This window comes from Seriola aureovittata, chromosome 7 (genome assembly GCF_021018895.1).
Source record: "Seriola aureovittata isolate HTS-2021-v1 ecotype China chromosome 7, ASM2101889v1, whole genome shotgun sequence".
Taxonomy (NCBI): domain Eukaryota; kingdom Metazoa; phylum Chordata; class Actinopteri; order Carangiformes; family Carangidae; genus Seriola; species Seriola aureovittata.
In genome coordinates this window covers 1,640,711-1,784,889 of record NC_079370.1, presented here as the reverse complement: position 1 = coordinate 1,784,889, position 144,179 = coordinate 1,640,711, and the positions used below count along the sequence as shown (strand labels likewise).

Below are 144,179 nucleotides of genomic sequence, written 5' to 3'. Positions count from 1 at the left end.
GAAAATCAAAGGCCTCATTATTATAACTACATTTGTAGCTTAAAAACCTGGGAAAACTGATCCGGTGCAAAAAGAAGAATTTATTCATTTGATTAGCTCTTAGTGGGCAAAACCTGGATGTCATTATCATCAGGCCTGATGGAGCTGAAAGCAAAACACACAGCTCATTATGATCCTGAAATATATGAAAAATTCTTTTCCAGCGGATCTGTTGTCATGGATCCTGAGTCATAATTGTGTGACATTTTCAGCTCCTCTGATCAAAACTGTTCTTTCTTAGATGACATTTCCTTAAACACGGTGATGCACAAAGAGAGCAACAGAATAAAAGCATCACCTCACTCGTCACCTTATTATATGCTTGGTTATGGGTGAATTACAACAAGCTCTGACTCTTCAACCAATAAAATGATAACGACACACACAGTCTGACAAAGTTATTTATGAGTGTTACCAAAGTTACAAGCCCTGTACTGAGGTTACAAGCCCGCGGCCGTGTTTAAGAGCATGTAGACATCTGTTTCAGAAATACTGGGCAACCTAAATTTCCTGTGGGATATACAAGTCCTCCATGTAAAACCTACTTTTTCATGGAAGTGAGTAAATTCAATTAAGCTAAAACACAACATTAAGTGTTATTGGAATCAGTTACTTGCTATAGATTCACCTCCATGTGGTCTTCATCTCTGCAGTCGCCCTCATTCGTTTCAGTGTGCAGGGAGGTGATTTATATGCAAGCTACCTGCTTGGCACAGTCAAAGTGTGTGCCGGCCAAATTCCCCTGTCAGATTCATCATTTCATGCTTCTCTGTCACAGTAACAAGAAAGAAGTTCATTGCTTGTCATTACTTATATTGAGTTGGTTTTTCATTTTTCATTTATAGGCGGTTGAGAGGAGAAAGCCCCTAAAGGCCACAGCACTCAGGCACGATGTAACAGACTCTCGACATGAGCAGCACTGACAATGCCCCCGGGATTCTTGGCAGAGCCGGGCAGGTCCGGGCAGCTCACTTCCATGTCCATGTAAAAGCTTTGATTCAACATCGTGATAAATGCCTCAATTAACATTCCAGCCCATTAAGGCTTTGACATTTTTACTTCATCCGGACATTCGTGGTTTACAAAAAGCCTCGCTCCCAGTCAGCGAGTCACTTTGAAACACTGTCTCGCATGTGATTTTGACAGAACACCTGCATTAAAAGCTCTCTGGTTTTAGTGTCCTGTGTGTGTGTTTGTGTGTGTGTGTGCAGACTGCTTTTAAGACTCCAGTAAAGAAAGATAAAGAGGGAAGGTTTGCAGAGGAGTCACTGAAAGGTTTGATCTCAGAGCACCTTTGCAATTTTTTCATGTGACTCACTGAGGACCAAAATAAGTTCAGAGCAAAAGGTTGGAGACTTAACTTAAAGTACACACACACACACACACACACACACATACACACAGGCACAGTGCGCACATAGGTATGCATAATAATCCACATCCACCCACACACACGTACAGACTGAAATCATTCAAATAGACACATTAAGGAGCAGTGTGTGCAGCGCCGTGATAAATTTGTGCTGAAGACATATAGATCTAATTTGAATTTGGCCATTGCGTTCTAAGTTTTTAGGCATCGTTGAGGAGAGGGCTTCACTCCAGACTGCTCTACTAAAATCCTACCAGCCTCCATCACCATGTGGAGACAGTGATGTACCAGAGGTAACGTTCTCTACCCTTTCCTGCAAAACCTACCCAGCTACAGACAAGAAATCTGCAAATCTCCACTCCACTGCACCCGCAAGACCAGGAAATGACATTATCCACGGTGCCCCACAACAAACTAATTATCCCTGAGAACATCCAGCCCCACAGCGACAGCCATCAACTGTATCACCTATGCGGTTCGAACAGGGGCCGTGTGGTTTTCAAACTGCAAGGCAGGGAAAAAAGGTTTTTAAAAAGAATGAAAAAAATGGCGGAAAAACACATGAATAGAACAAAATCAAGGTCAAAATCACTGTTTCTGATCATTTAGTGTAAATCATATAATATCATTTATTTCATATGAGTATTGGTCATTGATGCTCCGTGTTTCTCTGTATCCATTTTTTTTTTTTGAAAAGCAGATACACTAAAAAAACCAGATGGTGTACAGATACTCATTTCTACTGCAGTGTGATGAGTTAACCCCCAGGTAGTGAAGAGTCTCACAGTGAGACGCTATAGTTTGGATCTGGCTCTTGAAAACTCCAGGACTGTGCTAAGAACACGGGTACATGAAGTGCAATCCAAAAAGTTTCAAGGACTTGTCTGACAGCTGTGTTAGCACAGTGCTCATGAATATAGACAGCACGGCCTTCTGCTGTTATTGTGACTCACACTAAGCAGCTGACACAGAAAATCAATTTAACTGTCCATCTGATTCTGATGCGGTTTGAAGTTCACTAACTATACATGAGTAAACGTTGGTAAGACTGCAGAATGAACCAGTGGTGGGACAAAGTCGCTGTTTTTGCAAGTCACAAGTTGCGTAATTGGCTGTGAAGTCCCAAGTAAAGTCCAAAATGAGGACAGTTAAAGGAATAGTTTGACATTTTTGGAAACACACTTATTCACTGGTAGTCGGATTGAACCCCCACTCTTATCTAAGTGTAATAAATATAAAGCTATACCTAGCAGCAGAGACTGGATACATTGAGAAACAGTGGAAACAAAGACCACTTACCAGCACCCCTAAAGTTTACTGACTGAACATGGTACATGTTGTTTGTTTAAACTGTCGTTTTTATGACTTTATATGCCTCACTATTCTATGATGTTTATTTACGTTTTTATGCCTTACTATACTGTGACGTTTTTATGACATTTTATGCCTTACTATACTGTGATGTTTTTATTACATTTTATGCCTTAATTATACTATGACATTTTTATGACATGTTTTGCCTTACTATACTATGATGTTTTTACACATTACTATAATATGACGATTTTGACGTTTTTCTGTCTTACTATGTAATGACGTTTTTATGAAATTTTGTGCCATACTATAATGTGACATTTTTTAAAATCTTTATACCTTACTATACATCAACGTTTTTATGCCTTGCTATATTATAAAACTTTTATGACATTTTATGTCTAAATATACAATGACATTTTTTGCCATACTATACTATGACGTTTTAATGCCTTGCTATACTATGAAGTTTTTATGCCTTGCTATACTATGACATTTTTATGACATTTTATGCCTTTTTATACTATGACGTTTTTATGCCTTAATATACTAGGACATTTTTATAAAAATGTTTGCGTTGCTATACTATAACGTTTGTATGCCTTGCTATGCTGTGACGTTTTTATGACTTTTTATGCCTTAATATACTATGACTTTTTATGCCTTACAATACTATGACGTTTTTATGACTTTTTATGCCTTACTATACTATGACTTTTTATGCCTTACTATACTATGACTTTTTATGACTTTTTATGCCTTACTATACTATGACTTTTTTACGACTTTTTATGCTTTACTATACTATGACATTTTATGCCATACAATAGCATGTCGTTTTTATGACATTTTATGCCTTACTATACTATGTCGTTTTTATGACTTTTTATGCCTTACTATACTATGACTTTTTATGCCTTACTATACTATGACTTTTTATGCCTTACTATAATATGACGTTTTATTGTTTTTATGACTTTTTATGTCTTACTATACTATGACATTTTATGCCTTACTATACTATGACGTTTTTATGGCGTTTTATGCCTTACTATACTATGACATTTTATGCCTTACTATACTATGACGTTTTTATGGCGTTTTATGCCTTACTATACTATGACTTTTTATGCCTTACTATACTATGACGTTTTTATGACTTTTTATGCCTTAGTATACTATGACATTTTATGCCTTAGTATACTGTGTCGTTTTTATGACTTTTTATGCCTTACTATACTATGTCGTTTTTATGCCTTATTATAATATGTCGTTTTTATGACGTTTTATGCCCTACTATACTATGACGTTTTTATGACTTTTTATGCCTTACTATATGTTGTTTTTATGACTTTTTATGCCTTAGTATACTATGTCGTTTTTATGCCTTATAATATGTCGTTTTTATGACTTTTTATGCCTTACTATACTATGACGTTTTATGCCATACAATACTAAGTCGTTTTGATGACTTTTTATGCCATACTATACTGTGTCATTTTCATGACTTTTTATGACTTACTATAATATGACGTTTTATGCCATAAAATACTATGCAGTTTTTATGACTTTTTATGCCTTAGTATACTAAGTCGTCCTTATGACTTTTTATGACTTTTTATGCATTACTATACTATGACCTTTTATGACTTTTTATGCTTTACTATACTATGACATTTTTATGACTTTTTATGCCTTATTACAATATGACATTTTTATGCATTACAATACTATGTCGTTTTATTACTTTTTATGCCTTACTATACTATGACGTTTTATGCCTTAGTATACTATGTCGTTTTTATGACTTTTTATGCCTTATTACAATATGACATTTTTATGACTTTTTATGCCTTAGTATACTATGACATTTTATGCCTTAGTATACTGTGTCGTTTTTATGACTTTTTATGCCTTACTATGCTATGACGTTTTATGCCATACAATACTAAGTCGTTTTGATGACTTTTTATGCCATACTATACTGTGTCATTTTTATGACTTTTTATGCCTTACTATACTATGACGTTTTATGCCATACAATAACATGTCGCTGTTATGACTTTTTATGCCTTACTATACTATGACGTTTTTATGCCTTACTATACTATGACGTTTTATGCCTTACTATACTATGTCGTTTTTATGACTTTTTATGCCTTACTATACTATGTCGTTTTTATGACTTTTTATGCCTTAGTATACTATGACATTTTATGCCTTAGTATACTGTGTCGTTTTTATGACTTTTTATGCCTTACTATACTATGACGTTTTATGCCATACAATACTAAGTCGTTTTGATGACTTTTTATGCCATACTATACTGTGTCATTTTCATGACTTTTTATGACTTACTATAATATGACGTTTTATGCCATAAAATACTATGCAGTTTTTATGACTTTTTATGCCTTAGTATACTAAGTCGTTCTTATGACTTTTTATGCATTACTATACTATGACCTTTTATGACTTTTTATGCTTTACTATACCATGACATTTTTATGACTTTTTATGCCTTATTACAATATGACATTTTATGCATTACTATACTATGACTTTTTATGACGTTTTTATGACTTTTTATGCCTTACTATACTATGACGTTTTATGCCTTAGTATACTATGTCGTTTTTATGACTTTTTATGCCTTATTACAATATGACATTTTTATGACTTTTTATGCCTTAGTATACTATGACATTTTATGCCTTAGTATACTGTGTCGTTTTTATGACTTTTTATGCCTTACTATGCTATGACGTTTTATGCCATACAATACTAAGTCGTTTTGATGACTTTTTATGCCATACTATACTGTGTCATTTTTATGACTTTTTATGCCTTACTATACTATGACGTTTTATGCCATACAATAACATGTCGCTGTTATGACTTTTTATGCCTAAGTATACTATGACATTTTATGCCTTAGTATACTGTGTCGTTTTTATGACTTTTTATGCCTTACTATGCTATGACGTTTTATGCCATACAATACTATGTCGTTTTTATGCCTTATTATACTAAGTCGTTTTGATGACTTTTTATGCCATACTATACTGTGTCATTTTTATGACTTTTTATGCCCTACTATACTATGACGTTTTTATGACGTTTTATGCCTTACTATACTATGACGTTTTTATGACTTTTTATGCCTTACTATACTATGTCGTTTTTATGACTTTTTATGCCTTACCATACTATGCCGTTTTCATGACTTTATATGCCTTAGTATACTAACTCGTTTTTTATGACTTTTTATGCCTCACTATATGTCGTTTTTATGACTTTTTATGCATTACTATACTATGACCTTTTATGACCTTTCATGCTTTACTATACTATGACATTTTTCTGACTTTTTATGCCTTATTACAATATGACATTTTTATGCCTTACTATACTAAGACATTTTTTTGACATTTTATGCCCCACTATACTATGACGTTTTTATGACTTTTTATGCCTTACTATACAATGATATTTTATGCCATACAATACTATGTCGTTTTCATGACTTTTTATGCCTTACTGTAATATGTCGTTTTTATGACTTTTTATGCCTTACTATACTATGTCATTTTTATGACTTTTTATGCCTTACTATACCATGACATTTTTTTGACATTTTATGTCCTACTATACTATGACATTTTTATGACTTTTTATGCCTTACTATACTATGACGTTTTATGCCTTAGTATACTATGTCGTTTTTATTACTTTTTATGCCTTATTACAATATGACATTTTTATGCCTTACTATACTATGACATTTTTTTGACATTTTATGCCCTACTATACTATGACGTTTTTATGACTTTTTATACCTTACTATACTATGTCGTTTTTATGACTTTTTATGCCTTACTATACTATGTCGTTTTTATGACTTTTTATGCCTTAGTATATTATGACGTTTTATGCCTTAGTATACTATGTCGTTTTTATGACTTTTCATATCTTACTGTAATATGTCGTTTTTATGACTTTTTATGCCTTACTATACTATGTCATTTTTATGACTTTTTATGCCTTACTATACTATGATGTTTTTATGACTTTTTATGCCTTACTATACTATGACGTTTTTATGACTTTTTATGCCTTACTATACTATGACGTTTTTATGACTTTTTATGCCTTACTATACTATGGCGTTTTTATGACTTTTTATGCCTTACTATACTATGACGTTTTTATGACTTTTTATGCCTTTCTATACTATCACATTTTTATGACTTTTTATGCCTTACTATACTATGACGTTTTTATGACTTTTTATGCCTTACTATACTATGACATTTTATGCCATACATTAGCATGTCCTTTTTATGACGTTTTATGCCTTACTATACTATGTCGTTTTTATGACGTTTTTATGACTTTTTCTGCCTTACTATACTATGACATTTTATGCCATACATTAGCATGTCCTTTTTATGACGTTTTATGCCTTACTATACTATGTTGTTTTTATGAATTTTTCTGCTTTACTATACTATGACGTTTTATGCCATACAATAGCATGTCGTTTTTATGACGTTTTATGCCTTACTATACTATGTTGTTTTTATGACTTTTTATGCCATACTATAGTATGACGTTTTTTTTATGACTTTTTATGCCTCACTATACTATGATGTTTTATGCCTTACTATACTATGTCGTTTTAATGACTTTTTATGCCTTACTATACTATGACGTTTTGTGCCATACGATACAATGTCGTTTTTATGACTTTTTATGCCTTTCTATACTATGTCGTTTTTATGACTTTTTATGCCTTAGTATACTATGACGTTTTGTGCCATACGATACAATGTCGTTTTTATGACTTTTTATGCCTTACTATACTATGACGTTTTTATGACGTTTTATGCCATAGGATACTATGTCATTTTTATGACGTTTTATGCATTACTACACTATGACGTTTTTATGCCTTACTATATTATGTTGTTCTTATGACTTTTTATGCCTTACTATACTATGTCATTTTTATGACTTTTTATGCCTTACTATACAATGATGTTTTATGCCTTACTATACTATGACGTTTTTATGACTTTTATGCCTTAGTATACTATGTCGTTTTTATGACTTTTTATGCCTTACTATACTATTATGTTTTATGCCATAAAATACTATGTCGTTTTCATGACTTTATATGCCTTACTATACTATGACGTTTTATGCCATACTATACTATGACTTTTTATGCTTACTATACTATTATGTTTTATGCCATACTATACTATGACGTTTTTATGACTTTTTATGCCTTACTATACTATGACATTTTATGCCTTACTATACTATGTCGTTTTTATGACTTTTTATGCCTTACTATACTATGACGTTTTATGCCATACAATAGCATGTCGTTTTTATGACTTTTTATGCCTTACTATACTATGACGTTTTTATGACGTTTTATGCCATAGGATACTATGTCATTTTTATGACGTTTTATGCATTACTACACTATGACGTTTTATGCCTTACTATATTATGTTGTTCTTATGACTTTTTATGCCTTACTATACTATGTCATTTTTATGACTTTTTATGCCTTACTATACAATGATGTTTTATGCCTTACTATACTATGACGTTTTTATGACTTTTATGCCTTAGTATACTATGTCGTTTTTATGACTTTTTATGCCTTACTATACTATTATGTTTTATGCCATAAAATACTATGTCGTTTTCATGACTTTATATGCCTTACTATACTATGACGTTTTTATGCCATACAATACTATGTCGTTTTTATGACTTTTTATGTCTTACTATACTATGACGTTTTTATGACTTTTTATGCCTTACTATACTATGACTTTTTATGCCTTACTATACTATGTCGTTTTTAAAACTTTTGATACCTTACTATACTATGACTTTTTGTGCCTTACTATACAATGTCGTTTTTATGACTTTTTATGCCTTACTATACTATGTCGTTTTTATGACTTTTCATATCTTACTGTAATATGTCGTTTTTATGACTTTTTATGCCTTACTATACTATGACGTTTTTATGACTTTTTATGCCTTACTTTACTATGACATTTTTATGACTTTTTATGCCTTACTATACTATGACGTTTTTATGACTTTTTATGCCTTACTATACTATGACATTTTATGCCATACAATACTATGTCATTTTTATGACTTTTTCTGCCTTACTATACTATGTCGTTTTTATGACTTTTTCTGCCTTTATATACTATGTCGTTTTTATGACTTTTTATGCCTTAGTATACTATGACATTTTATGCCTTGCTATAATATGTCGTTTTTATCACTTTTTATGCATTACTTTACGATGAAGTTTTTATGACGTTTTATGCCTTACTATACTGAGATGTTTTTATGCCTTACTATACTATGTCGTTGTTATGACTTTTTATTCCTTACTATACTATGTCGTTTTTATGCCTTATTATAATATGTCATTTTTATGACGTTTTATGCCTTATTATAATATGTCATTTTTATGACGTTTTATGCCTTACTATATTATGTTGTTTTTATGACTTTTTATGCCATACTATAGTTTGACGTTTTTATGACTTTTTATGCCTTACTATACTATGACGTTTTTATGACTTTTTATGCCTCACTTTACTATGATGTTTTATGCCTTACTATACTATGTCGTTTTAATGACTTTTTATGCCTTACTATACTATGACGTTTTGTGCCATACGATACAATGTCGTTTTTATGACTTTTTATGCCTTTCTATACTATGTCGTTTTTATGACTTTTTATGCCTTACTATACTATGTCATTTTTATGACTTTTTATGCTTTACTATACTATGACTTTTTATGCCTTGCTATAATATGTCGTTTTTTTGACTTTTTATGCATTACTTTACTATGAATTTTTTATGACTTTTTGTGCCTTACTATACTATGTCGTTTTTATGACTTTTCATATCTTACTATAATATGTCGTTTTTATGATTTTTTATGCCTTACTATACAATGATGTTTTATGCCATACAATACTATGTCGTTTTCATGACTTTTTATGCCTTACTGTAATATGTCGTTTTTATGACTTTTTATGCCTTACTATACTATGTCATTTTTATGACTTTTTATGCCTTACTATACTATGTCATTTTTATGACTTTTTATGCTTACTATACTATGACGTTTTTATGACTTTTTATGCCTTACTATACTATGACGTTTTATGCCTTACTATACTATGTCGTTTTTATGATTTTTTATGCCTTACTATACAATGATGTTTTATGCCATACAATACTATGTCGTTTTCATGACTTTTTATGCCTTACTGTAATATGTCGTTTTTATGACTTTTTATGCCTTACTATACTATGTCATTTTTATGACTTTTTATGCCTTACTATACTATGTCATTTTTATGACTTTTTATGCCTTACTATACTATGACGTTTTTATGACTTTTTATGCCTTATAATACTATGACGTTTTATGCCATACAATACTATGTCGTTTTTATGACTTTTTATGCCTTACTATACTATGATGTTTTATGCCATACAATACTATGTCGTTTTCATGACTTTTATGCCTTACTGTAATATGTCGTTTTTATGACTTTTTATGCCTTACTATACTATGACGTTTTATGCCTTACTATACTGAGATGTTTTTATGCCTTACCATACTATGCCGTTTTCATGACTTTATATGCCTTAGTATACTAACTCGTTTTTATGACTTTTTATGCCTCACTATATGTCGTTTTTATGACTTTTTATGCCTCACTATACTATGACGTTTTTATGACTTTTTATGCCTTATAATACTATGACGTTTTATGCCATACAATACTATGTCGTTTTTATGACTTTTTATGCCTTACTATACTATGATGTTTTATGCCATACAATACTATGTCGTTTTCATGACTTTTATGCCTTACTGTAATATGTCGTTTTTATGACTTTTTATGCCTTACTATACTATGACGTTTTATGCCTTACTATACTAAGACCTTTTATGACCTTTCATGCTTTACTATACTATGACATTTTTCTGACTTTTTATGCCTTATTACAATATGACATTTTTATGCCTTACTATACTAAGACATTTTTTTGACATTTTATGCCCCACTATACTATGACGTTTTTATGACTTTTTATGCCTTACTATACAATGATATTTTATGCCATACAATACTATGTCGTTTTCATGACTTTTTATGCCTTACTGTAATATGTCGTTTTTATGACTTTTTATGCCTTACTATACTATGTCATTTTTATGACTTTTTATGCCTTACTATACTATGTCATTTTTATGACTTTTTATGCCTTACTATACTATGACGTTTTTATGACTTTTTATGCCTTATAATACTATGACGTTTTATGCCATACAATACTATGTCGTTTTTATGACTTTTTATGCCTTACTATACTATGATGTTTTATGCCATACAATACTATGTCGTTTTCATGACTTTTATGCCTTACTGTAATATGTCGTTTTTATGACTTTTTATGCCTTACTATACTATGACGTTTTATGCCTTACTATACTGAGATGTTTTTATGCCTTACCATACTATGCCGTTTTCATGACTTTATATGCCTTAGTATACTAAGTCGTTTTTATGACTTTTTATGCCTCACTATATGTCGTTTTTATGACTTTTTATGCATTACTATACTATGACCTTTTATGACCTTTCATGCTTTACTATACTATGACATTTTTCTGACTTTTTATGCCTTATTACAATATGACATTTTTATGCCTTACTATACTAAGACATTTTTTTGACATTTTATGCCCCACTATACTATGACGTTTTATGCCTTACTATACTATGTCGTTTTTATGACTTTTTATGCCTTACTATACTATGTCGTTTTTTTGACTTTTTATGCCTTAGTATACTATGAGATTTTATGCCTTAGTATACTGTGTCGTTTTTATGACTTTTTATGCCTTACTATACTATGACGTTTTATGCCATGCAATACCATGTCGCTGTTATGACTTTTTATGCCTTACTATGCTATGGCGTTTTATGCCATACAATACTAAGTCGTTTTGATGACTTTTTATGCCATACTATACTGTGTCATTTTTATGACTTTTTATGACTTACTATGCTATGACGTTTTATGCCATACAATACTAAGTCGTTTTGATGACTTTTTATGCCATACTATACTGTGTCATTTTTATGACTTTTTATGACTTACTATGCTATGACGTTTTATGCCATACAATACTAAGTCGTTTTGATGACATTTTATGCCCTACTATACTATGACGTTTTTATGACTTTTTATGCCTTAGTATACTATGACATTTTATGCCTTAGTATACTGTGTCGTTTTGATGACTTTTTATGCCATACTATACTGTGTCATTTTCATGACTTTTTATGACTTACTATAATATGACGTTTTATGCCATAAAATACTATGCAGTTTTTATGACTTTTTATGCCTTAGTATACTAAGTCGTTCTTATGACTTTTTATGCATTACTATACTATGACCTTTTATGACTTTTTATGCTTTACTATACTATGACATTTTTATGACTTTTTATGCCTTATTACAATATGACATTTTTATGCATTACAATACTATGTCGTTTTATGACTTTTTATGCCTTACTATACTATGACGTTTTATGCCTTAGTATACTATGTCGTTTTTATGACTTTTTATGCCTTATTACAATATGACATTTTTATGACTTTTCATGCCTTAGTATACTATGACATTTTATGCCTTAGTATACTGTGTCGTTTTTATGACTTTTTATGCCTTACTATGCTATGACGTTTTATGCCATACAATACTAAGTCGTTTTGATGACTTTTTATGCCATACTATACTGTGTCATTTTTATGACTTTTTATGACTTACTATAATATGACGTTTTATGCCATAAAATACTATGCAGTTCTTATGACTTTTTATGTCTTACCATACTATGACATTTTTATGACTTTATATGCCTTATTACATTATGACATTTTTATGCCTTACTATACCATGACATTTTTTTGACATTTTATGTCCTACTATACTATGACGTTTTTATGACTTTTTATGCCTTACTATACTATGACGTTTTATGCCTTAGTATACTATGTCGTTTTTATGAGTTTTTATGCCTTATTACAATATGCCATTTTTATGCCTTACTATACTATGACATTTTTTTGACATTTTATGCCTCACTATACTATGACGTTTTATGCCTTACTATACTATGTCGTTTTTATGACTTTTTATGCCTTACTATACTATGTCGTTTTTATGACTTTTTATGCCTTATTACAATATGCCATTTTTATGCCTTACTATACTATGACATTTTTTTGACATTTTATGCCTTACTATACTATGACGTTTTATGCCTTACTATACTATGTCGTTTTTATGACTTTTTATGCCTTACTATACTATGACGTTTTTATGACTTTTTATGCCTTACTATACTATGACGTTTTATGCCTTACTATACTATGTCGTTTTTATGACTTTTTATGCCTTACTATACTATGTCGTTTTTATGACTTTTTATGCCTTAGTATATTATGACGTTTTATGCCTTAGTATACTATGTCGTTTTTATGACTTTTTATGCCTTAATACAATATGACATTTTTATGCCTTACTATACTATGACATTTTTTTGACATTTTATGCCCTACTATACTATGACGTTTTTATGACTTTTTATGCCTTACTATACTATGTCATTTTTATGACTTTTTATGCCTTAGTATACTATGTCGTTTTTATGCCTTATTATAATATGTCGTTTTTATGACGTTTTATGCCCTACTATACTATGACGTTTTTATGACTTTTTATGCCTTACTATACTATGACGTTTTTATGACTTTTTATGCCTTACTATACTATGACGTTTTATGCCTTACTATACTATGTCGTTTTTATGACTTTTTATGCCTTAGTATACTATGACGTTTTATGCCTTAGTATACTATGTCGTTTTTATGACTTTTTTCTATGAGGCTTTAATGCCTTGCTATGCCTATGCACATTACATTGTACAAGTAACAATGAATTTGTGATGAGGTTTTAAGGTAAATCTTGAGCTTGTTTAACACTATGTCAAAAATATTTGGGAAAATAAATGTTTCTTTAGTTTCCTACCATTGTGTACTGGGTGATGTTAATCATAATTTGGATCCAGGTTGTACATAGCTTGACTTATACTTGGAAATAAATTCAGGATACTTCTGGGAAATGCAATAATACATCACTTGCATGCTCTTTTAAGTATTTACAAGGGTTTTGACGGATTTCATGTAATACAGTGTCGAAAATTCTTTGAAAAAAAAGATAATTTTAAGTGTTTCATTGATTCATGATTATTGACATTGGGTCAAAGTCTTTTGGAAACTCCTAGCAAGAATTTAAAACTTTATATATTGATGTTTTGATACTTTCTTTTCACCAGTACAAGTACAATTTATTATAACTGATGGTCAGACCTACGAAATTAAAAACAGAGTTGTAATACACCATTGCTTTCTTTTAATTAGTGCTCAGCCATACATCTTTGCAAAGAGATGTAATAACGCAATACTATGTTTCAAACCTGATATATATTCAACTATCTCAGACTAAGGTCAAATTAAAACTATTAAGTCCAATTGGTTCATTGAGAAATTAATTGAATCATTTTCAAGGTGTGTGAAAGAAATTAGTATTGAAAACACAACTACTGCTGCAAATTTAGGGAATAATTTGTCATGTCTGGGCACCAGTTTTATTGATTTGAGAAAATTAATATCATCTAAAATTGTCTTCACCATACAAACGTACACCAGCTATGGCTATTGCATTAGCTGAGTGGATATTCAACTTGAATGAATATAAATGAGTTAAAGTCAAACTTAAGTCCTTGAAAACTTGCTGCTGGTTCTGAGAGCAGAAAGTTAAAATAACACTTCACTGTGTTAAAGGTAACAGAAGCAGAAACTATTAACAGTGAAATATTCATCAGTTCCTGGACGCCATGGACTGTGTACAGTATGAAGCTCTACGGAGGTCGTTTTGGTGACCTCTCATTAGCATGCATTACAGACTGACCTAACCTCTCTATAATCACCTTGCCCAAATGATGGACACATCAATTATTAAGCTATTAATTATTGGCTCAAACAGATGTCAGTCAAGTGAGACAGACACTTTGACCCTGATGAATATCACAGAGCTATAAACACACAGTGAGTGTGTCTGACTGTCCAGCCGAGAGCACTCATGAATGAACACATTTGAGAGGTGCTATAAATTTCAAGGACGAGGAACTAGTAAAAGGAGAGCTTCATTTACCATTTCTAGCCCATATATCAGCTTGTACCATCATATAAATACTCACACTGCTCCATTTCACCTCAAGGAACCAAATAAGCATCCCAGCAGAAGATATTAATACATTTAATTTGACCAATATGGAGGTAAAGTATCTGTAAAAGAGCTGGAGATACCGGATGAAAGATCCACTGGTACTATACGCAAGGTGGCGCGGCTGGAAGATCACAATCTCTTAATATAACCTTCCTGGAGCTGCAGAGTGAAAAAAAAAACTCAGCTTAGAGAGCGATTTTATCTTCTGCTCAGGGTTATTGAGCTTATTTCAGTCAGTTCAGTTGGTATAGAGAGCTGTACTGAAGCTCTCAGAGTTCAGGCTTGTATTCCCTCCATGGCCATGTATGTTCATTTATCACACTTGACATAAAAGTGTACATCAGGTGGTACTTGTTATATAATGTAGATGCTGATTAATGGATCTTACAGTTAATGATTGCAGGTAATTCTTTCATTGTGCTTTTTGCTTTAATGGGAATAAGCGTATTTCTTAAAATGTTGAACTATTACTATAAGTATGGTTCATGGATGTTTAGAAGGGAAAGTACAGAAATGAAACATTTTAAAGACAAGACCTCAGGAAGTAGCTGTCACGAAACTGTCCTGTACATAAATCCCTGTAAAACCAGTATTCAGTATTGTAAAAAAAACAAAACAATAAACAAATACAGTAACATGCTGAACTGCAGAGGTGCCGGTGTATAGGCAGATTTAGTTTCCTTTGGACAGAGTAAGGCTTGACGTTTCCACCTGTTTCCAGTCTTTGTGCTAAGCTAACCATCTTTTAGCTAAATCTTCATAACTGACAGGGTTAGATTGTCAGGTATGAGAGTAGTAGAGATCTTCTCATCTAAGTCTTGACAACGGACGGAATAAGTATACTCTTCAAAGCTTTTTCAGCCAAGACAACTTATGTGTTAACTGTGGTAAAGACACATTCACCATAATTGCAGCAAAAATGGTTCAGTCCTGGTTTTGGACCTTTGTTGCATGCCAACCCCTCCCTATGTGTGTGTGTCCTGTCTCTCTGTGCACTAATCTGTTAACAATACATTTTTGAAAAGCATTTAATATCATTAAATTCATCAACCTATTCTGGAAATTTTCTTCATTCCTCAAACCACTCATTCACCCTAACCCTAATGTCATGCAGTCAAGATGTGAGCCACTGAAGAGCTGGGTGGATTAGACAGCCTAAGCATCAGCCACGTAGCGATAAACCACAGGAGCTCAGGAGCCAAGGCCACTGCGGTTTGTCACCGTGGTAACTGTTTCCTCTGCCCCATCTTTAGCCTGCAGGTCGTACGTGAATGAAATATCTCACAGCCTGTAGCTCAGAAGTTAAAACTTTGCAAAAGTGTCTCCCCGGTCACCACTGCACATCACAACATCACGAGGAACATAACGGAAATATTTTCAGCCTGCAGAGTTATCCCTATAATGAGGCTGTCGCCATGGCGATGTCCCAGGGTTGCCGGTGACAGCCAGGACAGGTGACGCACGCCACCGGCCATGGAGATCACAGCGGGCAACAGCCGTGACTTTCAAGAGGTTTAACCTTGTGTTTTGCCTCAGCAGATCAAATGCTGGCAGGCAAACAGCACAGTGTTGTTACCTGTCTGCTGGCAGTTCTGTTAATTGACAGGTGAAGGTGGAGAAGGCTGTTCTTGTTTCTCTTTAATTACTTTTAATTTTCATAAAATTCTGAAATTTCTGTTTTGCTATTCTCTGTGAAAACTGGTTGAATGAAACTAATGATTCAGACTGGACAGTTCATGGAAGCTTTGTACATTTCCAAACACTTAGAGTTTCCTGGGAAAAACGCCTGTGGTGCACTGGAAGTTGCAATTCATATTTCTGACAGCACCAATAAGCAATAATCACTTGTTGCAAAACTAAATGGAAACACATCACATTATTGCCCATGTAAACATGGTCAGTGACTAATTTGATGACTGGTTTTCCCTGGGCAAGCAACCAAGTGGCCTTGTTTCTATGTTCCTTTTTTTCTTCTTCTTTTTTTCTCTCTTCATGGCTGCAGTCAGTAGCTACAGGATTCAAACTTGTGCATTCAGGTCCTCCTTGGCAAATTATGCCAATTCTTTGGTTGATTTACTTACAACTAAATCACATTTTGATTCAGATATAAACAGCGTTTTACCAACTTTAAGCAAGATGATAAAAAGATGGACCATTTTCATGCAGGTATCTGGTAACTCTCTAATGCCTTATCATCCTTTCTGTCACCTCAGCTCAAAATTCAACTGTTCATGTTGTTGCGATGAAAATGATGTGTTGTGAAGAGTGGGTATCAAACCAGCAGGTCAACACTTTTAAGTGCAAATGCATCAGTTTTGTGAGAGGCGGAGTGAGTGATATTATTTTCCAGGCCATTTTTAAAAACAGACCTTTCTTCCAGAGATGGCCGGGCTGATGGGAATATCATATACTGTAGGTACAGTGCACTGCTGCCCTCACATGGAAACCAGACTGAAATGCAGGTGAATGTATTGAACCAAGAATTGTTATGAAGCCAGTTATGAGTGTTTCAATATGTGATTCAAAGAGCAATTGGAAATATATTTGTATTTATTTGTCTGGCGCAACTTCAAGGCCTCATGGGTGGAGGCTGTCAAAGTATTTTTAGGTAGCACTGAACCAAATTTAGTGTCTCAAGTTCTGTCTTAATGAATGAACTGACAAAGGTGTGTTTGATTGATTGATTGATTGATTGATTGATTGATTGATTGATTGACTGATTGATTTGACTTTATAGTCCACCTAAGTGGAAATTTGTCTGGCTTTTCCCTAAGTACAGTAAAAAAAAAAAAATACATACAATCTGCATAATACAACACAGCATTAAAAACATACAGCATGCACAACATACAACAGTGCAGATGAGCAGGTAGCAGCAGATAAATACCAGAGAGCAAATAACAATTAACAAGTGTTCCCTGCTGCAGTCATTTTGTGTTCAAAGCCTGTCTGGCACAGGGAATAGAAGACACAATCCGACCACAGTCCTATGATAGAACTTATTAGGCCTGTGAAAACGGCCTGTTACATAAATAGGCCGTGTCTCTGCTCTATTCATGTGTCCCAGTAAGCCATGACAGTGTGACAGTGAGTCTCTGAAACCGAAGCAGCTAAATGGAATGGGTTTTTTCCTACTGTGACATGTCAAACTATGTTGCATGAAAAAGGCCTATTAGACCCTGTGAAGAGGAGGAATACATGAAATAAACATAACCAAACAAATTTATATGGACAGTTGTGCACTGAGCACATTTCATGGACCTTTTGGTCATGCAAGAAATTTTGAAAATACGCTTGAAAATGCCACTTAATTGGGGAATTTCTATCACAGCTGAAACCAAATTCACAGTGGATGGACATGACAGAAATTCTTCATGGAAGTAAACACCAACTTGATTCTGAGACTTTTCCTTTTGCCACATAACAGAGTTTTGCAGTGTTTTAGATTGACAATCCAGAAATTGGCTTCTTCTGAAGAGTTCCTGTTCCTCCACGAGCTATTCCTTTGACATTATACATGTACTCCCTTAATCAATAAACAGTTTAAATGGCTCTTGGATCCTTGTTCTTAAATGTTCACACAATATCTGTGGTCCAGTCGTCCTTACACTACCTAATCAATCAATTATGTCTAATTTACATCATTTGTCAAGTTTAGATCATGCAGCCTTTTTTCAGGGATTATTACAGAATGTTTCGACTCAAATATTGTTACACATTAATATGAGTTTGAAAAAAGAAAATTAAAAAGTGAAGCGTGATGGCCTTTCTCCGGTACTTAGCACTACACCCCTGGTCAAAACTTCAGTGCAGTTTTCCCAGTTTGCACAGAAAACTTTTATACCTTGTTTACAGGCTTATGACCAAAATGTCAAAATACCCACAAAACATTTTGGTTCTACTTTATTCTCCTCTTTGGCAGACTGCAGACAGCAACATCCTGCACACTTTAAATGTACCAGAGAAACTGTGGAAAGGTTGGCAAACAGCTGAATTCAGGTTAAAAGACTGTGATATCTTCAGACAAGCAGTGATGGACTCTCTAGAATTAAAGACTGGTGCAGATTCTGACAAGCGGATTTGTCCATCCAAACCCCAACTATCTATTCTTATGTGCCGTTATTCTTCTAGTAGTACACCTTTGATGAAAAAAAACTTCAGGATGCTTCAAACCAAATGTTTGTGAGATCGAAAAGGTCAAAAACCTCCCGTCACCCCCTCCACCCACACCTTTCCGCCATCAGAAATGGAAGACTGAGTCCAACAATTTTGGTAACTTTCCAAAACCGGCAATGTAACAAGCAAATCAACATCATTCAGCAATTGGCCAGGTGTGCAGAGGTGAGAGAGTAAGCAGGGTTTTAACTCCTTTCTCCAGCTCTTTTTTTTTTTTAATTTTTCATACAATTACTTCCATCACATTCGGTGTCAACACAGAGTTCATAACTTTGAACTCGTTCAAAGAGAGTCTATGCCTGTTGAACAGTATCTGGGCTTTTCACCCCACTGGCTGTTTGGAATGAGTATAAAGAGTTTTGCCTTCGGATGTGGTCAACAACACGTTTTACCCACTCAGTTATGATGAGCATAACATAGTCAGGAAAGCCTTTCATAGTGCAGAAATTAAATTTCAGGTTGCACAGTGTCTGACTGACAGTGGGAAAGATCAGGGGTTAGAGTCTCCCACTGAGAAGATTGTAATCACAGACTGTGGTTGGTATTCATTTTATGTTTGAGCTTTTCATCAGAGGGCTGTGATTTAACTTTCCCGACAAAAGTAAATGGGCAGCTCTCCTCGTACAGCAGCAGGCGACACAGTGACTCATCAGGTCCAACATGTTTGAAGCTTTCTGGCAAGCTTTCCTGTGATGAAACAAAAATGCCATCCAAACTATGCAGAAAGTTGCCTTGCTCATCTCTGTGGTTAGTGGTGGGTTTCAAAATGAAAAAAGGGGTGCATTGTGGGAAAGCAGAGTAACACATAGCTTGTGAATTTGTATCTCGACGTTTATCATGCTATGTATTTGTAAAATTGTCGATGTCAAAGTCCTCTTTCCTTACAATCAAAATATTCAAAAAGATATGGCTTCATGCAAAATAAAAGACTGGAAGTTTAGCACTAAAAATATACTGTGTTCTAAAGCTTTTTCATAATGCAATAAGCCCCAACCTTTGAACTTGAAATGTTAAAAAATTAAGACTCTAACTGAGGCCTTAAAGGGTCAGTTCACCCAAATTGCTCACACAACAAACATACTAAAACATATGTGCTGGAAGTGTTCACAGAAGTGATTACTTCTCAAGTGGTATTTTTTACATATATATCGTTTAGGTTTAAAGTTTGTTTTTGACCTTAGAAACAATGATTGAGAAAACTGTCTCATCAAGGTCCATTTAGTAGCCTGTTCTGTGGATTTTAATCATATCACATGATCAGAAAACTTCATCAACAGAGGGAGTTGAGCCCAGTTGTCATGGAGCTGTATTCCATTTTTCCCCCTCTGTTTCCTAATGAAGATTTGATATGATGGGAAGCTCCAGAAGTTTTGGTTTTATTTCTCCAGATTAAAGTTCTATGGGGGTGAATGAAAGTCTCTTTATGGTGGTTACACATTAGAGCTAAGTGAGACGATGTTTTGTAATATTGGTGAACTGACCCTTTAGATATTCACAGCAGAGTGGAGGAACATCATCAAGGCTACAAGAGGTCTTGGCCGCTTAGTCACCGTGAGCTTAATTGGTTATTGATCCCTATGTGGTACACCCTTAAAACCCCTCTATCTACTGCCTCTTGCTTCGAGTGGTGTGTGGGTGGTGCTGGATGAACAAGGCTGTTAATGAGGTTGTAAGGACTGTCATTGACAGGACCAGGAGGTCATTTCTGCACAGAGATTTGAGTCTCTGCCAAACATGTGATCAGACTGGTCTCGAGTTCAGAGAACTCGTCTAGTGAGGAATTTGAGAACGGGGAGTGTTTGAAGCGTCTGGGTGGAAGGCAGCCAAGAGCAGAGAGAAGAGGCAGAAGATGGAAATATGTGGGAAACACAGGACCTGGAAAAGACAACAGAGCCTAATAGAGAGATTGGAAAATTTGGTTAGAAGTATAGTTTATCAGTTTACCTATTAAAGGCAGTACAACACAGTCTTTTAGAATTGTTATAAAGGGAAGTTAACATACCCTCAGTGACATAACCAGTTATTTGGGCTTGGGCCACTAAAACACTGACCTTAAAAAAAAAAGTTACCATCAGGGAGTGTCAAGTTTGAAAGATGTGGGTGTTTAGCAGATGGAGGGAAAACAAAACAAAGCTTTCAAGTTACATTATGGGAATTCTAAGATCCAGTATTTTTTGAGCTTGAGTCATATTAGGACCTAGAAGTCAGGATATCTCAGACTCTGACCACTCATCATTTCTTTTTTTACAGAGGTGCAATACTAAATTGTTGGGGGTTCCTTCTTATAATTTCATTGCATAATCTTTAAAGTGTCATAAAATAATGAAAAATGAAGATCACAATTACAAATTGTCTTCAAGTAGGGTCCAGCAGTTGAAAATCTGGAATCCAGGAGATAAGGCCGGCTGACTTTAGTGATTCCAACTTCCCTCTAGCGCCACCATGAGGTGACAAAGGTGGATCTGAGTGAAACATTGCAATGCATTTTGCTCCCATTTCATCTGGTACTACCAGGTCAAAATTCTTGCAAAACTAATGACATTTAAATACAGCATAAACTGTACTTTAGTGTTAAATTTGAGTTAGTTGGTTAGTTAGCAAATGCTAGTATTCTAACATGCTAAATTAAGATGGTGACAATGGTAAACATAGCATGCTAGCATTGTCATTGTGGGGTTATTAGCATGCTAATGTTAGCTTTCAGCTCAAAGCACTGCTGTGTCTAAGTACAGCCTTTTAAGAGATGCTAGCATGGCTCTAGACTCAGTCCTGTTGGATGATAAATAACTTAGTGAAGCTCTAATTGAAACTTCATCTTCACATCATCCAGAGAGACACCGACTCTGAAACTGTTGCACTCAGACAAAAGACATCTCAGTTGTGGTCATAGACCACAGGATTTGAAGGTTGTCAATAGATTGAGTATCATGAAAAGTGGTTTCATTAAACACACACATCTTGTGTGAAATTATTTCAAAACTTCACTTGAGAGCAAAAAGGCGTAGAGACCTCTTTATTGAATTTATTAAGTTGTATTCAGACACTCAAAACTGATCAGCCCATCACTAGTAATGCTGTTTTACATCATTAAAATTCATTGAGCTGTAAGAGAGACCACCAGTTAGGTTAATTATGCTACCTGTTTATAGCCGTAGGTTAGCAAGTCCAATACAGTCTGTCATATAAAATCGAAGGGCAGTCATCATTAATTAAAACATGATCAACACTGTGCAATGAAATAAAAGTTCCTTTCAAACATGACCATGGACCATTTCTGAGAAAAGTAACAAGACACCACATAGGGATTTTGTTAATAACACTACATATACCTAAAAAGACCACCACTGCTTAACATTTGACCAGTTTGTGACAATGTCTAGAATGAAAATTAAAAAAAAAAAAAAAAAAAAAAAGAAATGAAAAAAAGCAGACCTATATTGAACTGTACAATTGTTCGGAATCTCTAGATAAATTTCCAGGTGAGCTTGTGAGCTCTGCAAGCTGTACTAAAGGAGGAAGAAGACAACATTGCAACATTGCACCCTATAACAACATTAGAGTATATTTTTTTTCCACAGACTTGTGACAATGGGTAGCAGTCCAATTTTCTGTTTGTGTGCTGTCTGAACTCTATTCTAAAAACCACCACCCACCACCACCACCACCACCACCACCCCTCCCCCCCTCCCCCTTGATTCAGATCACCCATATTGGTGCAGGTCAGCTACTGGCCTGAACAGAAACAGAGTGGATGAACAAAAACAAGAGTTTAACATAGTACTAGTCGTGCGTTCAAGTCTTTGTAAGATGACTCACTAAGCAGGATGTTCAACAGTTCCTGTTGATTTTCTTTTTCATTTGAAGCCGGATCTGTTTTAGAACTGACATGGGACTTCTGCGATGAACTCGATGAGGCTGCAGCATGAAAGCATTCGTTGAAGAGGAAAGCTGAATTTAAATATCTTGTCATACTGGTTTCATGTTGGTTCCTGATGTTCCTACACTTTCCCAAACTCCCATGTTTTCCACACTGTGAATGCCGTGTTGTTTAATGTGATGTACGGCAATGTGACAAGCCTGCGTCGCTCTAAAGATGAAGATTCATATTTTTTGCTTTCATATATATATATCTAACAAAATTTGACTGGTTGCACATAATGAGAAGCCTGACATGAATCAAGGCTGTTTTTCTACTATGTTCTCAAAATACCTTTTTGTGTGTTTCCAACTTTTTCAAAAAACTGGAGAGCACTAGATTTATTTTCCACACTTTTCCGTTAGGAGCCTTGGACGAAGATGTTCTCTTCAGTAACAGATGTGAGGAGGGAAGAGTTCTCAGTTTGAATGACTTTCCTGGCACTGGCTCGACACATCAGTGCCTCACAACAAACAGTCTGAGAAGCCAGGCGTCTCGCGATGGGAACAATTTGGTTTTCTTGTGATTGTGAGCAAAACCTAACCCGCACACACGCAGAGTATTACAGGCAACATAATTCGCATCCAGTCGACCCTGTGAAGTGACAAATGAGGCTACACCTTCTCATCAGCAAATCACTCTTGGAAACTCACACACGACACAATCACACGTCCACGGGTTTCTCACTCGCTCAGCTTTCTTAAATGGGGTTAGTCTTCCAACTTAATGAGAAACAAAAATGTGTTGTTTTTTTCTTTTTAGGCGTTGTAGTGATACATGCATCCATTATACTGATATACACTTCTTAAAAAAAGTAAATAAAAAAAAGAAAAAAAGAAAAAAAAAAGAACATCAACAAAAAAAAAAGGTATTAGAAATGCAGCTATACAGAGTCTTTTAGCTAATCCAGGGGAGTGAGGGTGAGGGTCAGGTCTGACGTCAGAGAGCCAAGGAGCCTGATGTCCAGATGTTGAGAGGGGGTGGAGGGGAGGGGTCAGAGTGGGGGATGTGTGTGTGTGTGTGTGTGTGTGTGTGTGTGAGAGAGAGTGAGGGGGGAGGATGAGCAGGAAGAGCAGGGTTAGTTACTGCAGCAGGGACGGCTGGTGGGCTGAGCCGTCTCTGTCAGGTCCACTCCCCGGTTCCGCCCGCTACTGGCTCCGGCAGCTTGAGGCTCGTTCTTGGGTAGTTTCTTTGCTGCAATGACACAACAATAAGGTCAGTGTTGACAAGAGCAAAGACTATCTGATAAGACAGGTAGAGACCCTACGCCTGTGAGGACACCAACATTTATTTTACAGAGTAACATCAAATACACTTTCTTCAGTACTTGTACAGCCACTCTAGTACACTACACGACTCTATGCTGGTCCCAGTGTGTAGTTTTCATAACAGAAGTAATTTTCCTTCTTCCTCCTCTATGAACTAACTACAATTAAAACAGCGAAAATTCTCTCATCCTAACAGGTGGAACAAAGCTTTCAGGAGAGTAGGGCTGCAACCAGTGATTATTTTAATTATCGATTAACCTGCCGATTATTTTCGAGATTAATAATTTTCTCTGTATAATGTCAGAAAACTGTGAAAAGTGCCAGTTAAGCTTCCTCACATTTGCTTGTTTTATTCAACCAACAGTCCAAAACATTCAGTTCACTGTCACATACGAAAAGAAAAGTGTCAAATCTTCACATCTGAGAAAACATTTTGCAATTTTTGCTTGAAGAATTATTAATCATTTATCAAAAATAGTTGCCAGGTCATTTTTTGCTAATTGATTCATTAGTTGCAGCTCAAGCACAGCCTGTACATGCTCACACAGTCTTGAGAATAGATAAGTGGGTTGACTATAGGTGTAAAGAATATGTAGTGAAAAGACAGCACTCTCTGGTGGACAAACTGTGTATTGGCCCCACTAGTTATACCTCAAACTACATTTTACACAGTGAGCTGACAGGCTTTATTTAGCATGAAAGCTGCTTGATTCCTTTATTGTAAAAAAGAAACACACATCATTTGATGCAAATGTAGCTAAAGCTTTCAGTGCTGCATCTTTCTAACGGGACAGTGTCCTTCAGAGGATCTGAAGACCCCGGCTGAGAATCTGCCTCCTCCCCAGTTGAGACCAAAAAAAAACTGCACCTTTGTTTCCAAAACAATCATCAAGAGATTGCCCTTGAACAGCCAGCAAAGTGGTAGGTACCAGTGATTATGGGCTGAAGAGAACAGACTGAATGCACCACTAAAAACTGACTGCCTTGCAATGTATTATGGGATACTGACTGGTAAAGCCAGTTGCGTCCTCCGAATTCAGGCAAAGGCAGGTCCCATTTCTCTGATGGATTTGGAGGAGGCTTTGTAATGAGAAAGCGTTCTCGACCTATTATTATGTAACCGGCAGTGAAATGCAGACTCAGAAGGAAGCGTTCCCTGAAGTGGGTTAAAGCAAGGGTCTCTCGCAATGGCAGATAAGGGTAAATCACATCCAACACATCATACTTTATCATACTATACTCACATGGTGATGACGGGAGATGAGGAAACAAAGGGATTTCTGGGATCTGTAGTCATGTTTACACTTATAATATGGGGAATCACATCTGTTATTTATCTAACAAACTACACAAAGCACCTTTCAACTACCTGCATAAAGTTATGTATATCTGTTGTTCAACCTTAACGTTCACTTTTTCACATGAGAGATGCTCTGCACAACCGCTGTCTTTTACTGTTGCTCAAGGGTACTCCAGCAGAAAACACAAGACAGAGCATAAACCATCCTTATAACACACAGCTGAGTGTGTCAGGGTTGAAGTGACTAGTTCTGTCAAGTAGGTTCACAAGCAATAATCCACTTCATATCTTTTAAAAGTCTTCGGACGTATCGCAGCAGAGACACTTACCAATGGCCATGAAAATCTCATTCACGTTCATAGAGGTCTTTGCTGATGTTTCCATGAAAAGCAAGCTGTTGTCATCTGCGTATGACTGTGCATCCTGTTAAATAAGAAACCACATCAGGAAGCCATTAGTTAAAATCACTTTAAGTACTTCACAGTTTGAAATCCTGGATGGATGAAACACTAAACGTGGAGGAAACGAGCGGCGCACAGGTTGGTGATCACACAGAGAATGTGTTCTCCTGTCAAAACCTGTCATAAATAATAATTGGCCCTGTGAATATTTTATGATAACTGCAACAGACACTGACACAACTTCCAGTTTATTTGTAATGATCTATCTGCCTCTGTTTACATCCTCAGTTCATTCAAAAGGATTTGAAGAAGACAAACCTGGAAGTCCAGTGCTCTCTTGTTTGCGAGATCAGCCTTGTTCCCAGCCAGGGCTATTACAATATTTGGACTGGCTTGTCTCTGAAGCTCTTTAACCCAGTTCTTCGCCCGTACAAATGACTCCTGGCAAACAAAACATGAGGGGGTGGGGGTGGGGGGGTGACTCAGTTAGTGAAAATAACAATAAGTTCCATGTGATTGAAAGAAGAGGACAAGAGTAGCCTTCCCATGATGTCTGGTTAGGCCTTTCCTTATCTTTTGATCAAAGAGTAGAAGGAATAAAGTCTCATTATAATAATGAAAATGTCAACAGGTTTTCATCTTGCAGATGAAAGCAACATTTCTAAAACTAAAAGACAGTGAAAAGTGGATACTTGCTGTCTAATACAGAGACTATGTAGAGGTTCCAAGACCAATATGACCAATATGGAGTCAAGTAACTAACGTAGGTATGACGTCTTTATACTGTACATTGTCTACAGAAGGGTTGTTGAGTGATGACTCATCTCTTTATTCTTCAAGATACCAAAAATAAGGTTCTATTTTTGGATTGACTAAGAAAACTTAAGATGGAAACCCCCACCATCCTCTCAACATCGACAACAATCTTGTTTCTGTTATAGTTAGTAAGAGCAGGTATGGTAACAACCACCAAATGACAGAAAACCTTGCACCTGACTCACCTCATTTGTTATATCATACACCACGATGGCCGCCTGGGCACCTCTGTAGTACATGGGAGCCAGACTGTGGTAGCGCTCCTGACCAGCTGTGTCCCAGATTTCAAACTTGACTGTTGTGTCGTCCAAACATACTGTCTGAGTCAGGAAGGCAGCTGCAGGGGCACAAAGCAGAGGAGCCAGTGACAAATGGGCCTGTAGCAACTGAGCTGCACAAAATGTCTTTCTGTGAGGTAATAATTTAAGACCAATGCTGGAGACACACAAGGGGATTATATGCTTGACTTAGTCCACATTTCCACATTTGGAAAACAGGGTCCAAGTAATATCAAACACATTTTATGCAGAACATACAAAATCTAGATGGGTGCCGGTATTAAGTTGGGTGGAATTCACCTATTTTTACTCAGGGCTGACTTATCCTTCTGGTCTGGGGATTGAACCAGCGACCTTCAGGTCACAAACCTTTAGGCCATCACTGTCCACTGACTGCACCTCTCCAGTTATGGCTTTACCCAGACCCTATTATGTTTTTTTAATGGTTCTTCAGGGTGTTTGACTAGATAACCTTAGTTATCACTTTAACTGTACATTTGCCTTGTGTGCTCTTAAGTGTGTGAGATTTTACAGATGTTCAGGTGTTTTCATTTGGCCTCAGGTGAGTTGGAAGACTAACAGTGAGAAGTGAGAATAACAATGCAATGGAATGGATGGAATTTGATTGAATTATGCTATTTCTGTTCAGCAGTGTGTTTGCCAGTCACTAATAAGTGTAAGATTATGTAAATGTTAACCTTATGGAAACCACTGGACCAGGAACTAAGGGTAGATGTCTGGGAATTCACCTGATTATTCCTACAGTACTCTGTTCATATTCATATTCATCTTCAACTGTAAACTGATTTCCTCCGTTCTTAGTAATATTTCCTATACTCTGGAATCACAAATGCTTATTTCATTGCCACTTTTTTTCTCTCTATTTACTGTTCAGAAAACATGGCCCTTTTAACAGCTATTTGTTTGTGTCATTATGAACATGATCTACATATTTAATGCTTATTCCAGTTGTGTGATTCACTGCAAGTCTCGCCATGACAAGAATTTGAATAAAAGTAAGTCTAGTAAGATGCATACCTCCGATTGTGCTCTCTTGGAATTCGTGAAACTGTCCCTTGACGAAACGAAGTACAAGACTGGACTTCCCCACCGCTGACTCTCCTAAAAGCACAAGTTTGAACTGACAAATCTTGTTGCCTGTGTTTGGCCCATTGGGTCGTGTAGCTCCACCTCTACTTGCCATGTCACACCGTCTGCTCTCTTCCTCTGGGCACAGATGTACTGTGAAAAACTTCAGAAAATACCTGTACAGGAGAGAGAACAGAAAGCATTTTCACTGTCACATAATAAAAATCAAAATGACTCAAACATGTCGGGACATAATTTTGGTTACAATAGAAATTTACAGATTTACTGTTTATTAGTAAATTACACATATATTTTGACATTTTATGGTCTCAAACTACGAGTCATGATTATAACAACGAAGCAATTCATGTGCTGCACACGCTGCTGATAGCATACAGCAACTGAAACACAGATGCAGTTGTAGTTGTTAATTCTTCTCTACCCATATGTTGGCACTGTTAAATCAAGTCCATTCATAGAATAATTCAGATTTTAAGATATAATATGGCATACTTTATGTCACAGTTTCAGGCAGAAAAAAAATACTTATTGTACTACTGGAGTAAAAGCTTTCAGAATAAGTGGTTGTCTATTAGAAACAACATTTATGCGCATTGTCATACTTATAAAGTGTATAGGAATTTTAACATTATAGCATGGTGTGGTTTTACAATATTTCTTTTTAAGCAGTCCAGATTCAGAGGCCATAGTTACAAATATAAAACAGTGACCATAGAGGGAAATTTACTGTAATTCACTACAGACACAGAGTCAACAAAAGTTTCAAATTACCAGCCACACAGTCTTTCCTCTTTAAACAATAGGTGTTTGCTTTCCATAATAAGTAGCTAAGGAAATAAGTAAAACAGGTATAGCAAAAACATACTAGAGTTTGGCAGACATTGAAAGTCAATTTTCCACCTGACATTAAGCACAACATGTTGGCAGGCGAAGAACATCTGAACTTCTGCTTTCAAAGTTGCCAAAGTTTCTCACCTGTGCTTTTATAAGTTCACCCTCTAGAAAAAAAGTTGACCTGGCGGTGTAGCTCTGAAAATCTGCAACAACAAACCTCTGGCAACTCCTGCTTGTAGCCTTAAGTTCTGTGAGACTGACTGTTACAAAGGAGATTAGTAATGACACGAGTCGGGGCATATATGTGGGGAAATGTTTTCCATGCCCGGATCTGTAGATTGAAGGTGAACAGCAACACCAACCATATTAACCAGTTAGGAACAGATTACATCTCTAACTGGGGCATATCTTTTTATTTTTTTTTAATCAGCAACCAAGTAAACACAGAGTATGAGTCCAAAAATAATTGTTTTCAACTTCGTCGAAATCGCATTACGACACACAGTTAACCACAAATAACCTGTTATGTTGTTGCTGACTGGCTCAAATTAGCAGAGTAACGACTGTTAGCGGTAGCAACAGCTAGCTCAAAACAGATCTCTGTCTATATTAAAACGTAATCTAACCTCTGTAACGCTAGTTTAAATCTAGGTAGCCCATTACACACCACGCGTATACACACTACTTAGATCTGACATTTATATAGCGTTTGAGAATGCCAAAACACAGATGATGTAGGTTTGGGTGTGTACAGCTAGTGACAGCTAGCTAACGTTAGCTGCATGACGTTAGATCAGTGACCTACCTTATCAATCAGTGGACTAAACAGGGTCGCGGATGTTTGTTATTTTGAACATCAATATGCTAATGATCTAAACATGATGACTCATTCGGATTCACCTGCCGAACAACGTTTACTCACTATGCTAACTAGCTTGGCCCTTCCAGTATCGGTTAGCTAACGTTAGCTAGCCAGATAATAGACACTGGGCTGGCTAACGTTGTTTAGCTCTACCCGCATCGGGAGGAGCCCTCTGGATAGCCATTAGCCAGCCAGCTAACGCTAATATTAGCTACTCACCTGCCAAAAAGAGGAAGCTAGTTAATGTGAATGTTGTCTCCAGGACAATATTTGTGGCACTTCAGTGTCTGTTCACAGTGTATCCAGTACCAAGCCTGCAACTGTAACGTTAGATTTCATAAGGCTCTGCGATGTCCCTCTCCCACTTCTTTCAACTTCCCTTTTCGCATTGTACGAAGGATGATGACAGATCGTATGACTAGAATTGACAATCCGCCTACGTATCAGCGCGACGGACCAATCATATGTAAGCATCTATTCCCAATTTACTGGTACGTGCCTTTCCAAATAACCACAAAACACAGCCGTAAAAAAAAAAAAAATTATTATCAAGATCCAGACTCTCACCAGTATATAGGTCGAAAAGAGGGAATTTGTTAACGTTAATATGTGGTTTAAAACAGTCTGTTTCTAAATAAAAATAATTACCACAACGATAACTTTATATTATATTCACCCTAAAGTATTTTCAAACACAGTGTCATAGTATTTTGAATTGAACGGAAGCAGAGACGGTGTAAGGACTTTGGTAAAATGTTGTTGCCTGGCAACGGAAGTCAAACAGGTGCACAACTCAGCGTCTTCTGAAGAACTTGGTGTGACACTAGAAACCTGTGCAAATTATCCCCAGGGAGAAAGAATTAAGACTAGCAAAAAGTGATTTCGTCTGTTACTGCTACATGTGAATTCAATATGAACATGACTGGCGGAAATACCTCTTACCAATTGAAATATAGAGATAGATGTCCACACATACCGGCGGTAAGTCAACTTTAAAATAATGCTAGCGAGCTAACGTTGCCATAGTCCCAGCTATACTGAGTCTGGGGCGTTTTATCTAAATAAACCTTTGTCTTTGTCTATATAATTTTTTATTTTCTTTTACCACCAGGCCGGAAAACTAGTACCTGCGGGAGACAGGGCAAAGAGCTGCTTACAAGAAGTGGCAAGGGTAAGTCCAGTGGTGGAGGGGGTAGCTACTCAAAAATGTAAAAGTAGCAATACCATAGTGTAGAAATACTGCATTACAAGTCTTGCTTTCAAGTACAAAGTAGTAGTAGAAATAGTAAAGTATAAATACTCATAATGCAGAATGGCTAATTTCAGAATTACATATATTATTGGGTTATAATTGTTCATGCATTAAGTATCACTAATGTTGCAGCTCGTAAAGGTTATATACTGCTGTGTTGCTTTTACCATAGGAATACAGAATAATTAATGAGTTTATTATTTTTTGTATGAATAATCTGAATTTGCAAAATAATTAAAACTGTCAAATTAAAGTAGTGGGGTAAGTAGTACAATATTTCATCTGAAATGCAGTAAAGTAGAAGTATAACATAATATAAAATGGGAATACTCAAAATTATAAATAACTCAATTTAAGGACAGTACTTGAGTAAATGTACTTAGTAACATACCACCACTGGGGTTTATCTCAGGGTGCTTTGGAAAAGTGTATGTATGAATATAATTTGAAGTAAATTTTGAAGATGCATGTTCACTTTCTCTGATAACCCATATTAACATTTTTTACTTTGCAGCCCTCTACCCCGCCTGTGATAAGGAAATTTCGCAACAGCATCCAACCAGAACCAGGAGCTATCAGAGTGCACTCAGGCAAAGCAAATGATCCAGATGTTGCCAGCACTCTTGTTCATGGCATCAAGACCAAATCATCCCTCACCGTGAGTACCACACACACACACACACACATACATACACACCTCCCTAAGGGTTAAAGGGACAATAAGGAGAGTTTTTACTACCCCAGATGTGGCTCTTTGTTTTTATGATTGTGTGTGATGTGATTTCAACAGAGCAGAAGCTTGCTTAATCCTCCCAAAAAGACCTTGCTCCAAAAGAAGTTACAAGACCTGAGTGAAGTAGTGTACGCTTCCAGTCAGAGAGCACCTTTAGGAAGATCACATGATCAGCATATTGGACTTCCTACCTGGTATAATGACAAAAGTACCTTTGGTATTAAAATGGTTAAAGGTAGGTATAACATTAAATAAGATAACAATTTTTTAAAAAGGAAAATATGCTTAAATCTGGTAAGATACAAATACTGTAACATGAACCAGCTAATATTTATCTACTCTTATTAAAAATGGGTCAACTCTGCAATTATGCTAGTAGTCCCTTAAAGTGTTCTGATTTGTTTTTAAATGTTATGTTGTAAATATTAAACATAAGAGTAGGTGTCATTTTACTGAAATGAGGAGCTTTTTGTCCAGGGTTGGATGTGTGGGAGATTATTAACCCTTCAAAAAAAGCTGAGGAGGTGGAGAGGGAATCTCAGGAGGGACACGAGGCTTATGTTCGTAGCCACAATGCCTATTTTGTTGGTAAGAGGAATGGAAAAAATCATGTCATGTATAAGGCTTTTACTATTACCCCCAACTTTTTATTTGTTAAATTTTATGGATCATATTGAAATGTGGTGTCTGTTTTTCACGAGAATAAAATCATCTTACTCTTCTTCAGGTGAGCGGATTGATAGGAAATATGACTGGAGTCGATACAGTAAAGACAGCAGGTTTGGTATCCTCACACCTCATTTTAATGATGGCCGTAATCTTGGCAAAACTCTCCGCTGGCTTGGGGAGACACAGAAGTAAGTGCTGAAATAAATTGGCCACAAACTTAGGTTTTGTTGTTAATTTCCATAACATTGTGTTTCCATTCAGTATGTATGTAATTTAAAAATCTTTCACTCATATTATTATGCCACAGGTTTTACAATCCAAAGACTGTTTGGAAGAGATCTGGGAACAGGGAAAAGATGGAGACACAAATTTACAAAGCGAACAAGACGTAGGTTCATACTTCCTCTGACCAATCCTGTGGCCTCTGACTAAACTTGACTAATTAATGTTGAACTTCATCCTCTCTACAAACCCATTGTTTCAGGAGAGGAAATTCCTTGAACGTTCCACCAGATCATACCTTTGGAATTCTCCTACCGCTGGATGAATTTGGTATTCATGAGTTTCTGTAAAAAATATATAATCCCTGGGTTGTATATTGGAATATGTAAGATATACACATGCTGGAGACAGCATACAATATCTTGCCTGCTTCTTGCACAGGTGTTGGAGAAACAATCCACTCCACGGAGCCAGGGCAGTATGTGAGAGGTCGAGACAGACAGCGCAGCCTTGTCAACACAGTGCGACACCACCTCAAGAAGGTCAACTTCCACAACTTCCCCTCCCTGCTGCAGGCATTCAGACATTATGACAAGGTACTGTATAAACGGAGTGACCACAGGCAGGGTCACACAATGCTATTGACCTGTATTTTCAATCTGCTTACTATTTAACTCATCACACTTAAAATAACACATTTAGTATACCAAAGAATGACCAAAGGAAGCTGAGCATAATCCTTTCTCACAGTGAACATTTTTACTTGTCAAAGCAGGAAAAGCCTTTTTCTGTTTTGTCCCAGGCAGCCATTATTGATGTTATTGGTTACATCTGTGTTTGACAGTCAGCTGTGAGAAAGGCCAGTTGCAAGGTTTGAGATAAAGCTAGTTGTGTGACCCCAGTGTTAAGATGGGATAAAGTAACAATGCTATTATAATTCACTCTGTAGTTGGTGAGCCTTTCCATGTGTATCTCTTTATGTAAATCACTAGAAAGGCAAGGGAATGATTGATAAAGAGGACCTGCGGGCAGTGTGCCGTCAGTTCCAGCTGGATGTTAGTGGGCCGGTCCTGGATGACCTGATGGATTACTGTGACACGGACAAAGACGGACTGATAAATTTCTTGGAGTTTGCTAACTTCCTCAACTGGAAGGACAAGATGCTCATCAACACTCAGGAGCAAGACATCATAACGAACGGTCAGTTAAATGTATCGTAAGGAATCAATTTATTTACTATAATGCTACGAGAGGATTTGATTTTTTAACCTTAAAGTGAGAATGCTCTTTAGGGCCATTTTGCTTCACATATATTTTTATTCATTAAATTCCCCTGCTCAGGTACTGAATTAGACTGCAAAAAAATAACAATAGACTCAATAGCCTAAGTTTGATTTTATTGTGCACCAGGGTGATGCAGAGGCTACCGGTAGGCTAATTTTCAGGAACAGATTTTGTATCTTTTGTCTCTTGCAGAGCGTCAGACCAGTGCAGCTCCAGCTAACACAGAGAGGAAGCCTCTGTCAGAATCAGAACAGCTTCCTGCCTCTCAGGCCTTGATTAAACCTGAGGACTTGGAGCCCGTAGAGCAAGGCAGCGCAAAGAAGACTCTCAGGACCCTAAGGCGACACAAGGCAGTCCCAGACCACTTCATCACCTCCTCCTCCTTCATCGGGGCTATCAGTGATCGTTCGCTCACATCAAGTAAGTCAGCAATAGTGATTTGCTGTGATAAGTATGTTGCACACTACATTAGCATGCACATCCACACACAATGTGCAGACTGTAGACATGAAAATGATTGTAGTATCACCATTTCACATTTTTCTTAACCTTTGGGATTTGTGGTTAACAACATAGTATGATCAAGGGTGTATGTCAATGGTGAAAAAGACAGAAACAGCAATATGCAGACACAGCTCCTTATATGCAAATATCTTAATGACACAATCGTGACACAAGTGAAATCACCATTGTGGAATAAATAAGATAAGTGAACTTATTAAGATGAATTGATGTAGTTAGTTTCTATCATCATTTTCATAGTCATAATTGAGTCATAATTGTGTAAACATACTTAAATTTGCTCTGCACTTTGAGGACATCATCTGTCTGTGACTGATATACAACAGCTTTACAGTTTAACTTATTTACATTTCATTCATTCCCACCTCCTTAAAATCCTTACTCATCATCTGGTCTCGCTCACATAGACAGTCGCACATATGGGATCCCGTCTGTGCGCTCTGACCTTCCAGCTCCACCCATCAAGAGAGTCAGCGACACTACTAACTACGGCAATACATCCACAGCTGCAAAACTTCTGCATCCATCAGTCCACGCTCTCCAGGGTGTTCATGAGGAACACTTGCTCTGTCCTCGCACCAAGAGTGAGGTACGCACCATGCACCAGATCAGTAGTACAGTGTACCTAAATAGAAAATTAGAAATACTGTGAATAAATAACGGGAAGCCACAACAGGGTAGATATTCTATCAGAAATTCTTTTATATCATTGGCTGTTTCTGATGTGTGTGAAATTAAGATTTAATTATTATTGACCAAGTGAACCTTTTTTGAAAAATGAATAGGTGATGAATGAGACTCATGTTAGTTATATACTTTATTCATAGCAGACAATTTTTTCTGGTCATAGCAGGAACGCATAGGTTTTACTAGCAGCATTAATGATGGCAATGTTGTTTAAACAATTTCACTGTGTTCTATTCCACTGCATACATAACATTCATTTGGCAGGTGGTTTTGTCTCAAGCGACTTGAAATACATGTATTCAGCCTCCATGATAAAACAGTTGTAACTGTCAACATCACTCTCCCTGACACTGGAAAGTTATAATCTTTACACAGTTTTCACTTTACACAATTTCATCTCAGCAGTAGACAGTCTTTCATGTTTTGTGCTCTATTAGATAATAATCTGCAACATTACATAATCAGTAAGTCTCTGAACTCTTAAGACTTCATTGAAAGTTCATCTCCTGGGGAACCTTTTTTATTATTATTATTATTTATTTTTTTTGTGCAATAGGTTTTTTGTCAGACACCTTTCATCCTGTTCTTCACAGATTGCAGAGATCTTCAGGAATGTGGGTGTGAATATTTCTGAGGAGACCTTTGAGGAGGCCTGGAAGCTGGCGTCCATGAAGCAACCGGATGGGAAAGTTTGTGTCGAAGTTTTCCTTAATGTACTCAAGGAAATTAAAGCAATGTAATATGGAAGATGTTTTTTTTACTGGTATAGTGTTTCCCCATCATCATCATCATCATCATCATCATAATCATTATTTCTGTTTAAATATATATCTCAGCTGTCTGGTGAAAACTTTGTAACCCTAAAATGTTTCAGTTTGATTGGAGTGCATTTTTGACATAATGAAGAAGAATGGACTTTGGCAAGCCAAAATATCTGACTCTGAAGGAAGAAAGATACATACGTTTAGGAATGGGACTATATATGATTTTTATCACAATAAAAAACACTTACAATAAATCGATTGTGGTGAATTTCCATAATCGGGATAATCGTGAATGGGAATAATGGTTAATATCCTCACAAGTTACTTGAAAATGCTGTCTAGGCCCGGCTTGCCTATTGTAACCCAGTGGTGGCGAAGTTAAGCTTTCCGAACCAGCAAGGCTTTCAACACATGTATGAAAAAATGGTTCATTTCCTGAAAGCTTTTCAAATCAGAGCTCAATGGGGAGATCGGCTGGTCAATGTGAGAAAAAGAACGTTTCATAACCGACCAACACATGGATGTCCTTGAAGCAATAATTAATGGATAGATGAATACATGAATGAATGAATCAATAAATAAAATGATACACAAATAAATAATTAAATGAATAAATAAAACAGATCCACCACATACTCCAAATAACAGAAAAAAAGATAACATTTTCCATTTCTGATTTGGACAATTTATCTTTCATAAACAAGTAAAACTCATGAAATCATCGAGTAAAAAGAAAGGGAGAAGGGAAGACATTTAGCAATGGGCCTTAGATCGGACTCGAGCCCGGCCCGCCGCCAGATGGCTCAACCTTGTATGAAAGGTGTTGTACCAGGTGAACCACCGCAGTACTCACGCAAAGGCATCACGCACAAATTTGTAATACAGCGATCCACAATACAACTCGACAATTCACGAAGTTGCACCGCTTTTCGCGCATTTTTAATCAGTTAGAAGCAGTCACGTGGGTATGTGTGTGTGTGTGCGTGAAATGAAGCGTCCGACGTCATTGGTCACGTGATTTTGATAGAACGAATCAAGCCTCGATACACAGCTTCAGTGAAAATATTGATTTTTTTTTTGACACACTTAGTCACAGTTGACATCACTACAGGAAAAAAGTTTGTCTCAAAACTCTGTGTGTGTAAAACATGAATCCACAAGCGTAGGGAAAAGAAGTGGAACATGAAAATGAGTCGCCCACCCGCAGAACTGGCGGCAGAAGGTCCAACACCGCCAATTTGAACCCCCATCTCCGCGACGACCATTTAGCCGTGTTCGCCGAACTACAGGTAAAATTAACTCACGTTACTGTAAGTTACCGTTACTTAACGTAACGTACTTTAGTGTTGGTTACGTTATACTAACGTTGACGTATATGTAAATGTTCGTTGTGTTGTGAACGTTTTGTGACGTTTCGGTGAGCAGTGTACTGAGCTAACGTTATCTAGGCGGCGTTAGCTAAGTAGCTAAGTAGCTAAATAGCTAATGAGTTTCACCCTTGACATCTCCGCAGTTTAGCGCAGCTCGTCCTTCAATCTTTAACTGTAACAATAATCTGGCCGTCGCTCATAAGTAATAGTTCAAATCAATTAAACTTTATTCTATTTGAAAGGAAATCTCGTTGCAAGTACACATAACATGGCAGTGCATGTATTTGTCAACAGCAACAACAACTATAAATGTAAGTTTGATCATTTAGTAGGCTGTATGCATGCAGAAATTACCATCTACAGCATTTATAAATCTATAATTCAGTATTTCAGTATTATACAAAAAAGGAGAAAAATAAAGTGATTTCGTTATGTTTTAGGGCAGCAGAGTTCAAAGCATATTTCCATAATTATCGCAATTATTTTGGCCAGGATAATCATGACCTGAAATTTTCATATCGTCCGATGCCTAGTTGTGTTGTTACGTTTTTGCATGAAAACCATAGTATAAAAATCTCAACCACCAGTTACCTCATTGTCAAATAGTTAGTAGTAGGTGTCAGCTACTGGAGATCTAAATGAACAAATTAAGTATTCAGTTTAAGCTGTACTTTCTTGGAAGTGATGCATTCTTACACTATTCTGTATGAAGTCCAAAGAAACAAAATGTTATTTTTTTTTTGTCTGTGGGGTGTATTTGAGCTGGCAGGTGAACTAACTAAATACTCAGAACTATTGTGTGTCTTCTGCACATAATCAGTTCATCATTTTATTTTGTGCTATTACACACTGAATAGCACACTGAAAATGTATCGTATGCTATTATTCTGCTCAACTTTCACACTGTTCATTTATCATGATTCTGGTTATGAATCTGTTGAAACATTAAATACATGAAAGCAACACTCCATAGAACTTATTTTAAAAATGAAACCTTTTTTAATGGCTAACATCAGACTAATGCGTTTTGTCATATAAGCCTTTATCTGAGCTTCCTCTTGACCTATTTTTTGGATTATGGTTTTTTGGAGTGCTGCCTTTCCTTTTATTTCATGAATTCGCTGGAAGCCACTTAGCAGTTTCTGGCAGAGCACCCGTTCAAATGAAGACTATGTGAAGAGACATACTGTACATTTTCAATATATGGACTTATATCTTACGCCATCAAGTTTTGTATGCCAATATATTCTGGAGAACTGAGCTGCATGTTGAAGCTCTATTTTCATCAACAGCAACAAACGACTTGATGCAGTATTACATGCAGTGTTTGGAGCATGGACCACATTTTAGATCAGTAAATAAATTTTGACTTAACTGTTGGGACACACCTGTCAGGTGTATGGGTGGGTTCACTTGTTTACATATAAACCAACCTTCTGTAGATACCAACAAGATTTATATCTTCAGCATTCTGTGAGATCCATTTCCATCAATTTTTTGCCATTTTTATAGAGTCTGGTCACGGTGGCAGCAGGTTAAGCAAGGGAGTCCAGACACCAGAGGAGCAGTGGTTCTACTCTGAGCTCCCTCCGGATGTCCGAGCTACTTACCCTATCTACTAAATAAGGGTGAGCCCAACCACCATACAGAGAAAAACCCATTTCAGGGACCGCATTCTTTATTTTGGTCACTACCCAAAGCTCATAACCAGAGCTGAGTGGTGGAGGTAGATTGAATGGTAGATCTAAAGCGTTGCCTTCCAGCTCAGTTCCTTTACTGCAGTGGTCCGGGACAATGCCCGACTTACTGAAGTTGCACCAAACAATACCAATTAACTTTCGCAGAATGGGTATATGCTTTATGTCTATAATTAGGTTATTATCATGGCTATTTGTCAGGCAGTGTTACATTCATGTTTGAGTCTGCTTTTGGTCTTGACATCACAAAGTTTTGAGATTTGTTTCAGTTGGGACTTGACTTGACTTTGTTCTTGCCTGGATATTGAGTCTAGTTTCCTGTCAGTATAACTATAGTTAGCCAATGTACAAAGACTCAGTGGAGAATCTTCTGCACTGACACTGAATGGCATTTAATCAGGGGAAAAATTAAATAGAAATCTTTTTGCCTAGATTTTGTTTTCCTGTGTTACAGACAACATAACACATTTTAACGGCTCTCAACCATCATTTGTATTCATTAGTCATAATATTAGTAGCACCACAAATTCACTAGAGATAAACATGTCAGTAAACAAAGGAAGTTTTTCTCCCTGTTACATGTCTGTTTATGGAGAATCCAGTTCACTATAAAAATGAAAAATATAATTTCATGCATAGAAACTGCTAATTTGTCGTGTCAACATTTTAGCTTTTTGTTCAAAGCAACATGCCATGTTTTGTTGGTACACCTAAGCTGCTGTGAAACAGTATTAAATCTTTAATTGATTGCTTTGGACTTAATAACAAAACCCCGCAAGACTGTTCCTTTGCTTGTAAAACACTTGAGTAAATACTGAGGTACATTCTCTGTACCTTTTATCATTTGTCCTGTCAGAGTATTAGATTTGATTTCCAAGCATATTTATCTTGTAATTCTACTAATCAACCTTAAAATTAGAGTCTGACAGAGAGTGCAATTAATTTATGGCTTCTTGGAGCTGAGACACATGCAGACAGACAAACAAGACGCACTCTCAAAGAGGTACGAGGAATTGTTTGCAATCGGTTTCGCTAACCAGATTAATGAAACAGGTTGGCACACAGCCTTGACTGATTCACATGTCAGAACATCACAAAACAGTAAAATAACTAATAAAATAACATTAGCTTTTTGTATATTCACCACTTGTTTTTGTTTTTTTCTTAATTTCCATTAAACTGAGTGATGCACAGGCGTGGTAAATTGTTTAATGTGCTCTCACCATATCCATGAGCATATTGACATGTGCTAAGCTAACTGCACTCATTTAATCTCATTATGACTCTGCGAGATGCTCTACTGGAACCAAAAAACCCCCACGCAAACTTCCACAGACTGCATATTACTATGCAGGAAAATTAGAATAATCCTCAGCGTTTTTCATTATGCATGAATTAGCGGCCGCTAATGACAGAATCCTCTCTGTTTGTCAGATATGTTGTCAACATTAATAATGCTGCAGCAAGCTTTCACAGAATGGGATGACACGCAGCATTCACGAGCCTGTCAGACGTGATGTTTTTGACAAGTGACACGTTTCTGGCATTGACTGTGCGCTCAGACACTGTGAGTTAGTTAAACAGGTGGAGAATTTTTTAGTAGAATTTGTCATCCTTGCTTGCAGCCATGCTATACAACTATTTTCACTTGGTATACGACTAGTGTTGTGATCTCTTGATGACCCATAAAGTACTTCCTTGAACAGTCAACTGCGTTGCCGAGAACCATGTACTAGAACATACGCCCCCTCCTGCCTACTATGGAAAAGGGATTATCTTGTTTCACTTTGCTTCTTATCACAAGTACCAGAATACTCTTATATTTGGTCCCTTATATGTTTCATGAATCATGTGGAGAATACAGTTATGGAGTAGAAGGACTTGGCCTTTAATGCTAATGCTGTCTGCTGTTACACAAGCCTGTCGATACAGAGGTCAGAAACTGTTGTGTGAAACGTTGCAAACTTAGGGACTATTTGGACACTTTCATTTTTTTTCCTCGCCCTGGATTTATTGTTTATTTAATTCTAATTAATGAGGTCAATAGTTTCATCAAAAATAAATTTTGCCATGTGCAGAGGACAACAGTTCTGTCTCTGTGCACGGTTACACATGTTGTACTATATTATTTGGACATGTTGTGGAAAGGGTGTCGTAGTATAGTTCAAGTGTGGTTCAGCTGAAGTTACCAGTCTAGTATTTGTACAGTCCCTTTGTTCATCAGTGCAATGTCAGAGCGGCCAGTTATTGGTACAGTGTAGATGAGATGTCATAAGTATTGGTTGTGAGTGTTGGGGAGGGTCAGATTTCCTGCGTAAATTAAAGGGTTAGAGGTACAGTTTGGTGTCACGATCAAACAATTTATTGATACAGGTTATTGGTTTAACAAATTCAATGTGGAGTTGGGTGTCAAAGTTCATTTTTGACCTTGGAAACAATGTTTTACTTACTTTTGTGTGAGCTTTCAGCCACATCTCATGGTCTTCCTTTGCAAATGAAGGTTAATCACTTATAATAGAGATGACCAAGGAATCCCATGACAAAAACTTTCATGCCAGAGGAAAAGAGAGTCTTCCTCCAGTGACCTCATCGCGCTGTCCATATCTTAGCTAAAAACACTTAATGGGAGTGTTACTCCTACTTTGACTTGTATTACTAACATTTTCAACAGTGTGAAATCACTGGAGGAAGGAACTAAAGGCATCTGAGGATCAAAGGATGACCTTCAAGTAGGAGGATTGGTTTCATGTATAAAGTTCTGAGGTCTTGAGTTGTCTGCACAGCTTCAGTGCTATGGCTTTGGGTCCTGTTTCATGTTCACCTTCAGTCTGCTGCTCACTTTGACTGTTGTCCAGTTTAATGTAGTCTTTCATACTTAAATAAATCCACTTGATCACTAGTCTGCTGCTGCGTCCTCAGCCAGTTTCCAGTGCCAGTGCCAAACAGTCGTGACCGTCCAGTCAGGAGAGGCCCCCCTCGTCAGCTCTCTGTGGAATCTGGAGGGAAAGAGGCAGACATGTTTAATGGGAGCTAAGAAAGTTTACTCTCATTTTAAACATGAACAGATCCTCAGACTGATGTAAATCATGCATACCCAGGGGCTCTACTATTGAAAATTCAAAAGAGCTACAGAAGGGCATCGTAAATTCTTAGTAGTACAAGTTTATTTCAAGTCCAGGAGATAAAGGCAGACTGACTAACGCTGACATTCAAACTAAGTTTTGCTTCTTGTTTCACCTTGAAAATAATGAGGTGAAGATTATGAAAATGGCTTCCTTATTCTGTCAGACTGTTTGCTAGCCTTTGGGATAACATTTGAAGTGTAACAGGCTTTCTCAGAGGGGATTGTAAGACCTGAAACAATGGGAGGGAGAATCTGGCCAACTAGATAGGTGGGCATTAGGTAGAATAGACCCCACCGTGTGGTCCAACAACTAACTGGATTACTGATAGGAAACGGAAAGAGGCTTTAACTGTTACATGCACACTGGGAGTGAAATTATTTCCTCCTTTTTCTCTTACAGCAGCAAAACAATTCAGTGTTTCTTTAAACTAAAATCAGAGCGACTGAAGTGATGCAGCACCAGAATTTCACATAATCAGAACTGGAGTCTATTAGCCCTTTTCATATTGTTAAAGTAATGGCTTTTTGTTATTCAGGCATGGTTGTCCATTATGTTGATGTTCCTTCTGGCTTCATTCAGACATGAGGACATTTTACAGAAACAGCCACAATACTTGCACATTATTTGGTACCTGCAGTTTAGTCGATATCAAGGAAGAAGCTCACGGATATATTTTTAAGCCTTAACTAATGAATCCCCTTATACATTTTCTCATCTAAAGTCAGACAGTGAACAGAAAAAGTTTTTGTTTACCTACATGCTGCATGTCAATTGTTTGATATTCAGAATTTCATCCATGCATGAAAGAAAATTTTAGATATAAAGATGGAGACAGCTGGAGCAGCTATTATTGTGATTATAAATCTGACATTAGGAGAATCTCCTCAGCAATATCATGCTATTTTCTTGGAACAAATGAGAGGATAATTGATAGAGTTAGGATTCATTTATAGAGTGCTCTTAATGAGGACAAGACGTGCTTAATTTTCCTCTTTGCGTGTTTTGTAGATGTTTCGTGAATTCAGACTTGCTCCAAAGGCTGAAAGATTCAACCTGGTAAGATTGCCTTCTGCTGATTTATGAGCACAACTACCGAGATTGTGAGCACAACCAAAATGCAAATGACCTGCACAGAGTCCTGTGCCTGACCACATCCCGTGTAGACAGTTATGGAGGTTTCAGTTGCTCTACCGATGTGCTGTTTCCACTGTGGTAGCTGTGTAGGCACCGTGTTAAAGTAAATACAACCACATTTGCGGGTTTTTTTGTTAATTTTTTTCCCCCAATCAGTGCTTCTACTCATATTTCTTACTTTAAGGTGTTTCAGTTTCACCATTTCCCTGAGAAAAGATTTAAACATTAGATAATTTGCATCTGTACACATGACACTCAATTATCCTTTCCACATACAGACGGGTCCAGAGGTCTGAGACCACTTTCAGTCATGGTCTCACTCTATATTTGAAAAACATTTAACTCACCACCATGTTGTGTGTAGCTGTGGCTCTGTTATCCACCCAACAAAATCAGACTTGCCATATGTTAGAAGGCATGCATGTAACTTGAGCTTTTGCCAACACATAATTATTTTTCCAAGTAAATATTTGTACCTTTTTAATTGTGATTCAACATACTCTATACCGAGAAATAAAGCAAACAGAGATTTTGGCACCAAACATCTGAGCAAATTAATGATCAAAAATGAGCATAAAGCAAAAAAGACCCAGCACACACGCTGCCGTGAAATAGATTTGAACATGTCATAGCTGATTGAGGGAAGATTTGTTGTAATCCACACTTTTGGACACATGGTGTGTTTGTGATGCGTGTGCAGACAACGAGCTCAGTGCTTACTCATAAACAGCAGTCGCAATTTTCTTTTGTGGGCTGCTGTCTTCACCAGAGGCCACTTTGAAGATTTTTGTGCCCTCTGGGTCATCGGGCCCTTCGTGTGTTGACAGGAGCCAAAACCTCATGACGATGAAGCAGAACTTTCTACCTGCACAGAGGAAGACGGAGCAGAGTTAGCAGCCCAGCAACATCAGTAGATCAACAGTTTAAGTGGCTTTCTCAGATTGTGACAGACCAGGAAGTAACCCTGACAGAATGTATATTTCAACTCAAGTGTCCCGAAACGTTCTCACTCAGGCCATGTCCACACAACTACGTTTTAGTTTTAAAACGCATCTCTTTTGCTTCGTTTACACCTGCTGTCCACACTACTCCGGAGTTAAAACGGAGACCTTTGGAAACAATGATGTAGACATCGACCCGCCCAAGGGATCTCGCTGATTGAGTCTTACGTGTCAAGACTACCAGTGGTGAAGGCAACATGGATAACGAATACAAGTGTTGCTGACCTTGTTTTCTTTGGTAGCAGCTGTTTTGTGCCGTTACATTTTGCATTTTAATGCTACAACTGTCTTTGCTGTTCCTTGTTTGTAGTATTTTCTGCAACTACACAACTGCTCAGTAGACAATCTGCTTCCTGTTTACACAGCCATGCGCATGCCAAGTGTACGTAGATGGTCATGTGATATGTGTTTTCAGGTGTGATTGTATGGACGGAGATCAGTTCTGATACGGCGCTAGAACAGTCAGCTGGACGGTAGTATTGTAGACGTAGCCTCCGTGTGTTTGTTAGTGTATGAAAACGAATTGTGCAAAACTTACCATATTGATCAAAGACAACAGACACGTCCTCTGGAAGCACAAATATAATATCATCCATTGTTATAGCTAGCTGCTGCCTCTGAGCACTAGTGAGAGACCGGCACCTCTTCTCAATATATTGTACCATCTGAAAGAACAAGAGAGACAAATCAAAACAAAAACTGACCAGGTCATGGATTATATTTCATCGAGAGACCTGTGTGATGAATTTAAACTTAATGTTGTATAAGAATCACACTGTTGGACTGCAAAACATTGTTTTACAACGTGATGTTCTTTTTGTAAGTGAACACACTGCCCAGAAACACAGGAGTCTAATCGATACACATATATCACATGTTCATATATATGAGTTTCCATAGTACTAGTGGTCCCTAACAGAAGGCACAAATCTCCAGCATGTGCATGATTTGTTACCTCATTGGACACGACCCCTCTCAGTTCATGGTATCTGCCACAGGACATCACATTGGAGACATGGACCAAAGCCTGGGTCGGATGAGGAACAAGACAGGTGTTTATTTACCTGCATCATGGTCAGTAATGTTTGTGGGTTGCGTTGGTCGTGTTAACTTTGATGGAAACCTTTGTCATTATCAAAGTAATAACAGGGAAAAATCAAATACACAACCACTGAATGTCTAGTTAAGAAAACAGTCTCCCCGTGAGGTCCATTTAGTTGCCATTCTGGAGCTTTTAATCATATCACAATCCTCATCAACAGAATGTGCCTGCCCAGATGTAATTGTAAATGTTCAAATGAAGGACTTAAACTGTTAAGCCAGAACAAAAGTACATTTCAGCATCTACAATTCCACAACCACTGCTGCTGAACAGCTACCAGGTGACATGAGGTGAGGTTTACACACCAAGCATGGGTTTGATCAAAGTTACAAGTGCCGTTGCTGTTGAGATACATTGATGATGAAGCAGTCTGAGATCTTTAGGTGTGTTTTCATCCTTACATATTTATCTATTATTAAAAGCGAGGAGCTAAAAACCTCCTCTAGGTCTTATAATACCTTCCCTCCAGCTTTTCATCAGTCTCATCTTAAGTTTGACCTCTGACCCCCCTCGTGGAAATTCATTTACATTTGAAGAATCACAAACTTTCAAACCAATGCCATGTAAACAAATAAAGGGAGATGTTTGGAGCCCTTTATGGACCACATACAGGGAAACGTTTCCCAGCTTCTTACTACATCATTGGTTTAATGGTAATTAGTAGAGGGCGTGTTGGTACCTGTCAGTAGTTACCTGTTTTACTCCTCTATCAAACTCTACAGAGTTGACGTCTAACTCAAAGTACAGTTCGATGAGGAACATGATGCTTTTACAGCGGATCCAGGTGAGCGGATCCGGGATGCCGACCACGGAGATATCGGGCTGTCCACCGGAGCTCCCCTCCGGCTTGTCGGCTCCGGGCTCGGTGCTGAAAAGTCTGTGTTTCTGACTCACAAACACGAACCTCCGCCTGCAGAGCCTCCGGCCTTGCGCTGCGTGCTCCCCGGAGAAAGGACGCGCACACACACCCGCCCACTGCCGGTGCACGACCGGCTGCCCGCTGCAGCTCGGGCCCCTCGTCAAGGCGCAGACCCCGGGCTTGCACACCGCGAGGCCGCCGAACTCCCGGCATGCAGCGAGGCTGGCGATCCGCTGCATCGAAGCGAGGAGGACGCGGCGTTAAATGCGACGTGTGACCCGAGGACCGGGGCTGAAACAGCCTCCACTCACAGCTGCCTTTTAGGCAACCTTATGCAACTCACCCCATGCCGTACCCACAATCCTTCAGCCGTACACGACGTACACACACATGACTGCTGCCTTCCAGTGCTGTTGGAAATGTAGAAACAATCAGCTGGAGCGCTTTATTTTTGCTTTATATTAGGATTTAGTTACACTTGAAAGTACGGTAGTAGTGTCTATATATATATATATATATATATATATATATTTTTTTTTTTTTTTTATGAATATATTTTATATTGATCAGATGTGTTTGACTAATAGATTGATGCTGCTCCTAATCTCACCTGCAGACTAAAATTCCTTCAGGATAGTTAAAGTTGAAAAAACAAGTTGAAGCCGATGGGAAGTTAGAGGATTGTATGATGGTCAAATGTGACAATATACATGTGGCATTTATTTTATACAAACAAATAATGTACAGTATGTAGATGTAAGTAGATTACACACAATATATAACATGATTTACCAGAAACAACAACAGCCTAATCTGACACAAACTTTTATTTACCGCTTTTATAAAACTGTTAGTCGATTTAAAATAAACTATTCACAGTGACAAACTGGCTCTGGGTTTCTATGCTCACCAGTATCATTATGAGCGTTCAGCAAAACTATGTATAATATTTTCTAGTAGCACATACTACAAAACCAGCCTATAACGCATTTAATTTCAAATAATATTTGTAGTTATCGAGAGAGAGTCTATAGCTGTGTTTGACGGAACTTACAATGAGCACTTAAAGGCAGCAAAGTGGCTTTACTGATAGAATCCAGTAGAGGGAGATAAATATCCATTTATCTGTCTCGTGTGTGTGTGTGTGTGTGTGTGTGTGTGTGTGTGTGTGTGTGTGTGTGTGTGTGTGTGTGTGTGTGTGTGTGTGTGTTATAAAGTATGAAAAAACTACAAAACAAACTCTAAGTATCTGTGCGTGCATGTATTATTAACACGATAGAGAAGGGAACACACACACACACACACACACACACACACACACACACTACAGAACCAGTTGTTCCTACGGGCCAGCAGTTTCCGCCCAGGCTTTGTTTTCTGCGCAGGTGCCTAAAATGATTGTGCGAAAATGTGAAATTTGATCAGCAGACCAAAACATCATTAAGTCCCCGCTGTTCCCGGTGATTACAGGTCAGCGCCGTTTTCCCGTCTCTCTCTTCCCTCCTCTGCCACACGCACGCGGCAGACACCTGCGCGCGGCCCCGCCCACCTGAAGTTCTCCCAACTAATTTTATTTATCAATAATTAGCAGCGCAGCACTTGGTTATTTGAGATTGCGCTCAGACACGGAAACCTTTCCGGGATGTATCATAGTAATTACGTGTGTCAGCTGAGAATGCTTTTTACATCTGCGAGTCGAATGGAGCAGAATATTAACGACTCCACGCTGGATGGGATTAATTGTTGGAGAATCTGCAGATAAACACACAAGTGAAAAAGAGTTTGAGGCCAGGCTGCTGTTTATAACACCATAATCAAGATTTCTAACTAGGTTTAGAGTGAGGAGGAGGAGCAGGAGGAGGAGGATGGAAGGAGAAATGAAAGGAGTGGAGATAGGAAGGAAGACAGAGTTCCCATTAAGTCCAGTGAAACCAGTACATCTCTGCAAGAATACTTAGTTTGTGGCAGTTTGATTAAAAAAAAAAAAACTTCATTTGCATATGCACAATTTTAGAATCATATACATCAGAATAATAAAGCTCTTAAAGATTTTGACATAATGTCTCTACAAGACAGGGCCACAAAAGTAGGTAATCATGTTGGACCCACCTTAGTTGATTTTGTACTTTAGTGCAGTTTCTCTATCAGATATTAGTTTACATGGAGGGAAACTCTTGGGCCCCTTAATGTCCAGGGGCCCTTGGCTTTCTTGTTGCTTTTTTGCATAACTTGTAAACTTTCTCACGAATAAGTTGTCACATACAGACGAGGTTTACTGACATTCTGAATGAAAATAAGCAAACAATAGAAAGAAAGCGTAGTGTATGAACTAACAGATTTAAACTGCCTCCAAAACCAGTTAAAACCAGTCTGACACGTCGACCAGTAGGGCTGTGGCTCCTGCTGACGACACAGAGGTCATGTCTTTCAACAGCTTTCAACATCCTGAAGAGGCGCTGACAGTCAAATACAGACACTTAAGGCAGATTCTGATTTTCCAGAGTTGGTGTCTTTTAATATGACAGTTTTTCAAATTAAAAAGTACACTTTCAAATTAAAACATAATGACTAATAACTAGTATTTCGTTGTCAGAGTATATTATTATTTTTGAAGTAGCAGTTAGACCTTCATCTAGGGAGATAACATTTAAAGAAAATATAAGTGAACAGTTAAATGAGTGACCTGAATATACATATATATATATATACAAGTTTTTTGGTGTCTAGTGACACATTTCTTTGGTGGATGTGATGGCACCGAGGCCCAGACTGCCAGTCTGTTATTCCTCCACTCTCTCAATCTTTCAATAGGTTGTTAAGGTGTTTTCTTTGTATTTGTACTGTAAATAATTCAAGTTTATCTGCTGCACTCACTGTAGGACACTGCAGCTCAGAGTGTCAAAGGCCTGTAATGTTATCCAGAGTCACAGAGATGGTGTGTGAGGGCTTTAATGTTGTAGCCAGTGTCTCCGTTGAGCTCTTTCCTGTTGAGCCACTGAAAGGCACTGTTGTCCACAGCTGAGCTCCTGGGTAACATCCACCGACAGGGCTGAAGGTGTCGTGTTCAGCAAACCTCCAGAGTGTGTGAGGCAGGTCACTGGTGGAGCAGAGGTGAAAACTGGTTGATGAGTGATCATGAATAACACACCAGGCTCTGGAATATATCACTTTATGTTTTGTGGATAAAATCACTCCTTTAAAATAATTATGTTAAGCAGAATTTGGATGTCTGACGTTCATGTACATCAGGTGAAACTTCCCAGTGGCCCAGAGCTAAATAAATCTGAGGGGTCACAAGACAACCAACAGGATGAGGAAGCAGAAACATGTTTCAGCTCCACAACATTAGGACTGTATCTAAAATAACAGCCTACACATTGAATATAGTGAAATTCATTTACTGTCTGTTCTCAAAAATTCACACAACCGAACAAAAAACTAGTTGTCAGTGGCATGAACACTGCTTTCTGCAACAATCCCACAATGCATTTATAGATGTGAAAATTACAGTAGTAAAACACTGCACCTGATGATTTTATTTGTGTCTGAAATCTCAATTTTTCTATTGAGTGTTTTGTCTTTAATATTTTCCTCAAATCTTTTTTTTTTTTTTTCTAGCATAAATTATTTGAAAACCAAAGACGTGTACAGAGCTGCAAGTAGATCATAGTAATTTCATTGTTTTAAGGATCAGAAGTCACAAGAGGTTGAGACACATAAAATATACATAATATAAAACTAACTAACTTGTTCACTCTGACTCCAACATGTCAGTTTGTTCCTCGGTGAAGTGACGATGGACTCAAGCGCTAATTTTAGTTTTTTGTTTTTCTTTCATTATTTATAAAATAACTTCGTCAACTTTTTCCGCTGGAAAGGATAGCATGTTAAATCTGAAAATATGTTGTTTTTGTGAATTTGAATTTAATCTGGGCTACAGGTATTGGATTTTGTGTGTGCTGGCAGGGAGCCACACACAATAGCAGGCACAGGTGTTGACCAGGAAAAAAAAAAGAGAGAGAGAGAAAAGGGAAAGACAGAAAGTGATTTGAATTATCATTGTAGAATGCGTTTGGCATCTCTGCTGTGGAGAGAGCTTTAAATAGAGCCACAAAGTTTTATGTAAAATGGATGCATGGATATTTCCAAAATTTATGTTCCTCCATTTCTTTCTGGTCTATTTTTTTATTTAAGCTTTGACTAACTCTCTATTTCAAAATGCAAAGCTTGATCAAGAGTAGAGATATCTTTGACTTGAGAGCGGGGTAATGAGAGAAATTAGCACAAATGTTCTAAGTAATAGTTCCTGATTTTTTCACTCACAAATTATTTTTCAACTTGTTTTTGTATCTATGCATAAATTAAAAAATCTGCTGAAATTTATTATTCATTGGAGATGTGATTAATATGCAAAATTATGCAAATTAAGATGCAATTAGGCTCCAATTCTCTAGTGGAATTTTCCATTATAATTTAATACAAAGTAACAGAGTAATTGGTGTCACGTGTAATTACGGTTACTCAAGTGCACTTTCAGGCATGCAAATGATTCACTATACATGTTGGTTATCCTATGCAAATATACCATGTGGTGTTTTAACAAGTTGAGGAAAACACAATGGGTACGTGGTTACCCAGTGGGGTTGGAACAAGGTAAAGACACCAGGGTGTTTTTTTTTTTTTTTTTTTTTCAATGAGCGCAGTTGGAAAACTTTCAGCGCTCAGATTATCACCAGTTAAGACTTCCAGTTACTTTTTTTTTTTTTTTTTTTCATTCTGAATTTTTGATGAATTGTGGAGAGGCGCAGACTTTCATCCATTACCAATTGATTAATGAGAGAAAACTGCTTTGGATGTGACTTTTGGAATCATGTTCGAGGGGAAAGGAGGTGGTTTCCAACATGAAACTGTTGCTTCAGTTAACACAAATCACAAGAAGTGTCAGACCTCCAACACCTCCACCTCCTCTACCTCCTCCACCCCTTCCTGGCTCTTCGCTTTTTGTGTCTTCATTTACAACTGCGCCCTGTTTGATCAATGACACTGCAAATGTCACAAGCAATCGCAAAACATTATGCGCGGGGGACAATTACGCCACAGCTCAGTGTGACAAACTTTGCATTCGGCGGCCGGGCGGAGAGAAGCAAGGCGATTATGTAATTGATATCTATTTAGATAGAATGAAAGTCCTGTAAACGCTTGGAGGGAAAAATGTCTCGCAGAGCGATTTCTTCTTGGGAGGCAAATTGATTTTAAATTGTTACATGGCTGGTTACATGTCCTGACATCTTGCTTTGCTCGCTCTTGCTCACACTCGCTCCAGCACACACACACACACACACACACACACACACACACACACACACACACACACACACACACACACTGTGGCATTAAAACCATTCACAGATACACTAACTTGTACACACACACTCATGCAGACATACACCCTCTGCTATCTGTCTTGTTCATGATCAATGCTCTGAACAAAGACATCCTCCCTCTCTCCTCGTGTCCCCCCCGCTACCCTCACCCATCCTCTCTCTCTCTCCCTCTCTCTCTCTCTCTCTCTCTCTCTCCGCCTCCACTCTGTGTGCCTGCCTGCTTGCACAACTCTCTCAAAGAACATAATCCCTCAACAAAATGGAAACACAAAGGAAACTTGAGCTCAATCCTATAAACGCGCGGACACAGCAGACAATGCCTCCTCCCACCCGTTTCCCCCTATCCCCGTCCCCCTGCATCCCCAACAGCCATAAATGCCCCGTGGCACAGATCAGGCTTTATCAACCCTCCCTCCCTCCCTCCCTTCCTCCTCCTCCTACATCCATCCATCCATCCCTCCTTCCCTCCCCGATTAGTACCCCACCACCACTGCCGCCGCTGCCACCACCACCTCTACCCCGCCCGTCCCGCTGCTGCCGCCAGCGTCTTCCATACCTCCACATGGACCGCTCTCCTGTATCAGGAGGGTGGAAGGCCGTTTGATGATTTTGGCTCCTGCTTGTGGACAAATTTATTCAGTTCTTAGGCTTAGTCTTTCATTTGAGAGGCGGCGGTGAGCTGCTACATCTGCTGCTGCAAAGGTGACGTGCAGATAGATGTTCAGCAGGAAGGTTCGAGTAAAGCAGTTTGACTACTTGCAAGCTGATCCCATAATTTCCAGGCACCGTGTGTGTCTTCATTTTTGCGAGACGCTCACTTTGCTTCTTCTTTTTCTTTGGTGTTTAAGCATTTATTGATGCGCTATTCACTTGTCAATCAAACTGCTGTGTCCGACTCTTTGACATGTTTTTCCTTTGATTTTATTGGCTGATGATGTTCAAGTGTTCGTAGGTGGCGCTCTGCCAGAATGATAACCCAGCTGTTCTTCTTTTTTTCTCCCAAACAAAGGTTGATGTTAGCACAAAAGCACATTACTTCCTAGTTGACAGTTTTCTCAGGAAAAACCTGTGAGATACATATTGAGTTTTTTAACAGTGAAATGTAAAATCTTTCTGCCCAACAAGTCCTCCAAACCAAACTGCAAAATACCCTGATTTGACGTTGGTTTGGTTTAGGCACGAAAGTAACTTGATCAGGTTTAAGAGGAAAGATCTCGGTTCGGGTTGGAATAAGTACTTTGTTAATGTTAGAGGAGCTTCGTTGTCATGGCTACAATAATAAACATGTGGTTAAAGTTAGGGAATGACCATGATGAAGTTGGAAACAGGAAGCAAACAGCAGTCTCCCGACTTAAAGTGTGATGTTTTTCACTCACTTTGCCTCTCCATGATAAGGTCCCCTGACTTCCTCCTCCCTCCTGTCATAATGAATGTGACCACTAGAGGGCTTTGTCACTTGAACGTAAACATATTTATTTTGGGACCTGAAATAACTGATGCTATCGTTCTTTTGGGGGTCTCATGATAACCCAGGCCTTCCTCTTTTTCATAGCAAACAAAGGTTGTGGCTGACACAAAACACACAGATATGTGTTGTGGGATAGTTTGGGTTATTTGACATGGGATTGTGTAAGGTACTTATCTAAAGTCAGAGTATTAGCTGCAGCAGATTCGGATCAGCATCTAACCGCTGTGGACGGGCCCATCCTCAAGGGCATGCTTTTGCCTCTTTAAAACATGCCCACATAAAAAAGACAATATCAATTCACCAGATCACCATTTTATCTTGCCGTCAAACAGCCCTTTTCCTTGGAACAACAGTTTGTGAACTGTTGAACTACGGTATTCCTACGCACAGGCGCACCTACGCTTAGCTCTGTCGCACTCTGCTGATCTGGGGAGAAATACATACACAGCGTGACATAAATCGCTCCACGTTATCCAATGAAAAAGAGCAACAAAACAAACATTTATTTTCATGTAGATGTCTACTGGTAACATTAAAATCACAAATATCCACCAGTTCATCAGTGTTATGAACAGGGAGCTCTGCTGCTGTTTGCCTTTAATATAAAAGGACAATGATGCATTCAGGAGAGATGTGAAGTGGAGATGTCTTGTGGCTTTTATGTAGGTCAGTGTCAGTTTCTACCTTTCACTTAACTGTTTTGCACCCGTTTGTTATTAGAGCCCAACCAAACCAGCTGGCGCCCCGTGTTCTCCCGCTGGGAGCGAGCCCTGCTCGGAGCCTCAGCAGCACCGGAGACGGAGGAGCTCCCTGGAGGTGGAGGTGAGGTGGGTGAGGTTTGACTGCTCCAGTGAGAGGAGGTGATGGCGTAGGGCGGAGGGGAGGGGGGTTGTTTGGCACCAGCAGCGGGACTCTCTGCGACTGTGTGGTCTTCGGAGAACCACTTACCGCCCCCGTGCTCTCCTCCAGTTCCAGGCTCTGGAAGGTGAGGCAGGCTCTCTCCCTCCTTAACCCCACCCCCCATCCCCAACCTGCTGATTAAATCAACCTTACGCAGGGTTAAAGCGCGATAACGAAGGCAAAGTAGGCCACCTTCACTCGCTCTCACAGGAAGAGGAAGTGCCCTGGTGTACCTGCACTTGTGCTTGGCGTCTCGCTGGCGCTACAACCCTTTGCACAGCTGGAGGCGAGACAGCGAGCGTGTTCAGATCAGAGAGCAGCAAGGCTCACGTGTTACGTTTCCTGCTACTGCGATTGTGTTGAGTGACCGTCTGAGGCCTGCAAAACAAAAGACGCACAGAGATGATGGCTCATTTCTGTCTTAACTGAAAATTTGCGAACTGCTCTTTGGAAGTATCGGTATGATTCTGTTTATTACACTCAGATAACGGCGAGTCTGAAACTCCATTACATTCTGTCTTTCTTACATCTAACCCTGAATACACCTCACAAGCGAAAAGTAACATTCAAAACCACGAATGTGTGGATAACTTCATTTTTGATTAAGAAAAAAAAAAAAACATCAGGTAAGTTGTTGCAAAATGTGTTCACACATGTGGCTCAATAATTAACCTAAATCAATTTGGAAATTTAGTAACCAAAGTAGTGGAAAGAAAAACAGGTTGGGATTATTATATATATTTTCCTACATTTAACATGCCAATGAGCAAATCCCACAAACATCAGAGATCTGGAATGGCGAGTCCTTCTCTATAAATTCTATAAATGTCTGGTCTCTTTTCATGGATTACTGTCATTTGCCATCCGCTATTGTGAGTGCCTGCCAGGCTGGCTTGCCATTTCTGGGCCTGTGTTTCCAACCTTGATATATTTGCCAAATGAATATTTGAAGCTGTAATTAAATTTATCCCACCTCTACACCTTCTGTAAGACGGCCACCTTGCACATTTCTCACATGCCATATTTCAGCTATTTTTTGTGTGTGAAAAAAAAAAACACACACAACACAGCTTGTTGCCATTTTTTAATGATTTGGAATGAGGATATTTTTACTGGAATAAATCTGATTTCAGGACATTCATAATGGGTCCTGCTCACATATTCAGACATAAATACACACCGTGTGGTGAGAGGAGCCTTCAGAGCTGTCACTGGCTTCATAAACAAACTTCATAAATGTCAGTAAATATGATAAAAAAAAAATTAGGAGATGAAATTATAGCAGAATTTAATGCATTAAGCAAAAATCAGGCGCTGCTCCTGACAAACAAGTTACTATTTCCAGACAGCTCGGAGAAGGCGCTTAAAATCAGCATAAATGATATAACAGAGCCCTTCTCATTAACAGATTAACATGTCTGCTGGGTTTTTTTTCTCATATTTTAAAGGTAAATCTATAAAGTTGTGCTTCTGTGTGTAGTGGATACAAGGGAGTTTTAGACTGGAGGAAGAGTGATGTTTTATTAAATGATGCTCAAACTGTTGTTCACCCTGAGACACGAGGCCTTAACGCATGCAAGGAAACAAACATCTGATTAATTCATGATCAACAACAAAGCTACAACATGGTATTTGTTGTTTAGTTGTTTTTTTTTGTTTTGTTTGTTATTTTTTTGGGGGGGGCACGTTTTTACCTCATAAACAGATTTATGAATAAACAAAATAAAAAACACATTTGGAGAGCTAATTTACAACAGGTTACATAATATGTTCTGTCAAGTAATCCTGAAGAGGATTTCGTTCAGCAGCGAGGTGAGGGATCCCTCCGTTAACTAGACTTTGTTTTCACTGTGTATTTTTATTATTTCAAATTAAAAGTCACTGGATGTCTCAGTTTGGAGGTAAAGTCTCCTCCCGCTCGCAGTTATCTTGTCCATCCTCTTTCTCTCCATCAGAGGATCTAACGTGTCCCATCATCGCCCTCCCCGTGAATCCTGTTAGTTACACTTTAAAGGAGCCCACTCCTGATAATTAAAATCTCCAAGCCTCCCAATAATTACCACTGGTTCCTCTGCACTTTTGAATTGCACTTGTGGTGACATAATTCATTAGTGTTTGTCCAAAGAAATGATTTAGAGGCTTTAAAGTGCTCCTCCATGCAGAATAGCTATTAAAGCCGCCATATGCACATATGCTTGGAGCGTTAAACGGTTTGTTGAAGTCAGTCGGGGTACAAGGGATGATAAACATAAATTATGACTAATACACTGCACCAGTGGCTTTTTCGAAAATAAAAAATTACTGACACAGGGAAACCACTTTGGATTCACCGCCGCAGTGCCGCGGCCCCCCTCATCTGTGTGTGCTGAAGCGAGGATGTAGGAAGCACAACACAAATGGCTCGGGCATCACCTTGAATATTCAGATGGGTAAGCTAATCGTTTATGCCTGGATACACCATTGTGATTACCTGGCTCCTTTGGCATCACTTCTGAGCTCTCTCAAGGCGATGCAGAGTGCCTTTTGTTTTCATTTGCTTCCATTAAAAAAGTTTAGACCACACAATGAGACTTTATGACTGAAGTTCACGGCATAAATTCATACCAATAAATGTTATTTCTCTTTGCTTTAACAACCTGTGATTACTGTGCATAGTGCAAACAATTCTCAGTTTTTTTGTGACAAACACCCTCCATGAGGAGTGTGTCTTGAATGACAAAATGGAAAGATGATTGTTACCACCTAACAGCTGGTGCAAATGAGCAGGATTTTGTGATTTTTACACCAAATCTTGTAAATCAGTGCATGTTACTATCTGTAGATAGTTTTCTGTCCTAAAAACACAACATCATATCTTTCCAAACAAAATTTAAACATCTCTGTCTTATGATTTTTTAAAAATGTTTTTATCAATATAATTTTAGCCCTCCTTATGGAGATTCTGAGAGTGAGATGGGCTATTAGCATTAGTTAATACAGGCTCTGATGTTAATCAGAGCTTAAACAGAAAATTAATAACAACTGAATAATCGTTTCAGTTTAAAAAAAAAAAAATTGCATCTCAAATGGAAAAAGTTGCCTCTTTTCTTTGACATATATTCAGTAAATTGAATATTGTTGGGTCTTGGACTGTTGGTGAATTTGAAGACACAATCTCAGACTGTGGGAAATGATTTTTCTGAGATTTTATGGACACATTTAATTGAGAAAGTGATCAGCAGATTACTGAAAATAATCTGTAGTGCTGATGGAGTCTCACCTTTGCTTGCTGATGTGCGTTTCGCTTCCTGTTTTGCAAACACTTGCAGCTTGTTCAGCAAACTAGCGCTGAATGTGGTTTTCATTATTATTAATGTTGACCTGTCTTGCTGGCCCAGCACTCACACCTACGCTGTGAAAGGCTCCGGTTCACTGTGAACAAGGCCTGATGTATTACCATACACCCCGCATTCATCACTTTGTTTCCCCTTTGTGTTTCTCCTTTTTTTAAGGCAACGGCAGGAATTATTAGCGGCTTAGCAGCGAGAGGCCCCTAAGTAGCTCTCGGGGTGTAAGCCTCTCTCCCAACTCAAGGCCAACACCACTCTGAGCCCCCAGCCCCATTTAGTGATAATGTACATCTCAGCAGGGACATGCAATGATCCCTCACTTCTCCATGCTAAATGATCATTTTCTTTCTTACTCTCTGTCTTTCATTCAACAAATCCACTCCCCTCAAAAAAAAAAAAAAAAAAACTCCCCGAAAATATTAACATGCTGTCGAACAATAGTCCTCAGAAAGCATGAATCAGCAGATGATTCCCAATTCCATGCACACAACAGGGGATTGTATTCAGGCTGTGGTGGTGTGTGTGTGTGTGTGTGTGTGTGTGTGTGTGTGTGTGTGTGTGTGTGTGTGTGCGTGTGTGCGTGTGTGCGTGCGTGCGTGCGTGTGTGTGTGTGTGCGTGCGTGTGTGTGTGCGTGTGTGTGTGTGTGTGTTAGGGTGGGTGGAGGGGAGCCTGTGTTAGCACCGACACTCCCATCCAACAAAAATTCCAAACCCCCGGCATCAGTACAGAGCTTATGATCTGTGGGAAAGCCGAGGCGAGTTGCGCAGCGGCGGAGCACCTCGCCCGAGTCTCCAGACGGCCTGATTTGGGAACGCCGTGAAATCCATGGCACCTCTCCTGGCTTCCTGGCTGAACGGCTGCCATATCTTGTGATGGACTGAGGCAGGAGAGAGCGAAGCAGCCAGGGATGAATACGGCTTAATCTTTACCCAGGCCACATGTGTGTGCATGATAACATGGTTGCTTTCTTCCTGTGCAGGGTTATTCTTCGCCAGCTGCCAGGTTAGCTGCCTCGCACAGCCGTGTTTCGCTGCGATATTTGCCCGCTGTAAAAAGAACTATTGCACCTAAGGTGGGGGCTAATGCATGTTTTTGGAATTGGCGGTAATTCCTGACACATTTCGAGAGACAGATAGGGTGTCTTATAGCAAATGACAATATATGTAAAGACACCTAGCCCCCCCACCTCCTTAATATTTTATTTGTGAGGAGCCTCCTTATGCTGGGGATAGAGGCTATTTTTATAATTAAACGGCGACGTTGTGATCAAAAGCAGCTAGACATGAGGCAAAAATACCTAAACACACATTTAAAGTGGGGCTGCAGCTCTGAAGACATAAGGAAAATGCTATTTTTGCGACATAAGATCAAACCAGATTCCTATACAGTAAACAAATATAGATGTAAATGCGTCTGCGCTAAATGGTTGTTAATTTTTCGGATTTCGACTTCGCTGAATTTACAGGCAACAAAACACATTAAAGCAGCTTTGTTCCCCATTCTTTACCATTTCTAATGTCTAGATTTATGTATATTGTGTGTGTGTGTGTGTGTGTGTGTGTGTGTGTGTGTGTGTGTGTGTTTGCAGGTGCTCTTCACGCCATACATTTCTCTATCATCTACATAGGCTTTAATGCAATCACTCCAGCAGCTTGGTGTAAATCTCCCTCCTCTCTTTCCTCCTCGCATAAACTTTCTCCCCCTCTGCTCATCTGCCCGGCGACACAAAGCCCATCTATTATGATTGCATTACCATAAATGATTTTATAACATCTGCTTGTCAATAATTATCGTACAAATTCCCGTGCCCTCTGACCCGTGCTCTGAATGAACCCCAGGTGTAAGGCACTGTCGGGCTAATGAGTAGCTCCACGCTAGCACATTGTCCCCACGTCAGCGCACACAGCCACCCAGCCACTTCAATTAGAGGCTGGCACACGCCTTAATATTAGCCGAAAATTGAGGAATCATGCGCTAATTGAAAACATTGCATTCAAGAGGATGCGGACTGTAAGTAAATGGTGGGGATATTTGATCTAATATCAGGAAGGATGCACAAATGGCTGTCCGTCCTCCACAAGGAGAATGTTGAGATTAATGTGCAGGTTATTCAAAACTTTCTTTCTTTCCTGTTCTCTCTGTTAATAACTAGTTTGACACCAGCGGCAGTAATGAGAACAAACAAGTAGAACAACATTTGACTCGTTCTTAGGGAGAAGTAATGAGACTGCGCCGATGTATTTTTGAAGGTATTATTATTTAAATGGCAGCACTCAGCGTTTGTGAGACTAATGAGTTGGTCATAACACACAAGAACACACTATAATGCAGCTGTAAGGACATTTGAGTGTTTGTTAATGCATTTATCAGCAATGATAACAAATTGTAATTATATAGAATATTACTTCATGTATTATTTTGAACAATGCACATTTATTAATTGCACTAATGATAATAATCATTAGTGGAGGGTGAGTCTAGTAAACGGATGTTTTAGGTGAAGAATATTTTGTCAAACTACTGTTTCAGAGCTGCCTGTGAATGATTTATACGTGTTTTAAAACAGATCATAAACACTGTAATGGATTTGTTCATGTGTGTGATCATACATGATTCAGTTTTATTACAGCTCTGTTATTTTGTGTTATCAATTAGTCATTAACTGTTTATACATCGACTACAGAAGCTTCTTAGGAGAAGACAAATACATTTACGCACTTCCAGTTAACACTTGTCTTTACTTGATATTTGCTCTATAACTGCATTACAGTGTTGTGTGTATATACAGCTTATAAATGCTAAATAGGGAGTTTGATCAAAATGTTGCTTCTCTGGTTCATTGGTGGTGCAAGAATTTAAATTGACTATTTTGCAAAAAAACAAAAGAAAAAAAAAGATAATAAAGATTTATTCAAACAATTTTTACTTGGATGTTATTTTAAGTAAAACCCAATATTACCCATAATGTGTTTAGGCTTTTCTTTGCCACCATAGAAAAACTAATCCTACATATCGGACGATATCTGTGGATAAAACACGAACAACTCAATTAGCAACGTTCCCAAAGTGCCACACGAACCTCTCCATATCTGTGGAGTAAAATGTAACCGAGTGAAATCGTAGATGGCACCAACTAAATTCTCCTAATAACCAAATTAAAACAAATACACAGCGCAATCACTAATGCCACATGCTCACATTACAAACCATTATTCAAGTGCTCAAAGACACTGAAGTGCATCAATCTATTACATAAGTCTGTTTCTCCCTGAACAGCAGTGTAGCTGCTCTGTAGCAGACACAACTGCAATGTCAGATGCAGTCCTAATTGAAAAGTTAATTAACTTTTTGAAGTCCTCAGCTGTCATTCCTGCAAATCAGACTCCAGTCCGGCCCCATGAGACCAACTTTATATCAGTCTTAATGGCTGGGGACCCTCAGCGTGGCTACATGGGAACATTTGGTCATTGAAAGTACCATTTATAGAGTATTGTTTAATTAAAGTCGAATTAAGAGAACTGTATGCAGAATTTAATTTCTGCTATGAATTATTGTCGAAAACAGAGTGCAACTCAGATAATCAAACTTTTCATTATCCTCGCCTCCCTCCTGAGGTACCTACGCTGCTTCGCTCCACGTCTTTGTTGATGACTCCCAAAACATAAATGAGAGGAAGCTACCCACAATGCAATGCATATCTACAAGTTTTTTTCCTCACACATCAACTTCCTTCTGTCGAATGTTTTTCTTTCTTTATTTCTTTCTTTTTAAACAAACAAAAGCTTCTACTTGTCGTCACGTCTGGAGCAGATAAGTCAGAAAGTGTTTCTGTCAGTGATATTTGAAATTCCACAGACATTATGAGAAACACTATGAAAACCTGGATGGTCTGTCAGTTCACCTGTAGTAATCCGAGCATGGCTGAATAAGTGAAAGGAGCACGCTGTGGACATAAACCAACGTCTTTCTGGGCATATTTTGTTGGTTATTCTCTAAATTACAGATATTTTTGAAAACGGACATTTTCCGAAAGTGAAGACATTTTTCAGGAAATGAGGACGGTTGTAGAAAGTGATGATGTTTTTAAAAAAATTTTTTTTTTTTTTTTTAAAGTTAAGTCAATTTGCTTTAATTCTGCCACTTACATTGATAGATTGATAGATAGAGGTTGTGCAGCGGGGGAGAGGAGTGTGACATACAACTAATGACCCTGGTTGGAATTGAATTGTTGCAGTTATTTAGTATTTCAACCACGAGGCCGTGGGACATCCCCATCAACAGCTTCTTATAACCTCAAATCCAATTATTTGTCATAAACTTGACGGGGGGGGGGGCTGAATGTGCTGTACTTTATTATTTTCATCAGCCACTTCTGAGCTTGGATTTTATATATCAAGTTGTACTTATGGAGGTTAAGGTTAATGATACTGTTTTTCCCCTCATAAGAACACAAATAGGTCTAGGGGCCATCTTAAATCATCTACATGTACTTGTATACTAATATTTGTAGTTTGTATTTGTGTTTTTATAAAGCTTTATTTTAAAAGTCAAACTATTTCCCAGTTTTCTGAAATCTGCCTGATGTGACTGTGTATTCACAGGAACATTCCTGAATCATTTGGTGCTGTTAAAGGGGGAATAGAGTCGGTGTTTGGTTGTTACACCTTCAGCTAATTATTTCCAACTAAATCTCCAGATGAACCTTTAAGAGTCTTTTAGTGAGTGAACAGCAGATCAACTCAACACGCACTAATGTTTGGCAGAAGTTTGCCGATAGTCCAGCGTCACATTCAGGCCGCATGGGGAGTAAAGTTTCTGATAATGAAAGACAAATAAGTATTTGAGGAGTGATATATTTGTCCATCCACCCACCCACTTCCACACCCTGACTTTCCACTCAATGATTAACTGTTTCCTGTTTTTCTCCACCACACAATCTGTCTTTAAGTGGGGCAGGAGTTAAAATCCAGCCGACACACTGCTGCCTCATTTAAAGGTTGTGTGGAGACGGATCCTCCCGCCTTGTTTCTGGGGGTCAGCGCAGGTTTAATTGATTCTCCTTCTCCCTCCATCTCTTATTAAGGCCACAGGGAACTCCTAATTGGCCCTCCCCTGTGGCCACTTGGAGAGGCAGGCAGACGTGGCCCCGTAGACACTTCTGTCGGTCCTCAGGGACGATGGCGGATAAGAGATTCACGGCGAATACGTGGCTCCGTGGATCTGCTTCTTTGGGGACGACAGTCTGATGTCTCCCTCCTTCGCCATCTGGACACGAGATTTACTGACAAACCGATCGGGACCAGAGAGACTCGACGTGGTTTTTATAACACCTCTGTATATTCAGACTGGTGTGTGTGTGTGTGTATGTCTGCGTGTGTGTTCTTATACTTGAGTGTGAGCTTTAGACTTTTGGGGTGAGTTTCAGAAACTGAGGATGTTTTTGGAAAGTGAACACACTTTTTTAGAAAGTGAGGGTGTTTTTGAAAAGTGAGGAGGCTTTTTGTAAGTGTGGACACTGTAGGAAACTGTTTCAAAAGTAAGTACAGTTTCAGGAAGCGTAGACATTTTTGAAAAGGTACATGTTTCTGAAAAGTCAGATTATCTGAGTGTGGAAAGTCTTGGAAAGTAAGGACGTTTTTGTGACGTGAGAGTTTCTTTGAAACAAAGGACTCTTTCAATAAGTGAGAATATTGTGTAGAGAGGAGATTTTTTATGTGAGGATATTTTTAAAAAAGGAGTTTGGACGTATTTGGAAATCAAGAACATTATGCATTAAGAAAAGGCCTTTGATATTAGAAAAAACTCATAACATTTTGATAAAGGTACAGACATTTTACAAAGAGTTTTTCTCTTAAGGAAGTGAAGACTTTTTGAAAAGAAGGATAATTTCATTCAATTTTTAAAAAAAATGTGGTAATTTTGAAAAGTGTGGGTAAATTTGGAGTGTGAGGACATGTTGGGAGAGTGCAAATAAAAAATGTATTTTGAGGGTGAAGATTTGCTTTCAGGGTTTAGTTAGGTTTAGGTTGAGGTTTGAGGCTCAGAGCTGCGTCAGTGAAGTCCTCACAAGTCAAGAAGCGCAGGGGTGAGTGTTCATGTGTGAGAGACAGAACGACAGATACAGACACAAAGAGAAGGTGTGGGATGATTTAAAGGTCGTGTTTGTTGTGGGCTTGCCATGAGCCTGTGTGTGTGCGTGTGCGTGTGTGTGTGTGTGTGTGTGCGTATTTGTGTGAGGTTTAATTAGGAGGTAGTGAGAATAGTGTGTGTTAAAGTTTGTTAATGTAGATGTGTATGAGTGTTTCATTTGGAGGTGGTGGTAATTGTGACTTTTGTATGTTTGTGTGTGTGTGTGTGTGTGTGTGTGTGTGTGTGTGTGTGTGTGTGCACGCCACATGTGACAGATGTAAATGCCCTAAATGCAGGTGTGAGCAAGTGTATCCGTCAGTTGTCTTTGTGAGAGTGTGCTTGCATGCCCATGTGTGAAAGGACATTGATGTGTGTGTGTGTGTGTGTGTGTGTGTGTGTGTGTGTGTGTGTAACTGACCTTGATGCTTGTTACTCAGAAGTCAAGATGAACAGATAGGCAGCGAGCTTCACCTCAGTTGTTCTTCTTCTCGCTTCCCTTCAACCACAAACACACAGAAGAATACGTTCCGTTTATTCCAGATCAAACTGCACTTCACTCAGTCTGTGCATCCTGCCTGCGCTCGATATAAAACCTGCACGTTTCCTCGAATATGACATTTGATTTTTTTTTTTTTTTTTTTTTTTTTTTAGCTAAAGAGCGGGGAGGCAGTGCAGGATTTTTTTTTTCTGCCTCTGGTCAAACGGATTCTCTTTTCTCAGATTTAAACCTAATCAACGAGGCGATGCTGAGAAAAACAAAATGGTTTCAGGTGCACATGTTGAGATATTCTCACGGTGCTGAAAGACTGAGGACGCATAATTTTTACAGTAACTTGAATAATATCAAAACATTCACACCATTATGACTCAACAAGTGCCCGCGGCTAAAGCTTTGTCTTTCAGTCTCTTTGTTGTGGCATGTGTTTTTAATGAAATGCCCTAAATTTACCTGAAGCACTTGTCACCACTTTTTCAGTTTCGTTTTTTGTAGACCATCAAACGGAAATCAGCCGAGAATAAAGGTTTTCCATCGTCTGTTTTTACATCTTCAAAATAGATTAAATAATAAAAGACTAGTGTGTGTTGTGGTTTAAATTTCTGCATGAATACAGTTGGCGTAAAAGGTGTAATAAGGGATCCTCTATGCAGGAAAGATATCGAGCGAGGAAACATCCTGTGCAAAAAAAATCATATCAAAACTCACCAGTCATAACAGTGAAGTTACAACTGTGCAGGAAGAGTGGAATTGAAAATGAATCAGGCGTGAAGTTTCTCAGCGTGAGTACAGAGAAATCACAGTGGATTCCAGAGAGAGCCCCGGAGTCAGGATTAGCGTTTGAAGGCTAAATGGTGTTATCGGTTCTGATTAAGGAGCATGTACGTGGTACTCACTCCACCTCTGAGACAGCCATGGATGTCAATAGGGCTAATTGGCTCATTAGACCAGGTATTTAACCGCTGCTATAATCATTCTGTGTCATCACTTAAGCCCTGGTGGAGCATGAGGGGCTCTGGCGATTGAATACCCCCCTAACCTCTGAAATAATCTGAGATGCGAGGTTTGAGAGGCTTGTCTGACAGGAGGAGTGCAGGGTGGCTCATGATATCTTTTACTATGTGGATTTTCACCTCTTTTTTTTTTTTTTTTAGGGCAATTTAACTTTTTCAGTAAAGAGACTTTATCCTAAAACAGCATTTTTTAAACTTTGGTTTTCTTATCACTGTGGATAGTTAGCCGAACAAAGGCATCATGACATCACATCCAGATATTTCCTGGTTGAACTGCATCCACTTGACTGCTGTCAGTGAAACTCTGAAGCCGGGACAAGCACAAGCACAAGCACGGACATGAATTCTTGCACGTGACTTTTAAATGAACATCAATAAAAAAAAAAATCGGAAAGAAAAGAAACAGATTCGAAATAGTGGATGGAGGTGACTACAGAGTCCGAGGAAACCCACAGCACACCCCACTATTTGTTCACTGTTTTTTATTTTTTCTGTCTAAATGGTAAATGGACTGCACTTATATAACACTTTCTCAGTCTTATCAGCCACTCAAAACGCTTTATAATGGAAGCCACATTCACCTGCTCACACAGCGCTCTTTTTACAATACACATTCATACATCGAGGGCAGTTGTTGCTATTTGTTTATGGTTAATAGACACTTTCCAATCTTATTGACCAGTCAAAGCGGAAGTCACATTCATTCATCAGCATTGATTTATCCATTGACGTAGCGCTTTTTCCCCTAATACCCTGCTCTACCATACACATTCACACATCTGTAAAGGGACAATGACACACCACACAGTTCATGATTTTATCTCCTCGCTGTCAACAGCCTCTGTCCAACACTGCTCTATCAGCGTTACATTCACCATGTTGGACCATTATGCATCTCACAGTTTATGTCCAGTGCAGGAAGCATTGTGCTCTGAATGCAGTGAGACAGGAAGTACAGGGTGTGGTGATCAGGATGGTGAGTGGGTGCGTCGTGAATCTGACTGATGCAGGAGTCCAGACCTTCCTGTCACAGACCGGTTTTTAGTCTTTGTATTTTTATGAATCATAACGACAATCTTTCGCTAAACCTGATGATACCCCAGATGCAGCAGATACTGTAGAAAGGTAGTTATTCAATTTAATCTGGGATTATCAGGCTAAGGTCTGCAACACAAGTCAAATGTATCTATATTACACTTTAAACACAACTCAGTTTATTACAAAATATATGAAGCAGAAAACAAATGTGCACTAATTCATAACACCCACAGTCGACGCCAAAACAAGAGCCTCAGATTCAGTCAAAAGCCAACAAGTGAAGGTGTGTTTGAAGTTTCTCAAATGTATCAATGCACGAGATAATCAAATATTTGGGGAGACGGAGCTCACTAATTTTGGTGCGGCCACTGAGGAAGCTCTGTTAGCAAATCATAACTATAATAGCTCTAACAATTATAACGTGTGCCCACCCCTAAATTAAAATGGAAGCAGATGCGGCGGGCTGGGAATAATGGACCACCAAAGAAAGTATTTTCATCACAAAACCATTTATTGAGTGTATGAAAATCCAGTGATGGAGGTTTCCTTTGAGCCAGGAAAGGTTTGTGTTCTAATGTGTTTGATCCGATACTTGACAAAGTTGAATGAAGAACAAAAGTGCAGCGCAACTAAAACCGAATCTGAAAAGTTGAGACCAAACACATCTTCCCACATGGTTTGTTTTCCCGTTTTGCACAGTTCCACACATCCGTTGGAAGCTGGTGCCATCGCTGCCGTGGTCTTTGCTTAAAGGATGGAAGAGGGGAGGAGGAGGGAGGTGGGGGGGGGGGTGGTGGTGGTGGTGGTGGGGGGGGGGGGGGTTGGTGTCCTGAGAGCCTGTGGAAGCTGGCATGGTGCTGACCACGCCGCCGTTTCCTCTGAAAGGAATGTCTGGTGTGGCATCAGTCACTGTTGGCATTCTGGAGATGGTCTGCCAGTTTCTCATCATTGTGCCACCGCTGCACACACACACACACACACACACACACTCTCACACACACTCACAGAAACATAAACGTGTCACACTCAGCTCCCACCCTGTGCATGGCAGTGATAGGCAGAGGACGAAGAGCGCACATCCTTATCGACGCCAATCCAGATGAACCTACAGACACGCTTCCCCAACACCCCAGACCCACTCGCTGCACAGTTGGCCACCATTAGCCTTCCTTTAGCTATGACAGTCCTAAGGCTAAGGGGAGGGGGGGGAGGGGGGAGGGGGGCACCAGTGCCAAGGTGCACCCCTGATTTGCTACATTTCCCAGGGCTATGGGGCCTCTAGGCTTACTGGCCCATGGAGACATAAGCCCCGGCCTCCCTGGAGGCTCTCGGCCAACCCAGACGCTTGGCATGGACCGAACCGCCCAATGGGAGCGGTCCAAGAGCCGTGGATGGCTATGATATGTTTCCACCGAGGGCAATTTCAATCATGTGGAATTTCGATAGATGAAAGGAATGTGTTTCACTGGGGGTGGACTGAGCGAGAGCGAGTCAGGCTGCTGCTTTCACACATCATCCAGTCTCACAGCAGAAATAAGAAGGTATCCTATAGCGAGAGTTTAACGCTAAAACATTAGAAATAAAAATTATAATAAAAAAACTTTCCTCACTTATACCTAGTGGTTTATATCCATGCAGATGCCGCTCAGTACAATGGTGCTGGAGGTGAATGTAATTAGGTTTTCGGTGCTCAAAGTACTGGAAAGTTATATTTAAAAAGAAAAGTGTCCCACATTGTTGAAAGTGTATTTCATGGCAATATCATTTATCTCAGCATCTTTTAGGAGGAATTGTTATTTGCTTTTCTTAATACAATAATATCAAACCCACATATAATTTACTGTATTCACCTGGACCTGGACTGACTCAGTCAGGTGTCACTGCTCAACCATCACGCAAGACAACACTGATATCAATGCAAACCCTGAATTATGTTCGCTGACATGTTTTATACGACTTGTTTCTACAATATAGTTTAAAAAAGAAATTGTTAATTGTTCTAGTCTGTAACAGGACACAAACTTAAGTCGTGAAAGTGTAACATGCTGCATCTCGTCAATACAACCGTACTGTCTTGGACTGTTATGTCCAGGCTGTAGTTTACTCTTTAGTAGCTCAGTTTCTGGTCAGTAAAGGACATAATATGCTCTTTACAGCAGAAGGACCTTTTTACTTCTTTATTTAGTTTTACAAAGCAGCACCTTATGACTGTGATTCAACTTTAATCAATGCAAACATTTTCAAATGTTGAAATTATGATTATGGTAGAAACAAGCTAAGTAAAGACTTGTAGGGAGCTAACCTCCCTGCGTGCATGCTCAAACCAACATATTCTGTGATTTATCAGGTTTTGAAAACCACATTTGAGAATCCATTCAAACTTTGTGTGTTACAGCTCTGTTAGTGTTGAAGTTTCCCTCAGATTCTTTAATGTGTGTTCTGTGACTCAGCAAAAGACTTCCACCAGCGTTGCTCAGACTGTGGCTGGAGGAATATCAGATAATGAACAGGGCTATTGTAGTGAAAAGACAACAAAGCTTTTGGAAAGACCTAAGATTTAACCAAAACCAAGATCTTTCCTGAAACTCCAACAAAGTGCTTTTGTGGCTTAAACCACAGACGGGACTCTGGATGCGAACCTGCTCTCTGGTGTGACAGTCGTGTGCTTTATACACCGGGCATCCACCCATCCAGCTCCATGCGAATTCACTGCTGTTAATAAATGTGCAGCTTCATTCATAAACCCCCCCCCAAAAAAAATTACTTCCTTTGCTTCCTACTTTGTTTCCTACAAACTGTATTTGCTGCTGCAGCTTTCTTGCGTATAAACATCATTTTCTAGGACGCAGGTTTTTCTGAAGTGAAGTGAATAAAACAAAATAAAACTTTTTGTCAAACACACTGTTGTTTGGCATAAATACCGTAAACATGCTAACATGCTAGCAGACTAGCTCAGCAGTGGTAGTCTTAGTTTGGCTACCCCCCAGTTGGTCATGTGACCCTCGCCTTGCAGATTATAGCGGTCCGCTGAGATTCATTGGCACTGAGCGAAGGCGGCGTCCGATCATAGACGTTCCTAGAGCTGCAGAAAGACGTGATGACATTCCTCGTTTGTGGCTGCATCGCTGCGTTGATGCGACTCCTGCTCCTCGAGTGTTGTGAACCTTGAACATTATCAATAAATTCATAAAGACTGTCACAAAGTCAAAGACATTCATTAGAGATGGCACACACCACGACACCCCCCCAATCAAAGGGTTAAAGGCACACTGATGAAGGATTACAGTAATTTTTAATCTAGACGTGTTGTTTTTTTAATTCGCTCTGACTGCTCTGCCTTGATGGTTTTGATTAATATGACCAGGAAATGTTTGTGAGCAAGACATATACTGCGATTCATCTGCAAAATAATCCAATCATTACCAACTAATGACAGGGGGGGTGAAAAATGATGCGAGCCTGCCGTGGCTCCCCAACATGCATCAGGGCCCCACCGACGCAGAGGATTGGAGGCCCCACCTGTCACAGCGATGCAGTAATTGCATTGTGGGCTCTCTCCCCTCTCTTCCCCATCCACCGTCATTCAGCTGTGCAGACAATGCTCGTCTTAATGAAGCCGTCTGACGAAGTGGCAATTACAGACTTCTGTCACTGTCACCAGGGGCAACCGGGTAGGAGGTGGAAAGGGGTGGGGGGGGGAGGGCGGAGGATATCTCACCCCTGAGGGCTTCTCCGCACCCGCTGTGTTACGCTGGATGGCAGGGTGGCTAAGCTGCTGTCAAAGGCAACTCGAGAGCTGGATTAGAGGTTTACTGTATGAGCGATTGTTAGAAATGAAGTGATGCATCGCAGCGTATGGAGATGTCTCCGGATTGATGGATGATCCGCTGACACTTCCACGCACACTTAAAAATGAATCAGTGCTTCCATGTGCAGTGAAAGAAACAACTCAACTGGTCGGCGACTTTTTTTTTTTCTCTATGGCTCCCGTCGAGCCAGCTGAGATCACTCGCTGATGTTTTAAACGGTCACTTTTTATCCCAATTTCAATAAAACCTGTTAATGTTGAGTTTTTTCCCCACACATACAGATGAGTGTTTTCATCATGGTTAGGACTTCTCACTCTGTGAAAACAGTTACACAACATCTTCTGCAGCTCTGGAGGAGTTTTCTAAAGTTGTCAGTTGTCTAGATGTTGTCAGGGTTAACGCTGGAATTGAGACTTTCATGCAGAATCGACACCAAGTAGCTGCAAGATGGGAAATATAGGATGAAGCTTTGGTGCTTGACCCAAATCACCTTGGTTTTGATCTCTCTCTTTTTTTTTATTTGCCTCTTGTGAGTTTCCCATCTTTATGGAGCTGCAGCACTAAAACCACTCTAGTGGTATCTAACCATACAGATGGTTTAGGGTTTTTTTTGTGGCCAGATTTTGAGAGATATGTCTGAGATTTCTGCCTCCACCACAATTAAATGGGGGTGAATCGACCACTTCGTCTATAAAAAGTAGTGTGAATGAAAACTGCTCAGAGAGGTCTGTGGATTTTCCAGAACAACCAGGGTAACCTGCTGTAAAAGTCTTTCCACAAGCAAAATTCCCTTCACCTCCATTGTTGTGGGGTGACAAAAAGAGTCAGATAATTTGTGTAATTTGGCGTAAATTCAATGCTCATCATTAACTCAGGGTTAGACGTGTTGAACACACAGCTAACGCTCTTATGCATTGACTTCCATTGTTGTATTTTAACCTGGTAATTGGTCCAGCGGTTAGATTTTAGGCATTTGCTCCACTTCATCCAATCGCATTCAGCGGAGCTCTGTGTTGCTGCTCGCTCCGTCCACAGCTTCAGGAACAGAATTAAAACAGCGTTTGTTAAATTGGACTCCGAGTTCATGCACAGGTGCCACTGCAACTTAGTCGCCTGAACAATAAGTTCCCATAAATTCTTCCCCTAACATAACCTGCTGTGTCTCCACTTGTGCAGCAGCAGGCATTAAAAACACAATTAGGTTAGCCAAGCTTTGCTAAAAAATTATGCAGAATTAGAGATTCCTCTGGTTGCAGTGGTATCTAAAAAGTCATGGTGGCTAAAAGGGAAATGTGCGTAAGAGGCTTAAAGGCATTTCAATTCTTAATGGTGATGTGATGGATGCACCATTACAAAATGGCATTGCAGGCCTGGATAAACGGTTCAGTACAGATATAGCCATGTTAAAAGATAGGCACAAGCAGCCTCTGTGCTACATGTTAATGAAAGCGACTGGAGAAAAGAGTTACACCAAAGTTCATTTAGATGCAGCTAGTATGAGGAAATATACCAAGTTTTCTATTTAAAATGTTTGTATATGAAGTAAATTTTGATTAAGTGACATCAAATCAAATTATAATTTATTTATTTATAATAATCTATTTTAAGTAAAGATTTTCAGTCATGCCAAACACATTAATTACAGCTTCATAACAGCAGACTGTGTTTCCTGTGCGTGATCAGGTAGTCAGTGCACATGAGCAGAAATGATTTTGTCTCCAGCAAACATACACCTAACATCAGCATCTGTGTGCTTAACATTCTCCACACAGCATTTTAACACCGTTGTGCCTTTAAAGTATCTCTCACTTGGACAAAAAAAGTTAATTGAATCAGAGTCTTAATGCTACGCTTCACTGTTTTAATGTTTCCAATGAAGCTGAAACTTCAACCGTTTTTGCAAAGTAGTTTAGGCCGCATGCACGCACACACACACGCACACACGTATGCACGCACGCGCACACACACACACACACACACACACACACATATAGACACTCTCCCTTTCACTCCAACACAGGTGTGCTCTGGTGCCTACATATGTTGCCATGGTTACATCATGCCTGTTTGCCCTATATAATTATGTGGGATACCATGACATGGTGCTGCAACAAAACAAAGTAGCGTAAATACATCCATCAACTGTCCCTCCTTCTCACTGTTTGCATCTTTATTGATAAAGACGTCACTGTCTCCTCTGGAGCTGCTGTAAAAAAACAAACCAACAGTAAACACAAGAGTAAGTTAAAGATTTCCAACTCTGCTACGTGCATTTCACAAAATAATGTATTCAAAAAAAATAAACATTTATTTTCTTTCTTTCTTTTATTTCAGACATCTGCCTCTCCTGACCTTGAACCATGCACGACAGGTTGCTGCAGTCCACCTGCTCTGACCTCATCACTAGGTTGTAGCACTGAAGATGGAGGAGATGGTGAGTAATATCACAAGATTAATAAAGAGGTTTAGCTAAACTCTACATCTGCACACACCAGATAATCAAACTTCAAAGCTGCTGCTACACTGAAAACGACTAACAGCGCTTTCGGTTTAGATATGAGTGTGTCATTATTGTTTTAAGATGCACTGGGAAAAACGTGAACCTGCACTTTAAGGGGTGTTCTATAGGAAATAAACTGTATGACCTTGACGTATGGTACAAGACATGCAACCAAAACATTAAATACAAAAAAGTATGCAGAAATAAAATAATATTTCACTGCAGGTTTTTGCAGCCTGTCAAGATGTAGCTGCGGTTCAGGGGGAAAAACCTGTTTGAAAGTGAACGATGCTGATTGTCCCTGATGCTGACTGAAATCCCACTTGCCCCCACAGGCTGCTAATATAGAGGACGATAACAGGACTCTGTTTTCAAAAGAGGAAAGTTTGAATTGATCATTTAAATGAACCAAACTTGGTGAACTGTTACCTGAACTTTTTTAAAGAAACTATTGAAGGCCTCATTAGTTTGAATTGGCACTGACCCAGTAACATATCAGAGCTGTATTACCTGCAGTGGCTCATCAGATCCGCTCAGTTCACTCAGACATAGAGAGACCATTGTTTTAAATAGCACAGTCCTGGATGTCTAGGTTGTCTGTGATTGACTAATGAATGCACAATCAAATTCAGGAGATGCACAGGGCAGAGAAAGTTCAAACTTTAACTGAGTTTCTGAGATTCAGCATCTTTCCGCAACTTCTGTCCTCAAACAGAAGTACTTCTGAGTAGCACGTTATATTTTTTTGACAGAAAGAATTTACACTTGTCGGTGAATTGAAATGACTCAGAGTTAAAATCCCCCTAAAATATTAGCACTCGGGAGTTACTTCAGTTTCTCTCTCATCTTTCTCTGTCTCTCTGAGTGATTCATCTTTTACAAGTTAGCGAAAATTTCCCTGTTGCTTTCCACCTGGTTACGAGTGACAGCCGTAGCTAAATCCCACCCACATATCTTGCAGTAAATTACCATTAATCAATTACAATCAAATTACCAGAGCTTCATTTTCTCTTGACAGTCAGCACTAAACTGTGATTGACAAACTTCAAAAGTGGACTTGAAATGTCGCTGCACACGCACATTACTCACACGTTAAACTCTGCGGCTCGCCAAGGTGTACGTTGGTGAGTAATAGGCGCTATTAATAAAGCTAAGCCATGCGTGACTCGACTTGCTCTCCGCAGCCGCCTCTCACGGCTGACTCCTTACCGGGGATTCAGTTGTGTGAGTTTGGATCACTCTAATCACATTTGTTTAATTAAGCACAGCTAATAAACTCTCCAGGAGATAGGGTGTCTCACTGTGACAGCGGCGCTGCATTGAGATGCATGTCAAACACAGAGGCCTGATATCGCTGTGGTTCCCATGGCTCTGTGCTGGTTGACATGCCCGGCATCCAACCATGTTTGCAAGCCTGACACAAACAAGCTGAAGGTTACAGATGGTAGAAATGGAGGGATGTGGATGTCGGAAGAATGTCGAACAAGAACTTTCCTTTGCAGAAGTTGCAGTATGATGTTTGATGTCTTTAAACATGCTCCTCCCTCCCGACACTGGCAGAAAATGAGAGTTAATGCAGGTGGTGTCGCCGCTTGAAGTAAATAATCTGTGATATCAGCATGTGAAGAAATGCCTGCTTTATTGCAACATATTGCCAGATCTCGAGACCCTTTACCAGCAGTTCTTAACACCTGTTGTCTGATGGCTCCTCTGGCAGACATAAAACGGTCATTTTATATTTGAGGCTGCATCAAAAGCACATTAGTGCTACTGAAGCATCAGCGGTGGAAAAAGTAGTCAGACCTTTTACTTCAATAAAGGTGCCAATAATAAACTGTAAAAACAGTTCTACAAAAAGTAAAGGTACAGACGTATTATCAGCTAAATGTACTTGAAGTAGTGAAAGAACTTTAAATTAGCCCCAGTGATTGACGTATGTTATTAAATTACACCAATGTGTCAGAACCATTTTACTCTTAAAGCTGCACAAGTGCAGCTAGTTTTAACTACTTTATATCGGTTACAGTCAGGTGGTTTAGTCCAGTGGTACCAAAAGAGGTTGTAAGATAATTATGGGAAAGGAAAGAAGAAAAAACAAAGATCTTTTGTAAAATAATGAATAATTTCAAATGAAACTATGTGAGTTTAGAGGGAAAATGCTAACATGAGTTTATCAAATGTTTGTTTTATTGTAAAATGTTAATCTGTGAAGTAACTCTAAAGGAACTAAAACTGTCAGATAAACCTGGATTAAAAACTACAACATTTCTCCTCACTTGAGTAAAATACGTAGCTACTTTCCACCACCGTGAAGCATCCGTCCTTTCAATCCACACTGACGCTAACCGCAGTCACAGCGTCCTCAGAAACAGCTCCGGTTAAACTATCCTCACTAGGTTGAGTAACATCCGAGGCTCAATGAGAAGTATACAAAAAGGAAGCAGCAATGAGCAGGTTTCATTCAAGGAGTGAGACCGAAAAGTTTTTGCTTTTTTGCCTTTCAATTGTAGCGCCACCAACGGCCGATTGGACTCATATTTCTTGGGACGCAATTATAGTGCCAAGTTTCAAATCTTTGTCTCAAATGCAAATTGGGCGATGGCATAAGATGAAAGATATTGATGAGTAGACCACGCCCACATTCATTAGTCAATATGACACTTCAGATCCTGGTTGATAGATCCCCCGGAGCACAAACACCTCTATGGGTTTGGCTCAAAATGCTTTGGTAAACCTACCCCCAAACATAGACTAAAAGTATCTCCCAAGATTTATGATGATTGGCCAATTACCTGCTATAGGATCCTTCTTTTTCCAAGAGGTTTTACCAATCTTGCCCATTTATAGTCGACTTATTTAGCTCAGTTCTGCAGTACTGTATACCATATTTATTTTTGTTATAGTCAAAACCCAAAAATGTGTTTTTCACCATGTGCAAAATTGTGTTTTTGGGCCTTAATGACAGCGCTGCCATCTTGCCCATTGGGCTCATGTTTCTTGGGAACCATTTGGACATTATTTCCACTTGTTGGACCAGGTTTCATTTCTGTGGCTCATTCCATTCAATTTGTCAATTTGAGCTGCGGCATAAGATGACGAATAATCATAAACCGGCACAGATTCGACAGGGTTCTACCTCTTCAGAGTTTGAACCTTAATAAACTGGCACCACTGAGGCAACAATAACAAACTCTGACGATGCATTTTCGCTCCTGGGGATCAGTAAAGTCTGATCAAGTCTGATCAAGCAGCAAAGGTTTCACCAAACTCTCGGCTCCAACAAGCTCAAAAATGATCCTCATTGATCCACCTGATCACTGGATTTGTTTGTGGTCAAGTTCTAAGAGTCTAAAGATGATCCAGGTATAAGACGGTTGGTTTCTTGGATGGTCTCGTTAACAGGAAGTTAGAGGAAAAGATATTACAGTCGGCCCTGACAGTGTGATTGACGGGCGATCGACAGGTGATTGTGTTTCAGAAACACCTCCGTATACCTGAAGAAACTTTCCTCGCTGTGTCCTCTAATATCTGGGCAGCTGTGTTCAGCTGACGCTCCCCACATGCAGTAATGTACTAAGTGACATTAAGCTTCCACAGCTGATGAGAGAGTTCACACCAGACAGTAATTACACTTCTGGGCTGTTTTCTTTCGCCCAGCTGACTGACATCCCATTAACAGCTGGAGGCGTGTGCGCTTTGGAGGCGCCGCTGTGGGTCAGCTTTTATTGTTCTGATTGGCTCTCATCTCCACTGTCCTCCTTGGCAGCGCACAAATGAGGATTAATAGTGTTTCATTTAAGAGGTGAGCTTGTGGAGTACTTCTGTTTCAAAATTCAAAGAGGTGCTGAAATGAAAAGCGAGTAAGGAAAAGGCAGAGAAATACACTCTTCAATTTCAATTCCTGCTGAGGGAGAAAAAAAAAAATCTGAAAATCCACAGTGCTTACCCCGGATACAGCAGTAGACAAATGTTAGTCTTCCCGGGAATCCTTGTTAATCTTTAGAAGGTGAACAATTATAAAAGAGCTACTGAAGAAAGTTGCAAGAGCTAACCGCAAAACCAGAGCGAAAAAAGTGGCTGAGCATTCCAGATTTAGACGAGACGTCTGTCTTTTAGCTCTTGGGCATCTTTCTGAGACAAATTACTTTCAGTAGTCAATAGCCTGTAATTAAAATATACCCACTTGATGGAGAGGCAACAGTGTCTCTCTATTTAGTTATGGGTTGGAAAGATTAATTCTGGGGTGTATAACCCTTGTAATTTTCCAAGTGCTGTTTATTGTTTTCAGAGAGGAAAAAAAGAAAAAAGAAAAGTGCAGACGATTGAAATGTCTCAGCTCAAGGTCTGCTTTGATTTTTTTACACTTCACACACATTTGCCTCTCTGTTTTTTGTGCTTTCCACGTGCCCTCTTTATGCTTCAGCAACATAGATGCACATTAACAATTTGCATTAACGTTTTGGAGCTGATCCACAGCTCTCACACGTCGCTGCCGCACGAATAATCTTCTCTGCGTTTGAATGCAGAGGTCAGGGTTTCGTTCGCTTTTGAATTTTAGATATTGGCACCACCAGCTGGATGATAATATGTTGAAACCCGAAGTATAAAATGTCTTATGAAGAGGGGTCATCTCCTCTCCTACTCTCCCTCTCTACCCTCTTTAACATGAGGCTCACCGGTCCCCCTTGTGGTCAAAGTGTCAACTGCAGCACATGTGGGCTCTTTCGGAGGCAGCAACATGAGTCGTTGGATAAAACACAGGCTGCATTGAAATCACCAGCTGTTGTCCGTAATGATGAAAACATCCCTAACTTAGCATGAATTTATAATTATGCAGAAAGCAAATTTGAATCTCTTTACTGGAACTTTTCAATTCCCATTCAGTCTCCCAGGAGAGAACTGGTGTGAATCATATGCAGAGATTGTGTGTGTGTGTGTGTGTGTGTGTGTGTGTGTGAGAGTGTGTGATTTTTTTTTTTTTTTACCTCTTTTTTTTTTTTAAATGCAGATCTCAGATGCTTCATAATGAAACTTTTGTGGAGTCCCAAAACCACAACAAATGAACTTTTCTGAGAAGTATTTGTACATATCAGCTTACGATAAGGGCTGTAGTTCTGCTCTGTCTTATCAGATAAATAAAAATAATTTTCAGGATTTTTTCAGGCCAGAACCTTTCCTTCGGCTCTCACCGTCTGTTCTCTTGTTTCGGCTTCGTTTTGCTCCTTTTTTTTCTTTCCTCCACACTAATTCTATTTTCAATGGGATGTGTAAATTAAGTGTAAATGTAAATGTATCAGTGTGTTATTTATGCTAAACCCGGTAAGAGAAACACATTCATATTGTAAGTAAACAGCTGCATTACCTGTGGGCTCCTGCACACCTGCTAGTGCAGAGCGGTTAGCCTTTATGCAGATGCAAACTGTCAATCATTTCACACACACTCACACACACACATACAGAGGCATACACACAAGAATTGAGTATAAATGTGCACAAATGGGGCACACAAGTTAAAAAACGCACACACACACACACATACACACACATACATGCATGACACAAATAAAAATGTGCATGCAAACCACACTCTGCAGACACACTGTATACACACTTTGCACACACAAGGCAGAGTACTGGCTCACATACAGTATTTAACCACATATGCAGGAGCTGCTCACACACACACACACACACACACACACACACACACACACACACACACACACACACATGATGGACACAGACAAGATAAAAATCACACAGGATGAGTGAATGAGGAATGCTCATTCATGCAGGAAGATATTTCTTTTTCTTCCCCTGATTTGAGAATCTTCTGTAGGAAACATTAATGTACAACATGTAGAAGTATAATAACAGGAGTCACCATGAAGAGGCGGTTCTAACTCTCCCTCCATTAACTGTGATACTGTTCTTCATTAAAAAGTGGTTAATTTAATTTACCACTCTCTGAAACTTGAGATTTTTTTTCTCCTCTCGTCTATAATTTCAGACTGTGGCAGGAAAAAAAGCCACTAATATATGCTGCACCTTTCATACAGCAGTCAATATAGTTACAGCTGAAAATCAATTAAAATAGCACAAATACATTTAGACACTGTGAGGGCGAAAATAAAAGCTTTTTTTTCCCTCCCCTCCGTTATCTGTCACTGTCCTCTGTGCCTCGGCTGATTCTGCTTCAGGCTGTGTTCTTAAAGATGTCCAAGAAAAGAAAAAAAATCAAATTATTCTGCTCTCCACGTAAATTTTTTTTTTTTACAAATTTGCATTCCTTAAGCGTAGATTTATATTTTTATTTTCTCTTTTTTTTTTTTTTTTTTGGATAGGCCCGGGGAAGGATTCTTAAATGTGATGGAGAGGCTGTTTTTGCGTGCGAGTGTGTGTGTGTGTGTGTGTGTGTGTGTGTGTGTGTGTGTGTGTGTGTGTGTGTGTGTGTGTGTGTGTGTGTGTGTGTATGTGATGGCCGGAGTTAAACTAAGTTGAAAGACAAAAGAGCAACAGCTCTCACTGATAAAATAAAAGTGACTCTGGTTCAGTAGAAATCTTCATTGCAGAATAGTCAGAACAATAATTATTTTCCTCTAAAACCTTGTTTAAATTGGTGAAATTAATTGAAAAAAAAAATAGCTTTCGGCAAACACAGCAAGAGAACAGACTGCAGTATTAGCCTCTCTTTCAACAAGCATTGTTCAAACTTAATTATTCTTGCAAACTTTTTTTTTGTGCGAACTTCTTCTTTCAAACAAATCAACCCCATCTGCTTTAATAAACACGCTCTTTCATGTCGGTATAAGAGCATGTGATGTATATACCGCTGTATACCGGGCTGCACGGTTTCATATGCCGCTCAGGTGTGCGCGGAGCGGAGCTGGCAGGTTGCCCTCCGCTGTTAAAACAACAGGCTCCGACTCTATACGGAGCAAAACGCACGTCGCTGCGCGCAGTCGACTATTTACCAGACTTTTTTCCCCCTTCTTCTTCTTGACATACAAACATGTGGCGTGTAAATATGAAAATGAATGAGTGTGAGAGCTCTCCTGGCAGTGACTTCTCTCTCTCTCTCTCTCTCTCTCTCTCCCTCCCTCTCTCTCTCTCCCCTCTCTCTCTCTCCCCTCTCTCTCTCTCTCTCTCTCTCTCTCTCGCTCTCGCTCTCTCTCTCTCTCTCTCTGTCCCCGGAGATCAGCGCGTCGGAGAGGAGCGGCTGTAAAAACCAAAGTGGGGCAATGAGACAAGCTGCGCCACAGCTGGCAAATCATCGATTTGAGCATCAGAAACGGGGAGGGGCGGTTCGTTTACCTGCCACCCTCTCAAAGCAGCCCTCCTCACATGCCGCTACTCTCCTCTCCTCTACTTCACCCCCGCTGCCCGCAGCGCACGGTTGCTCACATTTCTTGCGCTCCATCCGCCGTGTGCGCTCCCCAACTTCAACCTCCGCCAGCGCGGTTTCTACCAGACGACTTCCCTCCCCTCCTCATCCGCAGGACTTTTGACTTTTTAAAACAGTTTTTTCTTCCTCCTCCTCCTCCTCCTCCTCCTCCTCCTCCTCCACAGAACAGTCGCCTATTTTTGGATCTCTCGTGGAGCAGTGACAAGAGGTTGCTCAACTTTTGATGGAAAACAAGAGGTCGGGCGACTGCTGACTTTAAAGGTACGGTCCTGTTAGTGTACAGTTTCTCCTCTGTGATCTGCTCGGCTGTCATTCTGTCACATGCCTCTGTGTGTGTGTGTGTGTGTGTGTGTGTGTGTGTGTTTCTTTTTTTTTTTTACTGTCTCTGCGTTTGTTTTAAATCACATTTTTTATTGCATGACTTATAAAAAATACGGCGCCTCTCCTTGGAATTAGAAGGATAAATTACTGGCAGCTAAATGAATTAAAAGCAATTTTACAGACCTATCTTCCAAATCACTTAAAACCCACACACACCAAAAGTGGCTGCTCGGGTTTAATATTTCATAAAGAGAGAGAGAGAAAAAAAAAAACAGACTATGAATGTCACGCTTAATGGTAAATATAAATGCACGCATTCAGAACTTTTATTTATTTATTTTATTTTTTTGACATCTAATTTTAAATGTGCAGAAACAGGCCTGTGTCATTTCTGCACGGATAAGCAAAGCACTCGTGATATTCGCGGGGTTAAGTACATGCATCTCCTCTAATTCATTTAACAACTTATTCAGCGCGCGGCAGAGGAGCAAGAAGTGATGCTGCCTCCGCTGCTCCTGACCTCAGGACTTTAGGAACCAGGGATGGGGTTTGGTTTTGGTTTTGTTTTTTGTGGATAAAGTTGTTTAGAGTTAAAGGCTGATTCTTCTTTCATTATTTTTTTAACATTTAAAACAGTTTATTTTTTACTCTTTATAATGAAGTGTGTTGTCAGACATGTCTATTTGAAATGCTGAAGCTATTGCAGCCCAACTGCCCATCTACTTTTACTACTTTTTATTAGGCCATTAGAGCCACTTCATTTATTCTCTCCATATACTTACTATTTAATTACGTGTCAACTTGCTTCAACACTTTTATTGCTGTAGCATGAAACACTTGGTGTGACTGTGAGAAGCACACTGACTGAGCCACAACAAGGTAAAAGAAAAAAAGGAAAGTGTGACCCACTCAGAGGGAAACAAACAGTTAACGGGTTTATTACTGTCTCTCTGCCTGACTTGGTCTGAGGCAGTCAGAGAGATGTGATGATACAGAGATGGTGTAGTAATGCTGTTTGGTCTTCCTTGCAGGTTTTGTCACAGTGCTGATAAAGTAATTTCGGGTACAACCAGACCTTTGTGTAAGTGTGTGTTTGTGTGTGTGTGTGTGTGTGTGCTTGAGAGAGAGATAGAGACAGGGAGCTCAGTTATGAGAAGATGTATTGCCATCTTAAAAGTGCGTGGGCACCAGTGTTTGTGGTTTACAGGTTTTTAAAGGTTTCACTCTCTGCTCCTTTAGAAAATAGCTGACAGTTCACACACACACACACACGTACACCAGCATGGTGAGTGGCTTTCACTTAGATATTAAACATTATTAATATATATATAAATATCAGCACAAATACACTGATGTCAGATAATACATGGTGTTTGTGTTGTAGGTCTGTATGTTGGGCCATGATGAAGTGTGAAAACGAGAATAAAGTGCAGAGAAAATGACACTAAAATCCGGTGAACAAAGTTTGCGTTAAATCAGAAACTCGATCAGATAATTAAAGAGCAATTATCCTGAAATAATCTTGGGTTTTCGGTGTCACTGGTTGTTTATTATCTCACTGCTGTCGTCAGGTTGTTTGCTTTGCTTGCTCACATGCGATTACGAGGTCAAGCGTGGCACCTCAGCATGGGAAAAAACGGGTTATGGCTCAGCACGGTGCCTTTTATCTGTTACAGATCGGTGGCAGCTCAAGGTGCTGTGGCTTATCTGGTCAGTGCCTTTTGACAGCAGCGACACACAACTCCTTTCCTGTCTCATGCTGCCATGTGTCACTTCTGGTAACAGTGCTCAGACAAGACGAAAGCCTCAACGGCAGCTTTGTGAACGCTGAAACAAAACTTCTCGGTTTTACTGCTCAGCTCTGAACCTTCATTACATCCACTTGTTTTTGTTTTTTTCTAATCACTTTGTGGTTGTGAAAGTGGCACGGAAAAGCTCATGTACGTTGTCCACAGCAGCATCCACTTCTGCTTTGCACGATTTTCTCTGCATAAACTTGTTTGACAGGAATGATAAGAATCAAGAGTGCAGGGACGGCGGCGCTGCATTTGACAGTCAGGTCACACAGATCCAGCAGAGAAGCCTAAACATCTGTCACTGCTTATTAGCATGTTATTAATTCCTTTGACTGTGTTCTGTCATGTTCACAGTTCTTACAATAACCAGACTGTGATTTACTATCAGGAAGAGACTTGGGAAAACACCCAAGTGTTTCCACCTCTCTACCTTAACCTTGTTATACTCAGATATTGTGCCCCCCCCCCCACGTCATACCTTAGTTTTGTTTTCATTACAACTAATCGAAACTAGTGCACGCTGCATTTACTGTACTGTAGTAGTGTAATAGCAGGAAATCAGCTTGTAATGTTCTCAAACATTCAGGTGTCTCTTGGTGTGTTTTCCTTTTTAAATCCCAGCCACACTTTTGCATCACAACCCGAGGTCGCCGGTGCTCACATCCCACGAAAAGTCCTGCGTATCACCAGTTAAACCTTACACCCCCTCCAGCGTGGAACAGATTAGTTAAGTACAATACAGCGGCTGCATGTTGGCGTGCCCAGCCCTCGCTCATCGTCACTGTTAATATATGTTGAAGAGCAGGTTGTCAGATGAGAGCAGAAGTAGACGGCAAAGTTTGTCCTGTGACCCTGAGAGACCAATTAGTCTGTACAGTGGAGAGAACAGGTTGTTGTTGTTGTTGTTGTTGTTGTTGTTGTTGTTGTTGCTGTTTGGTCTGTCCTGAAATGATATTAAGGATGCTTCATCACTTTGCTTTAAAATTGAATTACGCTCTGAAAAATCAGTTTTATTGCTTTCAGGTAAATAAAAATGTCCAGGCAAAGTTGTTGTTCCCACACACACACACACACACACACACACACATAAAGAAAAGAAACCTCTATCTTAGCTCTGTGCTGGGGCTGTGCTTTGAATTCCTGCAGCAAAAGATGCAGATTATTAAAAACCCCTACTGTTGAGTATTTGCTGGGAGTTTAGAGCTGGGCTGTGCCTCACTTTGCTGAGACTGATATCTCGGCTAAAACCATTAATCGTCTTTCTTTACCACCTCGATAATTATCACTGTAGCAAAATAACAGCTCAGCAAACAGTGAAATTATACCTGTGGTAGGGAGCAGAGTAAATACCTGTTTAGCTGCCAGCAAATGTATTTATTAGACTGTCGCCAGTAAATAAGAGGCCTGTCTCGTTTTTTAATGTGTGGCTCTTTGGGGATTCCATCCCTCCACACACGTCCCCCCTCTCCGCCTCCCCCCCTCAATCCCCCCCCCTGTATGAAATAGCTCTGTTATGATTGCTAATAGTGGAGAAAGATAACAATGATTCCCAACGTTTTTTTTTTTTCTGTTTTCTTTTGATGACATGTTGCAACTAGTTTTTGGGAAGAGAAAAGGCTGGTGCGTTAATAGGGACTGCTGCATTCCAGGGCTCAAAAATGTAAGAAAGCCCCCCCACCCCCCCCCCCCCCCCACCCCACCCCTCTGCTCTGATAGTTATAGACATGCCACCCTGGGTGCATGCTTGGTGTGTGATTCGGGAGTTACAGCTCATTTTGTCATTATCTGGAAAGTTCTTTATGAAGACAGAAAACGAGAGGGGAGAGAGGGGGTTTATGTTGTCCCGGCATGTTGGGCTGCATTTATTCTGGCATATGCTTTGCATAGTGTTGATCCAGATTCCTTGGCTTAGTGATAAAAGCGTCACATTGTCTTCGGGTCCTCACAATCAGCCCCGTTTGTCGAATGGGTTGGCGTGTCCTTCCCGGGAGATAAAAAAAAAAAAAAAAAAAGCAAAGTCCGTCATGTCGGTTTTGTCACGCTTTTACAAAATGACATCCCTCCTATGTTAGTATTTTTTGTATTTATTTTGTTGCTGTTCTTGTTATTTAGCGTGCTTCATGCTACCGTAGCAAATATAATTTAAGAAAGCATACACGTTTAAGTTTTCACGGTTCAAATGACATTATTACAAGTCTCAACGTATGTTTTTTTTTTTTTTTTTTTCTTGGGAAGAAAAAAAAAGTCATTGTCTTTTATTCCGTTGCTTGTCTTCATCCGATCTGTGTAGGTTTTTCTGAATCCTTTGTTCAGGGGAAGAAAAAGAGAGCGATTTAGAGGAAAGCGCATCCTGCTAAGATCAGGTTGTTAATACCCACCCACATACTCCAATGAAACAATTTCAACAGATACTGTATTCTCTCTCTCTGTCTCATACACACACACACTCACACACTCACACACACACACACGCACGCACACACACACACACACACACACACACCCTTGCCTTATCAACTGTTTTGTTCGTCTGGATGGATGATGCATCCTTTGACAAGGGATTAAATATGCAAAGAAAAATATGTAGATAAAGAACCACATCCTTAAGTCTGCACCTCTCATTCAATACTTCTGCCTAAGCCTCGATATTAAGAGCTGCCCCCCCCCCCCATCTCATCTCTCCCTTCATCTCAGCGTCTCTCCTTGCACACTGAGGCGAGTAACACCATCCCATCACCTGCCTTCATTTCCTTAACACTCCCAAGAACTCCCCACAAGGCCCGGGTACTGTGCCCTTCACCGCCTTTGCCCTACTTCAGGAAAAACCCAGCAGGACGTGGCAACCTTTCTCACCCCTTCAGTCTGTCCTCTCTCTGTGCCACAAAGCCATCTACAGTATCTCTTTCTGTCTCTTATACACACACACAAACACCCCTGTCTTTCTAACTCTATTAACTGTTTATTTGTTGCGATCCACGAGGCAGAAATTAGAGTTTAATTATTTGGTCATGTGATGACCAGGGTCCAGCGAGCAGTGACAGAAAAGTCATTTCTTTAAAAACGGCCCTGCGTCTGATGCCCGTTGATTGTTCTCTGACTAATTGGTTTCATAATTCGATAAAGGCGAGGAGAGAGAGCGAGAGGGAGGGAGGGGGTGATAAACAAGGCGGTGAAGGGTTGTGAATCATTAATACAGATTCCTGTGACACAAGACTGACCCGGCGTGGCTCAGTGGTAACTCACAGTCGATGTCAACCCGATGACACCGAGGCCGACTGCGTCGTCAGGGTTCAGGCCGAGGCCCGGACCCGGACCCGGATGGAAGAGGCTTCCTTTGACACAGCCGAAGGAGCGCTCGCCGCCACCGAGCGGATGTGCATGCGTCTGCATGTGTGGCGTGCATCTGCGTGGGAGTTGCATTGTGTACAGTGCACACCACACACGAGAAGGGTGGGTGTCGAGAGTGGAGAGTTATGAGGTGAGAACGAGGGCTGCGAGCGGAGCTTCACCGAAGGGGGGGAAGAAGAAAAAAAAAAAAGCGTCCTAATGTTTGTCTTCCAAGGCAACGCAGAGACCCGTCGAGGCCAACTGGCGTTAGGCCTTCCTGTTAGCAGACCTGAGGTGGAGACCACTCGCTCCGCTTCTATTTCTGTCGACTTCATGTGATTATAAAACAATTAAGCACTTAGGAGCCGACTCTCAGTTCATTACATCCCCCTTGTTCTTTCTTTCTCTCTTTTCTACTTCCTCCCACACCGAAGCGCGGACATATGAGAAATGTAGAAATCACCTTATTTCACTAGTAATTGAAAGCCACACTCGCTGTATTAGAGGCTAATGGAAAACATGAAACTCATTTTATTTGGAGGATATGTTCATTATGAAATATTTAGTCTATCTGTGCTTACCTCGCAACAACTGATAAAGGAAATGTTTCATGGTCCACAGATGTCTGAGGGAACATTAATAAACCACCTTGACCCTGAACTCCGTACAGACGTGAACCTTGGTTGCGTGTTTGTGCATCAGTCGTGCAGGAGGATTCATTTAAAATAAATAAGGCGTCACTGACAAACAAATGTATTTCAGAGAAGACGGGGAGTAAAATGAAACCCTTGCATACAACATGATGACGCATGGCGCTTGTTGTGATCACTGAGTGTCACTGAGATCTCAAATTACTGGACTTTCCATATTGTGTTTCTTAGACATAACAAAATATTTTGTTTTAATAGAAGTATAGTATGTGTTCTGTAACGTATTTTGAAACTCATTTACCCACATAATGACCTAAAAATGCCTCCGGCACTAAAGCCTCCTTTTGGTGCGTTTTCATTCACAATATAAAATTAAACCAGGAATTGTCGATACAGAAAATAGTATCTGCCTCTTCATTAATTCATAGTTTTGTTTAGACAAGAGACTGATTTCATTTTTTGTCAGCTTTACTACTCATTTAACAGCTTGTTGGTTTTGCACGGCATCTTATGTACACCACCCTCGTTTCCCTTTTTTTCACTGTACATGACATCTTTATGTCTCACTGAGGTTCGTCTGTGCACCCACACTGACGCAGCCGTGTTTTGACACGTTCCCCCGACAGATTATTTAATCCTTTGCAGCTTCTAATAATACCATTATGTTTTATGTGTGTGTTTTTATTGAGGGAGACACTTGCAGAAAAGAGCTCAAAGTTGAACCACTGACAGCGCTTACCCCCGTGCTGTTTGTGCTGTGTGCTCAGACTGGATGCGCAGACTAATTTGTATTAGTAATCCAAATAATCGTATTAATGCCCATTAGACGCATCACAAGTGGCGAGCATGAAGACATCACAACACCTACGTACAGTAAAGTGGCGGCGCCGGCTTCGCCTGACGCAGCGCTTCTCAATGCTGAGCCAACAATGATACATTATCTTATTCATTTCCCGCCTTTGTGTCGATTATTAGTGTCTTTTTTTAATGAGACACACATCTTATTTAATTCCTCCTGAGATATAAACATGTGGTTTAAAAGCAGCAGACCAGATGCGATAGTTTAGAGAAGTGTGTTAGGGTAAAAACATACAGTATCTGTGGTAATACACACAGAGGTGGTGACATGTATCTGCGGTGTAATGCTATGACTCCTGCCATTTAAATATGAGGTGTCTTTTGTTTGCAATTGAGCATTCAGCTTGTCATGTTTCTCATGTCATATTCCATGTTTTCTTTACAAATGTAGCCAACAGGCACAAAATACTGCAGGAACAATTACACTCGTGTACATGCGCAGCACACACACCACATACTGTATCTCCCCAACACAAAGCCGCACAGGCTTGTAAAAACCCACCTTGAACAGAGCTAAATCTGTATTCAGCACATGATTATAACAGCACACAGCTAGTATTTTTAAACAGGCTTTCTGTGTTTCAAAACCCATTTTTTCCCTCTTTTCTTTGTGATACAAAACGGTATATGTTAATTGATAATCAGCAGTGTTGATTCAGTGGTGCATTCAGTGCAAATCTGTGCCCTTCTGGATGTCAGAGGGTTTTCACAGCCACATCGGTGCCAACCTAGCTGGCAGTGCCGGCACCTGTTGGCAGTGCCAAGGCCTGGCAGGGGTTATCGATGCTCTCTGATGGTGCCCGACAATCACAGTGGAAATGACTGCGGCTGCTTGCGTCATGCCAGATAGAAAAGAGCATTTGCCGACAATGGCTCGCTTTCACCGTCGCTCCTGTTTTCCGAACGCTGCTAACCACGGCCAAGGAAAAAAAAAACAACACAAAAAAACCCCCCAAAAAAACAAAGAGAGAGACGAGAGCTACAGTGAAAATCATGTAAAACACGTCAACGTGGAAAACATGTCAACATCCAAAATGTTGTGCAGTGATGCCGTGCAGGTCTAGGTGATACAAAATGATCTGCTGAGGAGAAGGTTTAGGTGTGTGTGTGTGTGTGTGTGTGTGTGTGTGTGTGTGTGTGTGTGTGTTGTGTGTGTGTGTGTGTGTGTGTGTGTGTGTGGCTGCAGCTTGTCTGTGCGATTCATGTTGCTACACATCGCAGTGACACCAATGAACCTGAACCTCCTGTTCTGGAAAAATGAAACACTGTAAAATGCTTCACATTCATTTTAGACACAAAATTTTTACTGGATTTTCATTATTTATGTTTAAAACAATTACAATAAACATTTCATCCTCTTTAATGCACCTATCTTACAGCAAGGAGCTCAAGATGAACAGTAACTTCAACATGATCTGTTCGTGAATTTCCCTTGGACATCTTCAGTGACTTGATTTTCAGAGAATCGGTGAATGAATCCCTGAAAATATAGTAATTACTCCACAGTTTGGGTCCTTTATTCAGACACATAGCAGAACCATTTAACCACACTGCACACCGCAGCTGTGTCTCCAGCTCAGGTTCATTGGTGTCACCGTGCTGGCAGCTCACTGAAACCCTGAGAATGGTTAAGATAAGAATTGATCACTGAATCTGTGCAGCAACCGCTGCTCGTGAATTCAAACATCTCGGGGTCTTATACATGCAGTTACAACAACTCTTCCATTTCCTGTTAAAAAACCACACTTGTGGCTCCCCTTTCAAAAAGCTGTCGCCCCTTCAAAACTTACACGGCGTGCTGACTAGGTGTCAATATTGCGAGGCATTGTTCCATCTCAGGTCTGAGAGGTGAGTTTGACTTTGCCTTTTTCCACTAAAGCGTCTTTACTGGTGTTCTCTGATGAATTTTCTAATGCAGCCTTTTTTGGACACAAGTGTGTATTTAAAGTGAACAACCTTTTGACCTCACATGGTGGAGGTGGATTTGGTTTCACAACCAGGGGTTGAATGAGGTGTAACTCGTGTTTCTGCTGCATCGTGACACGACACACCATCACTTCTTCCGTGATTGGTTGTTTTGACTTGTTCCAGTGTCAGCCTTCTTTTAAAAGGGCTCCAGTGTTTATTTCCCCTAAAACCGATCCACAAACACCTCCCGTAAATTTGAATGTTTTTCTTCAGAGATGTTCCATAGAGTTTTCTCCGACTGCCGCTGTCACCTGACAGTGGTTGCTGTGAAGCAGAGAAGCACACATCTTGTGGCGTTGCATTGTTTGTGAAACAGCAGCTTTGTCTGAGACAATGTACTATAACTGTATTTATGGTTTCACACAGAGACAATTTATATGCCTTGACTTCCTCGTAAGCAGGTAGCGGTGTGAAGCATTTCACACACGCCTGACCTCCACGGTTGGCTCATAACCTCTGGCTTTGTCGTCGTGATAGGTGTACACACTTCCTGTTTGTTTGGTTTCCTGTTTTTGTTCTTACACAACCTGGACAGACATACGTGTTCATTTTTCTTTGATACAGATATTGGCCTGAAGAGCTGGCTCATAATACCCACCTTGCTTTTTATATGGTCACAATGGTGATGATTATTTATATACTTTTCAGTGCTTTTTCTACATTTCAGAATGTGTGTGTAAAAAAAACTTTCCCCTGTGGTCTCAACTTTGAGGGAACCCCCCCCCCCCCCCCCCCCCCCCCCCTTCATAGGACCTAAAGGTGGAGACCTAAATACACCTCACACTAACAGACAGGATTGGTGTAGTTACAGCATGTGTGTGTTTCCACCAGATATTAGTCTTGGCCTTTGCTCACACTGTCACACTGAAACCGTTATTATTAGGCCACCTTAAGGTTAGGTACAAACACCATATCAGGCCTATATTGACAATATCAACAGAGATTACCTTGTCTGATATTTTTGCAGTTTGCTCGGCAGCTCCTCAGTCTGCCAGCAGGGAAAGGTTCATGAAATAATTACAATAAAAATAACAATAGCTCACACATCAACTTGAGAAAACCTTCCATCCTACCATTGTTTCCAGAAATTGTGTCGCTCTCCAGCCTCTAAACATTCCTCCTTTCACTTCTTCCTCCACTTTTGACAGTTCAAGGTTTTGTTGACAATATCAACAGAGATTAGCTTGTCTAATATGTTTGTATAATCCAGTTTGACATAATACGGTATGACCTGCTATGGAGGTAAAGCTTGTGAAATAATAGCAGAAGAATAACAGTACAAAAGCTAGGTGTTGAGATGAGGGACGTCACTCTTCTTTTCATTTTTTTGTTTACTGACAAGAAAATAGTCACTCGTAGATGTAGGGTTATGACATGCCATCAAAATTCACCTTTTTATTTGTAGTATAAAGAGGTTAAACTACTTTTTAGTCATAATAAAACCTTTTTCATGTGATTTTTAGAGCATACGTTATCATTAGGTGTTCTCATTTTGACCTAAATATATGACAAAGAGGAAAAACAATCAATTAATTTTGTTTGTTTGGTGTGTATATATATGTATATTTACAATGTAGTAGCTAAAGATTACACTGAGAACCCTCCAACTTGATATATATATATGTTATTGTGTATATTATAGCCATGATATGGTCTTTTAAGACTGAATGTAAACGAATATCTACTTAAATGTCTCCAAATTTACCCTCTGTCTTTTAGTTATTGTCTAAGAATTAACAATAACATGATTTTTTTTTTTATTAGACTGAACCACTTTTTAGGTTTTATGATGATTGATTTCTGATATCAACTCATAGCATATATAATAAGAAAAGAATTTACTCTTGCCAGTATAAAGAGGGAAGAGACTTCTTGGGACATGTCTATATTCTGATTGCACACATGCTATTTAAACAAACAGATGTAAATTATGGGAGGACTTGGTGTTGGGGGACACATCGGAGCTTGTATTTGTTGAGTCCTCTTTAGTTTATTTATGTCAGAATGACCAGCACCGACTGAGGGTCAGACAGTCCACCTTACCTTTTGCTCTTTCCCACGTGTCATTTTCATCATATAGAATATTTTGTAAAAATAAAAAATTGGTCCAAAGTAAAAAAAAAAACCCTTTAAATGAAGGTGTCCAGTGTGTGTGTGTGTGTGTGTGTGTGTGTGTGTGTGTGTGTGTGTGTGTGTGTGTGTGTGTGTGTGTGTGTGTGTATGTTAGAGCATCTGTGTGTTACCCTGTAATAAATGCAGGACCGCCTCACTCTAATCAAGCTGATTAAAAATTCCTGCGCGCACAGCCGGAAATCGCACCACCGTTCCCCTCTGTTGTGTGTGTGTGTGTGTGTGTGTGTGTGTGTGTGTGTGTGTGTGTGTGTGTGTGTCTGTGTGTGTCTGTTCTCCCTGTCCACTTTCTCCACTTTATTTGTCTCCGCCAGGACTTTCCGGCCCGCGATGCGCAGGAATTATCTTTGTTCCTTTTTTTTTTTTTTTTTTTTTTTAATTTTTGAAATAAGAGGGGGATTATTTCTTTCTTTCTCACACACTCCTCATCCCACACACATACACCCCCCAACCTCCTCCTCCTTTCTTCTCTTTTATTTCCCCCCCCCCCTATTTTCTCTGTTTTTTCTCCCCCTTGTACCACGCCATTTGAAATGAGGAGGAGAAAGGGAGAGCAGCGGCAGCAGCGAGGAGAGGAGAGGGGGGAGTGATGAGTCAATACAACTAATAATTTAATGGGGACAGAGAGGGAGAGACGGAGTGAGAGGGGGAGAGACAGAGAGGGAGATAGAAAGAAAAGAGGAGCTCCGTCCGGACGCCAATCCCCAACCAACAGGACACCTCCTACTATTACTATCGCAGGCAGCTCTCTCATGCATCCACAGCAAGCCTTATTTATGCTCGACATCGGAAAGTAAACCGCACTTTTTGACCCCCCTCTCCTTCTTTTTATTTTGCGAACCTGTTCCGACTGTCCGCATATCGGCTCCACATCGCCTCCAAACGCGATAGCAAGATCACACAGTCGGTTATTATTATTATTATTATTATTATTTTTTATTTTTTTCTCTCTCAGTCAGTCTCTGCCGGTAGTCAGATCGAGCTAAGCCGACGTTAAGCTATTTTTTTTTTTTTTTTAATGTACGTTAGTCCCCCCTCGTGAACATACACAGCGAGGGGTTTTATTAGGTCTCGGCGGCGGTTATTATTATTACAACTGTGTCCGAGGCTCTTTGGTGTCCACTGTGCGGCTGCTAACTGCCCCTGTGCGGCTGCCTGCCCGCCGAGAGCCGCCGTCTGGATGTGGCGGTGCGAACTAAAGCAGAAGTCGGCTTCACTTGTAACCGATGGACGCGGCTAACCGCTAAATGTCGCTGCCTCTACCGGGTACGGCTGCCGTTTTCTTCCTCCAGTTGGACGGAATTAGCTAACGTTAGGGGCTACACGGACACTACACACACACACACACACACACACACACACACACACACACACACACACACACATAACCGCTTACCAATGTTCGCCTATCACGGTCCATCTCCACCTCGTCGTCTCCTCCACAGACCCGCCGGGTTGTTGTTTTCTCGCTGTCAGACCTCTGAGGAGAAGAGCCGGAGAAAGCGTCTCTGCAAACACTGACTTGTGTGTGAGTGTGTGTGTGAGTGTGTGTGAGTGTGTGTGTGTGTGTGTGTTCGCCTTTTTTTTTTTTTTTTTTTGTTAAATAATCATTCGCTGTCATGCACACGTAGAGAAGAGATACCGAGAGGAAGCAGGAGTTGTTTTGGGGGGTTTCTTCTTCTTTCTTTTCTGCCCGGTACAAACTTGAAGAAGACGCGTTCCCCAGGCGGTGTTATATGCTCCCCGGTGCAGGAGTGCTGCGGTTCAGGTTGGTCTGGAAGCTTTTTCACTCAACTTGTCCTCCTTTAACTCCCTCCTTTAGGGGGTAATGTGTCCATTTGAACTATGGCTTCTGTATTTGTGTTTTAAGGTCATTAAAAAATCCTGACCTGGATCCGGACTGTATCCGGGTCTGGATTCCTTTGGCCCCCTATTTGTGGGGAATTAGTTGCCTCATTGCATGTGATGAATGGGGGAGTTCATGATCTTTTGCGTGGGGGTGGATGATTTTGCCCTTTTCACTCTTTGATAACAGCGTTCCAGTTCATGTTCATCAGCACCGTGCATTAACCTGTATGCAGCACCCACCCATGATTACTTTTCTATTGCAGTTGTACAAATAAACACATCTTATATTAGTCAAGTATCAAACTAATCAGATGCCTGACCACAAAAGTTTACCCAGGGAGCTTAAATAATGTATTAATTGTCAGCCTCAGTCAGGGGCTTTCTGTGTGTGCACTAAAGCACCTGTGGGCAAAGCAGCCATACAGCCTCCATCTTTCCTTCATATCTATTCCTCTCTTATCTTTACTTTTCTTTCCTCACTTTAACTTTTGATCACTACCATAATGAGTCAGCAACTGTCTATTTTGAAGTTTCCCAGAAGCTGCTTTTTCTCCCATCCCAAAGTTGTAAACTTATTGCTTTCCATAACAATCTCTCTGCGCTTGCAAAATCTAAAAGCAAAGTTCACACCTGTAAAGACATGTATCAGATTTAGTGTTTTTGTGTGTGTGTGTGTGTGTGTGTGTGTGTGTGTGTGTGTGTGTGTGTGTGTGTGTCTCAGTCACTGTGAAATGACGTTGCGGCCTTTCGCCTCCCTTTCCTTCCGAGCTGCGCCATGAATGTGAAGTCACACGAAGTGACTCAGAAACTGAATTACGTTAGTTTCCCCCTCTCTGCGTGCGCCACAGCAGAACCTTGTTCCTTGAACTGCACTGTATTCATTCAAGTGGAATCTCCTAGCAAATTAATGTGTTTGCACTAAAACCGGGGCTTGTTTGCCCCCTCTCGCATGGGAATCTCTAGCGGGACACCCATACATAATACATGCGTTGAAAAATGGGAACATTACAGTGGCACGAAAACGTCACCGTGGCCCGAGTCGTCATTACTGAAGCGAATTGACAGTTACTGCCGTAATGGGTCTGTTCTCAGAGGTCTCAATTACTTAAAGCACATTTTTTTGCTCTATAAAAATGTCCCTTCACGTCTTCACATGTCAGTGATATCAACTTAAAAGATTTTGTAGCTGCTCGTTCCTGTGCTGCTTTTATGCCGCACACATATCTCCGCTGACAGCTGAGCCATTCTGTTTCTGTCTCCCCAGGTGATAGTGAGCAGAGGTGCTGAGAATGATGGAACATCTCAGCGAGGCGTGTTTGGGCAAGGAGAACTCTGAGCTGGTCAACAGCATGGCAGAGGCCAAGGCCCCGCCGGCCAAGCTGCCCCGGCTGGAGCAGAACGGCAGCCCCCTGGGCCGGGCCAGGCTGGGCAGCACTGGGGCCAAACTAGCCGGGGTCCCGTACAAACCCACCGGCCACCTGCTGAAGACCTGCCACAAGAGAGGTAAGAGGGATTATTATGATTTCTTGATTCATCATTTACTCTAGCAAAAAGTTTTGTTTGATTTAAGGTTTGTCAGTCATCTTGCAAAAATGACAAAACATTAAATATTATTGTACATTTTTGTGGTTTGGACAAAACAGTCAGTTTGCAGACTTCACTTCAAGGTCTGGGAAATTGCAGGAGGCACTTCTGACTGTTTCTGATGAAACAAGTGGTCGATGAATTGATTGACAGAAAATTAATCACCATCCAGCAATGATACCAAACATGTACAAATATGAGGATTTGTTGCTTTTTTTTTTTGTCTTTTGTCACAGAACAGAATTTTCCGAGTTTGAACTGTCGGTGGGACGAAAACGAGCAGTTTGAATATTTCGCTTTCAGCTTTGGTTAAATGTCACGGGCATTTTTCACTTTTACAAAACAATTAATAAAGAAAATGATTGTCAGCTTAACCGACGATGACTATAATCATCCGCTGCAGCCCTAATTTTTGAAATTTCATAGACTAAACAATTCATAATTGATCAAATATTTGACAAAATAATCAATAAAGTAATTAATTGTTGGTTGCGGACCCAGTCCATAGAGACTGATTATGAAACAAATATACTTGAACTGAGTTTTATGTGCATGAGTAAGAAAAGAATAAACCATATAAATAGAGGAAAGCTATTTGAATGCAGTTTAAATAGCCCCCCTCCCACACTAACACACACACACACACACACACACACACACACACACACACACACACACACACACACACAGCAAACCCCCTGCTTGCACTCCAAAACTCTTAAACCTTTTTACAATGCTTCTGTAGTCATCTCAGCACACACACACACACACACACACACACCACACACACACACACACACACACACACACACAGCACACACTCCCACTTATTTGCCCAGACAATAGCTAATAGAAGAACACTGTGAGAATTATTCCTGTGTCGTGCTGCATAGCGCTGTGTCACTGCTCCTCTCTCCAACCACAGCCCTCCTGCACCGGCATTTGTTTATTAAGGGGAAGTTTCAGTCCTTTAAGAGCCATTGCTGTTTAAAGGGAGCCTTTACTTTGAGATTATGACATAGCTTTTTAATATAACTGGTGTCATCTCGTGAAAAACACGCCGGGCAAAGTTATCTGAAATATGAACAATTTTATGATTGTGTGTGTGTGTTTTTTTTTATTTTTTATTTTAGTGTGTTGGAAATGAGTTTGAAAACCTGCAGGTTTGGAGTTGTAATAGCACTTGGCCGCTAAGGCTCGTCTGTTTGTTCTTTTGGCTGGTTTGGTTTTCTTTGGGCAAGAGGGACTCAGGAACTCTTGGAATGTGGCTGTGTGAGTGTCCTCAGATGGGCCGTTTCTCTTATTTGCTCCTTTAATCTACATGTCGCGCTCCAGCTGAGAGAGCCTAATTTTTCACCTTCATCATCTCTGCTTCTCTTGGCCTCCTACAACGTTTGTTCCTCCTAGCCTCCTCATTGCTCTCCCCTCCTCTCCCCTCCCCTCTCATCAGTGTATTTAGCTTCTTCCTGGGTAAAGGGTGAAGCAGCCGATGGAGGTGGGCGGTCCGCCACGGAGGCTTCGCAGAGGGCCCACAGTGGGCATTGTGTCCGAGCCCGAAACAATATTTACAGCAGCCCTCTCTGGGCTCCCTGGAAACAAAGCCAGTATTGATCCCCCAAATGAACCTACACAGCAGTCTTTATTGTTAGATCTTTATCTATTAAAATCAGGGGAGGAGAAAAGCAGCTCTTTCAGCACATTCCCTGGCATCTGTCGGCTTATTGATTGTTTTGCCAGAGCTGTGTGCATCTTCTGGAATGCCTGGGATTGGAAAATATTAGAATGTGAATCATTTTAATCAGCAAGGACAATAAATGCACAGAAATTTGTCCAGGTGGCATTAGAGCAGAGACATACTGAGAAAGTAGGGCAACAGGCCACCTCATAAACGTTGCAGGATGTACTAAGTACAGTAAGCTAAAGATACTGTCCTAATCAACACTCATCCAAGAACATTTGAATAATCTGCTGCTGTTTTCATTCAGACCGCGGCTTCAAAAGGCCGAGCTTCCCCCATGGCTGAAAACTTCCTTAAATTTCAGAGATGTTATTTTAGCAAAAATGGCACATTGGGTGATATTTGCACAGTGGGTCCCTTGAACATTCGTCAGTCTTTGGACAAGGATTGCTCATTCCACCTAACAGCAGAGCCACTGTTGACACAGAGTTGTAAACCTCAGGGCGCAGAGGTGGCTTGGGATTTGAAGCGCTGCATCATGGGAAGATGATTTTGGGTTGGCAGGCAGAAGGAAAGGCTAATGTGATCCCAGCACCTCAACGGCGAATAAACAGTTTATTGTGCCAAAAGGAGACATAGGAGTTTAAGGATTTTTTTTTGTGGCTGCTACAGATCTATAATATGTAGATTTTCTTATTAAACACACGAATCATACTAGTCATTGCAGGCCATAGCGCAACATCTCTGTAATATTATGTCATCATCGTGAAGCCTGGAAAAGAAACATAAGGCTACAAAGAGGAATCCTCCAATAGTTAATAAAAAGCTTCTTAAAATGGGATGCAAAAACCATCCTTGAAAAAACTCAGGAGGAAGATCATGGAAAATACAAGACAAGAGAGCCTTTCTAAATAAAAAAGAGCAAAACTAATTCAGTTTCTGAATTGTGGAGGTTATCATGCACCTAAGGAGCGATTGATTACTCACCTTGATGTGAGAGTTTGCCATTGAGACTGAGAGGTGAGAGTTTAGGTGGGAATTGCCCAATAAAAGATGAAAAATGCCTTTGTGGTCCAAACTCTGTCCAGATCCTCCACTCCAGCAGCAATCAACTCAACCTCTATGTAACTTAATCATCACCACTAGATATTAATCTCGTCCCTTTTGCAAAAACATAGATAACTGAAGGTCAAAGTTTGCACATGAAGTCTTTCGGTTCTCACTCGTGTGTGTCTTGTGTCTCGGTGTCCTCAGGCAACATGCTGCCTGTGTTCTGTGTAGTCGAGCACTACGAGAACCCCATGGATTTTGACAGCAAGGAGGAGCACGCCGAGTTCGTCCTGGTGCGTAAGGACATGCTCTTCAACCAGCTCATTGAGATGGCCCTGCTGTCGCTGGGCTACTCCCACAGCTCAGCGGCCCAGGCCAAAGGTAACGGCTGATGTCACTCGTTGACTCTCATCATCATCTCTTCATTTTCTACCCTTGTCTGCCACTTTTTTTATTTTTTTTCCTTTGCTTTATCGCTCTAATGCTCATTAACGTCCTCTCTACAGCGTTTTCTGACATGCTGTTACTCGTGCACACATTCAAACACACACTCTTTAAGCCTCACTCACACAATCTGCGACCATAATAGCCTACCGCCAGCAGATCTGAAGCCACAGTAACACATCCTGACACTGATCCCAGACAGGAGATGCTCAAGTCTCTCAGGGGTCACACACACACACACACACACACACACACACACATTCCCACACAGTCTAAACGCAAACGCAAAAGCTTACCCGTCAGAATGTTTACATGCAATCTCTTTCTGTATATTTAAGCAAGTAAAACACACAAACACACACTCATACTGCATATATTTATATACACATACACTCAGTGACTCAGTAGGTGGGAGGGGCAGGTGGAAGAAAGGGTCTGCTAATTGCACTTGAGCACACACAGGCCGAGGGTGGCTGTTTCAAGGTGCCTCTTAGCGTGCTCTTTTATTATAGCCTGTCCATCACCCTTCAACACACACTCACACACACTCACACACACACACACATACATCCTAGGTTCACCTCTCCCATGAGCTGTCTCCCTTCTCACTTCCTGCTGTGTGGGCTGGAGCTTTTTTCAAGGTAGCGTCAGGAAAAATTCCTGCATGGTTGTTGTGATTGCAGCAACAAATTCAGTTTGTAAGAGTGTTTAGGTCACCAAACTACTTGTGGGGAGACTACCCGTGGCTTTACTCAGCACTGTTTTAAAATAAACTGATTTACTGTTTGTTATGTAGATTTGTGTGCTTTTGTGGGTCCATATCTGTCATTATTCCCATTCACGTGTGTGTGTGTGTGTGTGTGTGCATCATTCAGGCATGATTCAGGTTGGGAAGTGGAACCCTGTCCCCCTGTCATATGTGACAGACGCACCGGATGCCACAGTGGCCGACATGCTGCAGGACGTCTACCACGTGGTTACGCTCAAGATCCAGCTGCACAGGTAAGAAACACACACACACACACACGCACACACACACACACACACACAGGCAAGTTGTGTTTCTTTGTGCAGTTTACACTATGAGCACAAAAACAAACAATGTGTGAAGATGTGATGATGTTTCCCATCATACACAAACCAGTATTGCAGTGCTTTTATACATATAGAGGCACGGGTATACCAATTACACATACCACATACTGTGGGTTCAAAGGCAGGTGCCAGACTGCCTGGGCCCTGTGCATGTTAGAAACTGAGAATAGCTTTATTACTCACTCACACACACACAAAAAACAGACTTACTTTTCCTAGGAAGTGGAAAAAACCCATTTGAAAAACTGAAGAAGTGGTGCGATTGGTTTATTTGTCGGTGTACGCGTTAAGCGATGGGAACACAGATACCAAAATCATGCTCGCGTCCATGCTGACAGTGTAGCTTATACTGTGGTGAGCGATCAAGATTCATCTTTAGCAGCTGCTCTAAATTTAACTAGTAAGTGATGCTAACTAATGTGCTATTTTTGCTTTGGCGATCGGCAAAACTTAGAAGAAATATGATGATAAAGAAACAGTTTTTGAATCGAGCACTGACATAAAAAAATGAATGTGATGGGCAACTGGAGAGTGCATAGCTAAAAATGACTACAGCAGACGGATACAAGGTTGTTCATCTGAAATAGTAACATAAAGAAATCTGGCTACAGCGGCTATATTAAGTAAAATATATTTCTTCTGAATCTACGTAGCTCATAATAAAGAAGACCATCTTACACTGAGTAGCACTCGCTGTCTTCTGCCATCACTCACCATATTGTATGCTAAATGCTACTCTGTAGGTGTGAGGCTTCGCTGTATTTATACACACACGGCGAGAGCATACGAACATTTATAGACATGGACACAAACAGGCTCATATGTGCTCATTGACACAAAGCATACGCACACACACACACACACACACTCACACGCGTGCGCAGACACACAAACAACTGAGTGGCGCTGGTGTGGAGGCTTGTGCCAGCTGCACGCTAACCCAGTGTTCTGCAACCCTCTGGAGAGCTGTTCCCTACTCCTTTCCAGCCTCACTCTGCCTCTTCCTCTCTCTTCCCTCTCTCTCCTCTCTCCTTCTTTCTCCCCCCATCCCCACCACCGCCTCCCGCCTTCACCAATGAAGTAGACACACACATTGATGTGAATACGTCCACCAGCCAGAATACAGAAGGTTGTGTTTATTTCCGGCATGCTAGCCCTGAATGCATGGATAGCTGTCTTTCTCCACCACCCCTCTTTCTGTCTCTCCCTCCTTCCCTCCTCTTGTTCACGTCCTTCTCCCCAGAGGCTTTCTAGCTGCTGGAGCAGTTTAAGGTGTTCTGGAAAATCCATTGTTTGTGTGTTTGAGTGTGTGTGCACACGTGTGTGTGTGTGTGTGTGTGTGTGTGAGGCTGCGTGTTTTCTTACAAGCAGATGTTAGCGTCGAACGTCGCACGCATCCTTTTCTATTCCGCTGTTATCTCCTCGCTCGTAATGTTTCCAACACACCAACTGACTGATTTATGGATACACACACACACACACACAAACACACACACACACACACACAAACACACACACATACACACACAGTGGGCACTCATCACCTCTCACTCAGTCTCTCATCTCTCTCACTTGTCAAGTGTCAAGGCAGGTTTAACGAAAAGTAATTCAGCGATATGTTGCAATGTGAAACACATCGAACATATGTCTTGCACACGTGAAGTGTTATCCAGAGCGTACTGGGCGCTCTCACTGGAGCTCACTTCAGGTGCTCTAGGAGTGTTTCTCAGATAGAGCGGAATCCCTGCAGTTAGCGTCTCCAGAAACACCTAACGGCAAAACCAGTCTATTTGATATATAAATCTGTTTTGATGTTGCATTTTGTTGTCAGTATTGTTATTGTTTTGTATTTGTTTTTCCCCCCCTTTTCTCTCCCCACCCCGCCATCCCTTCAATCCCCCACCCCGAATGCTGCAGAAATCTAGCCAGTAACACCTTAAATTGTTTTGCCGAGCACGAGCCAGGAAGGTAGAAGTAACACGAAATAATAGTCGCCACATGCAGCTGATGTATAATTCATGCATCAATCCAGCAGATGTGTTGTATAAAGTAATTAACTAATCAGAACAATCAGGAGAGAGAGAAAGAGAGGGAGAGAGAGGGAGAATATGAAAGAGGGGGAGAGAGTGAGGCAGGCAGAGAGAGAGAGAGAGAGACAGAGCAATCTCCAGATGCATCTGCTTGATGCGCCAAATGAAATCTGTCTGTCTTGGAGGGGCGCTTGCAGCAGGAAAAACGAGTGGGGGCCCTCGTGTGTTCAGCTCTCTTTCTCTCTGGTTTCTTCTCTCTGTCTCCACCGCTCTGTCTATCTGATCGTTCCACTGATTTGGCCAATCCATCAATTCATACTTTAAACAGGGTTTGACTGAGACTGCAACCCCAGTCTACACCTTTGTTTTGGGGAGGGGTGGGTCGAGTAATTTGTTACCAGATTGCCAATTTGTAAAAGAACACTTGATTAGCGCTGAAAACGATTAGTCGATTAATCGATGTGTTGATCGACGGAAGATTAATCAACAACAATTTTGATAATTGATTAATTGCTGAAGTGTTTTATCAAGTAGAAATGTCAACATTCGCTGGTTCCAGCTTGTCATATGTGAGGATTTGCTGCTTTTCTCTTTGTTATTGTCTTTGGGATTTTGACTGTTGTTTGGACAAAAACAAGTAATTCTAAGACGTTATTTTGGGCTCTGGGAACTTGTGATGTGCTTAATTTTACTATTTTCTAACATTTTATGGACTAAACTGAAAAAATAATTGACATACGTTGAAAATAATCAGTAATTGCAACTCTGCACTTGGTGTTTTTATACATTGTTAAACCTACAGTATGCCGTACGTATTCTATTTCCCATTTTTAATTAATTTGAGGAACAGGATGTCATGCCAGATTGAGTCAAAAGCTCCTTTGAAATCAATGATGTTGGATGAGGAAATGTTGCAGTCTGGTGTAAAGGCTACTGCAGGATCACTTGCTCACACATGTACCTCCATAATTATATAGGTCAAATCTGTCTACAGATTTGAGGGAACTATCCAACACAGAACCAGATGAAATGATTTAAATATTGTGAATTTGTGGCTTGTATACTTTATTTAAGATACCATCAGGGCTGCTGGCTTTCCTTTCTATCTCCGTCTTTTCTCCATCTGAATTGTTTCTCATGCTCTCCCTTCACCCCTGTCTCCCCCTCTCCCTCCGCATCCCTATCTACCCCCCCCCCCCTTGCCTCTCCCTGTCTCCCCATCCTTATCCCCCTCCACCCCAAACCCCCGTATGTCCCCTCTCTCTCTCTTTCTCTCTCCACAGTTGTCCTAAGCTGGAGGACCTGCCGCCCGAGCAATGGAGCCACTCTACAGTAAGAAACGCCCTCAAGGAGTTACTCAAAGACATGAATCAGAGCTCTCTGGCTAAAGAATGTCCCTTATCACAGGTGCTGAAGCCCAGTCTGCTTATTAAAAAAAAAAAAAAAAGACAAAAGCCCAACCCCACCCCCCTTGCAACCATACCACACAACCAAACAAACACCCCTATCGCCATCACCTCTGTCTTTTATCCTTAAATTATCAAATGCCCTGAGTTTGATCAAGTGGGAAAGAGAATCGGCAAAGAAAACCCAAATCAATGGCTACTTTCATTTGTTTGTCGCATGATTTATTTTTTTTTATGGCCCCTTGACACACACACACACACACACACACACACACACACACACACACACACACTCATGCATACACGCACACACACACGAAGGGAATTGTATGCAACGGCAGCCAAAAAGCAGAGGTGTTGTTGAACGTATGGTTATTGTTAGATAAACATTGGCCCAAACCCAGAACGATCTGGATTGTTTTTGTTCTTTTTCTCATTTAGTTCATTCTCAACATTTCATTGCATCAGGCAGGAGATATCTACATTCACATGTTAGGTGTTATATTCTGGTTTTTTTTTGTTTTTTTTCTCTCTCTTTGTCGGCTGGGAGGTTGGATAGAAAGAAAGCACTAGCTCAGATATTGTATTAACAGGCAGTGTAGTCAGTATATCATAGAGGCAGCTCTGGAGTGAGTGGAATGAAACGGCAGTATATCTCTCACAGGGGCCAATAATGTGTGTATGTCTGAGTGTGTGTGTGTGTTACAGTGTGAGGAGATATGTGTGCGTCTGTGTGCATTTGCTGGACTGTGTTTGTGAAACATATATCAATGCACAGGACGTATATGTGAAAGTGTTATTTGTGTTTTGCATGTGTGTATGTGTATTTAGATCCAAGCGTGTGCGTAGGTGCCTTCAGTATGAAGCCAGCTCTCCTCCCAGGCCACCGTATGGTCACCTGGAGACCCTCATTTGCACTGCGTGTGCGGCTGCTCTGTGTGTGTGTGTGTGTGTGTGTGTGTGTGTGTGTGTGTGTGTGTGTGTGTGTGTGTGTGTGTGTGTGTTTGTGTGTTTAGCCGGGCATGAGCAGTGCGCTGATGATGTAAAGAGTCCCTGGGTGGCGTTCAGGCAGAGCCCAGCCCGGTCTGGTAATCACCCTGTTTACGGTCCATATGTGAAGACGGCTCAGAGGATCTAACACACAGACACACACACACACACACACACACACACACACACACACACTCACTCCCCCTCAGACACACATTCGCTATTTTCACATACACATCGGTCTCAAATTAAACTGAAGATTGTTTCAGCTCTCCAGTGAGGATGAAAGATGGTCCTGAAAATATCTTTAACTGAATTTGTTTCTTTGTTTCTTGTATGTATTTTAACAGCCAGTTTGTTCCTGAGTTCAGATCTAAATGGTATTAAATGGTCTTATGTTTACTGTCATGCAGAAACTGTCGCCAGCCATTGTAGATTTATGGGAGCTTCAGTCAAAATTAATTTTATATTTGTTATATTTTGCCTTTTTTACAAACTTCAAAATACAAATCCAGTTTTTAGGTTTTCAGTGTAATTTAAAGAGAAATTGGCAGCTTCGCTCTGTTGTTAATTCATACATGTATCTGTGTCTGCCTTGTTCAGACATGGCTGCCATGATGGTTTTTGACATCTGTTACTCTGTGGGGTTTCATGTGGCCTGCTACACCCATAGAGCGTTGGTTTGTTCCTCCTAAACCCAATTGGTTTTTGAGAGCGGTTGTCACATTTGAGGGATGTCCCCACATTGCCTCCATACATGATCTCCCCGCCCTTGTGACTGGTGACGTTTTCCGCCTGCTTGCAGTCTGATGCGGAGGTGAGAAGCCGAGGAGCATTTGGCCGACCCTCTGACTTTTCTGAGTTGACCAAAGAAGTGAAATGAGTGGGAGGGGAAAGGGGTGTTGCAGGAGGGAGCGGAGGATTGGCACCTTTTTAGGATTAGTGTTTCCTTGATATTCTGCAGCGTAATCCCAGACCGAAAGGAGAGGTTAACAGATGAGAGAATCACAGCGAGCGGGTGAAAGAGAATTAGCCCACCTCTGAACAGGACTCTGAAGAGAGAGGGAGAGGAGGGGCAGCAGAGCAGGGAGGGGAGGGCGGTGGGGGGTTATTTTGTGAAATGCTGCTTTTGTCCAGTGCCTTGTCAAACATTTAGTTTCATTCTTTTGCAGTGGGGAGTCATGCTTTGTGTGTTTGGCCTACAAATTACACAAGGAAACTCTGAGAAAATATATTCACTCATGCCCGTTGTCATTCCGCTAGAGGAACGGATTCTGACCTGTGAGATTCACTGTTAACAGTTTGAAGAGGCACCGCCAAAATAAAACTCCTGATTCTGCCTCAGTCAGCCAACCAGGCTTGTTATTTTCTTCTTAGGTTGCTACCAAGCTTAGCAACCCCCTTGCCCGTGTTCGCAGAAACTATGGCAACAAACGAGATTCCCCTCACCTCACCCCACTCTTTCCCATTGCCACCACCACCTCGTCTTCTTGCCCACCCACCCCCTGCTCACTCTCACTGGGCGGCCCCTGATGCACCAGCTGCTGTGTTGCGTAGCAGCAAATAGTCATCAAAATGCCATCTTTGCAGGCCTTCACCACCTCAGCTGCCATAGGCACAACCTGGTTGCCAGAGCATGTGTGTGCATACATGTGTGTATACATACATGTGTGTGTGTGTTTTAGATTGAGGGGAGGGGGGTCACCATACTTGAGGTGGATATGCGCCATAATTGAGCTGTGTTAGATGTTGGCGAGAGACAAGGCACAGTGTTGCAAATGGGATGCGCGTTTTCCCCAGCTGATTCAAGACATCAGGCTAAGTTGGAATGTGTGTGTTTGTGTGTGTGTGTGTGTGTGCGCGCGTGTGTGTGTTTTAATTGTGTATGTGCGTGTGTGTTAATCTACATGTGTGTGTGTGCATTTGTGTAACTGCACCATGTGTGTTTGTCTGCAGGGGTTGTGCTCAGTGTGTGTTTGCATTTGCCAGTGTGTGCTCCACACTTTATCGCTGGCAGCTGGGAGCCTACAGTACCTGCCTGCTGCAACACTATTCTGTTACACTAACACACAACCACACACAATCACACACACTCACACTCTCCTGTTCTCTCTCTCTCTTCCCCTCTCTCTCTTCCTGTCTCCCATGATGGGGTGTAGAGTAGATGTTGGGGACCGATAGTAGCCCAGTGCCACTTCCTGGTCTTGCTGATAAGCTCTCTGTGCTGCAGATGGCTATCACTTAAAGGGTCCATACACATGCTCATGCACACACAGACACACAGTCACTCCTACACACTGGCACACACACACACACACACACACATACGTAGCCATGCTACCTGTTGACAAGCCCTTGCACAGTCCTCCTGCTGGCACCGCAGTGGCAGCAGAGGCTCTGGTTATTTGCTTGATTTCACTTAGTGCGGATGCATGTGTGTGTGACAGAGCAGTGGGGAGAGCGAGAGAGAGAATAGGTGTGTGTGTGTATTGTTGCGTTCACACATACACGCAGGGCCCCCTGTGAGAGGTAGAGTGATGTATTGAGGGAGAGGGCTGATTAATGAGGAGCGTTTATTAGAACATCTGTGTCAAAGATGGCGGAGAAAGAGGGAGCGAGGGAGATAGAGAGAAAGATGGGAAGAGACAGAGAGAAAGGCACACCATCTTCTGCAGGCCTCTTGTTTGTTGCCTGGAGCTGCGTTAGCCCAGATATACTGTAAATAAAACATGGCAGGCTGGAGGAGAGGAGTTCATTATCCCCTTGACTTAAAGGAGAATTCTTCTTACTTTAAATATATGGTTTTCAGGTGCATCTTTGGCTCTCAGAACCAGGTTAAACTGGAATGTGTGGTTTGCTGCTTCACCAGTTGTAATCCCAAATATTCACTTTTTTTTCCAAGGCAGTAAATCAAAAGCAGAATCATTCATTCTGCTTTGCACTGGCTTTTTTCCACATCATGAGGAATAAACAGGAGTTATCATTTTAAAACCATAGAAGGCTGAACCTGCACTTGCTATTTACTTACATTTGCATGAATCCAAAATAAGGAGCTGCTTCAGGCATAAATCGATACTCTGCGTTCCTAACCCTAACCTGAACTCTGTCAGGGTTTTCATTGAATTGAGGCTGCTTTGCTGTGGACCCTTGCAAGTCCACATGCAGAACTCTTCACCCTCCTGTTTTTCATCATGACAGCATGATGCACCGCAGCATGTTGGCACAGATTCACACCCAGCTGCAGTCACCAACGTGACTCTCACCTCACTTTCCCATATTTGACTTCCTCAAAAAAATAAGCAGCTGAATGGGAGTGACAAAAAGCAGCCAAATCGACTTGTACCTGGTACGAGCAGGTACAGTGAGAGTCACGTCCATGATGACCAGTGGCTGTGGTTGGAAATTAAAGAACAGCGACACAAATGAGTCAACTCATCTTCAACATTCAGTTGCTTTTGTTTGCTTTTAGTTGCATTTTAATACTTTTGCACCAAGACTTGGCAGCTAGTACAGTCAATGTCTTTGAGAACTCTAGCTTGTACGTAACTCCTGTGTGGTAATATTGGTCCAATGGAAATGTTTCATCCTATAACTCTTTGTAGATAGAGGCTGGTTAAACAAGTGCTTAAAGCTGACTAGCCTTTGCTTTAGATCCCTCCCTGCTACAGTTTGGTAAAAGAAGCTTGTGTCCATCTTGCTCCTTTTGGATGCCATGAACTTTGACCACATTTGTGCCAAGTTTTATTTGTGTTCTGGTAGAGCGTGTGTTAGCCTTAGGAGTGTCGCCATCACATAAGAAGCATACAGCTTTAATGGAGAGGTCAGGAGTTCAGAGTTCAGCCAGATCAACCTTTTCTGACAGCACAGCTGCCGCCTCGCATCCTGCGTTTGTGCAGAGAAGCTGGAGCCAGAGAACCAGAATCATCCTGTACCAGTTGATTGTGCTCCCACCACCATGCTGCTCTGCCAGAAGGTTCCCCCACCATCCTCCAAGCGCATATATTATAGAAAATGATAAAGATGGCATACCTGTAATTTGAAAACAGATGGTTTGGTTCTTTTGAATATTTATAACAATCAAAAACAATTTCTCCTGCACCAACCTCACTATTCGCCCGGAGGCCGGCAAGGTGTTAAAACATTCATTTTAATGAAACTGGAAGAGAGAAAAAAAAAGTCTCTTTGTTTTTCTCAGGCGAAGGAGGATGGTTGAAGTTAATGTAGAGAGGGCAAAGAGTCGACTGTAAAGGGAGAGTAGAGCACACATGCGGCGGAGGACGACATGCTCAGTGCGGCCCTCAATCTGGTTGAAGTTGTTGTCTTTAACAGATTGAATAAATAAAGAGCTGAAAAATAAAAGAGGTTTATCTGTTTACATCGCCCGGCTCCCCAGATGCTGATATTCAATAAGCCATTATCTTCTTTACTTTTGAAGGTAAATATCTTTCCTGCCGCCTGCTCTTGATGTCAACAGACGCAGAACTCAGTTGACCTTAAAATTTACCCACTCGCAAAAAAAAAAAAAAAAAAAAAATCAGACAAACTCACCGGCATTTGATAAAAAAAAGAACAGATAAAGCCTTGTTTGATTTAATTTGTTTTACCTTTAGTGGAGGAGATCGGAAATTTCTGCATGTGTGATACTTTTCCGTTGTTTCTTTTTTTTTTATTCTTTTCTTTTTTTTTTATTATTATTTATTTATATTTTTTTAGTGCTGGGTTTTACCATGTCCCTATCTTTTATTTGTTTTGACAAGCTACAGTGTTACTGCATGTTTCACAAGCTTTAATATTATGTCTGTATTTTCCACAATGAGAATCTAAAGTCCCTCTCTCATTCTCTCTCCCTCTCTCTCAATCAATCTCTCTCTTTCAGAGTATGATTTCCTCCATTGTGAACAGCACTTACTATGCAAATGTGTCGGCGGCGAAGTGTCAGGAATTTGGGCGCTGGTATAAACATTTCAAGAAGACAAAAGATATGATGGGTAAGCAAAACGGAGGGGCGCAAAGTATGGCGCTCACACTTTTGTCTCTTTGCACACACACACACACACACACACATACACACCAGTCACCATTACAATATGTTCTCTAACCAACCGTCTCTTTGTCTTCCTGCTGCTGCATGAAGCAGAAATACATTTTTATCTTGTTATCTAATAATTCAAGATAACTCCATTGAACACAGTGTTATCTTTGATTTATACATTATTGCTTTAACTAACACTAATGCTAGAGTCAAACAGAGGCCTCTAACTGTTTTATTTTTTGTTTGTGTGTGAGTATAACGCTTTTTTTTTTTCCACGAACAAAAAGCAGCAATGACTTCAACCAGCCACCGCCTAGTCTGAAATTCAATTAGGTTTTCTTATCAACCCTCTAACAACGCATGCTTTATATTATCTAAAAAAAAAAGTCCCCTTTGACCCGCCAGGAAATGAGGTTATATAATACCACTAGCACCCTTGCTAGAGATAGAATTCCGATATATTTTTATGTCTTTTGATTAAGCAGAACACCACTCTGCTGCGAGGCTCATAATGCAGTTTAATGTTGAGATATTAGCTTTAACAATCTGTTGAACAATCTTTTTTTTTTTTTTTGCTTTGCCAGTGTGCTGCTGCTCGCAGTGATGACACAACAGATATAATAGCAAAATGTTTTCACAGCGTCCATGCAAATAGCGTGTTGTGATCATATCTAATCTGATGTTTTTTTTCTTCTTCTGTTAAAGTGGTAACATACGCTGGGAACATTATTTACTTCAGACCTGCTCTACTTGTGTATTCTCTTGCATACTCCTACACATTTTCTGTCACAATTGTCTTTTTTTTTTTTTTTTTGGGTTGTATGTTCCTCAAAAGTAGGACTGCTGCAGCTGCCAGCTCGGCCTGGTGCTGCTCCATATCTGTGCTTAGCTGCAGTGGGTGAAAATTGTAGTAGGAAGTCTTAACCCCAGTGTTTCTGTCCTCACCACTGTACACTGTGTGTGTGTGTGTGTGTGTGTGTGTGTGTGTGTGTGTGTGTGTGTGTGTGTGTGTGCATGTGCGTTCCCTGCCATCCGACTGCAGGCATGCGCCAACCCTCCCAGCTGGAGGGCTACCTGGGTACGTGTGTCCTCCGTGAGAGCCCGCGTGCCAATGCACTAGGTATGTCGCAACATGGGTACACACACAAACACACACAAACACACACATCCACACACACATCCACACACACATGCACACACATACATTTTTTTTTTTTTTTTTTTACTTTGGAGGACATTGACGTAAATGAATTCCTTGGTTACGTACCACTACACGCTGAACCCCAGTTGTTGTTACAACTCTAAACCTCCTGGAAAAACACAATTCAGTGCTTTATTTTGTATGGACCAGGTTTTTGTTGCTTCACCGTGATTAATGCATAAAGTACACGTGAGGAGCCACATTCCTTCCTTAATGCCTAAACTGTCTGTTCGATGTAAAATCCACGTTAATTATAATCTTAATCTTAATCCCAAAACTTCAATAGCACTTTAAAATCATTCACTCATTCACCTTGTTGCCTCTCGCTCTATAACCAAACTTAAAATGACAACGTGCAGGTTTTTGAACTAGACAACCCCTTAATGCTTCTCAAAGAAGCACGGGCTGCTAAACGGTTCATCTGAATGTCTTGTATCGCTCTCTCTGAGGATATCAGCAACTGATAAGAACAAAACCACAATGTATATGTACAGAGAGGCAGCGATAACATCTCAAGATGAGTTTACACACATTCACACAAACTCTTAGAGCCCGTGTGTCATGTTAGCCAAACCTCAGACACAAAACCTTGGCTCATGAGCCTCAGGTGCCCACCACACGCCCGCGGCAACTCCCCCAACCTCAATATTCATGACGGGCTGCTGTCTGCTGTACGTACACGGCCACACATGGCAGGAAGAGCAAGTGCTGGGGAAGTGCCAAGTATGAAGGCTGGAAGAGAGAGCGCCGCGGTCATCCCTTTGTGCTTTGGCCACGGCGTCACATGTGACTCTGCATTTACTTCAGCACTCTGCGTTTAGCAAGCAGTTTGAGCCTGAAGTCAAGGGGAATAAGTACCTGGTCACAGGTACTGGCAAGCTGCTGCGCCGCTCTGCCATCTGAAGTGGAGTTACCGGCCGCCAGCGAATACGGTGTCGCTTCTTTTGACGTGGCAGTGCTAGTGCAGGGACGCCAACACAGGAGAGAGAGAGTTAGGTCACTTTGCATGTCTCTCTCTCATTCCTTCTCTCTCTTTCTCTCGCACACAAACACACACACACTCCCGCCCTCCCCTCAGCCCACATCCCATTCCCATTGTGTGTTTAATCCGGGGCTCTTTTGTGGCAGGATTCCACACGAGGACTCCCGCTTCTGTGGCAGCCTTTTTCTCCCAGGGCCTGCCATGCTCTTCTGTCACCCCTTCTCTTTTCAATTTGCATGGAAATGCCTCCGTGTGCCTGTGTGTTTGTGTGTTGTGAGCATGCCCCCCAGCAGTCTGTGCAAGCAAGGATATGCGCGCACACACACACACACACAAACGCACACATTCACATATGAGTGAATAGGCACGCCATACCATCAGAGCCAGGGAATGCCAGGGATTATGGGAAGAGATGTGATTATTACCAAGATTTTTTGTTTTGTCTCTCCCCCCCCCCAACATCATTTGTTTTTCGACAAACGCTCAATAGACCCGTCTTGGCTGGGTGTTTTGTGCTTGCTGACAGTTAAGAAACAGGCAGCTCAAACACACGATTATTGTGGGTATTTTTGGAAAGCATCCATACACTTAATCTTTCATCTGATGAAAAATTCAGCTTGTTGAAGACCCCCCCTTCCCCCTCCCCCCCTCCCCCCTGCCCATAACAGCAATTTACGCTTTTCACAATCTCATACGATGCTATTCTGTGGAATGTGGAGGCCGCAGTACGCTTCTAAGGTGTTAATGTTGCCATCCTTATGAATTGTCAAACGCTGCCCCCACACTCCCTCACTCGCTCACTCGGCACAGCGCACGCAAACCAGCCTCAGCATATGCGACTTCCTTAAAGATAGACGGAAACCTGGAAACATTCTTGCGGCTCCAAATGTTCATTCACTTCGCTGTGGGTAGCACTTTGAATGTTAAATCATTGTTTTCATCCTCTAAGCACATAATTTAAACCTGTCTTAAAATATTCCCCAGCAGCCATTATGGACTTAAAGATTCCCAAAGCAAGAGATGCCGCAAAAATCTCTCAAATGCCATTAAATGACGGCGCACAGACAGTTCAAGTCAAGTCAGTTTTAGTACATCCAAAACAAGGCTGTTCCTCAGGTTACACACCATATCCTCCGACGTCCTCCTCCTGTCTCCGTTCACTGCTCCCTACATTTATGTTTAGACCACCCTCCCCTAAAAATGTCATATTGGCTGGCTTGTGTTCCTTATTTTAGAATTAAGGATGTAAAGAGAGAATCAGATTTATCAGCATTGCTTCTGTCTTTGCGGATACACACACACACACACACACACACACACACACACACACACACTTTAATCCTGTACTCACACATACACACACTCCACTGTCTCTCCAAGATTTTTTTTCACATGATGAGGCTACAGACGTTCTGAACTTAATTTCGAAGGCATGGCTTGTGGAAGACACAGGTCAAACACAATGAAGCTCTTTTATCTGCGTTTTCATCTTTTTCTTTTTTTAACCAGTCGTTGGCTGATCAGCTGGAATGTTAGCTGACAGGCTGAGATTCACTCAGGGCTCAAGTTTGATCTGATACAGAGACGATCTGTTTTATTTCTTCTGATTACGGACAATGGCTATTAAACTGATGGCCATAATTTTGCGTTTAAGGTTTAACTTTTTTTGAGAATCTCCAGCACTTGTAATGTAGTTTTTTTTTCTTCTCTTTTCTACATTCTGCTGTCCTGTGTTTTCTTTGTGATGTTTAAACTAGACTTGAAATCAATAACTGACCCTGTCTTTCTTGCTCTCCTCTCTTTCCTTATCTCCTCTCCCCTCCTCCAGCTGAGATGGATGGCTTGGCTGACCTCTCTCCACCCGGCTCTAACCACAACCACAATCACCTGGGCTTCTCCCAGCAGCAGCAGCCCATCCCCGGCAGCACAGCGGAGCAGACCCCCTCCTCGCCAGTGCCGCCGCTGCCTCACGCTCCACCATCACACGGTGGCCAGACAGGAGGCCGGCAACCCCAGCTCCCCGGACTGCACCACCCGGGTCTGGTGTCCACGCCCATTAGCCCCCAGCTGGTCAACCAGCAGCTCGTGATGGCACAGATCCTCAACCAGCAGTATGCAGTGAACCGGCTGCTGGCCCAGCAGTCCCTGTCACAGCAGTACCTCAACCACCCACCTGTCAACCGCAGCTCCCACACCAAGCCCCTGGAGCCACAGGTGGCATCAAACACAGAGGTGTCCTCCGAGATTTACCAGTGGGTGAGGGACGAGCTGAAGCGGGCTGGAATCTCACAGGCCGTCTTCGCCCGCGTGGCCTTCAACAGAACCCAGGTGAGGAGGGAAGACAGATGGGCTGGAATAAAGGCACAAAAAAAACTAAAGTTATTGTCAGTACTAAAAATTGCCAACACCATCTTTATATCTTTATACCAGTTTGATTTTTAATTCCACTTCATGCTACTTTTGATGAAGGAGCTCTGGTTTGGCAGCAGATCGAGACTGAATGTTCTCACATTTAACCAAATTGGATCATAATTTGCAGGTCAATGGAATTGATATTTATCATGGATTTTGATATCAGTAATTTATAAAAAAAATTATAAAATGAATTATAAAACAGACAATTATTAATGCAGGAATTATTTTATGTACTTTGGTACTGGAATTTTATAATTATTGAAAGTATTTAATTTATTTTTTTTAATATAATTTCATTTTAATTTCATTTTTATATCTTTAATTTTATGCCCCAGTCTGATGCAGATATTCACAAGGCAATAAAGCCTTTTAAGTACAAACAGAACCTATAAAAGTGGCACTTAAACTTCCTGGAAAACTGCTGCATCTTTGGTGGCATCATGCAGCAACACTACAGTTGCAAAAAAAAAAAAAAAAATGTAACAAGAGATCTCTCCATGACTAATACTTAAAGTGTATCCCTCGGTCTGTGTAGGATCCCACACCAACATCCTGTTTCAGAGGAAATACATCACATTAAGGAAGTTATAAAACAGTTTTACGGGACCACTTTTACCGAGAAGTATTAAGAAAGGCCTGGTGTTTGAGTCTGTTTATTTCCACAGCTTATATCTCATTCATAATTCTCATACACTTCAGTAATCTAGCACCTCTAATGTACTTGAAGACAGCTGGCAGCCTGCCATGTGAAAGACCCGGGCTCGGTCATGGCGTGCGTTCTCTCTCTGCCAAAATATGTGGTTTCACTTCATAGTCAGAGGCCTTAAACACACACACACACACACACACACACACACACACACACACACACAGAAGTCAGTGATAATGTCTTAAGATGTACTGTGTGTGTTAGAGGGGGTTGGAAGGAGGCGACAGAAAACCTCATTACCACTCTATTCGCTTTCAAGTCGTTGTGTATGAAAAAGAAAAAACTGAAACTGATAAGAATCTATTAGAATTTGAACATACAGCAACTCCCTCTTAAATATAAACGTGTGTGTGTGTGTGTGTGTGTGTGTGTGTGTGTGTTATATGAAACAGTCAGACAGTGGTTTTTTTGTGCAGATGGGCAAGCTCCCACACAAACAGAGTCTTATCTGTGGCTGATATGAGGAATTAGCCCAATGTGCCGTTGGAGAGTTTGCCTTTGGAGGATTATTTATTAGGCGTGTGTTTTCTCCACCAGCCTGTGTTAATAAAAGGAAAGGGGCCGGGGTGGGGGAGTGATGACATGAAGGTGCTGCTGTCAATGCAGTAGGCAGAGGGGAGGAGCTGAGGTCGTTTTTTATTTCTTTTTGGAAGCGGAAACTGATTGACCAAAGAGATAAACAGCGTGGGTTTGATGGCGAAGAATGATAAGCATGCGCACACTGGATGCAGACCCCGACAGACAGACGCACAGCACAAACATAAAAGCGATATGCCGTTAATCTATCCCCTGAGTACCTGTGTACATCAAGTCTCCTTCGCCATAAAAAACGTCACTCTTGAGTGTGATTGTGTATCTGTCCACACTTGTCTGGATACCGCAGACCTGCCTATTTAAGCATGACACATCTAGTTGCATACATTTTAATAGTCAGACAAACGGCACCAAGCACATATTTGCAGCTTTACTCGCTTCCCAGGAGGACTTGCATGCTCAAAAAAAATTAAAAAAAAAATGAATAAAAATAAAAGCATGAGTATGTTTTCTCCATCACCTTGTTTTATTACCAAATCACACCTATTGATGGCGAGAGAAGCAGAGCGATGGTTAGCACAGTGTGTGGCCAAGAGCTGATGAAAAGGCCCAATCACACGTCTCTGATAATGGAGTCATCGCCGTCTCATAATGACGGAATTGAGCGCTATTGAAAAGTAAACAGAGGATACACTGATTGCCCGCCGTATAAGACTTCCACATTTCAGTCGAGTAAGCTGCGGCTCTCATCCAGAGCAACAACATGAATCTAAGAACATGTCCAAGATGTGCAGAATTAACATCAACCAAAGTGTAGTGAGTTCGAAGGCCACACAAAAGTTTCAATGAAGTAGTTTTGTCATCCAATAATGATCACTGATGAAGTGCAGAATGATATGTTTCTACTTGAAGACAACAGCTCTGTGGAGTCTGGAGGATTTGGAGGAGGAGAGAATACAAAGTTTTCTCTGATGACATGATTTTACAACATTAATGATGGAAGGCTGAGAGTGACTTCTGTGACTCCACCTACCTCTACACAAAAACTCCACGTGGAGTTAAAAAACAAACTGTGGTCTAAATATTAAGTCGCTAAAAGGCTGTATTAGTTTACAGCTTAAGTGGATGTAAGCCCATCATGTCTCTAGTGTCATTAGAATCTCCATTTACAGTTATGGTTCTCTCTCTCTGTTTTATTTAAGAATCCTCTGATGTGATCATTCTTCCTGCTCCCCCACCACCCAACCTTTTCACTCTCTGGGAGCTCTGGTCTCTTTTCTATCATTCTCACCTCCTCTCCATCTCACCATTCACTCCCCGTCTCCCCGTCATGCAGGGCTTGCTGTCTGAGATCCTACGCAAGGAGGAAGACCCTAAAACAGCCTCCCAGTCGCTGCTGGTCAACCTGCGCGCCATGCAGAACTTCCTGCAGCTGCCAGAGGCCGAGCGTGACCGCATCTATCAGGAGGAGAGGGAGCGCAGCCTGACAGCCGCCTCCGCAATGGGCTCCGCTCCGCTCATCAGCACTCCACCCAGCCGACCTGTACAGGTACCAGATGTTTTGTACCTCTCTGCGCATGTTTTCCTGTGGTTATTCTTAATGTTGTCCTGAATGTTACTATGTAGGATTTCATTAGTAGATCTAAGCTTTGAGTTTACAAATATTCCTTAGAGACTGAGTTCCTTCATTGACAGAAAAATACAAATTAATGCACAAAGGTGTTTGTTCACCAGAGCATCAGAATATAAAAGTCCGGGGGTAGAGGTAGATTTATCCTGTAGACGCCTACAGCATAGGAACTGATTTATGGTTTGGCCCGATCAAGTGCTGCAACACTTGCTGAGTGTATCATGTGGTATAAGACAGGTGTCTTGTGCACCTAAAGTAATCATATTTAGATTCTTTTATTTACTTCCTAAAAGAGAACATTCGTATAGAGAAGAACTAGGGATGTTTTTAGCTCACTCAGTACAAACTTGACTTGTGTTGCAGTGGAGGTAAAAAAAAAAAAACATTGCTCAGTGCAGAGTCCTGCACGAGTCTGCACCTTCCCTGCACCTGCAACGCTTGGTACCGGACCCAATCTGTTACCTGCAGTTATCTCTAAATCAAATCTGGACCTGGTGTGACCCGTTAATATAAGTCCTGCAACCCACCCCGTGCCTGTAATTAAGCTACACAGTCACTTTACAGTGCTTTATTTTTACTTGCTCAATTGGTCAACAGCCTTAGGCTAAACAAACATCTGATTAGTTCTCACATTGACTCATGAATGGATTTAATTAAACAGCACCTATTTAACAGGTGGAGCTATAGGGCCACAGCAGGGTCGCAGAAAATAGGTCACACAAAGATTCAGTGTGTGTAACTGAATTAAGCTGGTTCCTTCAACTTATTTGTAAATTAGGGTTTGTTCATTAGGATATATATAAGCACAACAGTCTGACCTAAAAATAAAACAAACAAGTGTTGAACGTTTCAAATAATTCTAAATAAATTGTCTAAATCATCACCTGCTGAGTGTGGATGAGGCCTCTGCTCTGGTAGTGGGCACGGGGTGGGTTGCAGGTGGCTTCCACGCTTTTCCTTGACTTCTTGAAAATTGTAAAGTAAATTAGGTCAATGCAAAGAGGAAGAGCAGAAAAAAATTGTTTCATTTGATACAATTATCTATGAATTTTTTAAACTTTTAATAATGCCGACAGACACTTCAAGTTGCATAAAAAGCGCCTTTAAAACTGTACATAGATTTTTCTTGCCTTCAAATAGCCTATTAAGGTGGGTTTGATTACTGAAATGACTCATTTGGCACTTCTAATTGTCCAATTTGCAAGGTTGTTGGCATAAACACTGATATAGGCATAATGTACCATCGCTGTGAATGCTCATCGCATCATCCTCGTCTGCAAGCCGCTTCAGGCTTTTCAGTTTGGGATGCTAGAACATTGCGAGCTCATATAGGAGATACAGCCCAAATTTGTCAGTCATACTGTAATTCGGAGCCATTTTTCCTTCAGTGGCTTTGGTAATGTCCTTAAATTGCGCCAAAAATGCTCCTTGCTCCTCCAGAAGAGCAAAGATGTGCTCCAGTCCACCATGGTGTGTAGCTTGTTCCAGTCTCTGATGCTTTCAGTCTGCAGTTTGTCAGCTTAAAATAGGTCACAAGCAACTCAATAAGAGCAGATACCTCTTTGCTAAAGACGTCATCATCAGTTGGTTGTCCAAGTGTCGTATGCAGCACTGTAGTCAGAACATGCTGCACAACCCAGCCCTTAAGAACTGGTTGTATTTAGCCAAGGTTTGCATGATGGCTGATCTGTGGTTATCTGGCGTTTTTCTGTAAGTTACCATCCATGTTCAAATGTTCAAAGCGCACGCTCAGTCAGCTCCCACTGGTTGTTGATGTAATGCAACGTGACACAGACATAACCGATTTTGCGGTAATCATCTGTCCACACATCCAAAGTGACTCCTCTGCTGCTTTCAGTCAGCTGCATTGTCACTTCTGGAATGATGCTTTGGCGAATGTCCTCTGTCCACTGCTTTGTCAGTCTGCGTGACACAGTTGTCGGATCAGGCAAAAGTTGCTGAGCGTCCACTCCGCTAGCTCGGTCACTGATGTCAATCAAGCCTCGTGCCGTCACCACACACACCGTTACCTGGGTTATGGCCTCCCTGTCTTGTGTTCTTGAGAAAGTGTCTCTCGGCACCTGTGCTCCTGCAGCTGTTGATGTGTTTCCTCAGTGATGAGGTGCCTAGCTTGCGGCCATCAAGGGCTAATACCTTTTGCCAGGGTCTACAAGCAACAAAGCCACGGATAACATTATTTTCACAGTCCGTGGTCACACAATTTTGTTTTCACCACTGGCTATTTTCACCTAAAGGTTATCCATTTTGATCTGCTAACAGCTAGCCTAGGTTGCTATCTGATAAGTGACGTCCGTTCACTTGGCCAGATGGGAACGTAGGTTGTGTGGTAGGCAGTTACAAAAACAAATCTCGAATTATAGACTGCTTTAGACGTTTAAAAAACAACTCTTCCTTTTTCTTTTGTTTTGTTTTTTTTTTGCTTTCATGTTAATTTCACCCGCTGCCCACCCACATTTACTACATTTTTACCCATGCCCGTACCTGTGAATCATTTTTGAGGGTTCCCCAACCTGATTCACGGAGACTGGCTCATAATGAACAGAGGCTATCAGTGGCGGAAACATGTAGGACCAAACACAAAGCAGCCAAAGACGACCAATCACAGCTCTTTGTGGGCTCCGTGCAGACCAGACAAGTAGTCACATTTGTCAGGATGACTACAAAGCAAAGCAAAGTGCTATGAAAAATTGTGTTGTTGGCTCTGCCCATTGAGGGTTAATGAGATAATTTCTCCCTTCAGAGCAACTCTGCTTCAGAGGAATGTTTGTTTAACTATTATGAAACAAAACTAATAGTTCTTTGAAGTTTCAATGAGAGTAAAATTTAATAGACAATATCTCTGTCTTGGAGTGGAGCACAAGGGCAGTCATAGTTCAGACAGCAGTGGCTACATCCATACATCACATAACCACATCTGTGAATAAATGCAGTCCTGTGAACTGTCGAGTTGGCAAATTTATACTGTACAAACATGGACATACTTGTGCACTCATTAGTACACTCTGTTTACTTCTGACAAAAGCAAGTATGAATGCAAGCACCACCTTAGTACATTGTTTTGTTACACACCTCACATTCCCTTCCATTGTATCAGGCTGTTACCTGTCTGGAAACATGTGGAATGAATCAATGCCAATTCATTCTGTCAACATGCACGCGAGAGAACATACATTACAATTCTCCCTGCATGCAAATGAGTTCTGCATCATCCCTGCCCTCACCACACAGGTGAGAATGGTGCACAAATGATGGATAATTTTTTGTGCTAATTTTGACCTTTTAGCACGCATTAGGCAGCATTAACAGCCCTCCCATTTCGAAAATAAAGCTCACTGAGTGATGACAAGCTCTGTAAAAGATCATTTAGTCAGTCCCTCTCAAAATCACTGCGTACCACAGAACAACTTTGTACCCTCGCCGAAAATCTGTGTCCCTCATTTGAAAGGTATGTGGCAACTTTCTACCACTTAAGCCCATTTGAAGTGCGGTCAGCTGCATCTAGGAGGTGAGAGGGGCGGACAAAGGCCTCCTCTGTCCTGTCCTCAGTGAAGATTTGGCTTTAATTTAGGTGAGAAGGATAGAAAGGCAGAAGCATCGGCCCACCCAACTCTAAAATGGAGGCTCCCCCGCAGTTGTTGTCCTTACAAAAACTAAAAGGAAAGAGTCTCATTCAGAGGCAGCGGTGCTGAACTTGAGCAGAGCCACTTTGCAGTTCACAGCTCATCTTTGCAATCAGAGGTTGTGTTAGTGCAGGACAGAGTTTCAGACTGATGTGGTGAGTAGAGCTTTGTACAAGAATGGAAAAAGATGGGTTTTTTTCTAAATCACCTGCTGTTAATGTTTTTATTAGCAGAGATTTTTAGGCTTTCAGTAATCACATCAGGTGAATTATAAATCGGTGATCCCCTCCTGACAGAATCTTTTAGCATATCGGAGACCAGCTTGCAGATTTGTACGGATACATAACAAAGCAGAAATAGATTTTCAAGCCGAACAGTAAACAATACTACCTGATATACAAGCTGCAACTATTTCAAACATGAACCAAAACTCAAAGCCTCTGGTTTGTGTTTTTTGTTTTCACTCAGAAATACTCTTGGTACATCAGTACAATATCTTGAGGGCTAATATACTTCACCTGTATGACTTTAACCCATTAACATTTATCATGTAAACCTGTTCGTACACAAGGCAGTTCTCTCACACACGCACACCCACAAACACGCACGCTTGCACACTCATACACCTGGCCATCTGCCAGCCTCTCCTATGGAGCAATGCGGTGTGAATTTAAGCACATAAATCAGCCAGGGTGGCAATTGAGCCAGAGACAGAGGAGGGTTTTTATTGGCCTCATAAAAACAGATGCAGAGGTATGTTTCTCTCACGTGTACTGATGGGTCGGCTCAACTCCCCCAAAGCCAGTTAGTGCACGTCCCGGCCTTAACAATTAGCTTGACATGGTAACCTACCGCTCAGACTGACAAGCCCATGTTGAGCTGCTGTAAAACAGGATGAAAGGCCCAGAAAGGCTCTGACATTCCAGCTTCACCGCAAATTTTAGGATAATTTGATTGTTTTTAATGCAGAAACGGGCTCGTATTAGGTGTCTAGACAAATACTTGAATATATATGTTTTTTGATCACAAGCTCTGTGATCAGTTCGAAGCTGCTGGTGTTATTATGGTTTATTTGCATACCTTGTACTCATACTCGAACCCAGCCCTGTCGAAGTCTCCTTTCAAAAGGGCTCGTATGGAATGATTCATATGTTAATGGATCTTGGGTAATGCTTTTATTAGGACACTTGTTACTCTGTCAAAGGATTTTTGTCAAGATACAACAAGCCGCTGAATGACGATGATTTGATTTCACTTGACTTGCATTTATGTTTTAATCACCAGCTTGACACAAGAATAATAACATTTCATACAACACATCTAAGTGTTTTTGAGCAAAATAACGCTGGTGCTGTGCATGGGTGTAATCTACATTGGTGTGTGAGTGTGTGTGTGTGTGAGGTGGTTGCATGCTTCAGTGTTTGTGAATGCTTGTGTTTAGCCAGATATTCTCTTTATTTTTTCCTCGTGTGAGTCTGAACAAATATGGTTGTGTTGTGTTTCCGACACTGCAGCCCCGGAGGGAAGACTGTAACAGTGTAAGGCCTGAGGACTGGAATCCCCGAATCCCCGTGGGCATTTCCCCTGTGAGCAAATAACTCCACCCCCTTCACCACTCTACCACCACTACACATTTTTATAGACCATACACATTCTAGCGCTTATCATCTCCCAGCATGCAATTGTGTTTGCTATTTCTATATTTACATATCTATGTAGCAGGAAAGATTAATAGGAGCAACATGTGAATTTATCTTTCAAGTGCAGGGCTAATATTTGGATTCTGATCAGTTTTTGTTTGAAATATTGATAAGGTCAATATAGAATAGTAATGATACACTATTTTATGCTCTGAGAAAACTTTAGATTTTAATTACATCTAATGTTGATAACTAGATTTTGTGATTAAGCCTAAATTTTGTATCGGAAAGTCTGAAAAAATTAAGAGAAATCTTGTTGCGCAGTTACACAATACATATAGATTTGTTGTAATTGTGAGAATGAATGTAAATGATCTTCTGGTAAAGCACAGAGACCAAGTCCTTGCACGCAACCAAAAGCATACACAAAGGTGAATTCAACATCTGACTCATAGAGTTTTAAATAGAAAATTTTCAAATTGTTTTATATGATTTTTATTTTGCTCTTTACTATTACTGTTTCAACAGGTGAAACCGTCACCTCTGCCCAGCGAGTGGAACGGCAAGACGGAGAGCTGCATCCTCAACATCAACTCCACCATCTATGATGAGATCCAGCAAGAGATGAAGAGGGCCAAGGTTTCCCAGGCTCTGTTCGCTAAAGTGGCTGCCTCCAAGAGCCAGGTACCACAATACACACACCATAAACACCTCAGTTAAATAAAAAAGGGAGAAAGATTTACAGCAAAAACCAAAGTCCTACTGCAAATATATCAGCTGTATAAAAACCGCATTGGTGTTTTCTTCGTCGTCTGCTCTTCAGTCCGTGTCTTCTTCCAGAAAAGCACACTGACTGTTTTATTTCAAGGTTCAGGTGCTACAGCATGAAAAGAGCTTTCTGTCTTTTTCCAACAGTGAAGTTCATCTTAAGAATCAGATGATACAATATTCAATAATAAATGCACACGGCATAATGAAATTCATGCAGTTAAATGAGGAGAAGTAGAACTCTATCCAACATGAAACCAAACTTGCCTCAGTGCATCACTGTGGTGATTAATGGACATAATGACACATGTCTTCTTTATTGTGGGTTTGGAGTTTAACAGTCGACAGTGTTTCAACACCAAACAAACCTGTTTATATTAGCTGCACTCAGTAAGGAGATCGGGGCCCCTGTTATCTTCTTCCAGAGAGCTGCGAGCTCACACAATACAAGCTTGTGTGTGGTGGAAACAGGGTATAAAAAAAAGAGAAACACACCACCAGTTTAACTCTTCATTAAAAGCAATTTAAAAATGTAGCACTAAGGAGTTATTATTAAAGGTTTTCATGTGTCTGTCGGAGGCAGAGTTGGGAAGATTTCCACAATTGTGCTTGATGAAGAAGATGTGGGGGAGAAATAGATCACCAAGGGCGGAATAATCTAGAAATATCTGCAAAGGCTTTATTTTTTTCTTGCTGATTAGGATGATTATACCCCCAGATAGCTTTGTTTTACCAAATTGCAGTTTGATGCACAAACCACTGTTTTTGTTAAGGAGTTCAAAGACTCCTGGGAAGGGTGGAGAAAGCGAAAAGGGGGAGAGCGAGGCGGTCGCAGCATTAACTCGAACATGTCTCTCTTCTCAAATGAAGGTTTGTCTGGGAACAGGTTTCCACCGTGCCTTCTCCACCTCCCTCCCATCTCTCTGTCTTGCCCCTCTACCTCTCTCGTTCCCCCCGATTTCTGCCTCTCTTTCACGTTCCATTCATGGCAGGCGGGTGTGAATGTGAATTGAGCAGCAGATAAGAAGTGTGCTAATTATGCCTGTGAAAGGGGGCCTGGGAGAGCACTTATCTCTGGCTCCATCTCGTAATGGGCGCTCCCCGGGCAGCTGGTCTCCCCCCTTACTACCCAGCCGGCATTGCCACATCTACCAGCACCGCCAGGCCAGCGGCTGCTCCTCCCCGTCAGGACCCCTGAACCCTGAAAATCAGAGACTAGCACCCAGTCTTCTGTTGCAGTTTCCTCAAAAAATCCACCATTGGCCTTATTTCTTTTTTTATTTAAAGGGGGACAAGATTGTAGTTTAACTTATTCCGTTTTATTCTGTGGGCAGAGAATTGTACAGATTTTGTTTTGCCTTTTGTAGACAGCAGTACAGCTGTAACGTTTTCTCAATTAATTGATTAGTTGACTGACAGAAAATTAATTGGAATCTATTTTTCTAATCAGTTAATCGCTTGAGTCACTTTTCCAGCCTCTGAAATGTGAGCAGTTGCTGCTTTTATCATAGTAAATTGGACGTTTCAGTTTTGGACTATTGGTCAAACAAAATAAGTAATTTGAATGTGTCAATTTGGGCTCTGACAAATAGTGATTGGCACTTTTCAAAATTTTCTCACCTTTTTATTGACAAAATAATTAATTTAGAAAATAACTGGCAGAGCAGTTTCCTCTGTCCACACTTTTTACTGATGTTTATAAAATGTCATACAATCTCATAGTGTAACAGTCTCAAGTAGATGAGACGTCATTTGTTTTATTTTAGAAACAGCCAGAAAAAAAAGATTTCCAGAATATTGAAACCATCTTCCGTTCCCAAGTGCCCCAAACAAAGAATAAACAATTGTGGAAGATTCCTTCAAGAAGCGGCGTTATTGCTGTTCAGGTTTGCTATTCACGTCACACGATCTTTTCATGTGACTAGATCATTTCTGTCAGTAAAAGAAAATTTTGGCTGGGATACTCAGTGTTTAGTACAGCGGGTTTAATTGTTCATGAGCTCATTATAGTTTGAATCAGTCTGCTAGGAAGTTCAGCTAAGTGTATATTTAAATGCTCAACATCGTTACAAAAGCTTAGGTCAACAGAGGGCTGCATCCTTACAGGAAGAAAATAACCACCAACCAAGCCTTTGGGTAGAGTAGCGAGCAGAGACTGCTGGTACTGAGCTGGGGAGTGCAGTGTGGATGTGGCTGGTGATGAGGATGGAGGATGGGCTGGACTGGCAGGATGCCCATATGGGGTCCAGGAAAATAATTGTGGGGGGAGGGTGGGGAAGAGGCCTCATCACGGAGGCTGGCGCTGTCCTGCCAGCTCGGTGTGCCGTTCAACCTCTGCCTCTTCAGCTCAGCTTAGGATTTCCCAGCATGCTTACGCAAGCACAGGATCAGGTGACCAGGATCGGTATTGGTATTGGTCCCATATGTGTGTGGGTGTGTTTGCATCATGTCGTGCTTCTTGTTGTATTTACCATTTGTGTGCAGCCTCATTCACAGAGAGACAGATCAGACGGTGTAGAAAGGAAGGAGAAAGCCGATAGAGAACTGAGAGGAGAGAATTAAGAAAGATGTGGAGTTGAAGGAGGTCACCGGCAGCGGTGGTCCCCAGGGTAGAGGAGCAGTAAACAGGAGTTAACTGATTGGTGTATGCTCCACTGTGTGTATGCTGAGGTGTGTGTATATACTATATATAGATGTGTGTTTGTGTGTGTGTGTGTGTGTGTGTGTGTGTGCTTCTCTGCGCATCAGAAATGGGTTTATGTGCAGGCACATTTGAATGTGTGTGTTTGTGTGTGCTGGTGTGTATGTGTTGTGTGTGTTTGGGGGGGTTCCTGGAACGCAGCCATCCTGTGCTCTCTTAGGGCTCGTAACCACAGCAGGGCTCTGCCAGCCCTTAACTGCCCCACCTCCCACCCCTCCTCTCACATATTCAATGTTGCATTTCAATCACACTTTTACTGCCACATATTCAGAGTAGTAACTATAGAGCAGTGACTCTAACCCGAGCCATATTACTACTCTATCAGATTAATGCGCGCAGTCTGAGCGGACGTATTCCATGCCATGCAGTCCAGCCTTTCTGATTCATTAGGACACGTATTACGTTTACTCTTTGATAAAATCAGAATCATTATTCATGATCCATCCCTCAATGATTCAAACTGATCGAATGCTCCAAGAACGCTCCATCTCCATTTAGCTTGAGGAGATGTCAGACTTGGAGAAAACAACTGCGTGCTACTGGTTCACATCCAGCGATGTCACTGCCAGAAGTAGCTATATTCGCCAAACAGCCCATTTCGTTTTAGCCTGCAGAGGTGCAAGCCATGATCTGGATCGCCTGGAGTTGATGTCAACGTTATTAACTGGCTCAGTAGGACTAGAGTGCTATCTAGCAAACTAGTGTGCTTTGTTCTCATTCACGTTAATAGGGGAGGCTTTCTGTGTTGGCTAGCCCGGCAGAGAGGGCGGCTAATGTTCAGTTGAGCGATGGGAGGTTAGCCGACGGTGCGGTGGAGCAGCTTGGGGCCATTCCTTTGACATAACTTTTATGTCTAAACATCCCCGACACTTCCTGAGAGGAATTGCGCAATGGATGGAATCAGAGTCCCTGCTGTCATAAAACAAGCACCCTGGGAGCCCAGCGCACCGCAGGGCTCAAAGCCCTCCGACTCCTCATTGACCAGTAGAGTACAGAACGCAGTCACTGCCACCAACACTGCCCGCCCTCCCCATGTCTCTTTCTCTCTCTGTCTCTCTCTCACTCGCTCATTCTCCCCTGGAAGAGGCTACGCTAATTAGCCAGGCTCTAATGAGACAGAATGGCACTGATCTGGTCCGCCGCTGCGCCACCGGGGGGGCCGGGCAGGGGGGCTGGTGCAGTAGGGGGGTGAGGGGGGAGCGGGGGGGGGGAGTTGGTGTATGCCATCTGTCACCCTGCACCCGCCTGGCACGGCAGTCCCTCGAGTGGAGGGTAGGGGGTGGTGATGGTGGGGGAGGGGGTGGGGGGGAGGGTTGGAGTGAGTGCCTCGTTGGTCTGGAGAGGTGGGGGAGTGGGTGGAGGTGGGTACGGGTGGGGGCACTGATACGAGTTGGAAGGGAGGGTGATAGAATAACTGCAACTGCTTCCTTCATGTTTCGAAAATGACTCATTTCCTGTTACGGGTGAGTGTGTTCAGTGGTCGTACGTCTTTTATGGGGGCTTGAACCTTTTTCTTACTTTTAATCTCAGATATTTAGCACATGACCCACCCAACCAGACCAAACCAACGACACACACACACATAATACACACACACTGCCTGTATTACTGTGCTCCGGCCAATGGCTGCTTAATAAGAGGGGCAGATGGCTGACCTTTTGGGTGTCTGTTTCTAGATTGTGACCGTTCAGAGGTTTGTCTGTTTCTGAGGAGACACTTGAGGTCAGTACATTAGAAGTCATGTTTTGCATGAAGAGTGTACAAATGGTGTTAAATGACATCATGGGATAGTAAAATTGATACAGTGAAGATGTTATCAGATCCGTTTTAATGTGTTGGCGCTGTGTGTGTTCAGCTGCACAGTGCAATTTTGCACCACTTCTCATAAGTTTTACTCTCTGTGCTGTGGCAGGGCAGCCATCAAGACGTCTTCATTTTTTTTGTCTGTGGACTCACAGTTCCCCACAACGCTCTCTGCCTCAAATTAGGCAGATCAGAGAGAGCATATCACAACCCCTAGGGATCTAAAAGGGCCGTGACTGGTTATTAATTGATTTATTTATTTATCTCCTGTGCCTGCTTGGTTATTAGGTTGCCATGGGAAACAGGCTAGGCCAGATCCTCTCTATTATTAAAGACACAATTTCTTGAACTGGAGACCCAGCTGTCTGAATAATTAATTTAGCGAATGAATTATCTTGCAAACAGTTAAGTCTTCCCCTCCCTCTGAAATGAGCCTTTCTCTTATTGTTTAATGGACAGTGGAATTCCCACCAGCCTGTTTTCTCTCCACTGCCTGTTTCAACGAACCCTCCTCCTCTTAGCAGGAGCATGGGGTCTCACTGAGCATGCCCAGAGCACTTTGTGTCTCTCCTGCCATCCCTCTCACTTACGCCTTACATGCCACCTCTCACCCCATCTGTCTCCAATTGCACAACTCACTCTCTCCTCCTCGCCTACCTCCTACCCTGCAGACCCAACGAGGATTCTGCCCTGACTGTCATGCCTCCAAATTGTCTCTTAGTCATCACCTCTAGAGCAATAATATATGACAAATTTTCTCTGCTGAGGAGCAGGTGTTTACTAGTTAACTGAACTAGCACTTCTTGAACAGGATGCTAACCCTGTCTGAGCAAATCGGTCTCCTAACCAGTGTGTACCCTACTAGTGGTGTACCTAACCTTACTAGTCCTTACACCTTGCTCTTTTGTTAACAGATGGTACTTCTTTCCCAGTGACAGGCACAGTATTTTGCTAGTGTTTTCTTTCCTACAAATGTTAGCTAGCTAACCCTCTCCCACTGTCTCCACTTCTCCTGACAGACCACACAGGGCTTGTTCTGAGGCCCATTCTCGCTAATCTGATCAGGCAGGCAAATACGCCGGGAAAAGCGCTTTAATGATCCCCCTAATTACCTCAAGTCAATACCAACTGTATTATTAGACTCGGGGAAAATATTCCATTAGGGTGCCCCCCGTGGGAGTCCCCCCTGTGCGCGCTGATGTCACGCGCTGCGCGCCCCCTACGCTTGTAATTAATTTTATTTACACACGCAGGAATGCACAAGGTCGCACCTGCAGCCCGGAGCCGCCCGACTCGGCCCGCCTAATCAGATCTGTCATAATTACCATTCTGCATGCTTCTGACACACGCCGGGAAATATTTCAATTTAACTACAGCCACTAGCTCCGGCAGATGCAGTCTGAGAGAGAGAGTGTGTGTGTCTGTGTAAAGTGTGTGCATACAGGAGTGTGTGTGTGTGTGTGTGTGAGTCAGGGGGAATTGCATGGGGAGATATTAGGACCTATCCAAGTACTCATGCTGGTGCTTGTGTGCACTTGGTTTTGCTAGCATTATTTTCTCTCCCTCTGTCTTTCACAGTCTCCTCTCTCTGCGCTTATCTCTCCCTCTCTCTTTCTCTCTATCTAAGGAACACTGCCTCTCCATCCACATCATTCTCACTACATCACATTCTTCAGTCACTACTTTTACAATGTACTGCGGAAACTGAGCGTAAAGAACGACACATAAACTGCCTTTTTACCAACGTACAGAGAGACATTTGAGATTGTGTGTTTACTTTTTCTGCCACTTACGTAAATATTCTATTTGAGGTACAAGATGAATTTCACACAGATATAGTGCTGAATAAACCACTGCTTATTGAAGAATTTTATTTCAAAATACTTTTTGGGGATGAAAATTTGTTCAGTTTCATTAGTATCTGAAGCAAAGTTGTAGGCCAATTAAGAACACTTATTTAGCTGACATAGACAATTTGCAGGTTCTCCGCTATTTCAATCCCTAATTCAATAAGATCAGTCATGATTTATCAGCTTAATTATGCTTTGATATTAGCAATTAAACCCCAGCTTTGAATTAAATCTCAATCAAGCTCTTATAATTGATGGAATCAGACTCCATGTAGGTGCTTTCTGTGTTTGTAATGTTGCTGCCGTTGTTGTTTATCTCTAGTTCATCTTCAGCGTGTTTGTTGTCTTCTGTGCATTCATCCTCCATCTGCCTCAGCAGTAGCGAACAGAAAAAGATTATAAACAAGAGGTAAATTTGTGGTGGGAGAACAGTGTTTGAACATTGTGTGTAGCTGTGCAGACGGTGTTGGTACCCAAATATCAGCCCACCACCAGGCTAAACCAGATTACGCTGCAATTTCAACAATACTAATATTTGATACAAAGAGGCATATGTACTGTAGCATCATCAGTCGCTCTGATTTTCAGCCATTTTGTACACATACACAATCTCAAGTGCTTTACTGGACAAAGAGAACAAAATTTCACTAATATGTAATATAAATTCATATTTACAGTGATTCTTTTTTTTAACCTTTTTATGAGATAAAATATGTCGCTAACAAATGTTTTTTTTTTTTTTTTTAGTACTGTGGACAAATACTGAGTGTAACATTAATACATTATTGCAGTCTAATTTGTAGATATGCAAATGTTCTGTTGACCCAACATCAGTGTGGTTGCACTGGGGAAGTTGCATTATTGCTGCTGTGTTATGTGCAGTTGTGTGTGAGGAAGGACTTTGCTGAAAAAGAACAAAACGTGGTTAAAAAAAAAGAAAAATGTAACCACACAGATGTTTAATGAGCTCAGTTTTAGATGGACTGGTCATTTGCCTTTGGTTATTCTTTATGCTCCATCTGCCTTTATTTGGTTGCTCGAAAATTCCCTGCACACTTTATTGGTTCGCCAGCCATGACGTAAACGGCAGCACAGAACTGGTCGGTATTGTCTCTGAGAGCAAGTGCTGACACAGAGAGGGCCATTTCCTGCACAGTCATGCCTTGCCTCCACAATGTGTGTCGTGTTAGCTGTCAGTCTGTTATTGTTGTCAACTCGCTTATTGTATCTGCAGAGGTCGCGACCCCTCTTCAGACAACGTTCACTGTTTGGCTAAGACTTCTCCATGTCGCAGCTCGAATAGAGATAATTGTTTGGCATGTATGATTCAGACTGGCAAATTTCTCTCCTAAAGCTCAGCCACTGACATTCTCACAAAAGAGGATAGTGACACAATCTGGCAATGACAATCTGGAAAGCATCCACTCTGACAAGACATCAGAGTCATATCAACATGATTTAATAATAATAAAAAAAAAAAAAAAAAAGATTTTTTTAAGGCACGTTTCAAATGATTTAGATGACTCAGTTTTTAATCCTCAGAAGCTTTCCATAAGAGAGGAGCAGCTTCACATTTGTACATATGAGAACTAGACATTTCATCATCCATTTTTGTGGTTATAAATCCAACCATCCGTAGGGCCTGTCATTTCCAAAAGATGTCCGTTTCATCCATCTGTTTTGTAGTGTGCCTCCTTGTGAGTGCTCAGGACCAGCGTGTGAATTGGAATCAGATGGTGAGGTTATGAAAATTCAACTCTTTGATCACCATATGGTGAACAGCCTTACATACAGTGTAAACAAAGTAGAATATTTTTAGAAAAATGTTAATTTCCTTTATCTGTAACTAATCCTTTTTTTTTTCTTTCTAACCATGTGAAATATTTAATGTCCTCAATCCATCTGTCGTGTCGTGTGTTCTTTTCTGTTCTGGTGTTGTCCAGCCATGATCTTGAGGGTGGAGATGGTAAGAGAGGCGAGCTTGTTAATGCAGGGTCACTAGTTTCAATCCACAGAATTAATGGAAATGAGTATAGGTGTATTTTTTTCCATAGCACTAAGTAGCATTGACATGATCCTCCTCAAAACATAAGTCAGCGCTAGGACATGGAGACTATGTAGAGCCCGGATTTTAAATACAAGGTGGAGCATGTTTAAAAAATTGTTTAATAAGTCAGTAATCTTCTTTTCAGTAACGCGAGATAAATTAGTATTTTCTGATCTTGCAAAGCCATTTTTCCTGCACAAACCTTCTCCTCACTGGGCTCTGAAGTGAATGAAAGAATGCAAACATGATTACTTTGGGTATATAATGAATGCACAGTTCAGTAATCTTCTCCTTTCCTGCACCGAGACAAATTTCTATGTTAAGATCTCGCTAGCAGACATTTTTAGTGGAAGCCTTGTCCTGGCCGCGATCATCCCTATCACACAGTGAATGAAAGAATAAAAACATGATTACTTTGGATATATAATGAATGCACAGCTTAACCTTATGCATTCATTTACCGTGCCAGTGCTGCTACGATAATCAATGTTTCTGTTTCTATATGAACCATAAAATAATTCCTTCCCATCATGCATTGATGCTCCGACCACCAGAACGCCTCCATAGTGGAGGGTAAATTTGGATTAAGGTGTAATAGTTGACAGGCTTTTTTGGGACTTTGTCTCACCTGACCCATTATCTGCACAAAGACACTGGAATAAAGACACTGACAGACAAATAAACAGGACTTTGTGGCGTAATGGCTGCTCTATTAGGAGGGCACAGGGTTTTTTTGTCTTGCCCATCATAGCCGTGCCTCCAGTTGCCAATGCTGTTCAATTAGGCCACTGACCCCATTTCTATTGCCCTATCTTCCTCACAGTATGCCAAAGACAAATTGTACAGTCACTCATAGCAGTTCTGTTTGCATATAAAGACTTATCCCCCCCCCCCCCCCCAAAAAAAAAAAAAAAAAAAAAGATAAAGAAATCTGGCCCCCGGATTGTGCAGTCAATTATTGCTTATTGTTGCGGGAGATTCGCATATGCCCGAGCATCAGGAACGTTTCGAGACTCCTCTGTCGTCAGCAGATGGGCGTCCACCTCAGCGTAATGTATTTACAGCACAGCACACGTTTTACCTTGTGGGGTGAATGTGCTCGTGCAGCCGCTGGTTTGGCTTGCTCAGGGAGAGAAACAGGTTTGGACATACCGTGTTATCGGCTGCATTTATCTGCATAGTGTTGTTTGCCAGAGCTGGGCCTCTGCCAGGTTCAAGGAGGAGGAAAGACAATAATGCATTGTCTCCCCTCTACTTTTAGTTCTCTCCCTTGTTCAGACAGAGGAGAGGTTTGTGTCGCTGCCCTCGAATCTGCTCTGTCCTCCAACCAGTCAGCCACAACAATGGCCGCAATCATTTCTTCATCTGTGATTTTCTTTTCTTTCTTTTTTTTCTTCTTCTTCTTTTTGTTTTTTGATGTGTCACTTTAGCCTATTCACACAAATGATTCTCAATATACTCACATAGCCTGTTTCTGGGTTTGAAACCAAGCCATTAATTTTGGTCACACAGTAACCCGAGGAAGGAGGGGGAAAAAACTCAAATGGCAAATTGATGGACATCTGTTGGCTTATTTTATTTATTTATTTTTGCGGTGGCCGAGGTCAGCCTGATGGGGCTGATAACAAGCAAATGAGATTAGAGAGAAGGTGTTGGCCAGGCCGTGTGACAGTCCTCTCTGTCTGTCTGTCTGTCTGTCTATCTACTGTCCCTGTCTCACAGCAAGGGCCAGTTGTTCATCAGTGTTCCTCTTGGGCTTCCGTGTTGGGGGTGTTTGCCGCAGTAGTTTGGTGGTGAATGGGTGAATGGGTGGGTGGGTTGGGTGGTGAATACCATGCTGTTCTCTGACAGAGCAGGCCTATGCTCTCATTGGCAGCTTGTGACTGCAGCACTCACATACACGGTGTACCGCACTGCATAGCTGGATGAATCTTGCGCATGAATTCAACTATTGTGTTGCGAGGAAAATATTTTTATCAGAACACCCGGCTGCTATTTATACCAGGACCATACAATGGTCTGCTGAAGAGTTTATTACCCTTTTAATTTGGCACCTTATGACCCCAGAGTCCCACAAGCCTCTGGTCAGATCTGTGTCTGCTGTAAAACAAGAAAAGGCTGCTGGTTCTTGATTGCTAGTCCCGTTGTTTGAAACTAATTATTAATTAAGCAGTGATGACCCAGAGGCAGCGGATTATTGTGCAATATTGTCACAGGTGTGTGCCAACATAGCAAGATAATCCTATGCCTGTCGGTACTTATTGCTTCGATGAACCCGTTTGCAGCATCTGTGAGTTCAACTGAGAGATGTTTTTCACATCAAAATAAACTGCCTCCTCTCCAGTAATCTAGGTTGGGGGAGAATGCATCGGTTTACTTCAGTAGGTCGATTTAAAAGCTTATCGGCATTTGTTTCTGGTCTAAATGTCCTTAAATGTGTAGTGAATGTAAATGTGCAGTAAATGTGATTCCCGCCACAGCCTCACCAGGTTTCTCCAGCAGTTTCCTTGGGGATGTCATGCTGTGATCTGTCAAACAAACAATTCTGTCGTGCAGAAATGTTCTTTTTAAAAATAAAAAAATTAAAAAACCACTTGACAGTTACTAATATCATTAACATCACTAATATTATCAGTGTTGACTCGCAGGCCTATTAGGAGCTGTAGATTATTTCTTCTACAGAACATTTCAGTATCACACTTTGATCAAACAGTTAATGTTGTTTACTGCAGACGAGTCAAGCCTCTGTGTCATGACAGGAACTAAAGTGGTTTGTTGAACTTTTAATGAAATTGTTTTTCATTATTTGCTCAGTAAAGTTGTTTTTTTTTTTTTTTTAAAGTCTTACCTTAAAAAGCAGCTCACCCATGTCTAAGATATTAAGAAACTTTTTGTGCACTATAATGGCCTAAATTAGGGCTGTAATTATTCTGATTACAAATTGATCTGCTCTTCATTGTCATAATTAATTGATTTACTTAATCAAAGTAATTTTTTAAAAATAGCTGTAAGTATTTGCATCCTGGGTTTGTGAACATGCTTTAAGGTTTTTATTTGTGAGGGTTGCACTTTGATGAGTCTCGTTCCCTTTGAGTTCGAATGCTCTTGTTTAAAGTCACTGTGAAATTAAAGTAATATAATGTCAGATGATGATAAGTGATAACAAAGAAAGGCAGAAAATCCCCACGTCTGAGGAGTTGGAAACAGCTAATATTTGGCTTTTTTTCTCGACAATTGATTAACTTTTGACAACACATCTTCTGTCGTGTAATAGATAATAGATTACATGGTCAGTCAACCAAACGTTTCAGCACATCCTGTTTTCACCAGAGATTAAATTCTGACACAGACACAGGACAAAAAAACAAAGTTTAAATATGAGTGAAGTGATTTCTCACCACTAGGGCGGCAAACACTCACTTCTTTTATATCATTGGCTTCTGAAGTTTGTCTGACTAACATGTTAGCAAACATACTTACACATGCAGCAGCAACATGAGCATTGTGACCACTTCTAAACCAGACTGTCATTAACTTGCTGTATGTCTGTCGCTTCATGCTGGACACTCAGCTTTAACTCAGCTGGTCTGACGCTGTTTGCAGGAAGCGGCTGCATGTTGTTTTGTGCAGTTGGTTGATGAGAGGTATGAGACCTCAACCATGCAGTCTAAGTGCTGCCATCTTTGAATATATAAAACAAAATCTGTTGTATAGGTTACTGCTGTTTGATAATCATCCACCTCGTCAGTCGTAGTCTTTCTTGTAGTCTGTTTTCGACGGCCGCAGCATTTTGCAGCCACAAGTGTTAAACGGTGACATGAGAAAATTTCTTGACTGTGTTGTGAAACACATTGAGTGTATACTGTAGTCAGTGCTGGCCAGAAGCTAGGCCTGTTCTGAACTACCTGTTCTATTTATTTATAGAGAGCCCTTAATGATCTTCAACACAACACAGAGTACACTGCATTGAAGAGCCCTAGATTTTTGTTTTCTGGACCGTGTTGGAACACTTTAGCGGCAGGGGCAGCAAGTTCCATGATCCAATCAAGAGCGGTTGGTGCTTGTCAGCTGCGGTGGAGAGCCTCAACAAATTACATTAAACAATAAAGAGGAAAACAGATTTGCAACAGTATGGTAATATCAGCCGAGTGCGGGAATGTTGAACCTAAAATCCTGTTGATTTAGTCATTCTGAGGAAAGAATACTCACATATAAGTAAGTTCATACTGCTTCAAGTTTTAGAAGAACTAACTTTTATGCATTGGCTGTTTCATTTTATTAAGTTTAGTGGCAACAACTGAGTCAGAGTGTTACGTTCTCTCTCTCTCTCTCTCTCTCTTTCTGTGTCTCACCATCTCTGTCTCTCTTACCTCTCTCTCCCCCCGCTGCCTCTGGCTGGTCTGTGGAAGCAATGCAATTAGACAAACACAAACAAAGCTCTTGAAACTGCCATGGAAAATGCTGACTGTCCACTGTCCACAGAGCTGGCCAGGAGCAGCGCTAACTGCTGTTTGACATACGTCACATTAAAAAAACACCTTCTTCTGTTGGAAGCTACATGTCAGCTCAGAAACTGTAGAAATGATCAAACAACACACAGCAAAGTGGAGCGCCACACAAACGAGCACTCACACTTGTGAACTAATAACTCTGTACTTTATTTCATTAAATGGACTTCCTGGCATTGAAATGGAGTTCACGTCGTGCCTTTGTTTGATTGGCTCTGCTACTTTGGGTTTAATCCTGCTGGTTTGGGGAGTGTTTGAGTTGGATTACTCCATCGTTGGGCCGGGGTACTGTTTCCCTGGCTTTGACAAGATGGTGTGTGGTGGTTTTGTGCACGTCTGTTTGTGTTTTGTTGTGTGTGTGTGTGTGTGTGTGTGTGTGTGTGTGTGTGTGTGTGTGTGTGTGTGTGTGTGTGTTTGTGTGTGTGTGTGTGCATGTGCGTGTGTGTGTTCTCCCTCACTACCGAATCAGCTGAAACCACAGACAGCCCAACTGGAGCAGCGTCCAAATCCCTCTGCATGCAAATTAAAAACGCAACAATAAACGTGGCAAAGGAACAAGGTGGGCACGCAAGCTTGCTAGCTTTATGGCCCCCTCTTCCCGCTCTCCTCCCTGTCTCTCTCTCTCTTTATGTCTCTCTCTCTTTCTCCCCCTCTCGGCTTCCTCCAAAACCCCTCCTGGGTTTGATGTGGCTTATGGGAGGAGTTGGAACAGGGGACAACCAAACTGCTGAGTTATCTCTTGCATGCAGTGTGGCGTCGTGGCTCTGCCCTCTGTGTGTGTGCATGTGTGTGTGTCTGTGTGCGGACCAGCAGCGCGGTGTAATCCTGTGGAAATGAAAGGTGCTGCCGCGCACTGGCCGGGAGATTACAGCGCCGCTCTGTCACTCTGCCAGGATAGACTACCCGGCTGAGCGAGTAGCCCTCTGTAACACACACACACACACACACACACACACTCGCACACCTCACTGCTCCTCTTTGACGCTGCGTTTCCTCCGCGCTGGTTACACTCCCCAGCCGTCCCTCCTTCTTCATCCACTCTTGTCCCTTTACAGCTCTGTTGTAGCTTCACTACAGCTTCATCCCACCTCACCCCCCCCCCCCCCCCCCCACTCCTCTTCGCTCTCCCACACAGCTCTACAGTGTGTTATTTCCTTTCATTCTTACTCACACACACACACGCACACACACTCACACAAATTGGCCTGCTGAGGTTTGGATCGTCACGTCTGAGCCTGGGTGACCACGTCACTCATCCCCTGCAGAGCCCTTCTGTCTGTATCGCCGTGAATCCACAATTTGTCACAAACACACATTTGAATCGTGTAAGTGTGAGATGTTTCTATTAACTGTGTTTATTCAGTAACATCTCAGTCTAATGTTTTTCTCGTTCTCTCATCTACAACCTTAAACATTACTTGAATCAGACTTTTAAAAAGTAAAGTACAGAAATAAAAGAGGAGGCCGTATAGTTTGAATCTAAGGCTGCAAGTAACGACCGTTTTCATTAGTGTTTAATATTTCCATTATTTTCTTGGTTGACAGATTTTGTCTAAAAAATGATAGAAGATATTGAAAAGTGAAGATTGAAAAACTAATTAAAAATGATCTGTCTAATTTTGATTCATTCATTCATCCATTTTGTTTCAACTCTATTCATCACATTTTAATTATAAATATCTATGATTGTGTCAGATATACTCAAAATCACATTTAGGGAACAAGTCATGTTGCACGTAACATCACATCACAAAACTGTAGAAACTCATGATCATGATCAAACAGAGAGTTTTCCTGTGATTGTTGCTTTAAACAGCAACATCTTCATCACATTATAAACACACTGACAGAAGTTGGTTTTACATGAGTTGTGCTGCAGCTTCTGTGACACATAAACAATATAAAGTATAAAACATTCTGCCTCTTGTCCTGCACCTTCAGTAATCTATCAGTGTCGCACTGACTCAGCTGTCCAGGTGGCTCTCGTTGCCTTAATCACATGGAGCCTTTCAGGTTGCCGTCGTCCCATCCTCTTCCTCAGCTCTGTCTTTCATGGCCCTCTGCTGGAATGTTTCAAACATGGGAGTCACTTGCTTCCTCCCAAGGGTGCTGCTCAATATGCGAGTGTGTGTTTCTCGTCACGTTAAATTGTTCCTTCCTGCTGTGTAGCTTGACCTTGGCTAATTCTCATCTTCATCTTCAGCTGTGGCAGAGAAACACGCTAACCGCAGGTGCAGCTATTGTGAAATAATGAGGTGTTTAGTGCGTGTAGCTTTACTTTTTTATTTGGATGTGTTTTAGTGCTGGTGGTGTTTTTGCACAACAATATTTTTCATTCATTTCAGTGACTTAAATCACTTGAAATGGTGTCATGGGATCGTTTTCATCGCGGCACTTTGATGCTTCCCTCAGGAGCAACTTTGTTATGTTACTTATATCTATTTTAACACCAAAAGAAGCAGGTTTAATAATCACAGGTAAAGCACTGTCAGACTGGGTGACTGTAGGAACCAGTTTCCATACTGTCTGGTGAAAGATCTTAGAGGCAGCAGTCCAACATTAAACAACACATAATTCATTATTTTGACCTGTGCACATGTTTGAGCCTGAAGAACATGTTTTACTGACCTGTACTCTCTCTCTCTGCTGTTTCTCTCTGTCTCTCTCCCTCTCTCTACTCTTCCCTGCAGGGTTGGCTCTGCGAGCTGCTTCGCTGGAAGGAGGACCCGTCTCCGGAGAACCGGACGCTCTGGGAGAACCTCTCCATGATCCGACGCTTCCTGAGCCTCTCGCAGGCCGAACGCGACGCCATCTACGAGCAGGAGAGCAGCGCCGGGCAACAACACCACAACGAGCGGCCGACGCACCTGATGCACGTTTCCACTGACCAGCTACAGGTGAGCAAGACGGCACGAGTCCTGACACAGTGTCTTTGGCAAGACACTGAGCCTCAGCAGAGCTCAGGCATCACGTCTGTTCGGGTGTTGATGCAAACACAACAAAATGTAATGTAGATGTGTGTGTGTGTGTGTGTGTGTGTGTGTGTGTGTTTGTGTGACTTTGTTTAAAATGCACAGATTTTCTCAGAAAACACTGTTAATATGTTAAAACATAAAAACATGACCACACACGTAAACATGCTCAGATACAAACAACATATGAACAAATATGTCCTGTGCAAAAAGAAATGCACATGTTCATTTTCATAAATCTACATGTGGGAAACACATTTGAACTTTAAGGGAATTCTGACTAAATCATTAATCAATAAGTCAAGAAAATAATCAGAAACTTGTATTGCTGTGTACAGGGTGTACGTGAGACAGAAACACTCTCCTGATAACGTTCTGCTCACTGTAGTTTTGCATATTTTCCTACTTTTTACTAAAGTGCTGTATCAAAAACAAAAACCATAAATCCCCCCACCCCCCTTCATTTAATCTTAACTAATTTTCAAGGAATTTGTAATAAACAACACTTAGGAATTTTTATGAACCCTTGTTAATTAGAAACACAGCAACACTTAAAAGTTCCTACTTTTCAGCACGAGCTGGAACGATATCATTAGCCTGAACTTATTTAACAAAGCTGCTTTATAAGAGACATCTGGCAGATGAATAGAAAATAACACACAGGCTCGGTTAACGGTCGAAATATCTTAATGAAGTACAATAATACTTCTATTAAAAGTCTGAGCCACAGCTGAATGTTTGATTAGTTATTTGGTTACTTGGAGACATGGCCAGTGTTTCACAAAGGCTGCCATTTACTAGATATAAATAAGGTAATAGGATTTCTTTTTCAAATCAATTTCAGCAGCAGATATAGAATGAGGGAATTTTGTGCATACTTTGCATGCAAACAGAAACGGCTGTAGATAAATAAAATAAGATTATTTCTGATTTAATGTTGCATTTTACATTGTCCATAAGAGACCAGTGTTCAAATATTTTGTGCCTGTCCTTCACTAACGCGACACATTAGCCAAATTAGCTCACATTTGCTCAACAAGAACTATCATAGCTCAGTATATTGGTACTGTAAAATCACATCTTTGGGTGCATTTATGCAGCTGGCAAACAGAGTTCCTGTAAAGTGCTGTTTTGCAAACTTCATTATGAAACACCTATTCTACAGTGTCTGACTCAGAAATGAAAATAAAAGAGCACCCATTTTGCAGGGTCAATAGGGACCACGAGTTGCCCACTCACTCCCTCTCCAACCACACAATGAGACATTTTACGAGTAATGTGTCATGTGTTTACACTAACGGGATTCTGACGGCAGAGTGAAAGCCATCGATAGCATTCTCACACTGCGGCAAATCAGCCAGACCATCGCAACGTGAATTGTGCACAGGGAGCTTGTTTATCACTGCCTGGCAATAGAGCCTGATAAGCAGCAGAGGCTATAATAGAGAGGCCAGTTTCCCTGTGAATTCCCACTGTGTGTAGGCCTGATTGTGTCTTTGGAGTTCGTGTGTGTGTGTGTAAGTGTGTGTGTAGCTGTGTGTGTGTGTGTGTGTGTGTGTGTAGCTGTGTGTGTTGCTGATGCCTCTACCCCCACAATGAGAGACACAATCTCCCACTACCAAAAAAGGAGAAAAAAAATCATATCTGCAGAACTGATTACATTCAATGAGATATTACATGGAAAATTCCTCCAACCAAGTGCCTGTTCTATACACAGCGGGCCCATTTTTCCTCACAACTCAATTGATTTTAATGAAAGGCCTTATTAAGGCGCCGATAAGTGTTCACTGATAACATCCCCGTCTGCTTTCTCTTCCCCTTTTTTTTCCCACTGCAGGCTCAGCCGCCCCAGTCACAGCAGCAGCACCAGCACCAGCACCAGCCCTCCCTGTCCCTCCAGCACCCCTCCCAACCCCTCTTGTCCCAGCAGCCTTTGCAGCAACAGCAGCCCACCACCGGCCCCCGGTTGCCGCCGCGCCAACCCTCCACCGCTTCTCCGGCCGAGACGGAGGACGAGGGCAGCCGCGGAGGGAGCATCAAGTCCCGCACCGGCGGAGGGAAGATCTCCCTGGAGGCTCTGGGCATCCTGCAGAGCTTCATCCAGGACGTGGGCCTGTATCCCGACGAGGAGGCCATCCACACCCTGTCGGCCCAGCTGGACCTGCCCAAGCTCACCATCATCAAGTTCTTCCAGAACCAGCGCTTCTACGTCAATCACCCAGCCAAGGGGCCCAAGGAGCCCAGTAACAACAACAACAGCACCGCGGCCACCACCAACACCAACAGCAGCAGCGGCAGCAGCCCGGCCTTCGAGGAGGAGCTGACGGACTTCAGGGAGAGCGGGGAGCTGCTGAAGGAGCTGGACGAGAGCACGCAGACCAACAACACCATCTTCTCCATCAAGATCGAGGAGCAGCTGGGCCGAGGCGCCGAGGCCCAGTCAGAGTCGGAGCACGAGGCCAAGGAGTAGGACTCTCCCCGTCTGAATCCATACTGAGAGTTTTCTTGTGCACACACAGACTGATGACTGTGCTAAATGTAACGCTCTGGCCGACACAGAACCACCGCACTGCAAATAAAGAAAAGTAGTGTTTTTAATGAATACAGCGCACAGACTGTATGAGGAGTGTTTATATATACTGTATCAGACTGACAGGCTATGTGAAGTGAGTGTTCACACACTGGAAAGCCCATTTCAGACTCAAGTACTACTTTTTGGATTTTGTAAAACTTGTATTATTCACTGTAAAGACTGATGCATCATTTAAATAATCTGCACAAAAAATTATTCTAAGTATGTTGCCGTGGATATTTGCTGACTGCACTCACTCTATGTCTGTTGTTTTACACTGACTTTACTTTATCTTTTTGAGCTACTGATTATATTTAAAAAGAAAAAAAGTCCCCCTGGAGTTTGCTAGGACTTTGATAGGTGTTTACGTATGTGATGTTTAACTGGAATTTTTTAAAAAATAAAATAGCAAATGAAATCGAGGACCAAGTGGTTGACAAGGCCTTAATCATGAGGTATCAAGTCTGGAGCCTGCTGGCAGATTAGTTATTCTTTTAAAAAGCGCATAAAGTGATTATGGATCACTCCAACCTCTGGAACGTGATCACCCAGCCCAGGTGCATCTCCAAGAATAGCTCAGTCTTTACATATTTGTTAGGGAGGAAATATAAATATATATATAGACATATATTGTAACTGTAAAAAAAAAAAAAAAAATACAGTCTTAAAGAAACTATGCCAACAAATGCCTTGTACTATACGGCACTGCCGATGTTAGATTATTTTGCAAAACCTTTGTCACTGTAACTTTCTGAATTGCCACACAGTTAGAAATGTGAATTACACCATGTTTATGTTGTCCGACATTATTTATTTGCAGTTCATGCAGTGTTTTTCTGATGTAATTACTTTTTGAAAAAGTTTTATGTTGCGTAGCGCTTTTTTTAAATTCCACCGATCTTTTTTCTATTTATAAATGTAATTTCGATGGGCAGTAAAAACAAAAAGTGTCTTAAACGTTTTAAATGGAGAAATGTGCTTTAAAGGTTGCCTATAATAAGTGCTGTATGTCGAGCAACTCATGCTACAAGCTTCACGATTAATGTTGTATGCAATTTTTACTATCATGCAAATAAGCTTAGGTAAAATGACTAACCTATAGAACACCTTAGAAAGAAAAACATATGCAATCTGTGTGAAAATCGATGTCTGCGATGTGTCTTCCTTTGGTTAACAATCCAATTCAAAAAGCTATTCCTGTATAAATATCCTGTATAAAAGTGTTTCTTTTTTATGAGTTTATTTCAATGAGAACACCAGTTATTTTGTTACGACTGACTGTTTTATAAGTGTTTCTCGGTTCCTTTCTTCAGAAATGTTCTAACTAGAAGTGGTTATTGATTGTTAATTACACAATTAAACTGTTTGTATTGTACCACAGATTTCTTGGCATTAACTTGACCAGACTCTTTTGACACCAGAGAGGTTTGTTTCTTAGTTTTTTTCTTCTCTCCTCTGGAAACAAAAGATGAAACAATGTGAATTGTTTTAAAAAAAAAAAAGAAAAACCTCCTGCTGAGATCTCAACTCCAGTTACTGACTCATTCAGCCGCAGTCACTGAACACGTTATTTGTAATAACTGTAAATATCACATCTTATGAATCATTGATTGTTTATTATTGTAAATATATTTGAAGTTTGTGCAAGAGCTCACCGTGCAAAAATTGAAATCAGCGTTCTTGTCGTGCCTCTTCCTCTCGAACCGACTGTACCTGGGCTCTCCTACTGCATCTTCACGTCACCTGCTGAGTGTAACCTGGAGCACCTGTGAAACCTGAAATAAATAAATGTTGGGTGTGAACACCTGTAATAGCGAACGCCCTCCGCGGGGAGTTAAGATATAAAACAGCACAGGTGTCCTGACCTCACTGTGAACCCCAGGTGAGGCCAGGTGTCTGCACCTTTAGGAAATTACCCTCACCTGTTAACACCCTGAGATGTGTGCCAGCCGGTCTGAGCTGGCGTTCCCTTGATGTTCTGCTCTTTTCTTTTCTTTCTTTTTTTTTTTTTTTTTTTAAAAACATGAATAAAAAGCCAGAGTGTAACATTGTGTGTGTTCAGAGGGAAACGTGTCAGACGCTCTTGGTTCGGGGGGGGGGGGGGGGGGGGGGTTTCATCATTGTGTTAAAGGTGGAAAGTGAAGAGAAACACCACAAAGTAGCGAGACACCATTAAGCTTCATTATTTCCAGATTTTGACATTACAAGTGACTTATTCACTGACAAACGGAGGTGAAGGCACCAACAAACAACAGGAACTCCACCATAATACTCCTCCTCATTATCACTGTTTTCATAAGGATCAGCCATGTTTGCCTCCGCCTTAGAAAAGGTTTTTCCACACAGATGGCTAATGCTTTTCTATAACAGTGGTTCTCCGTCTTGGAGGTGGTCACAAGATTTTTTTTTGTCAAAGGATTTCTGGGAAAGAAAAAAAAAAAAAAAAAAAAAAAACCCAAAAAAACACTGTCCACAAAAATAGCTGTAGAAAAAAAAAAAGAAAAAAGTTTGCAGCAGCTTCGTTTCAGTGGATCACAAGTCGAAAAGGTTGACGATGGCTGTTTCCTCACAGCAGCAGAGCAGCTCCAGCTCTGCAGCTCCAGCGGCGGAGCTGCACCACGGGTGGGTATCATGGGTGATTGCTCAGAGAAGACTGGCAAGCGCAGAACAGTTTTTAAAAGTCTGTCTCCATTAGGCTGTTCGCTGGATCTCTACAGCATCAAACACTTCAAAGACTTTCCCAGATGTCAAAATAGAAATCATAATTAACAACAAGAATGGTGACTGATGAATCACTGACTCTCTTACCCCGGGCTTCTTATTTAAAAAAAAAAAAAAAAAAATTAGCAGGCTACACAAGATAAGTTTCTCAGAAAGCATTCAAACTGGAGATGATGCCACGTTGTGCTGCGGTGCGCCATGTTTGGGAAAGAAGAAAAAAAGCAGATACAGAATCTTCTTGTGATATTTGTAGAAAGTCTCAGTCAGAGCAAATAAAGAGTTTCCACATGAAGGTTGGTGAGGGGCCGGCTGAGGCAGGGTGGAGTCACTGAGGTTTAACTTTAACCCTCTGAGACTCACAGACACTTATTTTTAAAAGGAGGCACCCACCTGTAAGATGAAAATAGTCAGAGGATGTGAATATATAATGATAATAATAATACCACTTTATTTGTAGAGCAAGTAAAGTGTTTCACATGAGTCAATTATAAAACATCCAAACAAGTCAAAGTAAAATGTGGATGAAATTAAGACATCACACAGTGTGAGTGAGTCTGCGAGTCTGATCTCCTCTGGCAACTTGTTCCAAAGTTTAGGGGCCCTGACAGCACAGACCTGTCTCCTTTGGTTTTTCAACCTAGACCCTGGAAGCTCAGAAATAGCCTTTAGGGAGGGGCCGGCCCAAACCGGCCCAAAACAGGCCTTAAAACTAATTAAAAGAATTTTAAAATCAGTCCTAAAAATAAATGGGCAGCCAGTGAAGAGACGCTGATGTGAACACACATCAGGAGCCGAGCTGCAGCATTCAGAGCTAACTGTGGATTGATTTCTGACTGAGACAGACATATAAATAAATCATATATACAAACATTTCATATAATCCAGGCATTACTTACCACCTGTGATTAGTTCACTTTAAATGTAACAGTTTAAAGAACAAATCATGGGTGTTTGACCTTTTTAAAGTCAGATACTTTCCATGAGTGAATTGGCAGAACTGCAATATGGAAATAATTCACTTTAAACAAGTGATACTTTGAATTATCACTGATGTGTAAAGAGCATTTTAATGTTGTAGCTGGTCGACACTGATCTTATTTTATGTTTTTTCTACGTCTGTCATATGTTTGGTTTGTAAAATCTTAATCTGTAAAGTGACTGAAACTGTCAAATAAATGTAGTGTATAAGTGTCAAAAGTACAATCTCCTTTTGAAATGTGGTGAAGTAGAAATGGACATACAGGCGGTACAGTACGT

The 144,179-nt window shown here is 40.8% G+C and overlaps 4 protein-coding genes across 12 annotated transcripts; 2 read left to right on the top strand and 2 right to left on the bottom strand.

Moving 5' to 3' along the window:
• Positions 1–22,328: 22,328 nt before the first annotated feature.
• On the bottom strand, positions 22,329–30,505 carry rab5ab (RAB5A, member RAS oncogene family, b). Its single transcript, XM_056380475.1, has 6 exons — positions 30,348–30,505; positions 28,361–28,587; positions 27,230–27,381; positions 26,547–26,669; positions 26,157–26,250; positions 22,329–24,453 (listed from the first exon to the last, which is right to left on the bottom strand). The coding sequence occupies exons 2-6, from the start codon at positions 28,524–28,526 to the stop codon at positions 24,338–24,340; spliced, it is 651 nt and encodes a 216-aa protein (XP_056236450.1). The 5' UTR covers positions 28,527–28,587; positions 30,348–30,505; the 3' UTR covers positions 22,329–24,337.
• A 143-nt stretch (positions 30,506–30,648) lies between these two features.
• efhb (EF-hand domain family, member B) lies at positions 30,649–41,528 on the top strand. Of its 2 annotated transcripts, XR_008828226.1 has the most exons (14): positions 30,649–31,109; positions 31,240–31,299; positions 31,895–32,038; positions 32,171–32,348; positions 32,591–32,701; positions 32,841–32,970; positions 33,090–33,170; positions 33,267–33,334; positions 33,446–33,600; positions 33,997–34,204; positions 34,481–34,708; positions 35,218–35,399; positions 36,091–37,550; positions 39,144–41,528. XR_008828226.1 is itself a non-coding variant. In XM_056380472.1 (13 exons), exons 1-13 carry the CDS (start codon positions 31,041–31,043, stop codon positions 36,235–36,237), a joined length of 1,761 nt encoding a protein of 586 aa, XP_056236447.1. In that variant the 5' UTR covers positions 30,649–31,040; the 3' UTR covers positions 36,238–41,528. The 2 variants fall into 2 exon arrangements, 1 of the variants encoding a protein (XP_056236447.1); XM_056380472.1 differs by having other exon boundaries at positions 36,091–41,528.
• A 139-nt stretch (positions 41,529–41,667) lies between these two features.
• On the bottom strand, positions 41,668–46,912 carry si:dkey-82o10.4 (uncharacterized protein LOC797793 homolog). Its single transcript, XM_056380474.1, has 5 exons — positions 46,384–46,912; positions 45,544–45,615; positions 45,127–45,253; positions 44,308–44,452; positions 41,668–42,324 (listed from the first exon to the last, which is right to left on the bottom strand). Exons 1-5 carry the CDS (start codon positions 46,786–46,788, stop codon positions 42,225–42,227), a joined length of 849 nt encoding a protein of 282 aa, XP_056236449.1. The 5' UTR covers positions 46,789–46,912; the 3' UTR covers positions 41,668–42,224.
• Positions 46,913–79,818: 32,906 nt separating this feature from the next.
• Positions 79,819–142,215, top strand: LOC130172345 (DNA-binding protein SATB1). Of its 8 annotated transcripts, none has more exons than XM_056381003.1 (14): positions 79,819–80,282; positions 94,184–94,422; positions 97,436–97,612; positions 98,551–98,677; positions 100,688–100,738; positions 102,084–102,207; positions 108,073–108,184; positions 109,271–109,348; positions 112,240–112,739; positions 115,406–115,618; positions 120,855–120,926; positions 121,509–121,664; positions 137,348–137,554; positions 139,467–142,215. In XM_056381003.1, the coding sequence occupies exons 2-14, from the start codon at positions 94,209–94,211 to the stop codon at positions 140,097–140,099; spliced, it is 2,664 nt and encodes an 887-aa protein (XP_056236978.1). In that variant the 5' UTR covers positions 79,819–80,282; positions 94,184–94,208; the 3' UTR covers positions 140,100–142,215. The 8 variants fall into 8 exon arrangements, with proteins under 8 accessions (XP_056236978.1, XP_056236979.1, XP_056236981.1 ...); XM_056381004.1 differs by lacking the exon at positions 79,819–80,282 and adding an exon at positions 91,578–92,337; XM_056381006.1 differs by lacking the exon at positions 79,819–80,282 and adding an exon at positions 91,578–92,839 and having other exon boundaries at positions 102,084–102,132.
• The last annotated feature ends 1,964 nt before the right edge of the window (positions 142,216–144,179 follow it).

Coding starts and splice junctions, on each gene's coding strand:
- efhb (XM_056380472.1), top strand. CDS start 31,041: ATGAACATGACTGGCGGAAATACCTCTTACCAATTGAAATATAGAGAT. Junction 31,300..31,894: donor GCTTACAAGAAGTGGCAAGG/GTAAGTCCAGTG, acceptor TTTACTTTGCAG/CCCTCTACCCCGCCTGTGAT. Junction 32,349..32,590: donor TGGTATTAAAATGGTTAAAG/GTAGGTATAACA, acceptor CTTTTTGTCCAG/GGTTGGATGTGTGGGAGATT.
- rab5ab (XM_056380475.1), bottom strand. CDS start 28,526: ATGGCAAGTAGAGGTGGAGCTACACGACCCAATGGGCCAAACACAGGC. Junction 26,670..27,229: donor TGTATGATATAACAAATGAG/GTGAGTCAGGTG, acceptor TTTGTTTGCCAG/GAGTCATTTGTACGGGCGAA. Junction 26,251..26,546: donor AGAGAGCACTGGACTTCCAG/GTTTGTCTTCTT, acceptor CTTATTTAACAG/GATGCACAGTCATACGCAGA.
- LOC130172345 (XM_056381003.1), top strand. CDS start 94,209: ATGATGGAACATCTCAGCGAGGCGTGTTTGGGCAAGGAGAACTCTGAG. Junction 108,185..109,270: donor GAAGACAAAAGATATGATGG/GTAAGCAAAACG, acceptor ATCCGACTGCAG/GCATGCGCCAACCCTCCCAG. Junction 120,927..121,508: donor TCCCCGTGGGCATTTCCCCT/GTGAGCAAATAA, acceptor CTGTTTCAACAG/GTGAAACCGTCACCTCTGCC.
- si:dkey-82o10.4 (XM_056380474.1), bottom strand. CDS start 46,788: ATGCAGCGGATCGCCAGCCTCGCTGCATGCCGGGAGTTCGGCGGCCTC. Junction 45,616..46,383: donor TTGATAGAGGAGTAAAACAG/GTAACTACTGAC, acceptor CATCCGACCCAG/GCTTTGGTCCATGTCTCCAA. Junction 42,325..44,307: donor ATTGCGACTGCTGTTTATGA/GTAAGCACTGAG, acceptor CTTTCCCTCCAG/ATTCCACAGAGAGCTGACGA.